The sequence below is a fragment of the Delphinapterus leucas genome, chromosome 3 (assembly GCF_059928025.1).
Source record: "Delphinapterus leucas isolate spDelLeu-1000000601 "Yukka" chromosome 3, BTC_Dleu_Yukka2, whole genome shotgun sequence".
Taxonomy (NCBI): Eukaryota; Metazoa; Chordata; class Mammalia; order Artiodactyla; family Monodontidae; genus Delphinapterus; species Delphinapterus leucas.
This window is the reverse complement of record NC_143131.1, coordinates 103,117,271-103,261,449: the sequence shown is the minus strand read 5'-3', so window position 1 is coordinate 103,261,449 and position 144,179 is coordinate 103,117,271. Positions and strand designations below refer to the sequence as shown.

General features: G+C 36.8%; 1 protein-coding gene and 1 non-coding gene across 5 annotated transcripts; both read left to right on the top strand.

The window, feature by feature from the left end:
- Positions 1–41,255: 41,255 nt before the first annotated feature.
- CEP120 (centrosomal protein 120) lies at positions 41,256–120,025 on the top strand. Of its 4 annotated transcripts, XM_022588678.2 has the most exons (21): positions 41,256–41,374; positions 41,624–41,701; positions 45,374–45,530; positions 47,426–47,540; positions 50,692–50,833; positions 60,758–60,906; positions 68,488–68,685; positions 70,363–70,590; positions 71,563–71,779; positions 73,232–73,409; positions 76,491–76,640; positions 77,416–77,598; positions 79,437–79,533; positions 79,638–79,775; positions 80,333–80,422; positions 84,309–84,401; positions 85,456–85,617; positions 89,109–89,231; positions 96,449–96,547; positions 114,201–114,346; positions 118,171–120,025. In XM_022588678.2, exons 2-21 carry the CDS (start codon positions 41,653–41,655, stop codon positions 118,403–118,405), a joined length of 2,949 nt encoding a protein of 982 aa, XP_022444386.2. In that variant the 5' UTR covers positions 41,256–41,374; positions 41,624–41,652; the 3' UTR covers positions 118,406–120,025. The 4 variants fall into 4 exon arrangements, with proteins under 4 accessions (XP_022444386.2, XP_022444390.1, XP_022444385.2 ...); XM_022588677.2 differs by lacking the exon at positions 41,256–41,374 and having other exon boundaries at positions 41,405–41,701; XM_022588682.2 differs by lacking the exons at positions 41,256–41,374; positions 89,109–89,231; positions 96,449–96,547; positions 114,201–114,346; positions 118,171–120,025 and adding an exon at positions 87,376–87,471 and having other exon boundaries at positions 41,403–41,701.
- A 12,473-nt stretch (positions 120,026–132,498) lies between these two features.
- LOC115803337 (U6 spliceosomal RNA) lies at positions 132,499–132,605 on the top strand. Its single transcript, XR_004024017.1, has one exon. It is a non-coding gene; the product is annotated as a U6 spliceosomal RNA (small nuclear RNA).
- The last annotated feature ends 11,574 nt before the right edge of the window (positions 132,606–144,179 follow it).

Genomic DNA, 144,179 nt, shown 5'->3' with positions numbered 1-144,179 from the left:
CCATTTTTCAAGGCTCAGTGTATATACCACATCCTCCCTAATCCCCTCACCCAATCTCTCTCACACTAAACTATATAACTTATTATATGTGCCATATTGTGAAGTGTTCTTCCCAGTATAAGGAGGGATCTTTTCAAGCGTGCATATATCTAATTATAGTATAAGCTCCCTGCAGAAGTCCAGTTTTTTAGGTTCCTCTGAATCTTTGCAAATGCAACACCTTCACTCTTGCCCTCTCTGTAATGTCTGTGCTCAAATGAAAGCAAACCCCCCTATGATTTCACATCCTCCTGAAGTAACCCCCTCTTCCTTTGTAACCAGATTAGAAAGATAAATGTGCTCTTGCTAATCCATTTCCTTGCTCTCACGCTCACTCCTCAGTACAATTCAATCTGGCTTCTGCTCTACCTACTTCAACTGCCCCCCACCCAATTTTGAACAATCTTTTTTCAATGTCAGATTTAGGATTGTTTTTAAAAAAACCCAGAACAAAGCAGAAACAAACCAATCATATTCCCCTGCTCAAGTGTCCCTCTGTTGTTAGAAAAATGCTGAAATCCTTAGCCTTCAATCTCATTGCATACTTGTTTCTCTGAGCTTCTGACTCATCAACCATTTCTCATTTCCTTGGACATAATGTGCTCTTAGCCATGTTCTTGGCTGAAACTCCTTCTATATATATACACCTTTGCCTGAACAACTCCTACTTGGCTTTAAGTCTTACTTTAAATATAGGTCAGGTCCCCTGTCCCATGATCTTGTAGCATCCTGTTTTCGTGATAGCGCTTATCACAAATATAATTAGTTTTTAGTATAGTTCTTTAATGGATCTCTTCTCCACCAAACTATGAGCTCCATGAGGTAAGAGACTGTATCTGTCATATGCTTCTTTGTATTCCTAGCACCCAGCACAGTGCCTGGCACACAGCAGATACTCAGTAAATATTTGTTAAGATGGAAGAAGGAAAGAGTAGATGAAGGTATAGGTAAGCTTGTAGGTCTTAACATGACAAATTGAGGAAATTCTCATTTGTGGTTATCCTCTTCTCAGTAAAGTAGGAGATGAGAAAATCTGGGCATGACTAAGATTTAGAAGGTAGAAGAGAGAGTATCAGAGTTTTGAGGATAATTAGAAATGTTTTGTAATAATTATGGTGAAGAACTGGAGACTTGGCTAAGTAACATAAATATATTTTTCAGCAGTGTGAGGATTAAGGTTAATAGTCATGAATATATGGCAATATTAACCTGCCTAGTGTAGAATTTTCTCCAGCAGAGTGTTGGAACCTGAGTGAACTTGGTGATGAGGTAGGATGGAAGGACAACTGGGCCAAGGAGTTTAGGATATTGGGAAGAAAATATTGAAGTCTTGGATTATAGTAGCTAAAGTGTGTGAGAAAGAAAGTTGAAGTGTTGATTGTCAGGAGAAAGATAAAGGGTCGAAGAACTGGAGATCCACCATGGCTTTTGAAAAACTGTAGTGAGAACATAGTTCAAGAAGAAACTGGAAAAAGAGAAGCTTTGTCAGAGCATAGAATACTTGAATTAATCATTCTGACAGTGAAATATTTTCAGTTGATTATAAGTTCCAAGGAGCGGCCATGGGGGTGTGTGGCCGAAGTGAGATGGCAGAGGTCTTGGAAGATGTGTGAGGCAGGTGTTGAACCACCAGGATATTGAATCACCCAGAATGAAAGCCTAGCTTGGGGTGGAGAGGATGAGTGAGCAAGGTGCCAAAAATTTCAGAGAATGGGAGGGGAAATAACCAGGATGTAGGAAATACGCTTCTGGAAGTTGCAGTAGTTGAAACTATGAAAGTATATAAGATTGTCCAAAGGAGAGCTCAGAGCACAAGAAAATGAAAGGTCACCAATATTTACAGAGCAAGGAAAGAACACCAGGTGCATTAAAAGGATGGGAAATCATGACCAGATAGGGAAGAGGAAAACCACTGTAAAGTATTGAAAATAAAGAAAGTGACAGCAATTGGAGTGTGCCTAGAACAGAGCCTTGCATATATTAAAACTGAAAAAAAAGGTCAGTGAATAAGAGGGTTTAAAAGAGATGATTATAATTGGGGATCAACACGTTCTTCCTGCTTATTGGTAGTTGTAGTGTAAATAAAAGGCATTAAGTCCAATATTTAAATTTTACCCTTCTTTCAGATCTTCTGAGAAATACTCAGTTATTAGGCACTGGAAGAGAGGCCTTTTTTTACACATAAAACACCTGTCATCCTTATTATTATGCACTGGTTTTAAAATTTCCTAGAAGACTCCATCTCCTCTGTATAGGCTACTGATTTGTTCTTTCCTAGTCACTGTCCCCCATTTTTTTAAAGGTTAGGTTATTCTTACGGGAGCATTGCAATTCATCTGCTTTCCCATTGAGAAATAGTCTCAAATTTAAAAGATAGGGTAGGGCTTCCCTGGTAGTGCAGTGGTTGAGAGTCCGCCTGCCGATGCAGGGGACATGGGTTCGTGCCCCGGTCCGGGAAGATCCCCCATGCCGCGGAGCGGCTGGGCCCGTGAGCCATGGCCGCTGAGCCTGCGCGTCCGGAGCCTGTGGTCCGCAACGGGAGAGGCCACAACAGTGAGAGGCCCGCGTGCCGCAAAAAAAAAAAAAAAAAAAAAGATAGGGTACTATAAATTTGGAAAATCCACTACAGCATTATCAATATTTAGATAGATGTCTTTTACTGGATATCTACACTTCACTCTATTTATTTTTTTTGCTGTGTGAGTGTGATCTGGCTTGGAGCATGTACTATGTTGTGAAATATTTACTCTAAGATTTATGAAGTACATGCATTTTTCAAACTAGAAGTGGAGCAAGGTGTCAATCATTTATCACCTGAGATAATATTTCAAATTGTGTGTAATAAGGATTTTTATTTGAAAACACATGCAATATGCACTGTATAGTACTATTTTTTGGAAACAAAAAATATATCTATAAAATGCATAGAAAACAGTTATCTTTCCATTGCCAATATTTGAGTGCCTGCTATGAGCCACATACTGCACTAGGATCTCTGGTTATGACATTGCCTAAGGAAGGCAGAGACAGTGCTGCTTCCAGAAGATTGCAGTCTTTAGGAAAAAGCAAACATTAAACTAATATTATAATTATGAGGACTAATATAAAGGGGGAAATACCTGGTGCTATGGGCATGTGTAATATGGGATTGGAAAGGCAGCCCAAAATGTTAGTAGATGTTATTTCTGAAAATCAAAAAGATTGCAAGTGATTTTATGTTTTTTCCCTTGTTCTTTTTTATTTTCCATACTTTCTGTTTAGAATAAAACATTTATTACTAGAAAAGACATAATGTTCATTGGGTGAAAAACGTCAAGCAAGGCAATTTTGGCTCTGCATCTTCTCTTGCAATTGTAATCAACAACTTCAGAAATGTAAAACTTATTTCAAAACACACTAAAATGTAAACTAAAACACATTACATATTCTTTTCCTGGATTAGTCAGCTAGAGTTGTTGACTTCTATCCAATCCTGGACATCCTAATAGCATTTGGATTAAAGAATAGATTTGTGGTAAATCTAGCAAAATAAGCACTAATTAAGAAACCCAAAGATTCAAGGCCAGGTTTCATGCTCTGCTTACATAGAATCATGAATACTTTGTGCCTCAGTTCCTCCAAAGGAAGAAAGCAGAGACTGAGACTGACCACCAGAGCGTGTTAAGTAGGTTGGGAATCTTATTTAAAGGCACTGCAATCTATGATCACATTTATTGTCATCAAACGACACAACTAAAAGGTAGTTAGTAGAAAATTCAGTATCAGATGGTCTCTGGTGATAATTGGAGAGAAATAACTTTCACAACTATGTACTATAGTGTTTTTATCTGGATTCCGAAATAACTTACTTAACCTTCTCAGACAAAAAAATAAAATTTAGATGAGAATAGGGCAAATACCTAGAGTGGATAATGACAACTTCGTGCATGCAGGGCAGGCACTCTAAGAAGAGACGAATGACAATTAACAGTTAAAAATACAGACTAGGTTAGAGCATCTATAAACACATGCATTACCTTTCGAAAGGGATTAGCAATTACATGCACTCAACATTAAAAATACACTGGCCATAATATAATATTCGGGATCGTGTAAGCTCTTTGAGTTCATCATTATAGACATAATTTACTGTAGATATTTGGAAGTGCCAGAGGATGGAATGCTGGGTAGACATGCTTTTGTGATACTTACACTATAAATGTATGGTACAAGCTATAAATCAGGGTGACTTCTCATTTTTCAAATAAGAGTAAATTACCACTTTAGCTTGGAAACTGTTGTATTATGTGAACTAGTTGGCTTTAAAAACTAAAAAGGGAATATTTAAAGGTACATGCATATATGATATTACATTTTGAGCTTCCTTTAAGCCGAACTTGAAACTTTAAATATGCTGAATTAAGGCACTACTATAAATAGAGCATAATAGAATTGTATTTATTTGATCTTTAGAAGGATATCAGTGATCAGTGAAGGCTGGACAAAACGGCAAGTGTTTAAGTGGAAAACAGTGTGACAGGGACTATGGCAGGGTGATGGCATTGGCAATTAGCTAATGTCAATGACACACTTAAGAAACATTGTGCAAGAAGGCTAATAAATCACAGCCAATCATCATTAATAATCCATGGCAGAAGGGAAAAGAGAAAGAAAGGAGGAGAGAAAGGTAGGAGAGAGGGCTCAGTAACAAGTAAAGCGTACTATCCTATAATTAGAATAATTTATATTGCCGCAGGACCCAGGAAAGTCTTTCTAGTAAATAGTTCAACAAATAATTAGGGGGGTTGATAACCATTTTGTCAGAATATGAGTTTTTCACTTATTTCATTTCATTTTAACTCTGTGTGTATGTGTGTGTGTGCCCTTTAAGGACACATGGCACTATACCAGGTAGGCGTAGTGGGATTGAGTTTCAACTTCCTATCTGTTCCAGAGGATATAATAATTCCACATGAAAAAAGAGCTAATATGTTGCTATCTAGTCTCTGCTGGAAACTCTTAGCTAGATAATTTCCCTATGGTGATGTGTGATAATAACCATGACTTTCAGTCACCTATATATGAAGAACTGAAAACTCTTCTAATACCCATTTGATGTTTCCAGTCAATGTTATTATCTTATCAGTGATGCCAGAGTTCATCGTGAAAAGTGGACCATCATAATCTTTAAGCACTGACTAGGCTATTAAACCGCAATTACAATATGGTGTGTTAAGTGGAATGATAGGGAAAGTAGACGGTGGTATTTTCAAGGTGGTGACTTTGGAAGACAAGGAAAGTTTCCTGAAGGAAGTGACCTATATTATGAGACCTAAAGAACACATAAGAGGTAGACAGGTAAAGATAGAGGAGGAGTGAGATGGAGAACGTGATTCAAACAGAGGGATTATCACGTGCAAATCTGAAAAGAGAGGGAGCACGGCAATCTGGAAAGCAGAAAGCAATTTCATCTATACTGAGTGTAGGTTTTGAGGGTTTTTTTTTTTTTTTTTTGCTGTACACGGGCCTCTCATCGCTGCGGCCTCTCCCGTTGAGGAGCACAGGCTCCGGACGCGCAGGCCCAGCGGCCATGGCCCACGGGCCCAGCCGCTCCGCGGCATGCGGGATCTTCCCGGACCGGGGCACGAACCCGCGTCCCCTGCATCGGCAGGCGGACCCCCAACAACTGCACCACCAGGGAAGCCCTTGAGGTGTTTTTGAGGTATGAAGTGGTGATAGGTAAGCCTGGAGAGATAAGCAGAGATCTAATTAATCATAGAGGTCTAAGGCCAACGGACAGGCAGGAGAGTTTAAGCAGGGGAATGGCATGATCAAGTCTGGAGCAATTGCAGTGATCCAGCACAGGATGACGACGAGCTTGAGAAGTAGCTGTAGTTGTATCAGATGATGGGTAAATGGAGTTGTTGAAGGGGATGGAAACTTGGTGGAGGCAGAATTGACAATATTTAGCGTTGATTTTTCTCAAATTACAAATTCCTAGAGGAATTTCTGATTATTGTTTGACCCCACATTAAGTAGCACAGAGTAAATACTCAATAAATATTTGCAGAATAAATGAATGAATGAAACAAATTCAACCAAATTTATTTTCCTTTTCAACCTAACTTGGGAGAGGAGTTTTCACCTCTGTTTATTATATCGAATTTTTTTCTCCCACATATTTGTCTCTGCTTATTACATTTTATTTGACTCCTACAGGTCTGGAAAACAGGCTTTTCCCACCATTTTTAACGTTGGTGCTCCCTGGAGTGTTTGTTTTCATCAAACTGTCCTAACTGTGAAAGATAAGTTATTTTCTCAAATTTTTATTATGACAATTTGCAAAAATATAGAAAAGTTGAAAGAATATTGCAATAAGTAACCAAATACCCACCACCTTGTTAATTATTTGCACTATTTCCCGTATTTATATATGTGTATATCATTTTAAAGTTATAGACATCACACCTCACCCTGAAATATTTCAGCTGCAACTTCTAAGAATAAGGATAGTTTCATGTAAAACTGTGATAGCATTATTGCCCCTGAGAAAATTAATATTAATTCCCTAATATAGTCATTTTCAAATTTCTCCAATTATCCCCAAATGTCTTTTATATATATTTTTCAAATCAGGATCCAATCAAGTTTCACAGATGTCATTGATTGTTAGGTCTCTGAAAATGAGAGCTTTTTCAGTGAAGAATAAAAGTGATAGAATTATTTAGCCTGGAACAAAAGTGCTGAGGATGACTTAATATTCAAAAGAAAGTACTAGGCAACCAGGTTTGTTTCCTAATTGGAAATGCTTTCTTTTTCTTTGGCCAGTGAGTTCAGTTGGCAGTGCATTGTATTTATGAGTCCTAGGTCAAGGTTTCACTCTCTATGTGGGTCTCCTCCCACTCTATGGGGAATAGTCTCTGTCCATGTGATCATACATTGTACTCCATGCTCCAGGTAATCACATGGTAAAAGATTGGACTTTTGTCACCAGCAGGAACTGAATGAGTGTATATAAATGGTTAGGTGAAATTCTATTATTCCTTTAGAGGGAAAAAAACCCTCAATAAATAATAAATTATTCATTTGGTGGGGCATCTTCATATACAAAATAGTCTGTTTGATTTAAGGTGATTACATCATAGCATGATTTGCACGGTGCTTCCAGTTTGTGTCTGGGGACGAATGATAAGCTGAGTTTGTGTCTGGAGACAAATGATAAGCTGAGAGAAATGCCAAACAAAGTTGGGCATTTGTCTCTTCCACTGCACCTGCCAAATCATCAAAGCATTGATAATATTAACAGCAAGTAAGTGAGCCTACTTTTAAGGGCTAAGTTTTTGTCCTCCTTTAATTTCCCTTTCCCTCCCCTCCCACTTCTCTCTCTTTAATGGAAATGCCAATAGGAATTTAACAGTGGTGGACAGCCTAGTGGCACCTTAACGAAGTTTGCAGGTCTGGTCCAGCATCTCTCTTCTAACTGCACAAGATTGAAAAATCATTATAATCTGTATCCTTTGCCTATATTCCGATGCAGTATGGTATTCTAGAGTGATGACTGTCTCTTCTAAAACTGTGAAACTTCCAGTTGTTTCTTAGCTCTGTCGTTCTGAAGAGGCTAAGCGAATGTTGGTTTATGTGCTCTAGTTTGTAGCAATAGAAAGGCTACTTGAATCTTTCAGTACTCCCTGTGAGCTGGATTAGAAAGGATAGATGACCAAAACAGGAACATTTGCATTCTCTGAATGACTGGGGTAGCTCCTTTATGAGCTTTATCCTTTCTTTTAAAATTTATAAATAATATATACTTTACTACATTATAAAATCTAGTTTTATGTTAAAACAAGCATCCTTATTTTTCTAGGCAGATTACTTTTTAAACATAAATGTTTGTAAGGTGATATTAGTGATAATGATGATAGCACAGTCATAGTGGTTTTGAAAAGTTTGTGCATGAACAATGGTCCTTTGCAGTTGTACATATCAATATTTCAGGCTTCCACTGCTACCTGTAGAGCCTGGTCTTCATGGTAAGCAGCTGTGTCTTACTCTTAATATCTTTCCTTAGCCTTTGCTTCATGGAAGCTGCCTAGTCTTCAATTGCTCCATAGCAGACTAATCCAACCTCTTGTCTTATAGTACAGTTGAATGGCACCAAAAGGCTGCTAGAATGCATATTTTAGACAATCTCTATGTAAGGCATTCTTTCAACATTCCAAGGTCACTAGAGTCAAATAAAACTGTACATTCTTGAAATGCACAGGTAAATAGGGTTCCAGAACCAAGTTATTAGAAATGCTTCAAGAAATTGGCATTTTTCTATTAAAGCTGATTCAGAGATAAAACTCACAAAACTGGAAACACCGCCAGATGGGAAATCACCTGGAGGTTAGATATACTTCAAGATACATTAGCAACTGCAATCACAGATTGTATGTCAGTATGTTCATAGTAGAAAGGATTAATGGTGGAACCAGGGATTCCTAATCACAAGTGTGTGGCAGATTAGTGGGAAATGAAGAGTGGGGCTTACAGGCAGCCTTTAGATTTTTGTGTACAACCTGTAGCCAACTGTACTTCTGCTAAGCTTATATAAACAGTGGGTATATATACTTGTGCATATAAACATTATCCATCAGGAAAACCCTGCAGAAAAATATAGATTGCCACTCTCCACTACCATGAAAAACTTCATATTTTCCCCAGAGCTTTATGCCTATTAATTTCCTTCTCTATCTGCCATCCTGAATCTCAAAGAAAATGCCTTGTAGGTAACATTAAATCAGTTGATTGCCTCAAATGATATAACATTGAGCTGAGAACATTGTTAACAGTTGGTATTATGGAGAAATTTAGTACTCCTGATGGAAAGTTGTTTAAGGAAGTAGACAGATGTGGCACTATCTTACCAGCAGCAAATAGTTCAGGCTTTTATGGTACTCACATAGTGGCATGCTGAAAATCGCAAAAGCATATGGAAAGCTTTACTTTGCTTAGAAAATATATTTACTGGAAATAGTACAGGAATGTACAATTGCCCAAAAGCGAGCACTGAAAGGAGTCTCTCTCCACTGGTTGCTCAAAGAAGGTGTCAGGATTTCACTAGCATCTTTGCATAACCAAGTATGCAGAATCAGAGTCCTGGATTGAAGCTGGGATAAGACTCGAGCCCACCCAAGCATGTCTGAGGAGCTGCTGGGCAGGACTTTCCTGAGCCAATTTTCAGGAGAATTACTCATGGAAGAGTAAAGAGGGAGTAGGAAGGACAAGGGGTTTTTGTCCTCAGATATCACTGTTCCCCAACCCAGGGCTTCAAGTGTGGAGCTTATGGGAAAATGGAAGGGACAAGGGCATGAGGGATAGAAGTCAATTTCCTGAGGCACACAAAGGGTAAAACCTGACATCAGGAGATAAGAGGAGATATATTCCTTTCCCTTACAGGTGGAACAGACTTTGGCTTTGGTGCAGTGGGAATCTGAAAGCATCTAGAGATGGCACATTTGGTATGGTGGGACATTAGCCTTGCTACAGGGCCAGAAGCAGGGGAGTCAAAAGATGCCCTTGGGTGGCTTAGGCCAAAGTTTTTTGTGGACTCACGAGAACCATAATTGGAAAATCCTAGAAGTCAATTGGTGAAACTTTAAATAGAGGCTGAATTCCTGCAATAATAGGCAGGGAATGAACCAGTGTTCTCCCATGAATATTAGCTCATGTGTAATAATGACCATAGATAGCATTTCTTTTCAGCAGCCTACATGTCCAAAATCATCAATCTATTATTACCCCCATTTTTTTAACATGAGAAAACTGAGGCACAAAGAAATTAAATAATTTGCCTAAGATCACACAGTGAATTAATGGTAGCGCCCCAAATCAGACCCACCTAGGCAGTCTGACTCCAGAACCCACTCTTTACCCCCATATTACACTGTCTTGTCATAGGTCATCCCACGGGTTTAATAACAATCAGCTTACATATGTGATGTTCTATTTTATTTTAGGAACATCATCTATCCCTTGTAAATCTAAGTAAAAATTAAAGGTTGCTTATATTACTATAAATGAGTTAATATTGAAAGATTTCTAAGTATAGTTTGATTTGAAAGATAAATGGCTCTTTAACTTAGGGGTGGCTAATCAGTATATAAAAACACTGGAATTGTTTATTTCTTAATTTGAGCCCTCTAGCTGAATACTCATGGATAACTATCAGATAAGTGAAGCAAAATTAAAAATATAAAGAGGTCAGTTGAGGTAACTTGATGTATGGAATGGACATGAAGGGAGAAAAAACAAGTTCCATGTTGATTCCTTTGGCCACACTTTTTACCTTAATCACTTAAATTTCCTATGTGAGAGGTTCTGGTAGATGACAAGAAAGGAAAGAACTTCAAAAACCTCCAGAAATGTCAATTTATAGCACAGGAACTCAGTACTCTGTAATGGCCTATATGAGAAAAGAATCTAAAAAAGAGTGGATATATGTATATGTATAACTGATTCACTTTGCTGTACGCCTGAAACTAACACAACATTGTAAATCAACTCTACTCCAATAAAAATTAAAAAAAAAATCAGAAACATGCAAACACTATTTCATAGTGGTAAGCTAGTTAAGGAATGATGGTGAGAAAGTAGAATAATACCAAACTCTGGGAAATAGGAAGGGCAGCCTCCCTCTCATTTAATTATTCTACCTTCGGAAAGTAGATGCGCTACAACTTGATGATGGTATCTGCATCTGATGAGAGAAATTTCTGCTTGATCATTAAAAGTGCTACAGATGTTTTTTGGATGTAGTATTTTATTTTCTTTAAGTTCTCATTTTGAGAATTTAGACTAGGGGTTGAGACTTTTTTTATTCAGTCTTATCTGGGCCATTTCTGTGTGTATGTGTGTGGTAAGAACACTTAACATGAGATCCATTCTCTTAACAAATTTTGAAGTGCACAATACCATATTGTTAACCGTAAGGACTATGTTGTACAGCCGATCTCTAGAATTTATTTATCTAGTATAAATGAAACTTTATACCCATTGAATAATGGCTCATTTCCCCAACCCTCCAGCCTCTAGCAACCACTATTATAGTTTCTGCTTCCATGAGTTCGACTGCTTTAGATAACTCATGTGTGTGGAATCAGGCAGTATTTGTCCTTCTGTGACTGCCTTATATTTCACTTAATTTCCTCCAGGTTCATCCACATTGTCACAAATGGCAGGATTCCCTCCTTTTTTCTAAAGGCCAAATCATATTCCATTGTACGTATAGATCACATTTTCTTTATCCATTTATCTGTCAAAAAAATGTATGCTATCGGCATAAATCAGACATATAGACCAACGGAACAGACAAGAGAGCCCAGAAATAAACCCACATATATATGGTCAACTGATCCTTGACAAGGGTGCCAAGAACACACAATGGGCTACATTCTGTTTAAATTTTATTCTAGGCTTAAGAAACAGATGCAAAAGTGAATTTACTTTTCTTTCTGGCTTCCCATGATAGACAAAAAGGAAGGGATTCAGGGCCCCAAAACATTGCCCAGGTCTAAAAGCTGACTTAAGCTTGAGCACCAGCTCACAGGACCTTAGACAAGGGCGGAGATCAGAAGGGGGATAAATCCCAATGACTCGAGTGTATTGATCGGTTACCATATGTGAGGTGTCAAACTTCTGAGTCTTGGTGTCTCACCTATAAAATGATAATAGCATTATATATTCTACTTACTATATTGTATTATTATTATATATTCTACTTACAGAGTTTTTTGATAATTAAATAAGATGATGTGTACATGAATTCTTAGAAAACTATGAAGATCTTGTTTTTAGTAAGCAGTTATTGAAATGTATGATTTTATATTTACTTGCTATCATTTTTCATTAATAGTCTTGATTATCTTAATATAATAGGGTTCTATATTAGTAGCAAAATCAGGGATTTTACAATGTATTTTAGAAAGTAAAGGTCTTACAGCACAACATTCTGCACTCTTATTCAAGCCAAATGACTTTTGCTTTATATATTTTTATTCTTTCCTATTCTTTTCTTTTCGTGACTTGAGTTCAGGGAGTATTGGATTTATCTTTATTCTGAAGTTCATGTCACTCAATAAAATATGTGATGCAGATGAATGAAGATGCAACCAATCAGTGATTCATTAATAGTCACCATGGTGAACATGTGAAGGAAATATGATAGAATTTTCATCAAGTGAAAAGTGTAGATTGTTAGATAACTTTTGAGAAGACGAAGTTTTGGATTATTTGTTAAATTATTAAATTAAATGTCCTCAACTCTGGCTTAATGTATTTAGGGATACAAAAATTCTTTCAGGCTACCAGGGTGCCTTTTAGTTAAACTAAAACTCTCATTTGCTAATGGTACCCTAATGACCTTTAAGCATTAATGAAAACTGCCTGATTTATGCCTGAGGCTAACTCACTCATCAAGTGAAGCCCTGCCCAGAGAACAGAGCATAAAGAGAAACAGGGTTAGGCGGCTGCAGGGGCAAATGGGCACCTGCCCAGTGCCCCAGGAGGCAGGATATTGAAAAACACGGCCGAGAGGGAAGAGATGTGGGCCCCAGTCCTGACTCTGCCACCAGCTGGCTGTGTGAGCTTGGCAGATCAAGGCCCGTTCCTTCATCTTGAAATGAGCAGTGGCTCTCAACTAAGAAAAGCATACAGGTAGCATAGATGGCACACCTGAATCTTCTGAACATATTCTAAGATGTTATCATAATGGTAGAAAGTACAAAACTTTTCAGAGAAAATTTTGTATTTTGGGCTTTGGTTTTTGCTTATGTTTTTCCTGTTATGATGGGACCCTAGAGCTTGTAGATTTATACCACATAGAGTGTTGAGAACCAATGGAACCAGATAATTTCAGATGCATCTTCCAAACCACACGTCTGTGATTCTAGTCAGTTGCTGGATGAGTGTGTGGAAGGAGACAAAGCTGGCCAAGAGCCAGAGTTGGTTCTGTTATCAAGCCAAAGCCTGCCCCTCCAAATAATGAACTTTTGAAGAGGCCAAAACTGGTTTTGTTCTTTCAGTGAGCAGCCTGCTTATAATAAAAGGAAAGCAGACTCCAAGTTAAGAGTGTTCCACTGCCTACAAATCTAATATCCACATCAAATGAATCTGCCATAGACAATTATCATTGCAAAATTAGAAATGATTGTCCCTTAGAGTTTAACCATTTATGACAGGGAACATCTTCAAGGTTACCCACTGTATTATAGAGACAACCACTCTCTTATTCTGTGTAAAATGCTAAATGCTTTTTTTAAAATTCAAACGAGATAAAATGATCATTTTCTACATCTCATTGAGAAAAAGAGAAAAAGACAGTATGTTCCAATTAGCATAAACAGACAATAGAGATTTTCTTTTCTACTGCAGTCTCAGATCTCTGATAGGAGACACTACGTCTGGCACAAATTATCAAGGAAGGATTAGAAGTATTTTGTAGCAATGACATAAACAAAAGCTCTGAAAGCAGAAGGGAGAAGAAAACTGTAACCACCATAGTAATAATGAAACAACATACCAGTTTAGTAACCTTTCAAAATACCCAAGATTCGGGAGTGACTCTAAACTAGTGAGTTGTTTTGCAGGATAAAATCAGAATCTGAACATTTCCTAACAATTCTAAAGGTGGAAAGAACAGAAACCGTATAATCGTTATGAAAACTTACAGTGATAGAAATAATTAGAAATATCAAGGGGGAAAAGAGTCAGTATTTGAAAGGACATGGCATTTTATGTATATATATATATATATATATATATATGCCATTTTTCATTCTTTATTATAACAAATTTGCCTTTATCTCAAAGTAGACTAGGCTGGCTAATAACTTTTATCTCTAATTTATATGAAGAGGATTATGGAAGGATAAGATTTCTAGAAGTAAACCATTAGCCTATTCGTTAATGTTTTCAGAACTGAGAAGTTTTGCAATATGTACTTGTTGGGAGACAATTCTTCGGAGTCTTTCATATTTCTGCACATATTGTAAGTGAGGCACCGATTGCTCTTTGTTCTGGACAATCTCAAGGATGTTTATAAAATGAACACACTTGCAAAATGGAGAAAGTGTTGCCCTTTGGAGCAAAGGGCAGGTTTACCTACAGCCTTGAAAGATAGGGACAGTATCAGCCTCCAGAGCAATGGACAGGCATGCTTAATATTTTGTATAGCAAAGATAACGTCACCCTCCAGAGCAAAGCACAGGCATAATCACTGCCCATTATAAAAGATTCTGGCTCTCTAGGCTCAGGGTTCCTTTACTTCACCACACCAACTGTGGGTTACTGCCGTCCCCTGGCCCTCTTCCTGTTGTCCTGTGGAGACAGGGGTAAGGGAACCAGCACAAAAATGCTGGCACTTTAGCTACTGCCACTGTACTTCATCTCTCATCTGGGGATCTTGTGTTTTCTGCCAGCATCCATGATACTGCTGGCAGGCTAACTTGTGAGCTAGCAGGTAGAGTAAAAAATCTCAGAACCTTCACAGTTCTTGACAATACTTATATTGGTAATTACTTTGGAAACATAGTGGTCTCTTCTCTGGAGTTTTGGTAAGTAGTGAAAAAACTTCATGTATTTCAAATTATTTTTCAGGATGTGTACTATAGACATATGGATGTGTGTATAGAATCTGACTGACCAATTCATAAGCCCTTAAGGGTACCAGTACTTGCTGAACCAGAAATTCTATATTGTCTGGGTCCTTAGAGTTGATACAACTCAGAGGACTAACAAAGCTTATATGAGACTGAGATATAGTCCATAGTGGTGATTTGTTTATTTATATTTAAAAAAAGAACATTTCAAAGCAGATCAGAAGTTTGCCAGAAAAGAAAGGTAAATGCATCTCTCTCCCATACGCAAGTCAGTTGTAATAATCTAAGGGTTAATTAAGTGTTCTCAATGGTTAGTGTCATCAAGTCTGATACATGCATGGCCACTTTAGGTTGTTGATTATTCATACCAGTTAGTCACATTGTTCTCTCTTCTGGATAGTACCAAATAACTACAAATTTTACCTTGAAGGATTTCCTTTTCCAGAGTCTATATAGACCACTCCTTCTCTGTGAATAGCTTTTTTCTTTCGACAGATTACAATTCAACCGATTACATTTCACCTCTGTGTCACAATCACTTTTCAGTAACTTAATCTCATTGAAGGTATGACCTTTGTACCTTGGCCAGACTTCATGGTTTCCACATCATCTCTGTCACACATTTACAGATAAAAAAAGGACTAGTTTTGTGAGTTGTATTTACATGGCAAAGATAAGATGTTCTGGTGGCACTTATATGAGGAAACAATGATGCTTACTAAGCAGCCTGTGTTATATTGAAATCTCTCTTACTTTTGTTCTTCATACCAGAGAGAGAGAGAGAGAAACACATGAGTTCCAAAGATACAATGTCTACTTGGGAACTACATGACAAACCATAAACAATTAAATTGATATTATTCAAAATTGAGAATGACATAGAATACGTGATTATATTAACAAAAAGAGTTTTGTGGCTATTAGAGTTTAATTCATAAAATAGATGTGTGAGCTTTATAGATTTTCATTGACATGATCATGCTTCTAAGGATAAAAATGACCATGCGTTAGGGATTGGTCTTTGTATTAGTTCAGGTCCTCTCAGAAGAAGATGCCACAGTAGAATTAGACATGCAAAAAATTTACACGGGAAATGCTTATGAAGGATAAAGGAGAGGGAGTAGGAGTAGGCGGGGAGAGCCATCAGACCACAGTGTAGGTCTAACACCTGTGAAAGGTGAGGGGAAAGCAAAGAGGTTTGGAAAGAAGTCTCAGACTGTAGGGACCTAAGCAAGCTTTGCATTCCAAAGGGAGTCCTTGAACAAAATTTGCCTTGTAAATGTGCCCTTCTGCTGGCAGCAGTAGGCCTGCACTAGCAAGTTCTCTGTGCTGAGTCACTGGCTGGGAGCAGCCCAGGGGAAGTGTGTCCTCAGCCCAAACCCTGAGGTGAATCCAGAGGGCTGGGCTGTCCATCAACTATGCACCCTGTAGCAGGAGATCTGAGTGGTGCATTTTCATAGCTATTGGGGTTTTCAAGTGATTTCAAAAACATAAAAGCATAATTATGAAAATACTATATACTCTGTTCAAACTACATAGCTATCAAGACATAGTGGTGTCATACTTCAGATCTTCCAAATCATCTTTCTCATACTTGGAAATTGTTGAAATGAATACAACAAATGGCAACTAAGATATTTTTAAAAGAATTTAGTACTAAGATTTTTGAAAATATGGTTTGAGACCAGAATGTTCTAATGTATCATGGGATGATTAATATAATAGCTTGTATGTATGCACCCAATGTAATTCTTTCATGACTGAAGAATTGAAGGACATCTGGTTGCTTCCAAGTTTTGGTGATTGTGAAAAAAGCTACTACAAATATTCATATGACAATTTTTAACTCATTTGGGCAAATACCATTCAGTTTAAGTTTTTAACTCATTTGGATAAATACCATGGAGTGTGGTTGCTGAGTCATACAGTAAGAGTATGTTTAGTTTTGTACGAAACTACCAAACTGTCTTTCAAAGTGGCTGTACCACATTAATGACTTTTTTTTATAAGAGAGATTATTGTGTGACCTCTTTAAAAAGCAAAATAATACCTTTGTGAAATCTTACCAACTTCCCTATTAGCGATGCAAATCTGATTTTCTCTTCAGGTAGTAGAAGGCAACGATAAAGCAGGGAGGACAGGTATGGGTGTTCTCTGCTCAAGACACCCCCAAACCTTTCTAGCACAAAACAAAGCTTTAATCATAAGTGGGAATTTCTGAAGGGAACTTAGTGTTTATGTCTGTTTTCATCTTAACCTCAGCTATTAACTAACATCCTACTGGCAAGTAAACTTTGAGACTCTGGCCTGAGGCAAATCTTGTATTTCCAAAACTTTGTGAACAGTATTATTGGTCGTTTCTAAATATATATTCACAGAAAATAACAGCAGAGTGCTGTTATTGTAGGAAGCTGCATTGTAGGAAAGGTATTAATTTTCTTCTCCTAGATTTTCAGTCAGTGAGGATGGATTTTAAATCCTTTTCCATCCTCTTAAAAAAAATCTCTACAAAGAGAAACAGATGGAGGCAGGGTCAAAATGGCGGTGTGTGAAGATGCAGAGTTAGCATCTCCCTGCAACTAGGGTGCCTGCTGGCCACTGGTGGGGGACTCTGACACCCAAGGAGATGGGAGGAACCCCAAAGTGAACTGGCAGCTTGCAGGATCTTGGTTCATGATCCTGGGGTCAGGCTGAAGCTCCTGTGGTGGGAGCTCTGAGTACAAACCACTGGACTAACAGAGAACCTCAGACCCCAGGGAATATCCATCAGAGTGAGGTCTCCCGGAGTTCCTCATCTCAGCACAAAGACCCAGCTCTACCAATAGCCTACAAACCCCAGTGTTGGAAGCCTCAGGCCAAACAACCAGTAAGACAGGAACACAATCCCACTCGTTAAAAAAAAAAAAAAAAAGAGACGGCAAAAAATATGTCACAGATGAAGGAACAAGGTAAAAACTTACAAGACCAAATAAATGAAGAGGAAGTAGGCAATCTACCTGAACAAGAATTCAGAGTAATAATAGTAAAGATGATCCAGAATCTCAGAAATAGAATGGAGGCACAGACTGGGAAAATACAAGAAATGTTTAACAAAGATCTAGAAGAACTAAAGAACAAACAAACAGAGATGAACAACACAATAACTGAAATGGAAAATACACTACAAGGAATCAATAACAGAATAACTGAGGCAGAAGAACGAATAAGTGAGCTAGAAGACAAGATGGTGGAAATAACTGCCGAGGAGCAGAATAAAGAAAAAAGAATGAAAAGAATTGAAGACAATCTCAGAGACCTCTGGGACAACATTAAACACACCAACATTCGAATCATAGGGGTCCCAGAAGAAGAAGAGAAAAAGAAAGGGTCTGAGAAAATATATGAAGAGATTATAGTTGAAAACATCCCTAACATGGGAAAGGAAATATTCACCCAAGTCCAGGAAGCACAGAGAGTCCCAAACAGGGTAAACCCTAGGAAAAACACACCAAGACACATATTAATCAAACTAACAAAAGTTAAATTTAAAGAAAAAGTATTAAAAGCAGCAAGGAAAAACAAAAAATAACATACAAAGGAATCCCCATGAGGTTATCAGCTGATTTTCAACAGAAACTCTGCAGGCCAGCAAGGAGTGGCAGGATATACTTAAAGTGATGAAAGAGAAAAACCTACAACCAAGATTACTCTACCCAGAAAGGACCTCATTCAGATTCAATGAAGTCAAAAGCTTTTCAGACAAGCAAAAGCTAACAGAATTCAGTGCCACCAAACCAGCTTTACAACAAATGCTAAAGAAACTTCTCTAAGTGGGAAACGCAAGAGAAGAAAAAGACCCACAAAAACAAACCCAAAACAATTAAGAAAATGGTAATCGGAACATATATATCGATAATAACCTTGAATGTAAATGGGTTAAATGCCCAAACCGAAAGACACAGACTGACTGAATGGATACAAAAACAAGACCCATATATATGCTGTCTACAAGAGACCCACTTCAGACCTAGGGACACATACAGACTGAAAGTGAAGGGATGGAAAAAGATATTCCATGCAAATGGAAATCAAAAGAAAGCTGGAGTAGCAATACTCATATCCGATAAAATACTTTAAAATAAAGACTGTTACAAGAGAAGGAGGGACAGTACATAATGATCAAAAGATCAATCCAAGAGGAAGATATAACAATTATAAATGTTTATGCATCCAGCATAGGAGCAACTCAATACATAAGGCAAATGCTAACAACTGTGAAAGGAGAAATTGACAGTAACACAATAAGAGTAGGGGACTTTGGCATCCCACTTACACCAATAGACAGATCATCCAAACAGAAAATAAATAAGGAAACACAAGCTTTAAATGACACCATAGACCAGATAGACCTAATTGATATTTATAGAACATTCCACCCAAAAGTGGCAGAATACACTTTCTTCTCAAGTGCACATGGAACATCCTCCAGGATAGATCACATCTTGGGTCACAAATCAAGCCTCAGAAAATTTAAGAAAATTGAAATTGTATCAAGCATCTTTTCCGACCACAACGCTATGAGACTGGAAATCAATTACAGGAAAAAAATGTAAAAAACACAAATACATGGAGGCTAAACAGTGTGCTACCAAATAACCAAGAGATCACTGATGAAATCAAAGAAGAAATCAAAAAATACATAGAAACAAATGACAATGAAAACATGACAACCCAAAACCTATGGGACGCAGCAAAAGCGGTTCTAAGAGTGAAGTTTATAGCAATACAATCCCACCTCAAGAAACAAGAAAAATCTCAAATAAACAATCTAACCCTATACTTAAAACAACTAGAGAAAGAAGAACAGGAAAACCCAAAGTCTGTAGAAGGAAAGAAATCATAAATAAATAAATGAGCAGAAATAAATGAAATAGAAACAAAGAAAACAATAGCAAAGATGAATAAAACTAAAACTGCTTCCTTGAGAAGATAAACAAAATGGATAAACCCTTAGCCAGACTCATTAAGAAAAAAAGGGAGAAAACTCAAATCTATAAAATTAGAAATGAAAAAGGGGAAATCACAACTGACACTGCAGAAATACAAAGGATTGTAAGAGACTACTACAAGCAACTATATGCCAATAAAATGGACAACCATAAATAAATGGACAAATTCTTGGAAAGGTACAATTTTCCAAGACTGAACCAGGAAGAATTAGAAAATATAAACAGACCTATCACAAGTAATGAAATTGAAACCATAATTAAAAGTGTTCCAACAAACAAAAGTCCAGGACCAGATGGCTTCACAGGTGAATTCTATCAAACATTTAGAGACGGGCTAACCCCAATTCTTGTCAAACTCTTCCAAAAAATTTCAGAGGGAGAAACACTCTCAAATTCATTCTATGAAGGCACCATCACCCTGATACAAAAACCAGAGAAAGATATCATAAAAAAAGAAAATTATAGACCAATATCACTGATGAACATAGATGCAAATATCCTCAACAAAATACTAGCAAACAGAATCCAACAGCACATGAAAAGGATCATACACCATGATCAAGTGGGATTTATCCCAGGGATGAAAGAATTCTTCAATATACGCAAATCAATCAATGTGATACACCACTTTAACAAATTAAGGAATAAAAACCATATGATCATCTCAATAGGTGCAGAAAACGTTTTTGACAAAATTCAACACCGATTTATGATAAAAACTCTCCAGAAAATGGGCATAGAGAGAACCTACCTCAACATAATAAAGGTCATATATGACAAACCCACAGCAAGCATCATACTCAATGGCGAAAAACTGAAAGCATATCTACTAAGATCAGGAACAAGACGAGGATGTCCACTCTCGCCACTCTTGTTCAACATAGTTTTGGAAGTCCTAGCCACAGCAATCAGAGAAGAAAAAGAAAGAAAAGGAATATGAATTGGAAAGGGAGAAGTAAAGCTGTCACTATTTGCTGATGACATGATACTATATGTAGAAAATCCTAAAGGTGCCACCAGAAAACTACTAGAACTAATCAGTGAATTTGTTAAGTTTGCAGGATACCAAATTAATGCACAGAAATCTCTGGCATTTCTATACACCACAATGAAAAATCAAAAAGACAAATTAAGGAAACACTCCCATTTACCATTGCAACAAAAAGAATAAAATACCTAGGAATAAACCTGCCTAAGGAGGCGAAAGACTCAGAAAACTATAAAACACTGATAAAAGAAATCGAAGATGACATAAACAGATGGAGAAATATACCATGTTCTTGGGTTGGAAGAATCAATATTGTGAAAATGACGATACTATCCAAAGCAATCTACAGATTCAGTGCAATCCCTATCAAACTACCATGGAGCTCAATATCAAAAAAACAAACAACCCAGTTAAAAAGTGGGCAGAAGACCTAAATAGACATATTTCACCAAGGAAGACATACAGTTGGCCAAAAGGCACATGAAAGGATGCTCCACATCACTAATTATTAGAGAAATAAAAATCGAAACTACAATGAGGTATCACCTCACGCTGGTCGGAATGGCCATTATCAAAAAATCTAGAAACAATAAATGCTGGAAAGGGTCTGGTGAAAAGGGAACCCTCCCACACTGTTGGTGGAAATGTAAATTGATACAGCCACTATGGAGAACAGTATGGAGGTTCCTTAAAAAACTAAAAATGGAACTACCATGTGACCCAGCAATCCCACTACTGGGCATATACCCTGAGAAAACCATAATTCAAAAAGAGACATGTACCACAATGTTCACTGCAGCACTATTTACAATAGCCAGGACATGGAAGCAACCTAAATGTCCATCGACAGATGAATGGATAAAGAAGATGTGGCACATATATACAATGGAATATTTCTTGGCCATAAAAAGAAATGAAATTGAGTTATTTGTAGTGAGATGGATGGATCTAGAGTCTGTCACACAGAGTGAAGGAAGTCAGAAAGAGAAAAACAAATACCGTATTCTAACACATATCTATGGAATCTAAAAAAAAAAAAGGTACTGATGAACCTAGTTGCAGAGCAGGAATAAAGATGTAGACATAGAGAACGGACTTGAGGACACGGGGTAGGAGGGGGAAGCTGGGGCGAAGTGAGAGTAGCATCGACATATATACACTACCGAACGTAAAATAGTTGACTGGTGGGAAGCGGCAGCATAGCACAGAGAGATGCTCGGTGCTTTGCGATGACCTAGAGTCGTGGGATATGAAGGCTGGGAGGGAGGCTCAAGAGGGAGGGGATATGGGGACATGTGTATGCATATGGCTGATTCTGTTTGATGTGCAACAGAAACTAACACAGTATTGTGAAGCAATTATGCTCCAATAAAGATCTATTGAAAAAAAAAAAAGAGAGAAACGGATGGTCTACCCCACCCAGCACATCTGTTTTACTGATTACTCTTAGACAAAGCTTCCAACACAAAAGACTCATGCCGATTTACTAAAAATACTGCATAATTATAATATGCATGTTCCTCTACAAAGTGTAAAGGAACTGAGGTGTCTTCTAGTTTTATTTTAAAATACCATTGTCATCAATAAAAGATTTTACTTCAAAACTGAGGAGAGATCAACTGCTTTTTCTTCCAACTATAAAAGTAAAGCATGTTCAGTGTAATAATTTTACGAATGTGGAAAAATATTAAGAATGTGATAAAAACCACCCCAGATTTCAACACCTAGAAATAATCAGTATTAATATTTTGGGTAACATACTTCCAGGTGTCTTTCAACATATAGGCTTATAAAGTAAGGATAATATTATATAAGTTGTTCAGTAATCTGTTTTTTAAAATCTGTGTTATGTTCTATACTTCTTTCCATGGTAAATACAGACGTAATTAATCATCATCATTTTTATGGTTGCATAGTATTCCATCGCATGTTTATATTATAATTTATTTTATAAATCTCTTATTGATTAACAGTTAGCTTATTCTAATTTCTTAGTTTTATATGCAAATGTTATATACCTATAAAATATTTTTTTAGGATTTATTTTATTATCTTCTTCAGATAAATTACTAGCAGTGTAATTATCAAGTTAAACTTATATAGTGTATTAAGGTTGCTATATTTTGCCAAACTGCCCTCCAAAAGATTTGTACCAGCCTAACTCTTACCAACATGAAAGAGTTGGCATTTTCTCAACAACTCACCAACCATGGGCATTTGATAGGTTAATAAAGTACTTATAGGTGAAAAATTATATTTCAGTGATATGCCTACTTACATTTATTTAAATTTGAAGTGAAGCATATTTTCATTTGCTGGTTGACCATTTGTTTTAATTTTGTCCTTTGCCCATATTTCTATTAGATAATGTTTTTCTAATTGAATGAAGATCTCACTCTATATTAAACTAAGCAAAATGAGTTTATTGAATTTTTAAAGGAGCTGCTTTTCTTACATTTCAGTTTGGAAGCCTCAAATTTTATATTTTATCTCTAACTGTACAGGCAAATTACTAAAATTCTGCTAAGAAAAAAAAAGTATATTGCTAGGACAAAATGATTCAAAAGGCTTTCTTTTCTACTCTCAACAGAGAGTTCAAATGACAGTTGTAAAAAAGTAATTTCTAATAGTCACTTTCTGACAAATTCAGTTATTCACTAGCAGTGAAAATCAAGGCAAACCAAAGAACACAAAACTAATTTATGTATGTATATACACCACTTTCAGTGTATGGTCCCTGTGAATTCTTTTTTGCACTCTAAAATGATAGCATGTAATGTCTACTCTCTGTATCACTTACAGAAAAGAGCTGGAACTCAAGAAGTAAATTAGCACCAGAGCATGCTCCCTTTGTGAAAATCACAGAGCCACCTGTGTCCCCAGTTATGCTTAATTAGTTAGTCCACGTCACCCCCGGGAGAGCAATCCACCCTAAATTAATGCTTCTACATTGTTTCCTGAGGAACATGGTAAATTCAGACATCTACTCAACTAAGTCTCCAGGTTCCACATTATTCCAGGGGCCCTAAAGAATGTAATGTACAGGCAGATGAAAGCTTTTCTTATTCTCTCTGAGCCTAGAAAATAAGTAGGTGCCATCCTCTGAGGTCTCTAGAGAAGAGTCAAAAAACAGAGAGCAGAAGCACATCATATGTGGGTTTGTTGCCACTGGATGGATTTTTTGGTTAGTTTTTCAACCTATCATGGATGTACTGCAATATATGCAGATTTCCTGTCTGTATAGAAGAATTGAGTAGAGATTTAGGCTTATATTCTGGGTTATCAAGAGACAGATCTACAACAAATTTTCTTAGCCTTTATAAACTGTAAAAGAACACACCTCATGGAGACAGGAAGCATCTTATTTAATCTGGCTCTGTTTTTCATCCCTTTCCAGTAGAAAACATGAGCTGTTTACTCAATGCATATGCATAGGATTATTCTGCTCTTGAAAAGCATAGGATCGTCCATCCTGGTCAAGCCACAAGTAATACAAAATTAAAAATGAAACTGTGAATTTCTTCTTTCTCTGATTGTCTTTTAGAGAAAGGATGTGTGGAGGAGGTGTCAAACGTTTGTATAAAATCAGAAAAAAGAAGTGATTTTTGTGTTTGTGTAAAAGCCTGTCTTATTCATATGTTCACTCTTGGTTTTATGAGAATATCTTATTTCCCAGTTAGATTGCAAACTCCTTTTGGGCAGCGACTTTATCTCATAATTTTCTTGTATTCTCTCACAGCATATACAATGAGTATTTGCTTATAGATTGCTTTACAAGGCTTTGGGAAAATGAGCTAAACATTTCTACAGTTATGTGACAGAAATTATTCATAATAAAATAGTATCTTGAAGAAGATATTATAAACTCTATTAAAGAATTCTGCAAGACAGGTTGTATCTCAAAATAATTTAAAAAGACACATTTAATAGTTTTTGTAGACTATAGTGAATCTCCACTGAAAATAGGCCATTATACATTCTTTGTGTATGTGTGTGTCTGCATGCATTCCCTACCATGGTGTAAAATCAATTTTAATCCCAGACGTGATAAATAATTAAGGATAGAAACACAGCATTTTATAAGTTTGATTCCTAGGTTAAAATACATGATTGAAAACCTTTATTTTTCCTGCAAAAATAGCAATCAAATCGAAAACTGACTATCAGCTATTTGTTCTTCTGTAAAAGGCTGCCATTAGATATATCTCTAAATCCAAACTGGAATTTCAAGTTTCCTTAGCCTCTGTCTTTAACTACAACCCTTTATATTCAGAGGACCCAAGAGCGTTTATGTTCCTGAAATACACACTCACACACCTGCACTCGCTTCTAGATAACAGGTGATTAAATGACATTTTACTGCATGTGTTTCTCAAACAGAAGTGTTTCATTTAGATGCTTATATAAATCAGTCATAATCTGAAGTTTTCATAATTATTTGCATTAATATCAGGATCCTATATGGACAATTAATAATGGATAAAGATGCGGAATGCTCTGTTAAATACATAATAATTTAAAAAATATTTTAATACATTTTTATGCTGTAATTATTTTCAAGAAATGTCTTCATTAGCCTACATAATAAATTATGAGTTAATTTTGCATAAAATATGTCGACTAGATTTGAACACCAACATTCTAAAATAAAAATAATAGACTATGATTCTTATAACTAGTACAGTATAAAATGAGCATTTCCAAACATAAGTTTTGGTGGTCAGGATTTTTTTTTTAATAGGAATCTACAAGGCACACAGAAAAAAAAAGAGGTAGTAATAATCAGTGATTTGTATGATCTGCTTTTGCCCAAACAGTCCATTCTCTGTCAATTAAACAAACAGATTCCATGTTTCTGTTATCTTAGAATAATTATAATATTAGTTTTTACTAGGCACTTATGTACCACGTGCTATGCTAGCTAATTGAATCCTTAAAATAACACTACAAAGTAGGTATTACTATAACTACCTTACAGGTGAAGAAACCGAGGTTTAGGAAGGTTAAATAACTTGGCCAAGGTCACAGAGCTGGTGAATGGGACACCTGAGATTCAAATCTAGTTGCTCTAGCTTCATAGCCTCTGCCCTTAGCTCTTATATATTACTTCATAAAATACTTCTTGGGCATATACTATGTGTCAGGCACTCTACCATATACTGAGGATAAAGTAGTCAACTAGAAAATTCCTGATCTCAATGGGGCTTAGCAGGAGAGACAAACAACAAAAAATTTTAAAGACAAATGACTAAAATAATTACATTTGTGTGAAGTGCTGTAGCACATGTATATATCTCCTGGGAATGAGGCATTGCTGAGTTAGATGGTTCTCCCTAACATAACTGGGACATCTAGTTTATGCAGTAGCAACTCTTTGATATTCTGCTGTCCTGCACTGTCTCCATTCTCAAGGAGGTTGAAGTAACAGAATACAGAAGAGTCTTTAATGTGTATTACTCACAAGTCTATCAGTGGCACTATCTCTTCAACCATAAGGGAAATTAGAGGAATATATGCCTGGATGGATGATCCACATTTTATATGGGGAGTTTGCTGCCAGCCTCAGGAGTCATGCCACCCCTCAAAGTGGCCAGAGTGGGTCTCAGATCCACCTGGTAGACTGGGTCAGTCTTTTTAAATTGTACACCAGGACAGATGGCTATCACTTGATGGAGACAACCCAATTACTATACCATTTATGGCTTATTTTATGATTTTATGGAGGCCTCATTTTGGAATAAGTCCCAGTTGCATCTTGTGACACTTCTGAGAACACTGTCAGACAGACTCATGTCTCTGTTTTTACCTGAGACTCTTTCCTCACTTGCAGTACACACCTCATGACATACCAATACACAGGATTGCTTTTAATCACTTGACTTGAACGGGTCCCTTATATATGTATTACTGGAAGTCTCCTTATACATAAGTTTCATTAGTAGCCTTAAAAATACCCATTACCACCCAAGGAAGCAGATCCAAATGGTTTCCACAGGAGCCCTAGACCTTAGTACCTTTGTGATATTTCAGGAAACAAGTCAAAGCAGTTGTACACAATTCATCTCTTGAATTTTGTACCACTAGGAAGGTGTATTAATTTGCTAGGGCAGTCCTAGCAAAGTAGCACTGTCTGGGTATGACAGAATTTTGTTTCCTTACAGTTCTGGTGGCTAGAAATCTGAGATCAAGGTGTCAGTACAGTTTGTTTCTTCTGAGGCCTCTTTCCTGGCTTGTTGCTGGCTGTCATGCCTCTGTGTCTTCACATGGTTTTCTGTGTGTGCGTGTGTATGTGTCCCAATTTTCTCTTCTTATAAAGACACCAGTTATGTTGGATTAGGGCCCACCCCTAATGACCTCATGTTAACTTAATTACCTCTTTAAAGGCCCTATCTCCAAATATAGTCACATTCTGAGGTACTGGGAGTTAGAACTTCAACATGTGAACCTGGAGGGGGAGGGGGGCACAATAGAGCCCATAACAGGAGAGTTTACAAGAAATGAGAGTGAACCCAGCCCAGTCTACCATTCACTTACAGAGTATAGGGGTCTATGGTAACTCCTCAACTCCTAATAGCTCCTAAGTATGGCCTAAGAGCAACACTGGGATCCTCTCCCTACCCCTTTACAGAGGGCAGCTTCCCCTAGCACAGCGCTTGCTAGAGAGGCGTGTACACTACTGGACAGGAAGCTAGGTGGTATAAATAACATTGAATCACTTTGTGAAAGTGATTTCATTCCCTTGCAGTTCTTCTGAAGGAGTCCATGGGCAGTCTGGGTTTGTTGGTCATGTTTTTAACACTTACTAATTCCTCCCTACCCACTCCCCACCTTCCTTTCCCTACACAAACAGAAATCAGGCCTCAGACTCAAGAGCCTTTGGCAAGCACCAGTATCTAGCCCTAACTAAATACTGTTTTTGTTGCGTATTTGTTTTCAGTGAATTCATGAGGTCACCCACCATTGCATTTGTGGCAAGTGATTCTGTTTTCCATTTAAAATCATGATATGTGTTTTATTTAACATAAAGTATTTAAGTTAAAAAAAAGTGAGTCAGTTCAAAGAAGAATATTAATGATAGCACAGGTGGTAGGCAGACATGAAAAAACCATGAAGGTGGTCTACAAGAAAACTAAAGTCTTAGAAATGTGACTCTAACATGTAAGATAAACAGAGATATTGGTCTTACTGACTCTTGAGTTGTTCACTAAGGGACATTCCTTAGAAAAATGGTACTTCCAACTCCACCCTGAGCCTCCACTGCCAGTCAACTCTTGCTGCCAGGGGCCTGGTCCACTTTCCAAAGTGACATGACTTCTCCACCAGAACCCAAGAGGAGACAGGGTGGGACAGAGCTACCTACCTCTTTTTGTCTCCTAGAAACTCCTCCATATCTAGCATCTAATCAGTCTCTACCCACAGGACTGAGGTTCACTCTCTGGATCCTTTCCCTTTAACTTTAGTTCCAAACTTGATGTAAAGCCCTCACCTCAATTAACGAGCAGCTAATAACAGAAGTTTAGTGCAGACACATGTAGACAAAGTATTTTTGACTTGGATCTGAAAACTTCCAGGAAATTCCAGTACATATCTGATTCATAATTCTTTCCCATGCTTGTTTCCTCTGTCACACTTTTGTTTTACAGTTTGGAGTTTCATTCCTAGCTTTCCATCTGGATTTCTGGTTTAATACTAACTTTAAGACTCAGGTAGTTCATATAGGAGGCTAGGCTTATGTTTGTGTTGGACATTCTAGCTTTGTAAACATTTGTAAAATGTTTTATTTGCAAGACTAAACTATCTGCCCACTAGAGACTGCTTAAATGATCTATCGTGTAATTATATGATGGTTTTAGAAGAATTATTAATACATGGGGGAAGTGTTCATGGTATAATAAACAAAGAAAGCAGGTTACAAAAACAGCATTTCTGGTAAAGTACTACTTTTTAAAAGTATTATATATACATATTACAATTTATTCATCTACAATTGGAAGACTATGCCGTAATGTTATCAATGGTTCTTTAGCTAGAGAGACTATGAGGATTTAAAATTTTGTTCTTTATATGTTTCTATATGTTCTTACTTTTTTTTTTGGACTATACTTTTTTTTTTTTTGCAATTTTTAAAATTGAGGCATAGTTGATGTACAATATTATGCAAGTTTTATGTGTATAACACAGTGATTCACAATTTTTAAAGGTTATACTCCATTTATAGTTATTATAAAATATCAGCTATGTTCCCCATGTTATACAATCTATTCCTGTAGCTTATTTATTTTGTACATAGTAGTTTTTACCTCTTAATACCCTACCCCCCTCTCCCCACTGGTAACCACTAGTTTGTTCTCTGAATCTGTGAGTCTGTTTCTTTTTTTTTTATACTCACTGGTTTTATTTTTTGTATTCCACATCTAAGTAACATCATACAGTATTTGCCTTTCTCTGTCTGACTTATTTCACTTAGCTTAATACCCTCCAAGTCCATCCTTGTTGTAGCAACTAGCAAAATTTCATTCTATTTTATGGCCGAGTAGTATTCCATAGTGTGTGTGTGTATATATCTATATCTATATCTATATTTATATAGAGATGTAGGTATATATCTCATATTCTTTATCCATTCATCTGTTGATGGACAGCTGGCAATTGTAAATAATGCTGCTATAAACACTGGGGTACAAGTATCTTTTCAAATTAGTGTTTTCATTTTTTTCAGATATATACCCAGGAGTGGGATTGCTGGGCATTATGGTAGTTCTATTTTTAGTTTTTTGAGAAACCTCCATAATGTTTTCCACAGTGGCTGCACCAATTTCCATCCCTACCAACAGTCTTTGAAGTTTATATGTTCTCAATTTTCTGCATTGAATTTTTTTTTTTTTTTTTTGCGGTACGCGGGCCTCTCACTGTTGTGGCCTTTCCCGTTGCGGAGCACAGGCTCCGGACACACAGGCTCAGCGGGCATGGCTCACGGGCCTACCCGCTCCACGGCATGTGGGATCTTTCCAGACCGGGGCATGAACCCATGTCCCCTGCATCGGCAGGCGGACTCTCAACCACTGCGCCACCAGGGAAGCCCTGCATTGAATTTTTATTTTGTTTAAAATTAGAAAAAGAAATCATTAAATTTTAAATTAGCTCACATAAAAAGAAATTCTCCTATTCAAATGTTTCCAAGATGAAGTCTATACAATGTAAAAAGGTGACCACTGCTGGTCAGGGATTTTTGAGAAATTATTTTTGCCTTTTTTTTTGAGAAAGGGATGGCAATGCTACAGTTACTCCTGAACCATCCTCTACCAAAGAGACACAGTCTTAGGTGGGATACAGGGTCAACAAAACAAAACAAGTTAGGCTGCTCTCCTTATCACTAGGTTAGGTGAAATCTGGTTTTTTGCCTTTTTTTCTTGAAGAGATATTTTAAAAATCCCAGTAATAGCCTTTATCACAGGATTTCTGCAACCAAAACAGCAAGTGAAAAGAGGCTGACATCAGGATGAAATATGAATAACCAGCTACATTATTTTATTCCTTTACAACCATTTATTTTGGCCCCTCACATTAAAAAGTTTTTTCTACAGCCATAGTTCTCAATAATTTTAAAGTCTTCATCCATCAGATCCAACAAGGCTCCCAACAGTAACTAATTTTCAGTGGGACAAGGAAGAGAGCCTCATACAGGTGCAAATCAGAATAGGGAGGGGAATTTAACTTCAATAAAAATGGTTTTAGATGCTTGTAATATCCCCCTACTTGGATGATTACTGCTTTATATTGTTTTGTTGCCTTTAACTGAATATTTAGTTCAACATCACAGGCAATTACCTATTAAAAAAAAAAGCTTTATTCTGCCAAACATTGTTAGTGCTCCTCCATTCTCCATTCTCCCTTCCTAACTGTATCCTATCTTGCTGTCCTGTCTCTGCAAACCATGTGCTTCAGCGAAAGGTGACTTCATCTCCAGCCTCCGGACTAGACCTGGCTGGTTTAAAGCTAATCTCAAACTCTTGCAACAATGTCTGGTTTAGGAATAGGGTATAGACAAGTCAACTGTGGCATTCCCCTGTCCATAGGATTGTTCAGAAATGAGCCCGAGGGACAGTGTGAGCCCATGAGATTCCAGCTGCTTAAAAAGGAATGTCCTTACTGTTAGGAGAAAGGCCCCCCAAAAAGATGCTGTTTCTCTGGAAATCATTCTGTGCTGTTACAGTCTCTCCCCAGTGAGGGATACTGACCTGAGGATGAAATAACTCAAAATGAAGAGCACAGGTGATGGACTTGTAGGGATTGCACGAACCCTGAAGCTCTCCCTACTTCTAAAGTACCAAGTACAAACATTTCCTTATGCTATAAACCAGTTGGGGGTCAAGTTTTCCACTTCTTGAAGCTAAAAGCATACTGATACTTATACAACATATGGAATATTGAAGAATTCCTCAACATATTGTTTTATAATTTTAGTGTGAACTGTTTCACGTCATAGGCTGGAATAATAGGGAAAGAGAAGCTGCTTGAATCTCTGTAATTATCGATTTAAGTTAATCACTTTAAATAGCATCTGAAATATTAATTCTAAAAGTTTCCATTAAATACAACGTAATAATATGGCTGGTTATAAGAGACGAGGGCTTTTAGCAATCACAAAATGCCAAAGATCTTAAAGCAAATCTCAGTAATAGGATTTGTGCTTAAACTATGTTTTACCTACAATGTCCTTGAGATCTAATCTTAAGCTATCAATGCTGATAAGAAGTGATTAAGATACATCTCTTCCTGAATAATTTATGTACCACATCATCAAGTTGAAGAATTACATTGAAGAGGGAGTTCAATAACTATTTATAGTATTACAAAAATAATCCTTATGTTTTTAAAAAGTGGTCCCTTTTCAGATAATTCATTCATTCCTTTAACTTTATTGAAATATTTAAAAATAACATCAAAAATACAAAAATAGAAGCAAGTGACCTTTAGAAATGAACTTAACTTTTTCCTTCTTTGGTGAAATTTCATGTTTTGTTCCATAGCTCGGATGTCTAGGAAATCAGTATCTTTAAGGGTATGAGGAGAGGGGGAGGTGATAAAAAACAGATGGAAGGTAATCCACATGATTGTTTTCTAGCAGAAATGTAACTGCATTGAAAATATATGCTTTTGAAGATGACTTAGGTGCCAAAATAATTGTGGAAAACTTGTGCTGTATTTTGATAGAAAATCTTCTGCCCTTCAAAGATGCTTATTTTGGGGTTTCTACGTTCTCTCCATTAAACTCAGCAGTATTTATTCGGCAGACTACAGATCCATAGGCTCTTTGGCATCCATCCTCCATTATTTACTTATACTTAATCTGTTGGATTCATAAGTCCTACATATTATAATAGCATGTGGCCACAGAGGAAATAAAATATTCAAGCTAGCTAAATACTGATCATCTAGATTTAAATTAATTTCTATTTTGCTGATATAAGAAAGTAGAAAAAAGATAGAGCTTCATCAAAAGAGAAAGTTCTCAAATTAAGGGAAATGTATTAAATTAACTCTCTTCTTCTTTTGTGTTCGGTGGTTCATATATGAGATTTTAGAATGGAAAGCAGTATCTGATAAGGTACAAACAACTAATATAAGCAGATTTGTTGGTTCTGTTTCCAAAAACCTGTAACATTTTAATCCAATGAGATTTTGTTTTGGGGGGAGGACTTGTAAACAAAATGTCCCAATGAGTGAAATTTTGACCAAAGTAAATAACGTATCTGGATGTTATTATCTTTGAATATAATCATGGTTGATTTGAGGGGAGGGAGAGAAAAAAAATGTATGGAAAAATTGCCTCATTACCAGGTATCAGATTAAATTGTTTGATTTAAATGGATGTGAAGGTAATGAATACAAGGAACTGCTATGAAGTTCCACCTTTTCTTATCAAAATGATAACATTAGGCACCCATACTCATGAGAACCAGGCTGGGTAGGGAGAAAGCTAATTGATCTAGGCAGAAACCCTTCAGGGGAAAGGACAAGAAGAAAAGAAACCTGGCCACCTGTGTAAGATGAGCACTCCCTAAGCTCTACTCTGAGAAGTGGTAAGTTAACCATTTGGATGGGCTGATAATTGGGTCCGTTGCAATGCATTTGTTATACCATTTAATACTTTTAAAATGGAAACAAATTCAAGCCCTGGAATCTCTGCTCCGTTTTCCTAAAACTTAGAAGCTTACTTTAATTAAAAAAAAAATCACCAGTGAGCTTGACTGAACATAGATATATGATAAATTTATTCAATTCCTCTGATTAAGTTCAGAGGTAAATTTTCCAAGACAGACGGCAATGTGAGTTTGGGTATTTGAAATTTGAAGAAACTCCTGGGAATCTTATGGTTCTATTTTGGTCAAGGTAAGAAATAAGAGAAAGTCCTTGAAAACTTCTGATTGCTACAATAAAAAAATTGAAGTATAAAAGTTTGACAAAAGTAAGCTACTAGCTAAATATAACAAAATAATATTATAGCATTTTATTTGGAAGAAATGAATATTCCAAGAAAATGTTTAACATTTTGATAAATTTACTTTATAATAGAGGATATTAGTCAAATAGGTCATGTCACGTTAGGTTTAGAGTCCATCTACTGGCTAAAATCCGTTGTAGTTTCATCCATTCATTCAACAAATATTTATTAAATGCCTACTGTGTGCCAAGCACTATTCTAGACCCTGGGGATAGAAAGTAGAACAAACAAGATCCTGTCTCATGGAACTTAATTAATAGGTTGTACTTCATTGGCATGTGTTCTACTAATATAATGACTTGTTAATTTAAACAAGGATTTGGGATGTTGTTAATTTAAACAAGGATTTGGGATGTGCTGTATCAAAACAGTGTTAACATTCCCGACAAGAAAATAATAGCAAGCAAGTAGTAAAATATCTTTTTAACTTCTCCCTGCTGAATAGACATCATTTTGGCATGTATATATTCCTTGATAGAGATGACAGAAGCCAGTTTGTTAATAAACACTGCAGGATGGTGGCCAAAACTATAATATTCCATATCTTGATACAATGCAAATGTTGTTTAAGAATTATTAGAACTGGTTGATAAACACATACTTTTAAAAATGTATTTCGAAAATACGTCTCGTTTTGTCTATAACAATTGGTTTAAATTCTGCAGAAGTCTAGATTTTAAAATAGTTCTTTTTTCTTATTTTAAGTATCCTTCTCACTCCCTAATGGAGTAATCCTCTTTCCTTATCAGGCTTCTTGAGAACACTAATGAAACATAGAATTTAATATTGTATCTTTTTTTCCTTTTCTTCAAATTTTCCTCTTTCTCCTCTTAACACGTGTAGAATAATCACTTTTTCAAGGGTAACTCACTCACTCTCATCCTTGACGTCCTTGCAAAATCATCTCTTTATTGTCATCTTAGCCTTTGAGCCTTTCCCAAAGCACCACTGTAGGTCTTTCTTCTCTCCTGTAGTCCAATAAATCATTTCTTTTCATATTGTTAAAAAGTTGCTGAAACTAAATGGATTACACAGTGTTTTTAATGTATCAGAGAATGGTTGGTACAATCTGATCAAGAAAATTTCACAGCTACACTTCTTGAGCTGCACTGAATTATGTATTCACCTCTGTCCTCTGCACATGTACGAATTACATCTCTATTACTCTCTATAACTGATGCAGATATAATTCTATGATTGTTGTAAATTTGGCTTGTTTACTCAATAAGAGTCTATTGAGCCTCTACTACACATTTACTCAGCACTCTTCCAGGCAATAACAATAGGACAATGAACAAAATAGACATGTTTTCTAACTTACTGGAATTTACATTTACTGATATTTGGAAGATGGTATATTTCTGGTTAACGTTAGGATAAGCCACTCAACGTTAATGTTGCAGTTTTTAGCTAAAATTTTTTTTTTAAATCACTGCTTTTTAGTCAGCTCTCATCTGGGACATTAATTACTTTTATGATAAAAACCAATTCACAATTGTGAAAATTAACAAAGTGCACTAATATTCCGTTATCACACTCAGCTATCCCAAGAGTACCTCTCAGCTGAAAATGTCCAACCATTTAAATCTGGCGTAACTAGAATATCAAAGTCAACCTTCCTAAGAACTTCATTCACTGCATTGAAATAACAACGATTTCAACGTATAATTAGATGACTTTAATCTTCTCTAACCCTACGGAGTGTCATGTAGAAGTAGGATATTACTTCCCCTTGGACATTGTATTTCCTCCTTTCACTATTGCAAAGAGCTTTAAAGATGAATCTAGCTCAAGAGTGTAAGTGAGGGGCTTTTCAAAGGGTCCACTAAATTACCCACTAACTGGAGAGGAGGGTTAACATGGACGGAGTCTGGGTTGGTCGAAGGCTGACCGTGTAGTCCAAAGCAAACTTCTTTGAAGTGCTATGTTCTATCTTTAAAAATCATGCAAAATGTTTATTGTATCCATATAGTTTCATGCTTGTTTTAATATAAAAAACATGTTTCCATTTCTCACCACTGATTAACATTGTTGCCCCACAACATGATATAGAAATTTCTACTCCAGAGTTCTGTCACAGTTCCATGTTCTCAGGTCATATGTGTACCCCAGTTTGAGAATCACTAGGGTACCTTAACAGAAGCACTCAGAGTACCTGACCTCTGATGGTTATCAAATTGTTCAAGTTATCCAACTTCAGATTTTCCTATCTGTTGAAAAGTGGTAAAAACCCTGCTTTATTCTCCATAATGTTGCTGGAAAGATCAGAAGAGTCAATAGAATATTATTATTATTATCATCATCACCATCATCAAATGACTAGTTTGTTCAACAATCAGAACTTAGGTCAGGGTACAAATATGAAATGGCTCCATTTTTCTCCCGTTACTGCTTTCAACTATGCAGCGTTGAGTTTCCTTCTCCCATCCCTTTATGACAGCTTAGTCAGACCCCACAGCTTTCTGATCGCTTTCAGCTATTAAAATATCAGTTCAGTCCAATTTATTTCCAGTTGAAAATTTTACCTCACATCTGTTTGAAATCTCATCTCCTCCCACCCTCCCTGTTTCAGTGAAGTTTCCGTTTAAGTAATTTAGATTGGGAAAGGAATGGGATCAACTGTTCTATTCCCTTTCCTCTCTTTCTTCCTCTCTTTTCTTTCTCCAAAGAATTGGGATCGAAGATGCAAGTATCCCTAACTCAGCAGATACAGGTGTAGTCCTCCCTTCTCTGTTGCTCTTTCTTGGTTCAAGATCCATCCATCCCTGATGCCCTTTGAGTGGCTCCCGGCTCAATGCTGAATTTCTCCTGGGACACGTGTGAGTTCTTGTTATGCTCACTAGAACCTGCTTGGAAAAGTACACATTAATGCAAATAAAAAGTATTACGTTGGCAGCAGGAACACATGCAAAAATTCGGGAAGTATAGTATTGTGGCTTATGCAAAATCGCATGGGATAACAGTTTTGTTGTACCACTCATGAAATGGTGAGACGCAGCTTGCTAGCTGCTGATTAGGGGAGCTGCTTGTGCTACGGCTTAGGGATGTGGGTGAGAAGTTAAGGGAGGCTTCTGTCTTCTCTGAATCTAGGCCATATGCTTAGAGCCTTTCTCTTAATTTAAGGGCGGGGGCTGTAATTATTTTTATGTAATTTGTTGTGGTTGGTTCAGCCTAACACAGTGAGGTAGGGAATAGCGTTATACGCTTCAGGTGTACTTGTAACATCAGCATTAAATAGAACTCTTGTGCCAGGGATATCTTTTAGCACAGAAGGCTCTGTTACCATTTAGTGGGGTCAGACTTCTATGGGCCCAACACTCACCCAGAAGCCTGGGGAATTTCTCCACCAGACAGCTGAGGAGGCTGGCACCAGCTCTTCCACCAATATTGGTTTCAGTTTTTCAAAAGGGAGCATTTTAGAGAAAAACAAACAAAAAAAACCACATCAGACATTACATAATAGGTGAAGCAAAGTCCCACAATGTCACATAATGTTTCTCAATGTCAATGTTACTGTGGCGGGTCTTTCATCCCAGCGTCTACCATCTGTTCTATCCTCTACCCCTAAAATGGACCCCTGAAAGTCTGCTGTCCCTAGTATGTGGGCACTCTACTGACGGCATAGTCTTTGTAAAGCAAAACTGAGCAGCATTTTCTATTGGCCTGCAGCCCTTTCCACAGTTCCAGGAGTGTCTCCAGCTCTTCTGTCTTGAGTAGGGTGCATTCTCCCACTCTCTACTCTACACCTTGCCTCAGAGAGAGCCACTGTGACAACATACCATGACAGGGTGGCTCAAAGCTCACCTCAGCCTAAAGTAACCCCATGAAGCTTACTCCACATAGGAGAGAGCGCCAGAAATGTTGCTTTTCTTTAGACTCTTAACTTCAATCCGAAGCTCCTTTCAACAGCAGAAATTCCATTTCAGTCATCATTGGAGCTCCCCTCATCCACGCACAAAATGTTGTGCAAAGGTGCTAAGGTTCTTACACCGAGTAAATATTGAGGAGGCCTTGAAAATTTTTGCCCTTGCTCGTCACTGCTCAGCTGTCTCTCATCCAAGCCCTTGAAGCCTAGTGAATTTGCTGATTCTATGTGAAATTAGGGGCATAAGAGCCTGTGCCAAGGATGATAAACTGGGGCCTAACTCCTCACTTCCCTCCCCATTTCCATCCCCTCCTGAGGGGTTTCCCAAGAAGTGGACTGTGGGTCCCCACCACGTTCCCCTTCACTCCTCTCCTTCCCAGCCGAAGGCAACCTCTTCTCCTTTCCTTACCACTCTCTCTCCGCAGCCGGTCAGGGACAGCTATTAAAACCACCTTCATGAATTTAGGTTGGGAGTGGGGGATGAGGTGTGGTGTTGGTAACTAACCTGTGGCTGGTAGAAGTTTTGGTTTGGCTCCTGCGGTGGGTTTTTGTTTTCTTTAAACTGAAATTAGTTACCAGCATTTAAAAATTGAATCGGTTCACGTAAATATCTATAATGCTAGCTTCTTATGGAAATTTGGAAAATCTGACTATTACTGCATGACAATACCCAGCTGGGGCAGAGAAGGGCTGTCCCTGCTTCTGCTCAGGCCAGGCCCAGCCCACTGCACTAGTTAACAGCACCTGCCTGTTGCTGTTACAGATACATGAGGAGTATCTGACTTTGGAAGGTTCTGCTGTGGTCTTTCACAAAAGGCAAGGAGAGGGGCTGTATGGGGGGATATTACCCCAGAACATAAATATAGGCCTAGGTGGGGGGGATATAGAGGATCTGGTTATTTCTGAAGAACCAGAAAAGGAACAAATCACAAAATAATAGCAGAACAAATTATCCCTCCACATTCACAATAAAAATAGCTACCATATTCAGAGATTTCATCACATCCTAGGCCCTTAAAAGAGGCAATGCCATTTAATCCTCACAAAAACCATGTGAGGTGAGGACTACTAACTCTGTTTTACTGATGGGAAAACTGAGGTTCCGAGCAAAGTAATTTTGGCTAAGCCACAAGGCTGATAGGTTGAGAAACTTGGAATGCAGTTATGTATGACTCTTTACTATGGGGCTCCATTGTCTCCACTACCATAAATATTAGTGGTCCTTCTTTAAGGGATTAAAGGCACAGAAATTAATGACCAAGTTTAATGAGATCAGACCCTAGATTGGAAGTCACCTTGACACTAAGTAAGTACTAGTTATTAAGTCTATTCCTGCTCCCTCTTCTAGAAGGAGGCTATTTTCTAAGCATGCTTGAAGGTCAGGGTGGCACCATGCTTTTACAAATAGCAGTTATTCAATAGATATGTTAGTTTTATTAGCCCTTGGAGCTTGCCTTAAATTTTACTAAGTGTGAACGTGTGAGTATGTGGGGAGGGGACAAAACGAGGCAAGGGGCTGAGGAAGGGGAACACAGCTCATGGTCCCTCCTGTGGTGGCCACAGAAGTGTTGATAAGAAATATAGAGACATACTACTAGGAAAGTGGTTTGCGGGAATGTAAAATAGCTACAGAAAAAGAAAGGCTTGAAATGAGTCAAAATGCTTTGTTTGGTTCTGGGAAATCCCTAGAAATAGAAAGCTACCTAATATGATAAGCTTTTAGGTTGACAAACATGATTTCAGAATCAAGGATTTAATCAAACTTGTTAGTTTGAATTTGCATGTTTACAGTGTAATGAATCTCACATTATGTAATAGACACAAATTTTATATCTTATTAGCACTTATGTATTTTGAAACAGTATTGATACTTTATAAACTTATAACAAAATTTTCTCTCATGAATTTAAACTAAAATACGATGATTTATGCAAGAACTGAAGTTATTACTGCTAAATATCACATATGAGAGGAAATTAGATTGTAGAATAACAGATAAGGAGGCTCTAGATGCTGATAGAATTATAATTCCATTTCTAGGTGGGATAAATGAGAAATTTCATGTCATTAGTTTTATAGTTGTAAAAACAAAAAAACCATGCCAACTAAGTTGATGACTTTTCATTAGCTGTGATGAGGTGATTTTAGAAGTAATAGTGTTGTTTTGGGGGGAAAATCCAGAGAAAGAGAGCCATGTGAAAATTTTACCATGTGAAAAAGTTTCTTAGTTTATGTCGACGATTTGTCAGATTTTTTTCTCACCTGAGATTATTCTCTGGCATTCAGCGATGGTTTACAATCCAGGTTTTCAGCCCTGGTGGATATCCTAAAGCAAAACAATGAGGTATATTGATGGCAGTTCCTAGTTCTTTTACAGCTACTATTTAAGGTCTGAGATTGTTCATATAAAAAGGTAACAATTAAATGGCATTTACTACATTTAAGTTCTGAACTAAGGCATCATCTATGCTACCACTGTATAGCTGAAACTGAGGCTAAAACAGATAAAGTGACTTGCTTAAGGTAACCCAGCATGTAAATTGGCAGAAGTAGGTCCTAAACTCTGATCTCTTTCCACGGGAGACCCTTAGTCTCATGCTTTGACCTCCCTTTTTCTAGAGTTTAAGGCTAAGTAGTGTTTTACACCACTGATAACGTTGTATTTTGCTTGTTGTTGTTTATCTGTTTGCTAATATTCTTTGAGTATTGTCAATGTGGACATATTTATTAGACTGCTCAACAGAGGATATGTTAAATAACAACATTGGTATTGCATCAACAAAATTTTGACAGTGGTAAACTCTATAAAATTACGCGGCCAGTTTCCTCGATGAAGAGTTTCAAGGAAAAAAAAAAAGTGGAGGCGAGTACCTACAGATTAAAAGTGGCAAGAGATAGATCAACCAAATACATTGTGTTTTGGAACTTGTCTGGGTCCTGATTTGAGCAAACCAACTGAAACAAATTATGAGACAATCAGGGAAATTTGAACAGTGTATATTTAATTGTATTAAGGAATTATTGTTAACTTTTAAGGTGTAATAATGCAATTGTGGCTAATTATCTAATATTTTAAGATATTTTAAAAAATCTTTATCTTTTAGAGGTACATATTGAAAGGGATGAATTGATATGACCTTAGGGATTTCCTTCAAATCCCTGCTCCTCTGCAACAGATGAAGATGATTGGTCTTTAGTTGACAATTTCTGAAGCTGCGTTCTGAGTACCTGCTGGTTCATTATATTATTCTACCTACTTTTGAGTCTGTTTGACATTTTCTGCAAGGGAACGTATTGTTCAATGATGAACCCAAAGTAGATCACTACTTTGATTTTATTTTGCATAATGCTTTATATCAGAGAGGGCTCTGAAGGGGCCTGAAAGGGTCTTAGAAGTAGTGTGGTCTCCACATCCTCCTTTTCTTTGGGGCACAAAGCGGAGGTTGGGGTTGAGGGGGGTGAAGGAGTGGAAATTGTTCTCTTCCTCCTCCCTCACACCTATCCCGCCCAAGATCGTTTCAAACTAGGTGCCCTCCGAAAGATTTCTAATGCTTCCTAAAATAAAGGCTGAAGTTTGTGGGGAAGAAGGGGTAGAAAGGGGAAAATGTCGGTTTACAGCTTTTAGATGCCTTCTTTATTCTGGTCTTGACTTTGCTCATTACTTTGTCGTCAGGGGGTAGAAGAACGTATACCTTTAATTCCCCGGCCCACGTGACAATGTTTTTGTTTTAGGGTAAATTTTACTGGACAGGAAATTCTCAGAGAGCTTACGTCACAGCCAACAGTTTACAGCAATTACCGTATTGACGCTACTCGTTTACAAAGCATGGAAACTTGAGCATCCGCGCGAGGACAGTTTTAGTTGATTTTAGAGTTCAGACTTAAAATCATTATTTTTATGTGACTTAACTCTTAAGCAGTGTTGACAATGAGGGCCTGAACAGAGCTAGTTTTTTTTTTTTTTTTTGGTAATCTCTATTGATATATTTCCCAGGCTGTGTCTAGCGCGTAAAGCACAGAACAAATCCACTTTCGTTTCTGGGGAACTTCCGGAAGCGTTTACTGCAGTAGTGCGCCTGCGCAGTTGGTCTCCACCAAATTGCCCGCTTTCCTTCGTCCGGCTAGCAGGGGGCGCTGTGAGGTAATGGCTAGTCTTCTCCTCAGGCCTCTGGAACTTTGCGTAAAACGGTAGGAGGCGAAGCGGGCTGAGGGGCGTTCTATCCTCGACTGCCCTGGTCTCTATGACCCTTTGTCCTCCAGCCTCGCCCGGGCTGTGGGCCTGCGGGCCTGGTTGCTAGGTGGAAGCGGGGCGCGGCGGCGGCCGCGGCGGCTACCCGGGCGTTTAAAAAGCTGCTACGCAGGCGGCAAAAGGTCCTCAGGCGGCGGACTCGCGTCTCCCTGGAAACAGGCCGGGCCGGGTGGCCGAGCGGCTTTTGAGTCGGGGCCGGGTTGCGGGTGGACTGGCGGCCCGGGGCCGGGGAGCCGGGTGCGCTGCAGGCGGACCGCAGAGCGGGGTCCGGGTGTCCCGGGCCGCAGGCGGGTGGCGGGAGCCTCGGCGGGAGTCCAGCCGGGGGTCGCGGGCTGCCAGCCACTCAGCAGGGCTCCTTTTCCTCGCAGCAGACCCCGCCTGCGGGCCGCCGACCGCGACCATGGTCTCCAAGTCCGACCAACTGCTCATCGTCGTGTCCATCCTAGAAGGTGAGTGGCCCGGGACTTGGCGTTTGCGACTGCTGCTTCCTGAATTTTAACAGAGTAGTATGGGACCGAGGCTTTATTAACCTGAAAAACCCTGTCATCTTTGCTTGTGCCGTCCCCAGAGACTTCTTCAAAGTTGTACACAGTGAGGTCTGTTGGCCAGTTGATTTAAAAATCCCCCAACGGAGTATGAGAGCTCTTAGGGGTAGGTGATTTTTAGCGTGACTAGCCGTAGACCCGGAGAATGTTGGAAAAACGATTTCCATCAGAGGCAGCACGTCGATGACGTATATTATGAGCCGAAAGTGTGCCTGGAAAGCACGTTCTGTTCAGCAATCTCCTGGTAGTACCATTGGTGAGAACTTTACTTTGACTCGAGTACACGTTTCCTGCATTTTCAGAAGTGTTGGCGGTGGCTGTTCCCTTTACAGCTCTTGACGGGGGACGTAGAGGACTACAGTTGTCGAGAGGGTCTATTACACATGCCTCGAAGTTTGGTTTGTTGAATGAGTGACATTTGTTTATTTGGAGACTCACTGAGTGTCAGGCACTGTGCTGGGAATGGAAGAGTAAAATAGTCCTGGTTCTAAAAGCTAAGGGAGTAGCATGGAGAACAATAAATAATTCAAATAATTCATCGTGATGTGGAAGAGAGAATGACCACCTCTCTGGGGAAAGGCTGGGAAAGGTTTCCCAGAGGAAGTGACATTTATTTGGGTCCTACAGAATGATTCGAAATTTGTCAGGCGAAAAAAAAGGAAGGAAGGGCATTCCAGGCAAAGGGAAGAGCCAGTGGCGTGTTTAAGGTATAGAAAAACAAGGCATGTTCTTTGATTGCTTGAATTCAGTGTGGTTGGAGAGCAGGTTGCAGGAAAGTGGAGGGTATAGGAGTTGATAGGTAAATTGAAGATAGGTTTTGAATAACATGACGCGAAGAGGTCATCTTGAGTGGTGAGAGGAATGGCTGGGGACCCCTGCCTTGCCGTGGGAGGTATCTTGTGGAGGCCTGGCACCATATGGGTGGTGAGAGGAAAGAAAACATTACAAACCCAAATTTTGAGTTTTGGAAGAGAAGACTGACCAGAAGCTTTAGTGTTGGGGCAGATTTAACTGTTAGGTTACTGCCTCTTTAAAGACATAGGACTGAAATCCCATTGTAATTTGGTGAACATAAGCTTTTGGACTTGGATTGAGGTAACAGAAATGTCAAGCGCTCTCTCCCTTCAAGGTTGTAGGGTTCTGTCTCCTTGGGGAGATCAAATTAATGTGGAGGACATATGTTGGGATGTAATATAAATAAAATAAAAATAAATGTTACGGGCTGTAAATGCAGGTTTTGGAGGTGGGAGAGGATGATGGCTGAAGTGCCTTGAGTGGTAGGTAAGCTTTAGATAAGCGAGGATAGAAGGAAGTCATTCCGGGAGATTGGACAACCCAGGCGACTGTGGGATTGAGCGTGGTGGGTGGAACAGTGAAGAGGTCAGCAAGGTGACCAGACCCAAGGAAGGTGAATATTCAGGAATATTATGGTAAGAAATAAGCTTGTACAGATAGAGTGAATAGGCCTTGGAGGATCTTGAAAGCCAAGGAATTTAGGTTTAATGTTCTAAAAAATAGGGAGCCAGTGTATATTCCTAAGTAGGAAAGAGGTTTTTTTGCAAATGTACTTGAGTAGCAGCATGCAGGGAAGAGAACCTGGAGTCAGGAAGGTCAGTTAGGGGTTGCTACAAACATATCTAAAACTGGCCCATGGTCCTCCGAACTGTTCCTCCTCTTGTGTTTGTATTTTCATTCATTGTAACCATGCTGTTGCATCAAGCCAAGACCCTGGGAGTCATCATCTTCCTGCATTCCCTCTCCATACCCAACTGATAAATGGTCACTGAGTGTTGATTTTATTTTTAAAATAATAGTACGTGCTTCATATAAACTTTTAAATGAATGAGTTTCCATTCTGGGTGTCTTGCTTTGGGGCCGTCATTATCCACCTAATCTACTGTAGTATTCGTCTCAGTAGTCTGTTTCGTGAATGTTTTCTTTTCAGAAAACACTTAGTGCCCACCTTACTGTCTGGGGATAACCTTTCTGAAGTGCCAATCTAATTTTCTTAAAATCCTTCGGTGTGCTGAGGGGTAAGGTCTGTACTTAAGAGTGGCATACATGGTCCTTTATGACAGACCTGTTGCCTATCTTTTCAGCCTCATCTCCCCTCCTGCCATATGTTCATGTGTTCCCAGTCCTTCAACTATATTGAGCTGCTCGCAGTTTCTTGACCACATTTCTAGAAATGCCCTTTATTCAAAATAAAATGATTGGGTTTCTACTATGAGCAAACTTCGGGCTATTTACTGGATTCCAAGGACGAAAATGACAGCGTTTCTGTTCTCAAGGTATTCATTGTCTTTGGGACGAGGCAGGGACCTGTTTGTTCTATTGCTTATCCTCTATTTTCAAGCTTATTGGAGGTTGTAGTTAGGATAGTCTGAAAATACAGGGTTTTTTGACATATATGAAATTCATTTGGGAAACTTAGTGATCTTTCAGAGCAGCTGAAAATGAGGTCCAGCGAGAGGCCTCCAATTAGTGCTAATTGGGAGAGCCATGACATGTGTGGTAAGACTCTTAATAGGGAGTTTCAAATGAGAACATCAGGTTGAAACTCACAGGTTTGCAATCTAGCTCTTTCTGGCCAGCTTAATTCCTTACTAAGTGGCTTGTAGCAGGGTGAGTAGCAGCAGGGATGTATTTACTTAACAGTGGTTAAAACTCCCCTAACTGAAATCCCGCTCACCGAAATCCCCCTCACCAGACCTGGAAACATGTTGGCTGTAAGATTCTTAGTGCTTCTTTCTTAGTTTTTTAGCTTTCTGTTTTCAGTGTTTTAAGTTTGTCTCTTTCCACTAGACCCTCAATTCCTCAAGAACAAGTACTCTGTTTTACTCTTTGCATCCCATTTTCTGGCGTATACCCGACTTTGAATATGCTTTCAACAAACAGTAAAGGAATGAGGTCAGGCAGTACAAATGGACAGTAATGTGTAGATAGAATATTTTAATATTTCTTGATAATATACAACATTGTCCTTGAAAATAACATGAATGAATAAATGTGTTTATTTTCCTTTGGCTAATTGTAAGGTATTCTTAACTGTGTTAGCAGGAAAATTAAGATGCAGGTAAATTTGTTTTTGCTAATTTATTTCTCAACTCTCCAGATGATTTAACTGTTCTGTATTAAGTACTGGTATCGTAATATCTAAAATTGGTGTAATCACATTTTTAACTCTTTAATTCAAATGTTATTAAGATCATTGCTGCTCACAGTGTGAACCAAGGACAACACCATGGACATCTCCTGGGATCTTGTTAGAAATACAGACTCTCTGGCCCACCCCAGACCTACTGAACCAGAATCTACATTTTAACAGGGTTCCTGGGTAATTCATTGCACATTAGTGTTAGAGAAGCACTAATTTATTAATTATAGCTTTCAATTTGATAAATGCTTTTTATGGGTCATGAATTTGAGTGTATCTGTGAGTATGTGCTAGTGAGGTAGTTTATGGACTATACAAGTCAACCACTGTTAACATATGTCAGTTTTTAAAACACATGCTAAATGATCATATTTGATTTTTGTACACTTGTGGTTAACCTGTACAGTCTTTTTTTCTAGGTCGCCATTTCCCCAAACGTCCAAAACATATGCTTGTAGTAGAAGCAAAGTTTGATGGAGAACAGTTGGCTACTGATCCTGTGGACCATACTGACCAGCCAGAATTTGCTACTGAGTTAGCCTGGGAAATTGACAGGAAAGCACTTCATCAGCACAGGTGACTGTTATTTTCAACTTGTTTGGCTCTTTTTCAGTCTGTTATAAATAAATACATATATATCTCTAAGTAGATAATAGTAATATTTGTTGAGTGGTTTTTTAATGTGTCAGGAAATTTGTAAGTACTTTGCAACAGTAATTCATTTAAACATCAGACTAACCCTATGAAATAGGTATTATTTCCTCCATATTACAGATGAGAAAACTGAGGCCTAAGAGGTTAAGTAACTTGCCTTAAGTCAGTCAGCTGGACAGTGGTAGAGCCCAGCAGCCAGTTCAACTCCAGAGCTAAGCTTTTTAACCACTACACTTAGCTTAGCTTGCTTTTTTTCTTTCTTTTTTTGCTAATGTCTGAGAGAATAAATATTCTAGAAGTGCCATCATGATGCCTACCCACTATTAAATGTGGGTTGGAATTCACTGTAATTTTTTTTTTTTTTTTTTTGCGGTATGCGGGCCTCTCACTGTTGGGGCCTCTCCCGTTGCGGAGCACAGGCTCCGGACGCGCAGGCTCAGCGGCCATGGCTCACGGGCCCAGCCGCTCCGCGGCATGTGGGATCCTCCCGGACTGGGACACGAACCCGTGTCCCCTGCATCGGCAGGCGGACTCTCAACCACTGCGCCACCAGGGAAGCCCCACTGTAATTTTTATTAATAAATTTATTGTATATTTTACCTGGCTTGCCAAGGATATATATATATATATATATATATATATATATATATATGTAGTAATTATATAAGGTATTCTTTCTAATTTTACACTTGATTTTAGACCTTTAAATACTTTATTGGTATATAAAACATATTTAAAGTTATAGCTTCTTAATATTTCACGAACTATTACGACCAGAGCAGGCAAGAACACTAATACTTTTATTTTAAAAAGAATTGAAAATATGTTTCCTCTGGGGAACATAGAATCTCTTTAATATTTGTTCTTTCTTAGTACTAAATGAAATAAAAGTACCAAGTTTAAAAAATGAAAACAAGGAGAAATTTAATTTCTTCTGTTGTTAGATTAGTCCATGGATTTATTTGAAAGGGTATCAAATTCCTAGAGGATATTAGAATTTTGTATATCATCTCAGTGACTTCTGGAATATCTGCTCAGACAGAGACTTGATATATTAGTGCCTTCCTTGGTGGTTGTGTATCTAATTGTGTTAGTGCAGAGTGGTACCACTCTGTATTTTGTAGACTGAGAAAATAACACAGATAAATTAAATATAGAGATGATGATCTTGTGCCAAGTGCAGGTTTCATAGTCATTCCATTAGATGACAGTGATGGCAAAATCCAATCAGCTTACTATATGAATGAGCCAGTGTAGGGGTTCCAGACTCAAAAGAAGCCATGTTATGCCAGTGAAGGTCATGCTTATATGACCTTATCATGTAGTACATTGAATTGTTGTTAACTTAATTTTAATAATTTGTGATGTTATGACATTTGATTCTTAAGTTTGTTTCATTTTTTTAGCAACAAAAAGAGCTATAAGCATATACGCGTGTGTATTTGAAGCTTTATGTGCGTGTGACAGTCTAAGAAAGACAATTTAAAATCAATCTTGAAAATTCATGGTAATTTTTGACTTTAAAAGAGTTTTGTATGTTACAGAAGCTTGAGAAACATTGATCTAGATGTTAGCTTCTTCGATGAGAGAGACTAAAATTTTTGACATGTTTTGTATATTACTTTAGTTGGTGTATAGATAAGTAGACATAATAGTTATGCCAGTTGAAGAGTTTTTCAGAAAGTATAGAATAGATATAGGTTATCCAACAAAATTATAATTGTCTTGATAGTAGTAGGCTGCTTTTTCAAAGCTAATAGAAAGTTCAGTATTAAGCAAAAGCGATTTTATTTATCACATAAATTGTTATGTTGCAGGCTACAGCGTACTCCTATCAAACTCCATTGTTTTGCCTTGGATCCTTTATCTTCAGCCAGGGAAACTATAGGTTACATTGTTCTAGACCTAAGAACTGCTCAAGAAACAAAGCAGGTACTGGCCTTTTGATGTTTTGTTACTGATTATGTAAACAGTTGGTTATATTCAATAGATAACAGATTGATGGAAAGGACATGGAATATTGGACCTAATAAATAATGGGCTTGAGCCAATATGGCAGTTCTTAGTTCTTATGATGAATTTGATTTAGAAAATCCTGACCTTTTGGTTATTCTTTTGGCCTAGAACCATCTCTCTCAAAGAAACTTCTCTCTGAGTTCAAATCTGTGTTCAAGTTGCTATTAACCTTTAACACGTTCAGCTCCTGCACTTCACCTTCAAAGGTGTGTCTCTTTTAGAGTTCCTTGCTTCAGTGGATGGTCACCACCCTCCTACCAGTTAGGCGGGCTAGAAATATAGAAGTCTTCCTTGACACGTCCCTTTCCTGGCCTCCTTGGCCACCCTTTGCAGTTGGTTTTCCTTCCTGATCCATCTGCTATTCTGCATTTTCACGCTGCCGTCTCAACTTAAGCCACTATCTGTGCTTCTTACCTTGGCTGTCTTAATAGTAGCCTTCTAACTGGTTTCCCTGCTTCCCGCTCCTTGCATTCCTTATGTAGTGGTTAGAGGAAGGGAATTTCTTGAAACACACTTGTTATGTAAATAGTACTCCCACCACAGGAAGGAAGAACAACTCAGGGTCTTGATTCCTGTGCTTTTTGTTATTGAAAATGCTTCTTATGTCTTTGGAAATATCTTAGAACCTTCTTTGTGTGTTATTGACTTTAGAAATTCTCACTTTCAGTTTTTCCTAATGACTTTTTTTTGGTCCAACTTTCTTAAGAAAATAAAGTAAAAAAAAATTCTTTTAAAGTCCTCAGTTGATTTGAATCTTAAATTAGGATTCTGTGAAGAAAAATTTACCTGTTACTAACATTTTTGGTACTGATAGCAATGATAGAGGCATACCTTGTTTTATTGCAGTTCACTTTATTGTGCTTCACAGATACTTTTTTTTTTTTTTTTTAAACCAAGTGAAGGTTTGTGGCAACCCTATGTCAAGCAAATCTGTTGGGGCTGTTTTCCAGCAGCATTTGCTCACATTTTGGTAATTCTTGTAATGTTTCAAACATTTTCATTATTATATTTGTTACAGTGATCTGTGATCAGTGATCTCTGATGTTACTATTGTAAAAAGATTATGACTCACTGAAGGCTCAGATGATGGTTAGCATTTCTAGCGATAAAGTACTTTTTAAATAAGGTATGTACATTGTTTTTTTAGGCATAATGCTACTCTGCACACTTAATAGACTACAGGATAGTGTGAACATAACTTCTGTATGCACCAGGAAACCAAAAAATTTGTGTGACTCACTTTATTGCAATAGTCACTTTATTGTGGTGGTCTGGAACTGAACTTACAATATCTCCAAGGGGGTGTGTGTATTTGCAAATGAGCCAGTCAACCTGGCCCAAATTTGGAATTATTCAAAAGAAACTGAACTGCTTTAAAAGAGGACTTGTTCCTCCTCCATCCTTAGGTACTCATCACCTCTCTGCCCCCAAGTCCTGAAAAAGGTTTTCCTTCTTTAAGCTTAGACCCTGAATACTTCTGCAGTTGCTTTGGTTAAAGAGAAGGTAAATCCTTTCAGGAGGAGGATATCTGAGCTGAGATCATGCCTCTAAATGCTTTTGGTGTTCCTTTTCCCCTTGTCTAGTCCTTTAGGGCAGTCTGTCATCGTATTGGTGAAGAAAGTTAAGGAGAAATTTTTTTTTTTTTTTTTTTTTTTTGCGGTACGCGGGCCTCTCACTGTTGTGGCCTCTCCCGTTGCGGATCACAGCTCCGGACGCGCAGGCTCAGCGGCCATGGCTCACGGGCCCAGCCACTCCGCGGCATGTGGGATCTTCCCGGACCGGGGCATGAACCCATGTCCCCTGCATCGGCAGGCGGACTCTCAACCACTGCGCCACCAGGGAAGCCCCCGAGAAATTTTTTTAAATTATGTTAGTTTTGGGGAAACCAAATATTGTCTTGTTTAATGTCTTCTGTTTGCCAGCAGAAGAAATATTTGAAGTTGGATAGTAGAATATTTGAATTTCAAGATAAATTGATTCTCTATAAATAAACACAAACAGAAGAGCCTAGATTTATTTTTCTGAGTTAATAAGAGAAATATAAATCCTGTGAACAGCTAAAAATATTTTTTTCCAGGCTTATACTTAAAATTAGAAAATATCTGTCATAAGAAATACAGCAACAAACTGAGTTTTTGCCTTTAAAAAAGTTGGTTGTGGATTTTTTTTAAATACCTGTGGGCTAGTTCACTCTGTTTTACTTACAAACATAATTTGAATATAAAGCTGCAGTTTTTGGTTTTGATCACTATAAGCACCAGTTCCTATGCCTCTATATTACAGTGGTCAGAGTAAGAATGCTGTTTACACGTATTGAAATGGTGCCCCTTCACTAATGATACACGTGGTCTTGGGCCATGAGATTTTGATTTTGGTATTAGAATTCTTGAGGTTACCTTGCGGTTTGGGGGAGGAGGTGGCTATTCAGGTAATTTAGGATACCTCATTCTGTGAGAAACCCTTTCTATTTCAGTTTCAGTCAAATACATGGTTCATAACCCAGAACTCTACCATTAGACCTTACTTAAGTATTTTGTTAGTATTTTTATTAACACTAAGCTTTTCATTTTCTGATTTGATATAAACAGAACAAAGCAGAAATGTGGCAGGCAGAAAACGTATAACAGAAAAAGTGAAAAATTAGGGGTTAGGAAATGGAAAATTGGATAGTCTTTGTTGTTGTTATAAGGGATGAAGTGAGATTAAGGATATGAGTGAAGATAGAAAGAAATACACATACTGGGTTTCCTCCTCTTTAATATATTATTACCTGTTGAAGCATAGGAGTAGAAACAAGGAAGGCAATCTAAACTTATACTTAATTTTTTCATGAGGAAATTCAGTTAGTATACTTAATTTTTTCATGAGGAAATTCAGTTAGTTTCCTAAGCAGGATTAATTTCTTTTGAGGAAAATGTGGGGAAAGAAAATGCTTTAAAGGAGGAGAAAGTACTGAGAAACTACAGGAAGTATATTTAGAAGCTTATAAAACATTTCCCACTACTGTATATTTCCTATTAACTATTAAGGAGTTTTGCTTTTGTTTTGTTTTGTTGTTACTCTCTAGGCACCAAAATGGTACCAGTTGCTGAGTAATAAATACACCAAGTTCAAGTCTGAGATACAGATAAGCATTGCTTTGGAAACAGATACAAAGGCACCAGTGGATAGTTTTAAAGCAAAGGGAGCCCCTTCTCGAGATGGAAGAGGTTTGTACATCATCTCTAAGGTTATTCTCTGAGAAGTTATATCTGTGCACTAGAACTTGAGGAAGGGAGGGGAGGAGGTATTATAGGAAGATAAATGCAGGAGTGTAAACTGATCTTACTCTAGAGCAGCAGACAAACGTTGGGACATTGTTACACATGAATGCTTGTTGCTCTTATCTCTTGTTTACAAAAATTAGAAATAGGAAAGATTGTCTTTTCTTTATTTGATATGTATAACAGAACAAAGCAGAATTTTATATTGTTTATAAAAATTGCTATTTAGGAAAATTTTCTTCCTAGGATGAGTGCAGGATAGCCAAAAATGCTTATGCTGGTCTCTGTTAACTCAGCTTTAGTTTAAGAAAACCTTCATTTTTTTTCCCCCTTTATTTTTTAATTAATAAACCTTTTTTTTAGAGCATTTTTAGGTTCACAGCAAAATTGAGTGGGAAGTACTCAGTGTTCCCAGATACCCACATACACACACAGTCCTCCCCACCACTATCAGCATCTCCCACCAGAGCGGTACACTTGTTGAAATCGATGAACCCACATTGACACATAATTATCACCCAGTATCCATAATTAATATTAGGGTTTGTCCTTGGTATTGTACACTGTATAGGTTTTGACAAATGTGTAAGGACACATATCCATGATTGGAGTATCCTACAGAATAGTTTCACTGCCCTGAAGATCCTCTATGTTCTGCTTGTTCATCCCTCCCGCCCCTCTAACCCTTGGCAACTACTGATCTTACTATCTCCGTAGTTTTGCTTTGTTCAGAATGTTGTATTGTTGGAATCATGTAGCATGGAGCCTTTTCAGATTGGATTTTTTCACTTAGTAATATGCATTTAAGTTTCTTTGTCTTTTTGTGGCATGATAGGTCATTTCTTTTTAGAGCTGAATAATATTCCATTGTTTGGATGTACCACTGTTTATTTAAACACTCAGCTACTGAAGGATATCTTGGTTGCTTCCAAGTTGGGGCAGTTAGGAATAAAGCTGTTACAGACATCTCTGCAGGCTTTTGAGCAGACCTAAGTTTTCAGTTCATTTGGGTAAATACCAAGGAGCATGATTACTGGATCCTATGGCAAAAGCATGCCTAGTTTTATAAGAAGCTGCCAAACTGTAAGAGTATATGGTAAGAATATATTTAATTTTGTAAAAAACCAACAAACTGTCTTCCAAAGTGACTACCATTTTGCATTCCCACCAGCAGTGAATAAGAGTTCTTGTTCCTCCATGTCCTTGTCAGCATTTGGTGTTGTCACTGTTTTTGATTTTGTTCATTCTGATAGATGTGTAGTGGTGTCTCATTGTTTTAATTTGCGATTCTCTAGTAATAAATGATGTTAATATCTTTTCATGTGCTTACTTGCCATCAGTATATCTTCTTAAGTGAGGTGTCTGTTCAGGTCTTTTGCCCATTTTTTAATTGGTTGTGTGTTTTGTTTTGTTGCATTTTAAGAGTTCTTTTTATATTTTGGATAACAGTCCTTTATCAAATGTCTCTTTTGCAAATACTTTTTCCAGTCTGTGACTTGTCTTCTCATTCTTTTGACATTGTTTTTAGTAGAGCAGAAGTTTCTAAATTTTAATGAAATCCACCTCATCAGTTCTTTCATGCATTGTACCTACAGTGTTACATCTAAAAGGTCATTATCATACCCAAGGTCGTCCAGGTTTTTCCTGTATTGTCTTTTTAGGATTTAATAAAGTTTTGTGCTTTACACTTTGGTCTATGATCCGTTTTTTTTGTTTTGTTTTGTTTTGTTTTGTTTTTTGCGGTACGTGGGCCTCTCACTGTTGTGGCCTCTCCCGTTGCGGAGCACGGGCTCCGGACGCTCAGGCTCAGCGGCCGTGGCTCACGGGCCCAGCCGCTCCGCGGCATGTGGGATCTTCCCAGACCGGGGCACGAACCCGTGTCCCCTGCATCGGCAGGCAGACTCTCAACCACTGCGCCACCAGGGAAGCCCTATGATCCATTTTGAGTTCATTTTTGTGAAGGTTTTAAGGTCTGTGTCTGTATTCATTTTTTTTTTACATGTAGATGTCCAGTTGTTCCAGCACCACTTTTTGAAAGAGTATCTTTGCTCCATTGTATTTCCTTTGCTACTTTGTCAAAGATCAGTTGACTGTATTTATGTTGGTCTATTTCTAGTCTTTCTATTCTATTTCACTGATCTTTGTGTCTGTTTCACCAGTACCACACTGTCTTGATTATTGTAGCTTTATATTAAGTCTTGAGGTTGAGTATTCCAACTCTGTTGTTCTTCAGTGTTGAGTTGCCTGTTCTGGGTCTTTTGCTTCTCCATGTAAACTTTGGAAGCGTTTTGTCTATGTCCACGAAATAATTTTCTGGGATTTTGATTGGGATTGCGTTGATTGTGTAGATCAAGTTGGGAAGGACTGACATCCTGACAGTATTGAATTGTCCTATTAGCATAGAATATCTTTCCTTATTTAGTTCTTCTTTGACTTTATTTATCGCAGTTTTATAGTTCACCTCATATAGATCTTCTGCATGCTTTGTTAGATTTATTCCTAAGTATTTAATAGTTTTGGGTGCTAATATAAATGGTATTTTATTTTATTTTTTGATGGTACATTTTAAAGAAATTTTTATTTTATATTGGAGTATATTTCATTTACAATGTTGTGTTACTTTCAGGTGTAGAGCAAAGTGATTCAGTTATACATATACGTATATCTGTTCTTTTTCGAATTCTTTTCCCATTTAGGTTATTACAGAATATTGAGTAGAGTTCCCTGTGCTATACAGTAGGTCCTTATTGGTTATCTATTTTAAATATAGTAGTGTGTATATGTCAGTCCCAAACTCCCAATTTATCCCTCCTCCCCACCTTTCCCCTTTGGTAACCATGAGTCTCTTCTCTAAGTTTGTAAGTCTCTGTTCTGTAAATAAATTTATTTGTATCATATTTTTAAAATTTCTACATATAAGTGGTATCATATTAGTCTTTCTCTGTCTGACTTCACTTAGTATGATAATCTCCATCCATATTGCTGCAAGTGGCATTATTTCATTCTTTTTAATGAGTAATATTCCATTGTATACATGTACCACATCTTTTTTATCCATTCATCTGTGGATGGACATTTAGGTTGCTTCCATGTCCTGGCTATTGTAAATAGTGCTGCAGTGAACATTGGGGTACATGTGTCTTTTCAAGTTATGGTTTTCTCCAGATATATGCCCAGGAGTGGGATTGCTGGATCATATGGTTGCTCTATTTTTACTCCATTGGTTTATTTTTGTTTTTATTTCCATTACTCTAGGAGATGGATTGAAAAAGATATTCCTGCAATTTATGTCAAAGAGTGTTTTTCCTATGATTTCCTCTAACAGATTTATAGTATCTGGTCTTACATTTAGGTCTTTACTCCATTTTGAGTTTATTTTTGTGTATGGTGTTAGAGAATGTTCTAATTTCATTCTTTTACATGTAGCTGTCCAGTTTTCCCAGCACCACTTATTGAAGAGGCTGTCTTTTCTCCATTATATATTCTTGCCTCTTTTGTCGAAGATTAATTGACCATAGGTGCGTGGGTTTATTTCTGGGCTTTCTATCCTGTTCCATTGATCTATCTTTCTGTTTTTGCACCAGTACCATACTGTTTTGATTACTGTAGCTTTGTAGTATAGTCTGAATTTGGGGAGCCTGATTCCTCCAGCTCTGTTTTTCTTTCTTAGGATTGCTTTGGCTATGCGGGGTCTTTTGTGTCTCCATACACATTGTAAAAATTTTTTGTTCTAGTTCTATGAAAAATGCCATTGGTAATTTGATAGGGATTGCACTGAATCTGTAGATTGCCTTGGGTTGTATAGTTATTTTAACAATAGTGATTCTTCCAATCCAAGAACATGGTATACCTCTCCATCTGTTTGTGTCATCTTCGATTTCTTTCATCAGCATCTTATACTTTTTGGAGTACAGGTCTTTTGTCTCCTTAGGTTTATTCCTAGGTATTTTATTCTTTTTGATGTGATGGTAAATGGGATTGTTTCTTTCATTTCTCTTTATCAATCATCTTTTGTTGTTAGTGTACAGAAATGCAACAGATTTCTGTGTATTAATTTTGTATCCTACAACTTTACCAAATTGAGCTCTACTAGTTTTCTGGTAGCATCTTTAGGATGTTTTATGTATAGTGTCATGTCATCTGCAAACAGTGACAGTTTTACTTCTTCTCTTCCAATTTGGATTCCTTTTATTTCTTTTTCTTCTCTGATTGCCATGGCTAAGACTTCCAAAACTATGTTCAATAAAAGTGGTGAGACGGAATGCTTTCAGCTGTTCCTGATTGCGAATGGTTAGCTGTGGGTTTGTCATATGTGGCCCTTATTATGTTGAGGTAAGTTCCTTCTGTGCCCACTTTCTGGAGAGTTTTTAATCATAAATGGGTATTGAATTTTGTGAACAGCTTTTTCTGCATCTCTTGAGATGATCACATGGTTTTTATTCTTCAGTTTGTTAATGTGGTGCATCACACTGATTGATTTGCAGATATTGAAGAATCCTTGCATCCCTGGGGTAAATCCCACTTGATCGTGGTGTATGATCCTTTTAATATATTGCTGGATTTGGTTTGCCAGTTTTTTGTTGAGAATTTTTGCATCTATGTTCATCAGTGATATTGGCCTTTGTTCCTCCATGGGTTTATCTTGCCTGGGACTCTCTGCGCTTCGTGGATTTGAGTGTTTCCTTTCCCATGTTAGGGAAGTTTTCACCTATGATCTCTTCAGATGTTTTCTTGGACCGTTTCTCTCTCTCTTCTCCTTCTGAGACCCCATGTAATGAGAATGTTGTTGCCTTTAATGTTGTTCCATGGGTCTCTTAGAACATCCTCATATCTTTCCTTTTTTTTCCTTTATTCTGTTCCGCAGCAATATATCCACCATCTGTCTTCCAACTCACTTATCCATCCTTCTGCCTCGTTTAGTTTGCTATTGATTCCTTCTAGTGGATTTTTTGTTTCAGTTCTTGTATCGTTCATCTCTGTTTGCTTGTTCTTTAGATCTTCTAGCTCTTTATTAAACATTTCTTATATCTTTTCAGTCTCTGCCTTCATTCTTTTTTGAGATCTTGGATCATCTTTACTATCATTACTCTGAATTCTTCTTCATGTAGATTGCATATCTCCACTTCACTTAGTAGTTCTTCTGGGGTTTTATCTTGTTCCTTCGTCTGGGACATACTCCTCTGTCATCTCATTTTGTCTAACTTTCTGTGATTGAGGTTTCTGTTCCACAGACTGCAGGGTTGTAGTTCTTGCTTCTGCTTTCTGCCCACTGGTGGATGAGGCCCAACTAAGAGGCTTGTGCAGGCTTCCTGGTGGGAGTTTCCTGCCCATTTGTGGGTGGCCTGGGTCTTGACCCTCTGGTGGGTAGGGCTGTGTCAAGGGATTTGTTTAGCGGGAAGCTGTGGGCTCAGAAAGACTCAGCCTGTCTCCTGATGAGTGGGGCTGTGTTCCTGCCCTGTTGGTTGTTTGGCCTCAGGTGTCCCAGCACTGGAGCCTACAGGCTGTTGGGTGGGGCCAGATCTTGGGGAGAAAATTGCAGTCTCCAGGACAGCTCACGCCAATGAGTACTCCCCAGAAGTACTGCCACCAATGTCTCTGTCCCTGCAGTGAGCCACAGCTGCCCCCCGCCTTTCCCGGAGACCCTCCAGTACCAGCAGGTAGGTCTGGCCCAGGCTCCTATGAGATCACTGCTTTTTCACCTGGGTCCTGGTGTGCATGAGACCTTGTGTGCACCCTCCAAGAGTGGAGTTTCTGTTTCCTCCGGTCCTGTGGATTTCCTGCGATCAAACCCCACAGGCCTTCAAAGCCAGTTTGCTCTGGGGGCTCCTCCTTCCCGTGCCAGACCTCCAGGCCAGGGAGCCTGACATGGGGCTCAGAACTTTCACTCCTGTGGGGGAACCTCTGTGATATAATTATTTTCCAGTTCGTGGGTCGCCCACCCAGTGGGAATGGGATTTGATTTTACTGAGTTTGTGCCCCTCCTACCCTGTCTTTGTGGCTTCTCTGTCTTTGGATGTAGGATATCTTTTTTGGTAGGTTCCAGCATTTTTTTTGTTGATGGTTGTTCATCAGTTAGCTGTGATTTTGGTGTTTTTGGGGGAAGAGGTGAGCTTACATCCCCTACTCTGCCATCTTGTCTCCGTGGTAGTTAATTTTTTGTAAATGGTATTTTAAATTTCAAATGCCACTTGTTTATTATTGGTCTGTAGTGAAGCAGTTGGCTTTTGCATATTAACCTTGTCTCCTGCAGCCTTGTTATAATTGCTTATTATTAGTTCCAGTAGTAGGTTTTTTTTGTTTTGTTTTTGTTTTTGGTCTTTCCATAGATGGTCATTCTACAGTTACTTGCAAACAAAGACAGTTTTGTGTCTTTCTTCCCAATCTGCATGACTTTGTTTCTTTTCTTGTGTTCCTGCATTAGCTAGGACTTACAGTGTGCTATTGAAAAGCAGTAGTGAAAGGGGACATCCTTGCCGTACTCCTGTTCTTAGTGGGAAAGCTTCTCACCATTAAGTATGATGTTAGCTGTAGATTTTTTGTAGATGTTCTTTATCAGGTGAGGAGGTTACTCTCTATTTCTAGTTTGCAGAGTGTTTTATCATGAATGAGTGTTGGATTTTGTCAAATGCTTTTTCTGCATGTATTAATACAATCATGTGGTTTTTCTTCTTTAGCCTGTTGACATGATGGATTACATTAATGGCTTTTTGAATGTTGAACCAGTCTTGTGTACCTTGAATAAATCCATTTGGTTGTGGTGTATAGTTCTTTTTACACATTGTGTTGATTTTATTGGCTAATACTTTGTTGAGGATTTTTACATCTATGTTTATGAGATATTGGTCTGTTGTTTTCTTCTCTTGTAAAGTCTTTGCTTGGATTTCATATTAGGATAATGCTAGTCTCATATAATGAGTTAGGAAGTATTCCCTCTGCTTCTGTCTTGTGGAAAAAAAAAAATTGTAGAGCATTGGTATAATTTCTTCCTTGAATGTTAGGTAGAATTCACCAGTGAATCCTTCTGGATCTGGTGTTTTCTGTTCTCTAAAGTTATTGATTCAATTTCATTAAGTGATATAGGCCTATTCTGATTGTTTCTTCTTGTGTGTGTTTTAGCAGATTGTGTTTTTGAAAGGAATTGTCCATTTCATCTAGGTTATCAAACTTGTGGGCATAGAGTTGTTCATAGCATTCCTTTATTAAACTTTTAATGTCCATGGGAATCTGTAGTGATGTCCCTTTTTTCATTTCTGTTAATAGTAATTTGTGTCTTCTTTATTTTCTTAGGCTGGCTAGATGCTTATTGATTTTATTGATCTTTTCAAAGAACCAGATTTTGATTTTGTTAAATTTTTTCTCCATTGATTTCCTGTTTTCAATTTCATTGATTTTTGCTCTAGTTTTTATTGTTTCTCTTCTTCTGCTTACTTTGGATTTAATTTGCTCCTCTTTTTCTGTTTTCCTAAGATTGAAGTGTAGATTATGGATTTTTTTTTTTTTTTTTGCCTTTTAGTGTGCCTTGTAATTTTTTATTGAAAGATGGACATGATATACTGGGTAAAGGAAAATAGACTTTTAGTAATATAGCGATAAGGGGGAGGGGAAGCATTTTATAGTCTTGTGATTAGGTTTCAGTCTTGGTGAGGCTGTGTCCCCTGTACTGTTTGGGCTTGTCTGGTACTAGATTTTGGTTATGCATCTTTGGCAGGCCTATTAAGATGCTCTGTTCTCATTGCATCTTATCAGGTGGCGCACTATTTTGATTTAGTCTCACTACTGATTATGATCACTTGATTACTTGATTATGGTGGTGTGTGTCTGTTCTCAACTATAAATTTTTGTTTTCTTTTGTACTTAATAAATATTTTGTGGGGAGGATTTAGAAAATAAGAAAAATATTTATTCTTCATTATACCTTCAATTTATTCACTTATTTGTATTGCCTAAGTATGGACTTGACAGTTTTCTCTTTATTTAGCGGGTTATAATCTTTAACCATCATTATTTGTCCCAGATTTGGGCATTGAGAACCCCTTCAAGCTTCTTCTGTTTCCTTTTTATGATCTCAATAATCCTTTGAGCTTTTTTAAAAAAAAAAGTTTATTTATTTATTTATTTATTTGGCTGTGTTGTGTCTTAGTTGCAGCACATGGGATCTTCGTTGTGGCATGCAGGATTTTTTGTTGTGGCTCGCGGGCTTCTCTCCAGTCATGGTGTGGGCTCTAGAGTGCGCAGGCTCAGTAGTTGCAGCACATGGGCTCTCTAGTTGTGGTGCACGAGCTCTAGAGTGCGCGGACTCAGTAGCTGTGGTGTGCAGGTTTAGTTGCCCCGCAGCATGTGGTATCTTAGTTCCCTGATCAGAGATCCAACCCGCATCCCCTGCATCGGAAGGCGGATTCTTTACCACTGGACCACCAGGGAAGTCTCTTTGAGCTTTTGTTTCTTTTTCCTGATACAAGAAGATGGTCCAGGTTCATCAAATAATTTTCCTATCTCAGCCCTGGATTCAGCCATTACTTTAAGGAGCCCTGCTTCTTTTTAGAAAAGAATGATGTTTACAAGTCAAGATCCAGCTGCTACGTGTGCTCTTGGGGTGTTGTTCCCATGTATGTATACATACACACGCAGACACATGGATACATATACACAGACACATGTATATATACATATATACTTTATATATCGATTTGCCTATATATATACTGAACAACATATATTCACATTGACACATTCAATCCTTTTAATCCTACACCACAAGATTTATCCTAGTGTTCTCCCTTTCTGATAATGCGAGACCTGTCATAGTTAGTATTTTGACCTCTTAAGCTCTGCTGACCTTACTATTTAATGGCTACCTTTATTAAAGTACTTAATTGTCAGGTACTGTGCTAAGTGCTTTTGTTATCTAATTTGGTCTTCTCAACAACACTGTAAAAGCTTTGCGGAAGGAAAAATGGAGACTAAAGGAGATCATATAATTTTCCCATACAACTACTGAATGACAGAACTAGGGTTGGAACTTTGGTCTATGTGAATGTAGTGTCTATACTCTTAACCATTAAACTATTTTTAGCTAGTGCTACTGTAAGCACATTTCTTTTGGCTTAACTCCTGAAGGAGTCGAGGATTGCTGGTTTACAGGGTATGCAGATATAAAATTTTGATAAGCCCTGATATATTACCCTCCAAAAGGTTGTACTAGTCTGGACCTACCAATGTGGAGAGTGCCAACCTGCTGGCAATCTCCCTGACACTGAATATTGTCTATTATTTTAGTTTTGTGTAGTTTTGTTTTTTTCCTTAATCAGTTTTGAAAAATCCTTGTCCCTCTCCAGTCTCTTCATAACGAAGCCTATTTGATTATATCTCTTCTCTCCTCAAAATTGTTTTATTGTTTTCTCTTATTCTTAGAAAACTATCCAAATGTTTCAGCATGGCATTCAGGGAAGCTCTTTATGATATGGCCTCTCCCCACTTTCTGTACCTGAGTCCTCACTCTATGATCCAGCATGCCATATCTATTTCAGTTCTCTAACCACATGCTTTCTCTTGCTTCAGTGTCTTTGTATATGTTGTTTCTTCTGCCTAGAACACTGTTTTCCACTCCCTCATTCTCTGTCTAGTCACCTTGCTCTTTTTAGCCAAGTTTTACTTATTTTTCAGTTCGCAGTTTAGATTCACTTCCTTGGGGCAACCTGTGATACCTTTTCTACATGGTTTATTAAATTGAAATCAAAGGAAACCTTACTGAGATATTAACTGTATCTGTGAAAACTGCCAAGTAAATTAAAAAGTATAACCAGCTTTCAAAATCTTATAATGGTTTATGGCAAACTACAATGTAGTTTAATTGTGTTTTTTTCCATAAAGTACCTGCCAGCCTGTCTGGACTTGACGCAAAGGACATTGTGGCGGTGCTGAATGAGGAGGGAGGCTATCATCAGATTGGACCAGCAGAGAACTGTACTGAATTCTTCATGATGTCCGTGACCATAGCATTCGCCACCCAGTTGGAGCAGGTGAGATGAGTGATTCATGAAGAACTTGAAAACATTTTATTTTTAAAATCTGTCTTTTAGGTATTAAAAAGACTTGCAAGTAGACTTACAAAAATAATTTAGAAAAATGTTTTCTTTCATATCAGAAAGCATTTTTGTTTTAGGAAAAGAATAAATTGGGATGATCTTGGTAGTAAGAGAATAAATTAAATCTCTTAGAATTTAAAAGAAAGACCATAAATAAGCATTGTTTCACATTGTAAAGACTGTTATGAAATGATTTTTTTCTAAGTGTTAAATACTTTACTTTTTGGAGAAATATACAATGTTGGGAACATTGTCTCAGTCAGACCTTAATAGCTGTCAGGTCTGGGATTAGATTTTACGTTATTTACACACTAACAAATTAGCCTAAATGCTGCCAGAAGACAGAAGATTCTTGGGTCAGAGAGAAAGGAGTATACTACTCTTAGCACAGCAAGCAAGATGAATATCAGCATATTTCTTTCAGTTCCCCCTATCCCAAGTCCCATGGAGGTGACGTAGAGGGGCTCAGGTGGTTGCTCCACACTCATTGGGAGTGTGTCACAGCTGAGGAACACAGAACTTAGGGAATGTACGACTTTTACTGTAAGTAGTCTAGGTCTTTGTCTGGGAAGACACGTTACTTTATGAAAGTTATGATCTGCATAAACAACGCTGGGAGATGGCCTGGGTAAGAGTGGTCAGGGCCTTGCATTCTTGTTACACTCAGCAAGAATGTGCAGGGATGCTCAGGGCCTGTTGCCGATTGCTTCCTCCCAGCAATGGTTCAACACAAAAGTAGCTGTTATTTCATTGTCCTTTTCAGGATCGAGTCCAGATTTTTTGACATTATGTTGATCTATAGCACCTGAAATAAATTAATACTTTAAAAAATAGAGAATATGGCTTATGACTTTAAAATTTTTATCAGACTATTCACTTTCCCAGATAATCCGCATTCATAAGTGAAATATGAGTTAGTGACGACACGAAATCTTAATAAGATCTATCAGGTACAGATTTTTCTCAGGAAATGTGTTTAGCTCTGTCACACTGAATTCATGCCCACTACAAAAAGTACTTTTTATATATACGTATTCTTTGAGCTTTTTCTTTCCCAATTTGGTACTGTCATTTTCTCATTGACACTATATATATGTGATTTTGTCTCTCTCCATCAATTTCCTTTTTTTCCTCTCTTCAGAAAGCTCTGCTTGTGGATTGCCCCGGCTTAATATGCCACCCTGGTTGGGGGGGAAGCTAGATGTCCACTGTTCGTTCATTAACCACATCAGAACACACATTAGATAGTGAGTCTACTGTGTTTTTACTGTGTTATTATTAAATACCTGCAAAGTATTTTAAATTGCTACTTTATTTTTAAAAATATTTTTTCAACTCCCTAGGAAGGCATAATTTTACTTGTGTTATGTTTTGTGAAATAGGTATGTGTTCACTACTTTGCTAATGTTGTATTTAATCCTAGCACAACTTTAGGGGATTATTATTTGCATTTTTGGGATGAGGAAACCAAGTTTTGAGAAAGTTTTTTAGCTAGTAAATATCCTAGGAATTTCTGGCCATATGGTCACTCTCCACATTCTCTTGTTCCCATATTTTGCTCTCTTGTCTCTGAAGGGGTTTTGGAGTAAGATCAATTTGAGTTGGAATCTAATTCTCACTACTTACTGGCTTCTTTAACTTAGGCAACTTACTTAACCTTTCTCAGACTTGAATTTTCTCAGTTGTATGGTGGCAGTAGTACCAGCCTTGTGGGTGTGCATGAGGAATGAGATAAAACTAATGTGCTTAACCTGTAGTTTGTATGTGTGAACCTATATTTATATAGTGAAAGCTTGTGGGTAATTGACCTACTGAATCCACGACTAAAACTAATACAGTTCTTGGTAATACAAAGTAACTTTTTAGGACAAGTCACTCAGTTTAGTTAAAAATAAAAAAACAGATTGATGTCTGGCAAGCTATTTGCTATCTCTGATAAAAATTAAGCCAAGTAGGTTCCTCAAAAGATTAAACAGAATTACCATAGAACCCAGCAATTTCACTACTGGGTATATATCAAAAGAATTGAAAACAAGGTATTCAGATAAAAACTTGTACATAAATGTTCATAGCAGCACTATTTACAGTATCCCAGAATATCACAGAAATAACCCAGATGTCCATTTATGGATGAATAGATTAACAAAATAAATAAATACACACACACACACGCACACACACACTCTGGAGTATTATTTAACTATAAAAGAAATGAAGTACTGATACATGCTACAACAAAGATGAATGTTGTAAACATGTTGAGTGAAATAAGCCAGACACAAAAGGTCACATACTGTATGAGTCCATTTATATAAAATATCCAGATGGGCAGACCAATAAAGACAAAACGCAGATTTGTGGTCACCAGGGGAGGGAGAAGTTAGGGGGGAGTGGAATAGGGGTGGCTGCTCAGTGGTTCTGGTGTTTCTGTTTGGGGTGATGGAAGAGTTCTGGAACTAGGTAGCGGTGATGGTTGCACAACATTGTGAATGTACTTAATGTTCCTGAACTGCACAGTTTTTAATGGTTAAAATGATAAATTTTCTGTTATGTGTATTTTACAATAATTTTTTAAAACACAAAAAATTAAGCCCAATAATTTATTCATCCCTTGATACTGCTTAGTATTACTTGTTTGCTTTTTTCACTCTTTATGGACAAGCCAAGGATTTTAAAAAATAGTTTAGTTTTTTTCTTCTCAAGCTAGTCAAAGGTAGTGTGAGAAAGCATCTAGCGATAAACAAACATACCTTTCAGATGCAAACAAGTGTCTTAGAACATTGATACTGTAAAGTAGTAGAATGCAGGAATGAAATTAGAGTAAGAATACTGGATTGTGATAATCTTGCTTCCTTTTTAAATATTGAAATTAGGGCAAAAAACCTGTTTCTAAATCCAAGGATGATGAAGGATTTTTAAAAGCATCTCTTCTCTTAGTGGAAATTACTTAGAATTAAATGTGCTATGAAATATAAAACGGCTATCTTTATTTCTTAAAATTTTTATTGCTTTCTGACTATGGAAGAAAGTAAAAGAAAATGAAAGTCTCTTTTAATTAAACTCCTCAGAAATAATCACCCATAAGAGCAGTATATTCTTTTCCTCAGATATTTTCCCGTTCACATAATAGCTGACTATGTGCTAGGCCGACTTGTAGAAGTGAACATGTATTATCTCTTTTAATCCTTCCAAGAACCCTAAGAGAAATGGAGGTACAGAGTGATTAAGTACTTGTCTGAAGTCTCATAGGAAGCCATTGGTGGAACCAAAGTTGAGGGTCGGGGCTTACTCCAGAATTTGTGCTCTCAACAACTAAAAGTGTATAGGTGCTGGCTCTCAATAAATATAAATCTACATGATTAAAATCCACATGATTAAAATCTAATCAAACAAATACATTTTAAAGTATAGGATTAAAGTAATAACTTGCTTTGTATATAAAATATATTTAATATAAAATAAATAACTTTATTGACTATTTACTGTGTGCTCAGTACTGGGTTATTTTAATCTTTTACTTTTATTTTCACAAACTTACAGACTTACAAACTGTCCTGTAAGTTTTTTTGACCTAAAAATATTTTAGGTAACTTTCATGTCACTATATCATTATTTAGGAGCCATATTGTTTGATAACTATAATATTTTTAAGCCATCTCCTGTTGCAGAACATGTCAGTTACTTATGGTTTGTTACTTTTAACAATGTGCTAGCAAACATTAAAGGTCTGTTAGAAGGTATTTTGCATTTTATGCGACAAGCATCCCATGTCTTTATGTCACATAGCCAGGAAACTACCAGCTTTGAGAAGTAACACTCCTAGTATGGAAGACATCCTTTTTTTTTTTTTTTTTAATTTTATATTATACTGTAGTTGCTTTACAATGTTGTGTTAGTATCAGGTGTACAGCAAAATGATTTAGTTATACATACATACATATATATATATTCTACTTAAGTTACTACAGAATACTGAGCAGAGTTCCCTGTGCTATACAGCAGGTCCTTGTTGGTTATCTGTTTTAAATATAGTGCTGCATATATGTCAATCCCAAACTCCCAATTTATCCCTCCCCCCCACCTTTCCCCTTTGCTAACCATAAGTTTATTTTCCATGTCTGCAGATCTGTTTCTGTTTTGTAAATAAGTTCATTTGTATCATTTTTTTCCCGCATATAAGTGATATCATATGATATTTGTATTTCTCTGTCTGACTTCACTTAGTACGATAATCTCTAGGTCCATCCATGTTGCTGCAAATGGCATTATTTCATTTTTTTTTAATGGCTGAGTAATATTCCATTGTATATGTGTACCACATCTTCTTTATCCATTCATCTGTCGATGGACATTTAGGTTGTTTCCATGCCTTGGCTATTGTAAACAGCACTGCAGTGAACGTTGGGGTGCATGTATCCTTTCAAACCATGGTTTTCTCTGGATATATGTCCAGGAGTGGGATTGCTGGATCGTATGGTTGCTCTATTTTTAGTTTTTTAAGGAAACTCCCTGCTGTTCCCCTCTGAGCATATTTGTGTGTGGATGATTTACTACCTTTACATTATGTTTGCCTTTACTGGTGAGCCTTCCCATTTGTAATTTTCTTGTTTCTAGTTGTGTCCTTTTCTTTTCTACCTAGAGAAGTTCCTTTAGGATTTGTTGTAAAGCTGGTTTGGTGGTGCTGAATTCTCTTAGCTTTTGCATGTCTGTAAAGCTTTTGATTTCTGTATCAAATCTGAACAAGAGCCTTGCTGGGTAGAGTATTATTGGTTGTAGGTTTTGCCCTTTCATCACTTGAAATATATTGTGCCACTCCCTTCTGGCCTGCAGAGTTTCTGCTGAAAAATCAGCTGATAACCTTATAGGGATTCCCTTGTATGTTATTTGTTGCATTTCCCTTGTTGCTTTTAATATTATCTCTTTGTCTTTAATTATTGTCAGTTTGATAAACGTGTTCTCTGCATGTTCCTCCTTGGGTTTGTCTTGCCTGGGAGTCTCTGCACATCCTGGACTTGGGTGACTATTTCTTTTCCCATTTTAGGGAAGTTTTCAGTTATTATCTCTTCAAATATTTTCTCAGGTCCTTTCTCTCCTTTTCTGGGACCCCTATACAGTGAGTCCCCTACATACGAATGAGTTCTGTTCTGAGAGTGTGTTTGTAAGTCCTATTTGTTCGAAAGTCCAATGAAGTTAGCCTGGGTACCCAACTAACACAATCAGCTGTATAGTAATGTACTGTAATAGGTTTATAATACTTTTTACACAAATAATACATAAAAAACACAAAAAATGAAGAAAACATTTCTAATCTTACAGTATAGTACCTTGAAATGTATGGTAGTACAGTACAACAGCTGGCATACAGGGGCTGGCATCAAGTAAACAGGCAAGAAGAGTTACTGACTGGAGGAGGGAGAGGAGGTGGGAGATGGTAAATCTGAAGGATTATCAGCAATAGATGGAGGGTAAGCTGCAGTTTCACTCATGCCTGACATTGATGGCACAGGTTCTGGTTCCTTGCTGGAACCAGATGCATGTTCGCAACTTGAAAGTTCGTATTTAAGGGACTTACTGCATTGCAAATGTTGGTGCTCTTAATGTTGTCCCAGAGGCCTCTGAGAGTATCCTCACTTCTTTTCATTCTTTTTTCTTTATTCTGCTCTGTAGTTGTGATTTTCACCATTTTTTCTTCCAGATCACTTATCTGTTCTTCTTCCTTGTTTATTCTGCTATTGATTTCTACTAGTGTATTTTTCTTTTCAGTTATTTTATTGTTCATCTCTTAGTTCTTCAGATCTTCTAGCTCTTTGTTAAACATTTTTTGTATCTTCTCAATCTGTGGCTCTATTCTTTTTCCAAGACCTTGGATCATCTTTCCTATCGTTACTCTGCATTCTTTTTCGTGTAGATTGCCTATCTCCACTTCACTTACTTGTTCTTTTGGGGTTTTATCTTGTTCCTTTGTCTGGGACATATTCCTCTGTCATATCATTTTGTCTGTCTTTCTGTGATTGCGGTTTCCATTCTGCAGACTGCAGGGTTGTAATTCTTATGGCTTCTGCTCTCTGCCCCGTGGTGGATGAGGCTGGTCTTAGTGGCTTGTGCAGGCTTCCTGGTGGGAAGGACTTGTTCCTACCCACTGGTGGGTGGACTTGGGTCTTGTCCCTCTGGTGGGCAGGGCCATGTCAAGGGGTGTGTTTATCAGGAAGTTGTGGGCTCAGGAAGGCTTTAAGCAGCCTGTCTGCTGATGAGTGGGGCTGTGTTGGTTGTTTGGCCTGAAGCATCCCAGTACTGGAGCCTAGAGGCTGTTGGATGGGGCCAGGTCTTGGTGAGAAAATGGTGGCTTCTAGGAGGGCTCATGCCAATGGGTACTCTCCAGAAGTACAACCACCAGTGTCTTTATCTCAGTAGTGAGCTACAGCCAACCCCTGCCTCTACAGGAGACCCCCCAATACCAGCAATTAGGTCTGGCCCAGGTTCTTATGAGGTCACTGCTCTTTCCCCTGGTTCCTGGTGCACACAAGACCTTGCGTGCACTCTCCAAGAGAGGAGTTTCTGTTTCCCCTGGTCCTGTGGATTTCCTGCAATCAAAGCCCTCTGGCCTTCAATGCCAGATGCCTTGCAGGCTCTGCCTCCTGATTCCAGACCCCCAGGCTGGGGATTGTGATATGGGGCTCAAAACTTTCATTCCAGTGGGAGAACCTCTGAGATATAATTATTGTGCAGTTTGTGGGTTGCCCACCCAGCAGGTATGGGATTTGATTTTATCGTGATTGTGCCCCTCCTACCATCTCCTTGTGGCTTCTTGTTTGTCTTTGGATGTAGGATATCTTTTTTGGTAGGTTCCATCTTTTTTTTTTTTTGTCGATGGTTGTTCAGCAGTTAGTTGTGATTTGGGGTGTTTTCTTGAGAAGAGGTGAGCTCATGTCCTCCTCCGCCATCTTGTTCCACCCCCAGTAAACATTTCATTTGTGAAGGGCTCCATTTTCCCCCTGCAGCAGCTCCTCACAGTGGGCGGAAGACAGCCTTTTGTAACTTAATTTATAGGTCTCCAAGTTTTGTAAGAGTAGCTACAAAGCTTTTTTTTTTTTCCCATCAAAGAAGTTATAGTAAATAGCTTGGATTAAGATTTTTTAAAAAACCTTCTCTCATTTACAGAGAGGATGGTGGAGTAAGGATATGAGGAAATAAGGAAAGCTCAGTGTAAAATATTTGACCACTTTCTTCTAAAAGAACTTTTATGGAGTTTTCATCGACTAGTTGAATGAAACATAAGCTTTAAAACAACATTAATGTATAAAAATATTTTAGTCTCTGTGCTTGTGTAAGATAAACCTTTAAAAATTAAACTAGTGATTTGGTAGTAATTTGGCAGAGATTTAGAAATTTTGAGTTATTAATTTAAGGCTTGAAATAAAAAATCATTTTAGTAAATATTTCTGGAGGTTGTCAGACATCTTTAAGGATGTTTAGTGGTTTATAATATAATAATCCTTTTTTTTCTTAAATATTTAGTTAATTCCATGTACCATGAAACTTCCAGAAAGACGGCCTGAGTTTTTCTTTTACTATTCTTTACTGGGGAATGATGTTACAAATGAACCCTTCAATGATTTGATCAACCCAGACTTTGAGCCAGAGAGAGCATCTGTTCGAATACGTAGCAGTATAGAAATTCTTCGTGTTTACCTGGCTCTTCAGTCTAAACTACAGGTAGGTATGGCAGAGAATTGTTTCCTATGAGATGATTTTTTAAGCATTAAAGAGGTACCCAAACTCTGTCTTATTTCTGAAGTGGATATCATCTTTCTGCCACATCTTTTAATTTTTAAGGAATTATCCTGACTTGTACAGTCACAGCATGACAGTTATTTCAGAATTTTAGGAGATATACCGCCTTACTTTGTTACTGTGGAAAGCGGTAGATCAGTTATCGGTCATTTATAATAAAAAGTTGTACCTGGAGCTTAAAGCTGCGGGCACCAGGCAGGTTTTATTATTGTTAGTGGAGATTAGCTGCCACTACACAGATCACACTCTAGATTTCAGAATTTATACACCTTATTGCTATTAAAATCAAAGAGATAAAACAACTTTCTAAAACCTGTTCTTGAACTTGGTAGTTTTGTAAACCAGTTTTAAATTGGACTTTATTTAAAAGTGAACCTTATCTAGTCCAAAATTACTTTTCTGTTTGTTATGATTAATTTTAATCAGACTGAAATGGGTGGTGAAGTAGGGTGGGGTAGTCATTTTTTTATATAGTAAAGTGATCATTCATTAGACTTTGCGTTTTGAGTGGATAGTGAAAAGAGGCATTAAGAAATTTTAGTGGAACTAAATTTTAGAGGTGGTGCTGCTAAATCCAAGGTATTTATTTAGAAAGTTGAAGATTATATAAAATGAAATGCAGGAAAAAAGCACTTTGAATTTTATCTTATAAAATTCCTTACCAAAACTATTTATTAGTTTGATTCTCATGGACATTTAAGTCATAAAAATCCTTTCTCTCCAGCCCATTAAAAATATCACGCCTAATAACATTAGGACTGTTATAGGTCATTGCTGATAGTAGAATTAAAAGTTTTGTTTTGTTTTGTGGTAAGCGGGCCTCAATGAATACCTAGTATTCATTGTTCATATGAATACTAGGTTTGCTGTGGCTTCAATGTAGTAAGGGAAAAGAATAGTTATGTGACACATATCTGGAGCAGCCTTTCTTTTTTTTTTTTTGGTCGTTGCAAAAGGTGGTAATGTTTAAGTTTTGATTAGCTAGCAGTGATTAACGGTACATTCCACCACCCCAGAGGTATTCTCTTTTACCTTTCACTGTTAAGCACTCTGTTTTATATATAAAGTTTGAAAAGCAAAAAAAGAGAGAAAGAAACATTCATGGTGTTTTATGGGTGAATAAAACAGAATTATTTGAGGTTCTTTAATTTCCAAATAGGGCTGGACCCACTCACTTATTTTTTAAGAACTGTGTTTAATGTTATAATGGAAATAGAAAAGATGCTTGATGTATTTGTTTTCCGTTTAAATTCATATATTCATGATATAATTTGCATATGTAAGATAGCATAGTAAAATATTAAAGTAACCATAGCTCACCAAAGAGACAGAAAAGAGAATGTGATAACATAGGAGGGTACAGTACTGAAAGGAAAAATGAAAAGAATTAATAACTTTATTATTGAGTTCTGGGTAAATTTTGTGCTTTAGCAACAGTTTTAACAATCATGTGTGAGTACCTTAGTCACTGCAGGTCAATAAGATAATCTGCATTCTGTTTTCCTTCTATGGATCATTTTATAACTTTTTGTTAAGTTTGTGTGTTTAGAATAAAGGAGAAAATATAAAGCCTGATTTTGATTTTCCCTGTCATATTAGATCCACCTCTGCTGTGGAGACCAGTCACTGGGAAGTACAGAAATACCCTTAACTGGACTACTGAAAAAGGGTAGTACAGAGATCAACCATCGCCCAGTCACAGTTGAAGGTGCTTTTATTCTGGACCCTCCAAACCGAGCCAAACAAAAGCTTGCACCTGTTCCTGTGGATCTAGCCCCCACTGTGGGAGTGTCTGTGGCTCTGCAGAGAGAAGGCTTAGATGCCCAGGCAAGTAGTGACCCTCCTTCCCCTCCTCCAGCTTCTTCGATGTAGTTCATGATTAGTCACAAAAGTTGACCTTCAGAAGCATTACCCCGCATAAGAAAGTATTTATTATTCTTAGGTAGTGGCCTTCATTATATGATAACCTCCTCTCCAAAGAGACCCTTCTGAAAAGTGCTGTGGCTTCCGCCGCATTTCATAGGTGACACTGTCCAGAGCCCTTCAGTCCAATCTTTTCATGTAGTGAAAACCATTCCCCACACCCCCAGCTCGTAGTCAGTGACTGTGGCAGAAGAGGGACTACGGTAGAAGAGAATATTTTTAGACCCAGTTTCTGGTAACCTGCGTTAATGGATCCTTTTTGGTTGACTCAGCCTTAGCTAAGATAAGGTTTTTGGCTCAGTATTTTATAGTCCTCATACTGTCTCTAGGCAATAGAGACATTCATTTGAACATATATGTTTTTTGATTATATATAGCCCCAGAATCAACTTTAGTGTCATGTTTCTTTTAAAGAACTGATTTTTATGTAGGCTGTGAACTGAAGTGAGAGTTTAAAAAGACATATATGCGTGTATTTTTAGAGGATAGTGGAGCAAAGGAAGAAAATCATACTAGACTTCTGGGTTTTTGGTTTTTTGTTTGTTTTTTAGTAATATAGACCTCCTTTGTATTGCTTTGGTAGGAATAACCATTCCCAAGGACACCTATGCCTGACTTCTTTTATTGAATATCCCTTCTTATGCATTAGGATGCATTTTGATACGGAGCTCTGGATATCATATTTCCTTCCTGTTCATCTTCCTTTTTATGGTCCTAGATGCTATAAGAAAATTTGCAAATTATGAAGAGAAATAGACTAGGAATGTCTAAACTGGGAAAGGAAGCTAATATTTTTTAAAAACAACATCACGATTTTTGCTTAATTATGAAGGAGAGTTCTTTGCAAATTATACTTTATTTAAAAATTGTTTTTAGTCTTTAATTGAATTAAAGACCCAGAATGAACATGAGCCACACCATTCAAAGAAGACAGTTTTCACCCCCACAAAGGAGAAGACACACACTGGGGCCAAGTCTCCACGCGTGTCCCCTGTTCCACCTCACAGTCAGTCACCTCCAACAAGAGACGACGCAACAGAAAGTGAAGTGGAAAGCTTACAGTATGATAAGGACACAAAACCCAATCCAAAGGGTAAGGTATTCTTTTCACAGATCTATCTTTTAGGTATAGATTTTTCAGCCATCTAATAAATGACTGTGCGAGTTTTCATGGGTGCTAAGTAAAAATTGAGTTTTTTAAAAAGCCAATGTAAAAAAAAGAATCAGATTAAAGTAATTGCAATTTACTTAACTTCATAGTAGAATTTGCTAAAAGGTAAGAGAATTTTTCATTTATTTTCATACTAGAAATAGTAGCTTATTCAAAAGAAATTAAAGAATATAGTTCTTTCTAATAGATTGTTAGCAAACTCTTCAGTATCTCAATTTCACTGGAATTTTAGAGAAAAGAGATACTAACTGCCTCTTATAGTAAACTTAAAATAATCATTTTTGATCCTAAAGTTGAGACAGTCTGAGAATGCATATTTATCTGGTCTTATAAAATTTTCCATCTGTTACGTAAGAATCTACAGTTAAATTTAGTAGTATAAATTGTAAGAGCAGTGGTAGATTAGGAGTTAGAAGTTTGGGTGCAAGTTATAGGTCTGTCACTGAGTAGCTATAGGACTTGGGCCATTCATTAAACATCTCTGGTGTATAATAGGATTGGACTAGATACCTCTGTCTTTTCAAGTTTTTGTGTTTTTGTTTGTTTTTAATTTTTGTTGGAGTATAGTTGATTTACAAAGGTGTGTTAGTTTCAGGTGTACAGCAAAGTGAATCAGTTATTCATATACATATATCCACTCTTTTTTAGATTCTTTTCCCATACAGGCCATTACAGAGTACTGAGTAGAGTTCCCTGTGCTATACAGTAGGTCCTTATTAGTTATCTATTTTATATATAGTAGTGTGTCTATGTCAATCCCAATCTCCCAGTTTATCCCTTCCCCTCCCCTTTCCCCCTTGGTGACCATAAGTTTGTTTTCTACATCTGTGACTCTGTTTCTGTTTTGTAAATAAGTTCATTTGTACCATTTTTTTAGATTCCACATACAAGCAATATCATATGATATTTGCCTCTCTGTCAAGTTTTAGTTTTTTGTTAGACATAGTCTAACAAACTACTTTTTAAACCCTAACCAAACTACTTTTTAAAAAGTGATGTAATGATATCTGCAATAAGTCTCAAATACAACCCTTCAGATACTAAGCTATATTCACCTGTCTCTTAGAAATATTAGTGCCTGCCAGGCTGCTATCATACATTACCGCATTGGTACTGTATGCTTTTATGTTTTGCAATATATGTTGAGAGTGAGAGTAAGCTCTTTTCTTTACACAGTTCTATAATGGGAATTAAAGCCTACATAATATTGGATAAGTCACTTTAAGAAGTTTATGCCTCAATTCATATGTTTATAAAATCAGACAGCCAAGTCTTTGCTTGAAGGTAAATGAGATGATATCTTTAAATTATCTGAATAACTTAAGAGAAATTGTCAGCAAACAATTTTTTTTTTAATTTTTATGTTCATTTTAGCTGTCAGTTCTTCTGAACCTGCTTTACTGGCCCAGCCAGTGACTACATCCATTGCTTCAGGAACAGCTTCAGGACAGAAAATTGCTGTTCCTGCAACATCACATCATTTTTGCTTTTCAATAGACTTAAGGAGTATCCGTGATTTGGAAGTTGGTTTTCCAGTCAACTGTATATTAAGGTATGATTTGATTTTGTTTCAGAATATTTTCTGAGGAGAAATGCCTTTCCTCTGTTTGGGGTTTGCAGAGGAGAAATGTCACCAAAGAAGTTATGACATTTGTTAAATCAGTGGACTAAAAGGGTGTAAGGCTATTATGTCCTAATGACTTTGAACTTAATCAAAGGTGGCATTGGTAGTATGAGAGGTAACAGTCTTGCTAATAATTGTAGGTATTGATAATAATTTGTTAATGTTCCTTTTTAAAATATAGTGACTCTTGAACTTAAAATGTATTGTTTCCAGAAAAGGTGCCATAGGTCAAAATAATGGGAGTATAGTATCTGATTTTTCTATAAAACTGTGTTATAATGGGAGGTTATAGTCTTAATATCTACCTTTTATACCTATGAATCTAAAAACCATACCTAATGAACTGGAAGTGTCCACACTGTTCAGTTTAGAGAATTGAAACATATATATTTCAGTCAGTTAAATGGCTTTTACATAATGGCTTGTTTTTTTTAATTTATTTATTTTGGGCTGCGTTGGGTCTTCGTTGCTGAGCTTGGGCTTTGTCTAGTTGTGGTGAGCAGGGGCTACTCTGCGGTGCATGGGCTTCTCATTGTGGTGGCTTCTCTTGTTGTGGAGCACAGGCTGTAGGTGTGCGGGCTTCAGTAGTTGTGGCATGTGGGGTCCAGTAGTTGTGGCTCGTGGGCTCTAGCACAGGCTCAGTAGTTGTGGCACACGGGCTTAGTTGCTCCGCGGCATGTGGCATCTTCCCGGACCATGGATCAAACCCATGTCCCATGCATTGGCAGGCGGGAAGTCCTAGGACCAGGGAAGTCCCCATAATGGCTTGTTTTTAATAATATTACATTTCCATAGACTTTGTGGCTAATATATATATTAAATGTAATATAATTATGTGTTTTAGCTTGGAGTCTTTAGGTCCTCATAAATTACTTTGGAATAAGCATTAGCATTTTTAATAAAATTTTTGGTCTTTATGTGACTAAAATGAGAAAATCAGAAAATCTTTCCATCATCTTGGATTGCCATTCCCAGGAATGTCAGCAACTTCTCATTGCTTCCTGCTGTTATTTGAGGCATGTCTGCCTTTCAGATGCATAAATCAACTCCTACTTGTATCTAATTTTTCAGTTGTTTGATTCCTTATCAAGTTGTTTCCAAAGTCCTGTGAGCTTTGGTGTGAATAATGGACAGAATCAAAGGGACCCAGCACTGAGTTCACACGATGAAGTCATAGAATGGAAGTCTGTCCTCACAGCCTAAGTTCTGCATTTTACCTCATGTTAGAGGCTGAGAATCATGACTAAAATATTGTTTTTTTAAAAATTGAAAGCCAGGAAAAAGTTTTCTGCCATAGACATAGCTTTTCTCACAGGCTTTGTATAACATAGAACTGTTCCTTTTTCTCTCCTGCTACTACTGGAGAAACTGATCTTAGGACACTTAGAGATGATGTTGGCCAGAAGCACAGGGATGATCTGAGATTGGATGCTGTGAGGGAGGAGCCTTGGACAAGCCCAGTTAGAAAGCACATATTAGTTTTTGTGTTTCCTGCTTGCCATAGGGCCATTTGTTTAATCATTAAGTGCCTACATTATGCCAACAGTTTGTCCGGTATTAGGGCATGGGGCATATAAACAAAGAGCTCAATCTAGTGAAGAAGACAGAGTCAGAAATATGTCAGTACGTGAGGGAGGCTACTAGTTCACTTGACAAAGAAAAGGGAAAGAATATACTACCCCGAGGAAATAGGTATGATCCACTTAATACTCTATAGAAATCACTTGAGGACTACTGCTTCTGTCTTTGATTCATTTTAAGGCTTTTTTTTTTAAATGTTGGGCATTTTATGTCTGATAGATTTTATGTTATCATGCTCTGTGTTGATATGAAATTGTAGTGTACAATTGTCTAATGAAATTTGTGAAATAACTGATATTAGAAAAAGTTTAATGTGTTTGCTTTTTTTTTTTTCCTTTTAAATCACTACATCTGTAGTAGGGGGTTAAATTTCTAGGGGATGAGCTCTTTGAGATGACCTAAATTCAATTTATGTAATTGTGTAGGAATTGAGTTTATGAGCAGGATTCTTCTTGTAGGAAAAGCAATTTCTACTAGTAGAGTTAAAGTCTAGTTTTATTAATGAATAACAAATTATAAAATGAAATTTAAGTGAGCATTACAATATCTCTATTTGGCTTTACGTACAAAATAAGTTCAGCAGTAGTCAGACATTCTTCTGTTTAATCTGGTGTGACTTTTATGATGAAAGAAAGAAATAGTGTTATGCCACTCTTTGATTCATCTGTAGTATATTTGAGTTGCTTTCATGCTTGATTCTCAGTTCAGAGACAAAATACTATGAATGCATCCTTTTGGAGTTGACTAAGGGTTTTTTTAGCTCATACAAAATCAGGACATTATTATATAAAGAAAAATCGGTTTAGAAATTAAATTTAGCAAGCATTTCTTGACAGTTTACTATATGACAGAAACTGTTCTGGGAGCGCAAAGATGAAAAAGGTAAGACCCATGCCCTCAGGAACTCTTTCCCCCCCCCCCACATTTTAGTATTTATTTTTTTATAAAAATATTTTTGACATATTACATTGTATGAATGTAATGTGTACAATATGTTAATTTGCTACATTTATATACCTCAGGGAGCTCTTAACAGATGGCAGCTCTGTCTTTGTTTAGTGGAGTCATTTTCACTTCTGAATCTTTGTCTTATTTGAAGTGTAATCAAAGTGACTGTCTCTTTCTTATTTGGTGTATTGCCTTCAAAATACCAGTGTATACTCCTCCTTCCCCAGAGGATCTTGTAAAGGAACTTTGGAAACCAGTGCTGTGCAAATAATGCATTTTCTCTATAATTCTCTATAATTTCTGTGATTTTTATATCAACACTGAAAATATTTGTATAATTTTAAAGTTGGTGATAGGAGTAAAACCATAATGCATTTGTACCATTTATCTATGAAAAAATTTTTATTTAATATTCATATTACACTTTTTAACAGACTATAAATTTGTAAACTATAGGATTTTGTTTTTCTTAAATTCTAGGTACTCATATCCTTTCTTCGGAAGTGCAGCTCCTATTATGACTAATCCTCCTATAGAAGTTCGGAAAAACATGGAAGTTTTTCTTCCCCAATCTTACTGTGCATTTGATTTTGCAACTATGCCTCATCAGCTGCAGGATACCTTCCTAAGGTAATGTATACATGGCGTGTATGATATTATATTAGGATATGATTTTCTCAGATCAACTCTTGAAAATTTGTATCAGATTAACAAGAGGAATTCCTATATTTTTACATCCATAGCTGCTTATGCATTTGCGAATCTAGAAACAAATTTAAAATCTGTGACACTTGTGGTTCCACTATAAAGTTTTATGTGGTTACGAGGGCTCGTTTTAGATTTTCATATCTTGTTTGCCTGAGTTGGGATATTAGAACTTTCTTAAAACAATACATGAATAATGAAGGAACCTTGAAAAGTAATCTTGCTTTTTCCTAATATAATATGTGATGATAAATAAACTGTTTAGTTTTTATTATTGATTTACTTAATGACTGTAATGCATTATTTGCTTTTTCTGTTTTTTCATCTGTATAAAATGGAAATGTCGATCCAGCCATCTGAAATGGATTTGTGACGAAAAATGAGATCTGTGAAGTGTCTTTTTACTTTCTCAGAGTATCACAATTTGAAAAGAATTTTAAAAGAAAGAATGAAGAGTAACTAAACGTTATGTAACCATTTGTGGGAATAGTAGTGTTCGGAAGGGTTTTTCTTTATTGCACAGGAAGAGGTGTAAAAAAATCTAATAGTATTTTCTGTTTGTTACCTGTGGAATTGAGCCTTTACATTCCAGATAGCAAAAACATCTTTGGCTACATTAAAGGAATTCAAAAATTTTAGTCCAGAAAAGCCTTAGTTCAGAGTTGATAGGTATGAACATATGTTTCTCTTTTCCTTTTAGGATTCCATTGCTGGTTGAATTATGGCACAAGGATAAAATGAGTAAAGATTTACTTCTGGGAATTGCCAGAATCCAACTTTCTAACATCTTGTCTTCAGAAAAAACTCGCTTTTTAGGTTCTAATGGTGAACAGTGTTGGCGACAAACTTTCAGTGAAAGCGTGCCTGTTATAGCAGCACAAGGGTAATGCATTTCCTAGAGCTGGTCTTAGCTTCGCTTTTTATTCCGTTTAGCCAGCTACAACCTTATCCTTTCATGTCATTTTTTTTTTTTTCTGATCTTTTTTCTTTGACCTATGGGGGTTATATCCCAGTTTGCTCTTTAGCTTTCTGATACCTACTATATCCTCACAGAGTGAATCTGTGCTACCATAATACTGTTATACTTAGAGTGTTGAGTAAGTATTTCTCTCTCCTCTCTTTAGACTGATAATTTTAAGTTCAGGATCAGTTTGTTTTTTGTGTTGTTTTTTTTTTTTTTTTTAGCTTAGTAACTCAGGGTCAAATTTATAATGTATTTTTACATTATTTTGAATTTTTCTACTTGAAAAATATTTAAACTTTTGCCTCAAATATACTTGGAGAACGTTGCAAACGTTCGACACTTTAAAAAAATATATATATATTCATTTTTTTGCCCTGAAATTCACTGCCACCGTGAGAAACTTGAGTTCACATATTTTACACAAAATCATTCAACAAATATGTTATCTTTTTATATTTAACAATAGAAATTTAAATTGACTTTAACCTTACATATCACATGCCTGTATTTTTAAAGCATAGTAAGACTGTAGAAGAAAATCAGGCCCAGTAAAAAGCTGAGATGTAGAAGTATTATTGGAATTTCTTCCCTTACTTTTCCTCATCCATGCCACTTCCAGAGAGTGAAGGGTTTAGTAAACTTTTATTCACTTGGAGATCTGGGAACAGGTTTTTAGAGAATCGGTTATTCTGGTTAACTGAAAATTCTTTTAAAAATCAGCATTCTTTTCTCTTATTGTAAGTAGAATATAATGAAAATAATCATTACTTGTTGGAAGTTATTTTAATGCTGATTGCTTTGAATAACTTTTATCGCCCTGCTCTGTAGACAGACGTTTTAAGAGATTTACCTAAGTGAAAACTTCAGAGATGATAGCGCTTCATTTTATTTTATTCATTTCTTCTGAAATCTGACATTAGAAGAAGAAAATGTAAAAGTTATTAGGAGTTCTAATCATGTGGGATCCATTCATTAAAGTTTTGTTTGATTTAAACAAAGCCACATTTTTTTGTTGCTAGAATTTTATTTTCCTCTAACATTGTCCTTTTATTTAATGGTAAATGCTGCATTCAGGTTCTGTGATACAGAAAGGTATTCGTTATAATAAAAGTAACATAATTATCCCACTTCTAGGATTTAATCCTGAAGCAGTGCTCATATCCAGTAAAAGATTTATGAACAAGGCTGTTCATTCCAGACAAAGTAGAAAAAGAGTCTAGAATAATCTATATATAATTGAGTAGGGGAATTGTTAAGTTTTTAAAATTTTACTACATAAATTCATTAGTGTGTTTTACAGGCGTTAAAAATTATATTTTTTAATTAATGTTTGTCATTACACAGGAGGAAAATGCAGGAGGATAAATGGGGAAAAAAGGACAAAACTGTATGATTTTATGTGCATGGGTACATGTGTATCTACATATCTAAAAAAGAGGAAGGAAATGAAATTTTAGCAGTGATTATCTGTGGGCAGTGAGATTTAAAATTTCTCTTTTATACTGTTCAGTTTTTTCAAATCTGTAACTGTTGTAGGTCATTTTGTAGTGAATGTAAGTATGTACTTCATACTGTGTTTGTGATCATATAATATCACATATATAGAAGGTCTTGAAGTCTGCAGAAGCTGTTGCACTTTGAGCAGCAAGTGTCAGGGGCAAGACATGCTGTCTACTCGGTGCTCTAGCATTGGGGAAGTAAAAGGAAATATAAAAGTGTTTCCATGAGTTTTAAAATATTTCTGATTTCATTTGTAGGTCAAATAACAGGATAGTAGATCTTTCTTACACAGTGACTTTAGAAGATTATGGACTAGTGAAAATGCGTGAGATTTTTGTGTCTGATTCATCTCAGGTATATGTCATTGAATCTTATGAAATTATTCTTTAAAACAGACGTAACGGGTATATATGCGTGAGTGTGTTTGTTTTAGTATGCTTCTTTCATTCATATCTTAGGGTGTATCTGCTGTACAACAAAAGCCATCTTCTGTTCCTCCAGAAATCCAGACAGAGCCTCGTGAAACCTTAGAGTACAAAGCAGCACTTGAGCTAGAAATGTGGAAGGAGATGCAGGAAGACATTTTTGAAAATCAGGTTACTTTTTTAAAATGTTACTTAAAAGATTTTTTGTCTATTTAGTATATTTTCCCTTCTCCATAGTAGGCTTCTCTCTCTTTTCCATGGGTACTCTGTCTAGTCCCTTTGAATTCAAGAATGCCTTACTCTTTAAAAAAAATGAAGAATTAAAAATTACTCAAAATGTGACAGCTTCACAGAAGCCACTCAGTAAAGGATTCTCCTAAACTTTCTCCATGATTTGTGGGCAAAATTAGCACTGAAGGTTAGAATTCAGAGGTTAAGGACTTGAAGGTTTCTTTTAATTTCAAGATCTCATTTAGCGTACCCTCCTGGAAGCTGGAATCATTAGTTGTTAAACAAGAGAGGTAGAAAACAGCTATTAACTTTATACTGTCCTGAATTATACTCATATGGGTATTACTCACCGCAGGCATCCTCTGTTTTAAATAAAATGGAATGTCTGAAAGAAATATATCATGATCAATATTAATTACTTAACTGAAAACAGCTGGTTTATTTATTTGAAATATTTAGAGTTTCTCTTTTTTACTTTATTTTTCTTCCTTTGACAGCTAAAGCAGAAAGAACTGGCTCATATGCAAGCTCTTGCAGAGGAATGGAAGAAAAGGGACCGAGAGAGGGAATCACTAGTAAAGAAAAAGGTAATGACTTTTATAAAAATTGAAGGAGGAAAGAAAGAATATTAATGATAGTATCTTCTATATACATTAAAGGAAATCTCTGGAAGGAATAACTAATTATAGTGGTTATATATTGGCTTGGATAAAGTGAATGAATGGGTCAGGGATAGGAAGAAGGGTTTTCGCTGTAAGTTGTCTTGTACTCCTTAGATTTTGAACCCTGCAAATGTGTTACCTGTTCAAAAAGTGAATAAATATAGAAAGTGAATACTTTAGAGAAGAAGCCTATCTCTGTATTTAAAAAGAAAATAGAACATTTAAGTATATATAAATATTACATTATAATCTATTCGTTAATAAAAAGGACCAAAAACTCTTAAGCTGTTTTAAAAGATTGAATCATGAAATGTTATAAATCACATCTTTTAGAATGATAACGTGACACCATCTGATCTTATTCCAGAAAGCCAAAATTTAATATTTATCTATTTATACTCAAGGTATTGAGTAAAACAACCCTGAAAATTAGACTTGTCTAAAATATTCCAAATTCAAGTCTGTAAAAATACTCTCATATTAGTGGTTAATGAACTGTCTATAAATGGGAGAAGACCGTGGCAGGGTAGTTTGCTACACTAGATCAAGAGACAGGACAGGGTATGGACTAGAAAATTCTTTAAAGTTTTTTCAGGTCTCTGACTTTTGGCCATTTATATTTATTGACGTGCTTGGGTTTAAATCTACTATCTTGCTCTTGGTTTTCAATTTGTCCCATACATTCTTTGTTTTCTCTCTTTTCCTGCTTTCTTTTGCATTCATTGAATTTTTCTTTTTTTTTATGATTCCATTTTATTTCTACAGTTGCCTTATTAGCAATATCTATTTCTTTTTTTAGTGATTGCTGTAGGGCTTACGGTATGCATCTTATCACAGTAAGCCTTCAGATGATACAGCACATTTAGCTTTTAAGACAAGTTAGTCTTTGAGCCATTTTTTAATGTGTCTGATGTGTTTTTCAGTGTTGATGCTTATATGTAAAAGCAAAATATATGATGAAAATAACACAAAGTATGGAAGTGAGGAAATGGACAAACGCTGTTGTAACGTTCTCATACTATTTTACTAGTTTAAGCAATCAATCTCTTTCCTAGATAACTACGTTTACTTCTTTATTTTTATTTTTATTATTATTTTGGATCTTCCCCGCTAGGGATCAAACCTGTGCCCCCTGCATTGGCACTGCGGAGTCTCTGCATTTACTTCTTAACTTGGTATCCTGTCCTCCATTACTGACCCCTGTAGCTTGAGATATCAGCCAAGAGTAGAGGAGGTCAGATTATGTACTCCTCCTCCTTGAAACACATCATACTCCTCATCACATTTAGAATAGAACTCAAAGTTCTTACCAGGACCTACAAGGCCTTTTGTAATCTGTCCCCTCGCTTTCTCTGTGACCTCATCTTCTGTCAGCCTTCTGTTCACACAGTCTATTCTGACCATCTTGGCCTCTGTGTATTTCCTCAAACATGCTAAGCCACCTCTCTCCTCAGGATCTGTAGACTGCTTTTCTTTCAGAGATACTTTCTGGTTTCTGCTCAGAGTAATGTGAGCGAGGCCTTCTTTGACCACTGTATCCAAAATACTGCTCTCTTCCCCTGCCCCCAGGCACTAACTGTCCCCTCATTCTGCTTTATTTTCCTCGTAGCATTTACCTACTATTACATTAAATATCCACTTCTTTGTTTATAGTTTGTCTTCTCTCAGAGTACAGATTCCACATGACTTTGTTTTGCCCAGCATCTGCTACGTATACAATAAATATTTGTTTAAATTAAAAAGATGGGGCTTCCCTGGTGGCGCAGTGGGTGAGAGTTCGCCTGCCGATGCAGGGGACACGGGTTCGTGCCCCGGTCCGGGAAGATCCCACATGCCGCGGAGCGGCTGGGCCCGTGAGCCATGGCCGCTGAGCCTGTGAGTCCGGAGCCTGTGCTCCGCAACGGGAGAGGCCACAACAGTGAGAGGCCCGTGTACGGCAAAAAAAAAAAAAAAAAAAAAAAATTAAAAGGATAATGAATGATTTCAGGTTTTATAGTTTTGAGTTTGAGATTTATGGGGACTCTTGGCATGTTCAGCAGGTATTTGGATTTACAGGTCTGCAACTCTGGAGGGGGGGTTGACTTTGCAATATAAATTTGGGAGTTCTTCGTATCTGTGATGGTACATAGATAAGATGTTTGGGTTGCCAGAGGACGAACATATGGTTTGAATACTTCCTCCCCATCCTGTTTACCTGTCTTTCTATAAGGCTTTTTTACATGTGGCACTCAGAATTTGACACACTTATATTAGTGATTTGGTTAAGAATTTAAAGATGAACCAAAAATCAGTGGTAGAGTTAACAGAATTAATAAATAAATGATCTTGCTTGGTTGGTATGTTGAGCTAAATCAATCATCAAAATAAAGTTTAATAAAAAAAAATGTCATTCTGTAGTCAGAGTAAAACATTCACTTGGACAATGGGTATAGTTATTCCAAGTTTAAAAACACAGACCTTGGGGATTTTCTTTGACATAACGAACAGTGTGACTAGGATCCTCAGATAGCAAATGCAATTTTAGATGGAGTTAAAATTAGGAGACATTTGTTGACCTGTCTTTAGCCGTGCACATTCTTTAGTCTCTGAACTAGTGAGATCACATCTGGGTACGATATTTTTTTTTTTGCGGTACACAGGCCTCTCACTGTTGTGGCCTCTCCCGTTGCGGAGCACAGGCTCCGGACGCGCAGGCTCAGCGGCCATGGCTCACGGGCCCAGCTGCTCCGCGGCATGTGGGATCTTCCCGGACCGGGACACGAACCCGTGTCCCCTGCATCGGCAGGCGGACTCTCAACCACTACGCCACCAGGGAAGCCCCCTGGGTACCATATTTTTGAAAGGACTTAGTTTAGAATGTAGACTCCAGATTAAATCCAAGTATTAGAGGATGTGGAAACAATAACATGTGAATAATAGTTGACGCTTGTGCTTATCTTGGAGAAAAAAAGACTAGGAGGATGTATGATGGCTATCACTGGAGTCAAATATGTGAAGATACTTTTTTTCTTCCCAAGGGATAGAAACAGGATTAAAGGCTTAAAAAAAACAGGGCTTCTAACGAGCATCAAACCCAGGCTTGTAAAGAGAAAATCAGGTTGGGGCCTGGGACCTGGAGACTTGTTGGTGAGGAGCACAGAAAATTTGGTTCAGAAAGTCCTAGTAAATATGATCAGTCTGAACTAAAAGACAGAAAACCATGAGAGAGGATCCTATACAGGCCAAGCAGGTAGACCTCTATCCTTAATGGGACTCACATCCTTAAAGACAGAGCAGAGCAGGACTTTAGGCTTGTACAGATTGGGGTACTAGGCTAAGGTCCCAAGCAGGAACTGTAGCTTCAGAAGCAATTAAGAACTCAGTTGTTTAAACTGTAATAAAGGACTAGATCTCAATAATGGGAGGACTGACGTGAAATTGATTGGCGATAGCTGGCCTATCACCAGTCTTAGTTCCAGAGAAAGAGCATAAGTGACTAAGAGGGCTTCAGAAAAATACTGGAATATTGAGCAAGGCAGATTTTTAAGGAGCTAGGTTTTTACTAAAACACAAGGTTTTACTGGCAGTCTAACTTACCACCCAGTGGGAGAAGGGCTTCCTCAGGAGACTGAGTATTACTAGAGATACCCAAGCAGAAGCTAGATTGGCTTCCTTCCTTAGAGTATAGTGGAAAGAATTTCTGCTTTGAATTGGTATATGTAATTCATGATTTTCCTAGTCCCAGATCCTCTGTTTCAGTAAAATCATAATATATGCATTTTTGAATTTGTGTTTTGAATTTGGGGAAAAGGTAACTTTTATTATATTTTAGGTTGCTGAATATACTATTCTCGAAGGAAAACTTCAAAAAACCCTAGTTGACTTGGAGAAGCGAGAGCAGCAGCTGGCCCTTGCAGAATCAGAGGTACTCTATTCATCTATCATGTCTTTATTTCACAGAATCCATATATTAAATTCATACCATTCATTTGTTTTTCCTTTGTACTGTATAAAGTATATTTCACGGAAATAGTCTTTCAGACATTATGGAGAAAACTGCTATTCAACTAGGTGAAGCATGTTTTATATGTTAGAAGGTGAGGAATTAGGTAGAAAACTGTTTGTTATTTGAAATTCTTAACTATTACTCAGTCAGCTTCGGCTGGCTTTTGCAATAGTGGAGAGTTTTGGTTACCTGTGCAACTATGTGGAAGGAATGGATAGTTGCACTACCTAGAGAAAAGAGAAAATGTAGTGTAGGCTCAGGGACCTAGAATCATGATTTTGTATTTCACTAAGAAGGGAATATACCTCCTTCTTGCCCATTGAAGATTAGATCCCAAGAAAGGATAAACTTACGTTAGTACCATGCCTAGTTAGCATTTTTGTTAGGTCTTATTAAATCGTACCCTAACTACTTCTTTAAATTACTATAAAGTTCACCTCAAATTATTAGAATTTCTTCCTTGTGAAATTTATATGCCCCTTCCTTACCCAAATGTTTCTTAAAATTTTCTCAGCATATCACCCTAGCCTTACTTCTACACATTTTCGGCAATTTCTAAATTGATTTAGATTGTTAAACCTAAACATAATGTGTATTTGTTCCTAATACTAAGGCTTTGTTACCTTCTATGTGATTAGGTAAAAAATAAGAAGTTTCTAAAGACGTAAAGAAACTTGGGCATATTTGCTTACATAATAAAATGGGTTTATTCAAATAGGGGTTTTAAGCATTTAGGGCCTTTTGAAGTGAATTTATGCATCATTTTGGGATATACTTTGTATTTTAGGAGTAAATGATCGAAAATTTATAATTTCAATACACTTAAACATTAACTCTCTAATACCTGAAAATGATATAAAAATCACTTCATAAAATATTCTGAACATTTGACCATATGTAAGGATAATAGAATATTGACTAGTATAATGCAGGTAGGAATAGGTCAGCCTCTTAAAGATGTACCTGTTTTAAGCTTCAGAGAGAAAGGAGGGAACTGAAATCAGAACGTGAACGGAACCTGCAAGAACTCCAGGACTCTATCCGTAGGGCCAAAGAAGATTGTGTTCACCAAGTAGAACTAGAAAGGTTGAAGATGAAGCAACTAGAAGAGGATAAACACCGACTTCAGCAACAGGTTGGATGAAAATACCTGTCATCTCTTTAAACTTAGAGTTTATTTGCATTCTAGAAATAATAGAAATCATTCACTAAGGAGTTATAAAAATTCCCAGTAATTTGGATTATTAATCACATTTACTACACTGAGAGTCAAATGTAAGTTGGATCTCCTTTTCCTGAAAGCTGAGGACTATATTGGAGTAATCTTACTTCCCTTATAATTATTTGTATGAGATTGTGCTATATTTTAGTTAACTCTCATCTTAAAATTTTTTGCTCCTTTGAGCAAATGTAGATATTCTTCATATATCACTTGGACCAAGTTCAGTTAAGAACCAAATTTCATGAGAGGATTGTCTGTGCTCCTTTCCATTTTCTCACCTCTCAACCCATCCACCTCAGCTTTCCATCCTCATTGTCCCAGCCAGCCAGTTGTCAGAGAAGCCACCAGTGGCTCAGTCACTAAATTCAGTGGGTGTTTTTCATTTCTCATCTTACTCAAACTTATTGACAACATCAACACTATTCTTGTTTTTATATATTCTCTTCTCTCAACTTCTATAACACCACTCTTCTTGTTTTTCTCTACTTTTCCGGCCATGCCTCAGGTCCGTTGCAGGTTTATTTTCCTTTATCTAGCCATTAAATGTTGGACTTCCTCCAAGCTCCAGACTTACACTGTGCTAAACAATCTTATTCGTGCCTGTGGTTTCAGAGACAATCTGTATCTCTGAGACTTGTGCATTTATATCCCAAACCTTTCCTTTGCACTCTCAACCCAGTTATCTCATTGCCTTTTAGACATCTCTACTTGGGTGTCTTAAAGGCATTTAAAACCCACCATGATCCTCCTATCCATACTTGACCTTGCTGTAAGTATTCTTTATGTCAGTAATGGACCCCGTAACCTGTTCTTCCTGTCGCAGCCTGAGTGATATTTTTGAAATTTGGAATCATGACACCCTCCTCTAAATTCAGGGTTGTCTTAACGCTCATAAAGATCAGAATTACTACCTTGCCCTACCAGTCTTTGCATAGTTTGGACCCAGCCTACCTCTCTCACCTCATCTCCCACTCTTTCACCTTTTCTGTGTGCTCTCCAGCCACACTCGTCCTCTTCAGGTCCTCAGGCATACCATGCATGCTTCACCCTTAGGATCTTTGTGTGTGCTGCTTTTTCTTGGCCTAGTGAACTGTACTAATCCCTCCGTTTCCAGCTGAGGCATCACTTTCCCAGAGAAATCTTCCCTGACCCCTGCTGTCCAAGTCTAGGTCAAGTTTTTGTTGTATGTTTTCTTGGGGTATTATTCTCTTATTCTATTTCTTTATGATATGTTGTTATAGCAGTTTGTTTTTATTTTCATTAGTGTGATAATTTGATCAGTGTCAGATTATTAGTTCCATAAAACTGTGTCGGTTTCTGTCTGTATGGCTGGAGCCCAGCCAGTCTTCAGCACATAATAGGGGCTTAATAAATATCTGCTGGAAAAAGGAAGGCTCAGGCTTTTAAAAATGAAGCTTATCCGTCTTGAAACATGTCAGTGTAGATTAGATATGTATGATGAATGCCTCTGAAGTCTTTAGTAAATCCTGGCATGAAGAATAGTTTCCATAGCAGTTCAGGGTCAGTTAAGATCATATTATTTAGGTGGTTATAAATATAAATTTGATTGTTATTGTGGTGGTCGCATGTAAATTTATGAAAGATAAAGTTGTAAAAGTGGGCAATTGTGATGGGATTCGCCAGTAATGCTTCTCTTCTACCACTTATCAGGGAGATTCAGCCATCTAGAACAAAGGCTTCTAACATGTATTAGAATCACCGGGGGAGCTCATGAAAAAATCCACGTGTCCACCCTGTCCCAGACTGGTATAATTAGCTTACAGCGTTGTGGGAAGAACCTTGGCGGGAAGAACTGGTATTTTGGAAAAATTCCCCGGGGCACTTCTAAAACATAAGCTAAGACCTGGGGAAAAAACTGTGGTGGGCAGCAGAAGTTTCTGGGATGCCCAAATTGCAAAGTCCATGACTGTAAACGTTTCCCCTTTTATATATAAGAAAACTTTTTAGGCCCTTGCTCTGAACCAGGTTACATGTACTATACACACAATTCTAACTGGACAGGTAGAAGGGACAGATAGATACACTGTCAGTGCAAGGTGATGAAGATAAAGTATATATATTCAAATATGTAAAGGCAGTTATCAGAACTGAAAAAAATCAATGTAGTTTATAGGCCACTTAGCAAAGGAAAAAGAACCCAGTATGCCTAGTAGCTTGATTAGTAATTCTTAATAGTAGATTGATAATGTCCTGAATGGTCAAAAAAATGCCAAATATTAAGTTTATTAGTTTTTGTTTAAAACAAAAATGTGACAGATTCTTTAGAGAGGTTTCTATTCAACTTTAAACAAAATTTACATGTTCAAAGAGGTAAACTTCAGTTATATGGAAAATTTCCATGTGTGGGATATTCATTACCTAAAGATGCTAGATAAATCCTAATTAGAATTATTGATAATTATTAGCATAAAACAAGAATTTATTATTGGTAATTTAAGTTCCATTTTTGCCACCAGTTTTCTCAGTATTTCGCATTTAGTTAAGTCAGTCTTAAAGAGATAATTGGGTTATCTAAAGATGGCTAGTCATATTGGTGTATGTTTTCAGAAAGCATCTTTAAACAGTGCTTCTTTGCATTTGGTTAGAAAAATCCCACATTTAAAAAAAATACCTTTATATCTTTTTTTCTTTTTCTTGGTAGTTTTGAAACTGTTCTAAGGGAAATTACAGTGTTTAGTCAAGGCAGTCTCTCTTTTTTTTTTTTTTAAATTTAAGGAACTATTCATTAGAGCATCGTTCAAGGGGATGAAAAGATCTGAATTCTCTTCATGCGTCTCCTAGTGACTAGCTCTTTGGCACTGCCTCAGTACTTTAGCTCTTTGATCCTCAATTTTCCTACCTGTAAATATGAAGGGACTGGGCCAAATAATCTGTAAGTTGTAATAGCATTGGAATTATGAAATTCATACAGTATCAAATTATAGGAACAATAAATACTGCATTAAAATTACTTTCATCGATAATCAGGTATATCTATAATGCTCAATCTTACATGTTGCATTTTTAAAAATTATTTTCAGTATTTTTATAAACCGACTTTTCCATTTGCCATCCAAAGTTTAACAAAAATGTTCTCAGGATACTGGTTTTATAAGAAATTTCATACTCCTAAAAAGTTTTCGTATATTGTTAATCAATTGTATTGTTAATCAATACAATTGTACAATTGTATTGTTAATCAATTGTATTGTATATAGTTGAGTTACTGAATTTTTAAGATTACTGGAGATCTTAATTTTCTTCATTATACTTTATGTATTTTCTAAATTTTCTAATATAAACATGCCTTAAAGTAAGAAAAAATGACACTATTGAATTGAATTCTGTAATACTAAACTTTGCGTACTGCTGTTTTAAAGTGGCTATAATTTTTTTTAATACAGCTCAATGATGCTGAAAATAAGTATAAGATTTTGGAAAAAGAGTTCCATCAGTTCAAGGATCAGCAAAGCAGCAAACCAGAAATTCGGCTACAGTCTGAAATAAATCTTCTCACTTTGGAAAAGGTACCCATGTCAAGTTATGGCAATTTAACTAGCCTTACTGGTAAATTTATAAAATAAAAAATGATACTTGCATATACAATGTAATAACATTTAACTGTAGTATTCTGATATCAAATAACATATCAGAGAATTTGAGGCACATGACATTGTCAACACTTGAATTTCATAGCTTTTATCAGTTTATAGCCTATACTACAGTCCTTGGTTACAGACAACAGACAACTCTTGGACTAGAGGAATTCACAAACCTGTCAAGAAAGCTAAAAAACCTGGGGGAAGCAAGTCATGGGCCCATCCTGTCATAAAACAGTCTACTCAGGATGCTACTGTTGGTGCCATGACTGCCATGTCCCTGGATTCTGTCTCCCCTGATTCTAGTGTTAGGCTGTTGAACTCTCAGTTTTGCAGTAGCCATTGTGAATACCCTCTCTCCATATTAGTGCCCTTTAGATTCACTGTCTCAGGTAGGAGCATGCATTTAAATCACAGGTCTGTACTCTACTCTTAGTTTGGAAGAAGCGATAGCCATCCTATTTTGCTTTCTGCGGTTGGAAGCCAGGTCCTGACTCTCATTTGTATTGGGATTCCCCACAGACAGAATGTTCAAGTTCTAGGCATTAAAAAATGTGTACTATCCAACAGACAATCTAAGTCTGACAATATGAGCTCTTGCATTTTAGAGTTTGATAAATTTTAGGCATTATTAAAAAGATACAGCAGACTTAAGAAAATAAGAGTTAATAATAAACAGGAAAATAAGCTTTAGAAGCTTAAGGATTTAATTGTCGTGGCAGCCATTGCCTGTCTGTTCCCACTCAGCATTGTAGTGAAGGCTTCCTTGCCCTTTCTCTTCTGTAGATTCAGCCACTAGGGGACACTAACAGAAGATTGGTAGATAGGAGTTGGGAAGATGCCAGAGTAGTTCTTTCTTCTCTCTCTTTCTGCCTCTCTACCTCCCTTATTTTCTCTGGCAGTAGTTACATCTTTTTATGGTTCCATCTCCCACCAGGCATCCCTTCTCCAGCTTCCTTTAGTCAGTCTCCACTGTGGTTCTAGCCCACTGGACATCCCCAGTTTGTGGGTTGCTTGTATTAAGAACTACTATTTCCTGGTACCTTTTTGTAGTCCCTCCTACCTAGGAGAGGTGGGGGCTTCTTGCTGCTGCTGATTACTGGGTTGCCTCACCATATCCTCTTTGGCCTTTCTGCTCTTCCTTTATCTGTTGAACCGGTTTCCTGTATTAAATTGCTTCTGATTTCTAGATTCCTGGAAGGATGCTGATTGATAGGGTTGGTTTTTCATTATCCAGCAAAGTTGTATGCTATTTATGATACCATGCTAAATGCCATTATGAATGATTCAGAAATGTTCAGGATACCGTCAAGTAAATAACAAGTTACAGAAGGAGACGAGGAACATACCCAAATAATTATAGCAAAAGGCAAACGAGCAGATATCGTCTAACTTTCTCTTGCTAAATGCCATGAGTCCAAAGGGAAAAAAAACAAAGTCAACTTCTGAAATCAACACACTAAGTATAAAGCAGGAATGACATTGTATATGGAGCCTAAGAATAGGTGAAACTTGAAATAGGTAAATATGTGGGTGAGGTTATTCCAAAAAGAAGTACTGAACAAAAGCATAAAAAAGATTAAAATATCTGTTGCATATTTGGATAGTTGCTTGACTAGAACCTGGAGTCTAGTCATTATAGTAGTATGGTTTACCCTTGAACAACATGAGTTTGAACTGTGAGGGTCCACTTATACACAGATTTTTTTCAGAAAATACATTCTGCAGTACCACATGACCCGTGGTTGGTCGATTCCTCAGATGCAGTACCACATATTCAGAGGGCCAACTGTAAAGTTATAGGCATTTTTTTGACAGCATGGAGGATTAGCATGTGGTACCCCTGCATTGTGCAGATGTCAGCTGTAATTTTAAAATAAATATAGGCCTGATAAGAGAATGCTGGAAATAAAGGTAATTTTCAGCCATATGAGGGAAGAGCTTAGATGTTTGCTTAAAGAATCCATATTTCATCTGGTAAGAAAAGTCAAAGATTACTCTCAAATTTATAAGATTGGCTTAATGGATGTTAATATTAATAGAAATGAAGATTTTCGATGAACTTCTTTGGAGGGATGGAAGTTGTAGGGAATTCAGATTTTAGACATACTACATTTGAGATGCTAATGCAGTAATCTAAGTGAAGGAGTTTAACTAAATGGTTAAAAAATGAGAAAATACAGTAGGGAGAGAATAGGGCTAGACAAACAGATTTGAGAATCATTTGAATAAAGTAACAGCTTACAGGTATATGCAATTGCTTAAGGAGTGTTTAGGAAGGCTAATTGATGATAAAACTTAGGGGGACGTTCAGCTTTGAGAACAATCAAGAGTTGAGGAAGGAGGCTAATGAGATTTAGAGAAGTAATAAAAACAGTCTAGTGCTGTGCCCAAAAGGAAAGGGGGAGTTTAAAGAATGAGGAAGTGAAAGTAATCTTTCATGATGGGCAAGTCAAGAGTGGTTGAGGCAAGACCCCCATGTGTTTGGCAGTTAAGAGGTCACTGATTTTTAAGAAGCCAAATTGCAGAAGGTTATAGAAAGTTTGGCTTTGAAAAGAAAACAAGAAAAGGGCTTCCCTGGTGGTGCAGTGGTTAAGAATCCACCTGCCAATGCAGGGGACATGGGTTCGAGCCCTGGTCCGGGAAGATCCCACATGCCGAGGAGCAGCTAAGCCCGTGAGCCACAACTACTGAGCCTGTGTGCTGCAACTACTGAAGCCTGCACACCTAGAGCCCGTGCTCCACAACAAGAGAAGCCACCGCAGTGAGAAGACCACGCACCGCAACGAAGAGTAGCCCCCGCTCACCACAGCTAGAGAAAGCCCACGCACAGCAACGATGACCCAACGCAGCCAAAAATTTAAAATATAATAAAAAAATAAATTTCAAAAAAGCTCAGAAGACAAGAAAAAATGTAGCCCAAGGGCCTAAAGCTCTTGAGAAAAGCTTATTTAGAGGTAGGAAAAATCAGAGAATATTTTTAGATTAAGGACAAGAAATTAACAGCAAGGAGAAATTGAAGCTTTAAGAGAGGAGGGGATGGTTGGAGCATAGATATAAAATTTAGCCCTTGGTATGACTATTCAAGAGGCAGAAGGGTGCATATAGAAAATTTGGAGACAAGAATAAGAGTGGTTAAAAAAAATTGAGTTGAAAAGGGTATTAACTGCTTTCCTCTAGCATTTCTGAATTCATTAAATGTTTCTGCAGCTTGTCAAATGCCATGCTAGTTTTGGTTCCTCTTCTTACCCCGATATCTATTTAATTGCAAAGTCTTGTTGATTCTGCTTCGTACATATCTGGACAATCTCTTCATTCTCCATTTTTGGCCTTCTCATTTCTCTACCGGTAACCTTGAATTTGAATCAAACTGGACATTTCCCACCCCTTTTGATTAAACCAAATATTAAAGTATTTCTGTTTATATATTATGAATTATGTGGCCTGCCAGAGATATTTGAAGCATTCAGACAATATCTCATCAATTCTCACAAGTTCTCCTAAGTAGGTGTCAAGAGTATTTCCATTTTATCTTGGGGAAATTCAGGGCCAAATATCTCAAAATTGGAACAGAGGGCTTATGATATTCATCTTTTCTGAATATATACTAGATATCACCATAGAAATAATTGTAAATGATTTGTAAAAATTTCTTCTTCCAATTACACTTCTACCAAAAGGATAAAAATCACCAAACATATTACAAATATAAACAGCACCATGAACTTGTTGAGGAAAAAAAAAAGTGTAATGGAAGCGCCTTTATATCAGACCTAATGAATTCATCCACTGTTTTTAAATGCCTAGCAAAACAAGGCTTCTCAGCTCTTTTGAACATTCTTTGTAAGTTTTTTTGGAGCCAGAAGAGGGCAGAATCTTATTTCTTAAGTAACAAAGAGATAAAAGCATGAAAAGGAAGACTTAAGTGAAAAGGTACCTGATTTAGTCTGCAACTTCTGGTTATGTCTGATTGAGAGCTTTTTTTCTTTTCTGTTTACTCATCTCTTCAGTATAACACAGATAGTTCCATTTTCACTGAAATAGTCTAAAAATAAGTTAACATTAAGATACAGTTTTACCAAATGCAATTCTTGATTCCCTTAAGAAGTGAATAATAGTTTGATGTGCTTTTAGCTAGGAAATGACTTTTAGATGGCTTAAAAACAATTGGAACTTTTAAAAAATAAAATACGGAAAGCATTATAATTTAGTAATGCATACAGAAGATTAAGACAGAAACTAAATTTGTGTATTTAAGAACATTTGGTGAGTATCCACTGTGTTTTAGGACAAAGGGAAAAATGAGAGAAAAGAAAAGAGTAAAAGTATGTTATCCTTTTGGGACCTCACTTTTTTTTTTTTGATGTGGACCATTTTTAAAGTCTTTATTGAATTTGTTACAATATTGCTTTTGTTTTATGTTTTGGTTTTTGGGCTGCGAGGCATGTGGGATCTTAGCTCCCCGACCAGGGATCGAACCCACACCCCCTGCATTGGAAGGCAAAGTCTTAACCACTAGACCACCAGGGAAGTCCCTGGGACCTCACTTCTAGAAGAGTTTGTAATATAATTGGGGAGATGACTCAGAGAACCTTAAATGACCATATATAATCGAATACCAGGGAATGTGCTAGGAACTCTTTGCAATTCAGAAGTCATTTGGTGTTCAGAATATAGTAGTTTTAAGACAGCTCCATGGAGAGGTAGAATTTGAGCTGAATCTGAAGTTTTAAATAAGCGATGAAGAAAAAGAATCGACAGGCTCAGGAAGTAACTTGGACAAGGTGAATGTAGGGGAGACAAACCCGGTGGTTGGAGTAGAGGGTTTCCTGTTGAGGAGTACCAAGAAAGTAGTAGAACAAGTAGGATGGAAATTCTATCTCGGAGTGCTTTAACACCTAGGCAGAGTTGTTTAGGCTCAGTCCTGTAGGCAAGTAGTAGCTGTTGTAGATTTTTTAGTAGAGAGTAAATTGATGTAATAGTGATTTCCAGGATTTGTAGATGGAATACGTTTGAGGCTGAGCAGACAAGAGATGAGATAAGCCTGAGCTTAGGAAATGGTAGAAAGAACATAGAAGAATAAAACTGGAAAATATTTCAAGGGAGAAATCTATAGTTTTTTGTGACACATTGGAACTGGGGAATAGGAAATTAGAGGCAAAGACAATGCCATGCCTCCAGTAGAGAATTAGAGTTGTGGGTATATCAAGGATAGAAACAGGGACATTGAGAATCAGTGAAAGTCTGTGCTTGGTCTTCACTAGCCTCTGAATTGACTCTAGGTCCTGAGCCAAGTTTTAATTTGAGTCTATAACTTGGCTTATGATTTAAGTCAAAAAAGCCTTCCCGAAGTCTCATGTCTACCCACAAAAAGGGCTCTTAACTCGAGGTCTTTGAATGCCCTGAAATTGTGTCAAAATTTTGGTTGTGTACCTTTTTTTGGGAGTTGGGTCCATATATTTCTTTAGAATCACAGAGGCATCTGTATCCTTAAAAAAAGTTAGGCATCACTGATTTGGTAGTTTGGGGTAAATTAGAAAAATGATGTGTAACGTCTCAGATTTGTTAGCTACAGGTTTTTTTGGTTTGTTAAGAATAAAGACATTATATGTTTTGATTATATATGCATTTTAAATTAGTGTGAACTACTGTGTGAATATCAATGCAAATGTGAGTTATTTTGATAATCATGGCAAAACTGATAAAACCTCCCCAGCTTTTTCTGATGGAGTCAGTTCAGTGGGTATAAGTGATCTCTCTAGGTTGTCCTAACCCTCATTCTGAGGCTCGTCCAGGATACTGTACCTTCTCCAAGACCCAGGGACATGGTCACTTTTATAACTGAATCCTATTCTTTTATCACACAGTCATAAAACAGATTTTTGCTTTTCCTCTGACATATGTCCTCTTGTTAAAATTACCAACTAATAAGTATAAGTCTTTAGGGCATAAGTGGAAGAGATCATCTTTGATAATCTCAGAGTATTATTCAACTTAAGATGTATGAGTATAGTTGTGAAATGTCAACACATTTAAATCCAAGCACTAGGGATTTGTAAAGCAGAAAAGACCTTGACTCCATGAAGTCATATATTACTGCAGAGAACATTCTGGTCTTTTGTGAAGGGATTTTGGCAATCTGCTTTTCCTTTCATTTTATTTTCCTTCTGAGCTTTCTGAAGCTTGAATTTTTGGATAGTGTCTTCGGTTTTATTTTTCTGCAAAACATTAGGAGTTGTGTGTATGGGAAAAACTAGACTTGATATAAAAAAATTAGACCAGTTTAGATTAACAGTATTTTACTGTAATTCATCCATATAATTACCTTATCACTTAAATAGTAAAACTGTCTGTTGGCTACATGAATTTGTTTGGTACTTGGTTTGAAACTTTGAGAGAGTACATTCCAAAACCTAGCCAAGTTGGCTTCAGTTCATACACAACAGATTGCCTGCTGCAAGTATAAATAACCGTATTTTAAAAATCAAATCTATTTCGTGTTTTTCTTTATATATTTGAGGAAAAATAGAAAATAAAAGTTAGATGAGTGTTTTTAGGAGCATTATTTTTCTTACTCTTGGGTTTAACATTCTTAAAATATTTTTGACTTTGTACTCTCAGTAAACTGCCTTCTGATAAAACAGTTCACTGTTCTCAGCATTCTATGATTTTTGCCAAAACAGAGTTATAAAAGTATCCCTACAAGCTCTCTTCAGTGTAAGACAAAATTCCACATAATGGTAGGTCTCCAACAGGAATAATTTGGTTTCAAGGTTGAGAGTGTCAGTGAAATGGAATGCTAACAACTGCTTTTTGTTATATTAAAAAAAAAATGTATTATTCACTCTGTGATCTTTATGTAATATATATGTTTTAAATACATTTATAGCAACTGCCTGGAGGTTAAGACTGATTCAGTTCCTTTTAGTATAGGCTGTTAGGCAGTAAAAATACAACTATATTTTAAACAAGAAAATGTTCATGTGCCATAATATTTACAGTAAATTATATAACAGTTTTAGATGATGTCGTATGTCACACTATATAAACTCTTTTCTTAAGCCAGAGTCTTTGTATATATTATCTTTCAGTGATTGTACACAGTGGTATAGTGTTTCACTTGATATGATTTTAATCACTGTTAGGTTGAACTTGAAAGAAAGTTGGAATCCACAACTAAGTCTAAGCTGCATTATAAGCAGCAGTGGGGACGAGCTTTGAAAGAACTTGCCAGACTTAAACAGGTATGTAGTTTATAGCTAATGATGGATTATTCTTTTTATGTCTTTCTCCCTTGATATTTTTTTTTTTTTACAAGTTTGCACATTTGGCAATATCTGTTAGGTTCATATGTCTGTATTTAAATGTCCAGTTCTGTATTTGAGATTAGGCCCCACCCCCCTTTTTTTAATGTGTTACATATAAGATCCTCCTTTATAAAAACTAAAACTTCTTTTTCTTTTCCTTTCTTTTTTTTTTTTTTTTAAAGCCAACTATCCTCTTCCCCACAGCAAGTTGGGAATAATTTCTACTTTCACTTTAAAAACAATCATTCTTTTTCTCCTTTTACTTTCACTTATAAAACTACCATCCTTTTTTCCTTAGTATTTCCTTCTATTGGGAGTGCCTTTGGGGGGGAGAATTTTAAGAACATATTTTAAAAGTCATTCCTAGGAAGACACAGTAATTTATTCATTAAAAAAAAGGGATCACGGGATTTTTGCATAATTTTACAAGGATTTAAAAGTGAGAGTAGTTTCCTAAATTCTTTACATTACTTTTTTTTTTCCTTCCTGGTACCTGGTAACAAATGCCATTAGCTTCCTGAGGAATTAACCTTAATTTTGGCTATAATTTCTTCAAATTATTAAGATCAAATAAAATATGAGCAAGATTTTTATTTTGAATCTCACCTATTTGACCTAACCTTTTAAGGATCATTAGTGGTTAGTTTATTGTAAGTTTTGCTTTTCTGAAATGTGTCCGTTATATGCCGAATGCAATTTTGGTACGTAGGGTCTCTCAGATTTGTATTTTTTTTTAATGTGTCTCCCAAACCATCAAATGTCGTTAAACATCTTTGTGGTATTGTACTAAATGCTTACCACCTTCATAGAAGAGTATGTACTAGACTGCCTGAGAATAAATAGTGCAGTTTGCCTTAACATAGCTTTTAGATGAATTGAGATTGTAAGCATAAGTATAAAATAATATTACACACACTGAATATGTTTTATAGATGCTCACAAGACTAAGGATAGATGAATGAGTGGAATAATCATATATAGTACTGAGGGCCTCCTGTGTTCAAGGCACTGTCCTAGATTTATAGTTATAAGTAAAACATAGGTCTTTGCCTCAGGGAGCTTGCAGTTTAGTAATAGGGAAGAAAACTGTAAATATAACATTTACTGCCAAATAGTAAGAGCCCTGAAAAGACCTGTACAGAGTACTCAGGAGGGGAAGTACATCTATTTAATAGAACTTAGGAAAGGTGTCATAGAAGACGAGATATTTGAGATGGATCTCTGGAGAACTGGTTGTGATTTAGGAAAGCTGTGGCGAAAATGTTGTATATACAATGAATAGAATGATTATAGCAAGGAGGCACAAAGTCAGAAAGCATAGACTCTCCATGGAGAACAGAGGAGGTCCCATTTTAGAGGTCATTTCAGGAAATAAGGACTAGGTAGCAGTGGGAACATGACAAGGAGATTATTTTAAAAGACATGGTTTTGGTAGATTCTATACAGTACACTATACCTAATCAGAATGCAGAGTGGAAAGTCAAAGATGATGTCAAGGGTTCAAGCCTTCGTGTCTGGAAAGAGAGTTTTCCAGGATTGTAATGATGGTTATTAAGACAAGAAGCTGATTGAGGCATGGGGAGGAGATAGGACTTGCAGATTTGAACATTTTAATTTTTACAGAAAGAAATTCAGCAAGCATTTAGAAATATGGACTGATGTTGGGAGGATGACTGAGCTTAATAACGTGAAGGAATCCTTTTGCAGAGGTGATAATTGAAGATGTGGCAGATAGAACTTAGAATTCTCATGTTTAAGGAGGAAGGAAAGCTGATAAGTGCTTGGTATTATGCTAAGCCCTTCATACGTTTTCATTTGATCCTAACCAAGATCCCTATATAGCAGGTAATATTTCCATTTTATAGATGAAAGAAACAGACTTAGAGACATTAAGTAAGTTGTGCACGATCACACAGGTACTAAGTGATAGAGCAAGGATTAGACTCATTTGACTAGAGTGCAGTCTCAGGCTCTTCCTGCTTTATAATGTTATGGTTTAATTCCATAGAAGCCACATAATGAAAGAATTTCAAATAGAACAAAGTGAGCTGTGGAAGACATTAGGGATTTCTGACAGAGTGAGTATTGAAGCAGAAGAAGTCATGATTTGGCCTATCATAAGCAAGGAAAATGACATCACTGACAGATAGACTAGCTCAGGTAATGAGAATTAAAGTGACTTTGAAAGAGAATAAGCTAATATAAAGTCATGATGGCAAGATATTTAAGTTACATTTAGCACCACAGGGAGGAGTCCCTGTGGAATTGGGAGCAAGGAAATAATGTGGTGAGAGTGGCCATTAAAAACAACAGGATACAAATTCTACCACAGGCAGCATACATAGCAGTTTAGAACATGGCCTTGGAGTCAAGAGAGCTGTATTGAATCTTGGCTGTACTTCTTAACTACCTCTGGGACTTGGGGAATATAATTTCTCTGATTAGTCTCCTCATTTGGAAAATGAAAAATCTTTCCTCACAGGTTGTTCTGAGAATTAAATGAGTGGTCTGTAAAGCATTTAACACAGTGTTTCGTACATAGTGTATGCTCAATAAATGGTAACTGTTGTTAAAAGGATATGAGCCATAAAGCTATTGTGTAGTATTCTTGGTTTCAGTCATTGGGGACCTAATCAGATGGTAGCTTTGGAATACTGATGAATAGAACAAATATTAGAAGGATTTACGACTGAGTAGCTGAAAAATGACAGACACCAACCAAAAATAGAAAATTTTTAAGTCTACAAGATAGGAGACTGTTGTTATATAATAGTAGCAGTGGGGAAGTGAGGTTCAGTGTAGTTTGACTAGTAACAGTACTTTGTATATGGATGGTAGATTGAATATAGATGTTCTGTAGAAACTGACAAAAGGGGGAAAACCTATGTTAGGGCTAATTGTGCAGATATGCAATACTGTCAGTCAGTAGGTGAACTTCCTAAAGTTAGGTGTAAAGAGATGAGAGTGCATTGAGTCTGAAGAAACATCTATCGTTGTTATTTGTTTATTTTTCATTCATCAAGTACTTGCACCTTGCACACTGGTAGATGCTCTAGATACAGCAATTCTCTCCCCACAGTAAACTTAAAGTTCAGCTGGGAGGGCTGATATTTAACAAGAACATGGCAGAGTAGTAAGAAATGCAAGTGAAGTTAGCATAAATAATAGAAAATAAGTATTAGAAAAACACGAGGACAGTGGGTTATCATTGTATTTTGTCATTCAAAGCTGAGGGAGAAATGGTTCAAAAACGGTGTTTCAAATATCAGTATTAGAAAAAGGAATCCAAACTGGAAAAGAAGTAAAACTGTCACTGTTTGCAGATGACATGATACTATACATAGAAAATCCTACATATGCTACCAGAAAACTGCTAGGGCTCATCAATGAATTCGGTAACACTGCAGGATACAAAATTAGTGCACAGAAATCTCTTGCATTTCTATACACCAACACCAAAAGATCAGAAAGAGAAATTAAGGAAACAATCCCGTTTACCATCACATTAAATAACTAGGAATAAACCTACCTAAAGACCTGTACCCTGAAAAGTATAAGACGTTGATGAAAGAAATTGAAGATGACACAAACAGTTGGAAAGATATACCATGTTCTTGAATTGAAAGAATCAATATTGTGAAAATGACTTTACTTCCCGAGGCAATCTACGGATTCAGTGCAATCCCTATCAAATTAGTAATGGCATTTTTCACAGAACTAGAACAAAACTTCAAAATTTCTGTGGAAACACAGAAGACCCCAAATAGCCAAAGCAATCTTGAGGGAAAAAAAACGGAGCTGGAGAAATCATGCTCCCTGACTTCAGACTATATTACAAAGTTACAATCATCAAAACAGTATGGTATGGGCTTCCCTGGTGGCACAGTGGTTAAGAGTCCGCCTGCCAATGCAGGGGACACAGGTTTGAGCCCTGGTCCGGGAAGATCCCACATGCCATGGAGCAACTGAGCCCGTGCACCAGAACTACTGAGCCTGCGCTCTAGAGCCCGTGAGCCTAGAGCCCATGCTCTACAACACGAGGAGCCACTGCAATAAAAAGCCCACACACTGAAACGAAGACCCAGTGCAGCCAAAAATAAATTAATTAAAAACAAAACATAGTATGGTATTGGCACAAAGACAGAAATATAGATCAAAGGAATAGGACAGAAAGCCCGGAGATAAACCCACGCACCCATGGTCACCTAATCTATGACAAAGGAGGCAAGAATATACAGTGGAGAAAAGACAGTCTCTTCAATAAGTGGTGCTGGGAAAACTGGACCAGCTACATGGAAAAGAATGAAATTAGAACACTCCCTAACACCATACACAAAAATAAATTCAAAATGGATTAGAGACCTAAATGTAAGATCGGACACTATAAGACTCTTAGAGGAAAACATAGGCAGAACACTCTTTGACATAAATCACATCACTATCTTTTTGGATCCACCTCCTAGAGTAATAAAAATGAAAACAAAAATAAACAAATGGGACCTACTCAAACTTAAAAGCTTTTGCACAGCAAAGGAAGCCATAAACAAAATGAAAAGACAACCCACAGAATGAGAGAAAATATTTGCAAACAAAGCAACCGACAAGGGATTAATCTCCAGAATTTACAAACAGCTCATCAGCTCTATATGAAAAAAACAAACAACCCAATCAAAAAATGGGCAGAAGATCTAAATAGTTCTCCAGTGAAGACATACAGATAGCCAAAAAGTACATGAAAAGAGGCTCAGCATCACTAGTTATTAGACACATGCAAATCAAATCTACAGTGAGATATCACCTCATACCGGTCAGAATGGCCATCATCAAAAAGTCTACAAACAGTAAATGCTGGAGAGGGTGTGGAGGAAAGGGAACCCTACACTGTTGGTGGGAACGTAAATTGGCACAGCCATTATGGAAAACAGTATGGAGATTCCTTAAAAAATTAAAAATGGAGCTACCATATGATCCAGCAATCCCACTCCTGGGCATATATCTGGAGAAAACCATAATTCGAAAAGATACATGCACCGAGTGTTCATTGCAGCACTATTTACAATAGCCAGGACATGGAAGGCAACCTAAATGTCCATTGACAGAGGAAAGGATAAAGAAGATGTGGTACGTATGTACAATGGAATATTACTCAGCCATAAAAAAGAATGAAATAATGCCATTTGCAGCAACATGGATGGACCTAAAGATTATCATACTGTGTGAAGTAAGTCAGAGAAAGACAAATACCATGATATCACTTATATGTGGAATCTTAAAAAAAAAAAAAAAAGATACAACTGAACTTATTTACAAAACAGAAACAGATGCACAGACATAGAAAACAAACTTATGATTACCAAAAGGGAAATGTTGGAGGGAGGGATAAATTAGGAGTTTGTGATTGACTTATACACACTACTATATATAGAATAGATGATCAACAAGAATATAAGCACAGGATTGTATAGCACAGGGAACTCTACTGAATATTATGTAACAACCTAAATGGGAAAAGAATTTGAAAAAGAATGGACATATGTATATGTATAACTGAATCACTCAGTTGTACACCTGAAACTAACACAACATTGTAAATCAACTATACTCCAATATAAAATAAACATTAAAAAAAAAAATAAATATCAGTATTAGATATGAAATCATTTCAAGTTTTTTTTTTTTTTTTTGTGGTATGCGGGCCTCTCACTGTTGTGGCCTCTCCCGTTGCGGAGCACAGGCTCCGGACATGCAGGCTCAGCGGCAGTGGCTCACGGGCCCAGCCGCTCCATGGCATGTGGGATCTTCCCAGACCGGGGCACGAACCCGTGTCCCTTGCATCGGCAGGTGGACTCTCAACCACTGCGCCACCAGGGAAGCCCCTCATCTCAAGTTTTAAAATGGAGAGTAGATTGGGAGGAAGTGGCAGACAGTGCCTACCACTGAAGAAATTTATGCAACTTATGAAGGATAAGAGCTAATGCAATGGTAATTAATTACAAGGCATTACCAAAGTTAGTAATGAAAAGATGGAAGCCTGTGAGCTGTTGATAGGGCATTTCTTCTGGAGAAATGAGTGATTAATTATCAGAGCGTAATTTCATTATAATTGTTATGTTTCTTAAGAAATATCCATGCAAAAATTTATTACTTTGAGTAAATTGCTTTTTTTTTTAAGTAAATTGATTTTTAAGTTATGTTCATATGTGTGTGTTGACAGACGACATCGTTTTCACTGTTTGAGGTGGTTTTTCAAATGTAAGAAAATAATCTGAACAAAAACCCCCCAGTTCATGGACTGAGACTCTTAAAAAAACGTTCAGTTTAAAAGGCTCCCACCCAAGCACCCCTCCTTCCTAACATATGCATTCTCATACACTTTTGCTATCTTCTGGATTTTTCCTTTAATTCATTGTTTTCTGTTTACCCTTTTTTCCTAAGTGTTTTCTACCTTCTTGCCTAAAAAGCATTGGCAAAGTAATTTTAACTATTTGTGCCTAATAACAGAGGATATCGCAAAAGTTCAGATGCCTCTTTTCTCTTAAGTTACTGTAAGTGAATTAAGAAGAAAAGAAAACATGGTGTTAAATTCCTGGTTCAACTCCAGACTTCTACTTCATGAAAGAAAATAGTCTCATTCTTTCAGTACAGTAACCCTCATTGCAGACCACTTCTATTCCTTATCCCACAGACTTTCTGCTTTAGAAACAACACTGTAAACATATTTCAAGGTCACTAGGAATCACTGATGTTCTACAGACCACATTTGAGATGCAACACTTTAAGAAGAAATTTAATAGACCTTGCGATTACCGTAGTGAATTGTGTTCTGCCACTGTTTTTGGAAGATTAAAATTAATACCTTCATCAAATAGGCACAATTTATATGTGTGAAAGTTACTTCAATTTTTTTTCTAAAGCTTTTTATTCAAAACACATTGTATTTGAATATAAAATTGGAATCCTCTATCTGCTTTTGTTCAGAGGATTGTTTGTGCAACTTCTTGTTTAAATTGGATTAGTACCATGTTAATTTTACATTGCCTCTGGTGAATAGCCACGGGGCTATAATCTCTGCCAGTAATTTGTCACAGCAAAATCCTCTGGAGGGCCATACAAAACATTTGTGTAGTACGGATTAGACGGCGAAAGCCATATCTTAGATTGTTAATAAATGTTAATGACAAAACCCAGCTGGTAAAGCTTGGAAATAAGACCTAATGCTCCGTGCCTGTTGCCAAAAGAATGTTTAAACAGAGATTTCCATTACTCAAAGGTGACCCAGTATAGTCAATTTGTGAATTTAAAAAAATCATAATCTTCCAATTATTTGGAAAAAAACCTTTTCTTCTGATTCAAAAGCATAAAACCCTGTTTCCATGTTGTAAACTTTTTTGTTCTTGGGTAACTGGGTAGGCGACAGCTGTAAAATATAAATAAGTGTAACGTAAAATGGGTCCTAACTTAGAAGACAAGGAAACGATATCCATACAGTCTGGATTTGCTATCTTTGGTATGATGTATAACACTGACTTTAAAGAGCTCTGGTTGTTAGACATTTAAGGGGTAATTTAGTTTCTTTTTTTCCCATCTCCAAGTTAAGATTGTTACTTTACTGTGTTCTAAGTAGCATATTTATTTTAAAACATTTCTTGACACATTAGAATATAGTTATGGAGGAAGAATAACAGCCACTACTTTTTAGAAATAAATGAATCATTGTTAAAAGGTATGAATTTGTTGTTCTGGGAAATTTAAATTTCCCAGAAATTTATCATGTCTGAAACATTAAAACTAGGTATGTTTGTTCACAGGACAGGAAACAGAACTAAGATTTTGGGTAGGATGTGAGTCCCTTACCATATTTGTGCACAGTAGATCTGTTTAAAACTAAGCTGATATATTTAGTTAAAACAACACAGACTTCATTGGCTGACATCAGCACTATCTTGTCCAGCCTCCTGCTTATCCACTCAGAGTAATTAATTTGATTAATTTACAAGTAATTTAGCCAAGGATGGGATGTAAATCTTTGTTTAAGAAAACAGTTGGAGGTCCAAGTCTTGGTTAAAAACTGTGTCTTGAAACCATCCAGGCCCTCCTACTGACTTGTCAGCTCTGGGTTATTTTCAGAAAACTTGACTTGAGCTCCTTAGTTTAGCTGTAAGTTTTTTCCCACAGACTTACATGGTATGTGTGAGTGGGAGAGTAAGTAGTGGCCACGTTTTAGCCGCTGTTTAGTCTAGTGTATGCATGTTTACATCTCCTCTCTGGATTTATAGGCAGCCAAGGCAAAATAAAGATTATACTCACTTGATTGAGGAGCCTTTAACCCAGAGCACCTGGCAGCAGAGAGGATTTCTTCCTCTAACCTCTAATTTTTGTGTGTGCGTGTGTGATTATTATTAATGATATATACTTGATTAAAAATTCAGGGCATTTAAAGGCTTTTCTTATGTTTAAGGATTAAAATGTTTCAAGTTTTATAAAGTTACAGTTTTACAAAATAACCTAAAATTAAATAATTGACCATTTTTTTCCTGTTTGCAATTATATTTGCTTAGTGTAAAAGAAATCCAAATTTTGCAGCATCATGACATAGAAAAATAATAGTCACTGGTAACCTTATCACCTCCTCAGCCAGAGATAACAACTTGGTGTATCCTTGTCTGGATTTTTTTTCCTTTCTTTATTTTTTAATAACTACTCTTTAAATGAAATATATCATACATTCCAAAGAGGGGGAAAAAAGAAGATTCTTCTGCACTTCAACCCCCACCTTCTAGTGTAAGAAACAGCATTATCAGTGCTCCTTGTGCCTTTTCTAACCTGCATCCTCTCCGCAGGTAACTACTTAGCTGAATTTGGTATTTATTATTCCTTTGCTTTTCTTTATAAGCTTATAAGGTATTAAAAATATTGGTAAACAACAGTTTACTTTTGTATGTTTTTAAACTTTATATACATGGAAATATTCTGTTTGAATCATTCTTCTGTGACTACCTTGTGTGATTCAAAATTTAGCTATTTTGATGCAGTAGCTAAAGTTTATTTTATTGCTTTATAAAACTTAAACATATGAATATTCTAAGTTTTCTGAAAATAAGACAACAGTGAAATATTTTATACATTAAAATTTTTCTCTAGTGTTTAAATCTAAAAGTAGAACTTCTGGTCATAGGGTCCACTCATTTCTTCTGCTTCACTAAATGTTGTGAAATTACTTTCCAAAGTGGTTGTACAAATCTGCAGTTCCCAAGAATGGTGTATAATTGTTATTCTTCACACCATGTCTAACACTTGGCTGTTATCAGATGTATTAATTTTTTCCAGTTTGGTGGGTCTGAGACCATATCATTCTGTGGCTTAAATTTTCATTTCCCTGATTATTGACTTTGAGCATCTTTTCATTTGTTTATTAGACTTGCATGTGGAATGTCTTATTGTCTTTTGCTCAACAGAAATAAATCAACAGATTTTGGAATCACCAGACACAAAGTTAGAGATAACTACTAGGAAATAGGTGATATGATGGAGAGATGTATTAGAGAAGTAGAACCTTTTCAATCATATAGACATTCTGGAACTGAAAAGTATCACAAATGAATTGTAAGATTCAATAGATGAATTAACAGCAGAACCAAGGATATGTGAACTGAAGATAAACCAATAAAAAGTGTCCAAACTGGAACAGAAGAAAGGATGGAAAATACAACAAAGAACATAAGTGACATACAGGATAGGGTATATGAGACTGACTACTTTTTGTGTAGCCACAGACCCCTGTGTTAGTCTGTTTGGGCTGCTGTAACCAAATAGCGCAGACTAGATGGCTTATAAACAACAGAAATTTGTTTCTCACATTTCTGAAGGCTGGAAGTCTGAGATCAAAGTGTACACATGGTCAAGTCCTGTGTCGAGAGGGTCCACTTCCCCGTTCATAAATGGCCATCTTTCCACTGTCTTCACATAATAGAAGAGCTAGAGAACTCTGCTGGGTCTCTTTTGTAAATAATTTAAAATAGTCAAACTACTAGAGCTCGTTAAAGAATTTGGTAAAGTTGCAGGATACAAAATTAATACACAGAAATCTCTTGCATTCCTATATGCTAACAATGAAAGATCAGAAGGGAAATTAAGGAAACAATTCCATTTACCATCACATCAAAAAGAATAAAATAGCCAGGAATAAACCTATCTAAGGAGGCAAAAGACCTGTAGTCAGAAAACTATAAGATACGGATGAAAGAAATCAAAGATGACACAAAGAGATGGAAAGATATACCACGTTCTTGGATTGGAAGGATCAGTATTGTCTAAATGACTACCCAAGGCAATCTACAGATTCAGTGCAACCCCTATCAAATTACCAATAGCATTTTTCACCGAATTAGAACAAAAAAATTTACAGTTTCTGTGGAAACACAAAAGACCCCAAATAGCCAAAGCAATCTTGAGAAAGAAAAACGGAGCTGGGGGAATCAGATTCCCTGACTTCAGGCTATACTACAAAGCTACAGTCATCAAAACGGTATGGTACTGGCACAAAGACAGAAATATAGATCAATGGAACAGGATAGAAAGTCCAGAGATAAACCCATGCACCCATGGTCACCTAATCTATGACAAAGGAGGCAAGAATATGCAGTGGAGAAAAGACAGCCACTTCAATAAGTGGTGCTGGGAAAACTGGGCAGCTGCATGTGAAAGAATGAAATTAGAACATTCTCTAACACCATACACAAAAATAAACTCAAAATGGATTAAACACCTAAATGTAAGACCAGACACTATAAAACTCTTAGAGGAAAACATAGGCAGAAACTCACTGACATAACTCGCAGCAATATCTTTTCAGATCCACCACCTAGAGTAATGAAAATGAAAACAAAAATAAACAAATGGACCTAATCAAGCTTAAAAGCTTTTGCACAGCAAAGGAAACCATAAAGGAAAAGACAACCCACAGAATGGGAGAAAATATTTGCAAACGAAGCTACTGACAAGGGATTAATCTCCAAGATATACAGACAGCTCATGCAGCTCAATATGAAAAAAACAACCCAATCAAAAAATGGGCAGAAGATCTGAATAGACAGTTCTCCAAGGAAGACATACACATGGCCAAAAAGTACATGAAAAGAGGCCCAACATCACTAGTTATTAGAGAAATGCAAGTCAAAACTACAATGAGGTATCACCTCACGCCGGTCAGAATGGCCATCATCAAAAAATCTACAAACAGTAAATGCTGGAGAGGGTGTAGAGAAAAGGGAACCCTCCTACACTGTTGGTTGCAATGTAAATTGGTACAACCACTATGGAAAACAGTATGGAGGTTACTTAAAAAACAGCTACCATGTGATCCAGCAATCCCACTCTTGGGCACATATCTGGAGAAAACCATAATTCGAAAAGATACATGCACCGAGTGTTCATTGCAGCACTATTTACAACAGCCAAGGCATGGAAGCAACCTAAATGTCCATTGACAGAGGAAAGGATAAAGAAGATGTGGTACGTATGTACAATGGAGTATTACTCAGCCATAAAAAAAGAATGAAATAATGCCATTTGCAGCAACATGAATGGACCTAGAGATTGTCATACTGAGTGAAGAGAAAGAAAAAGATCGTATGATACCACTTATATGTGGAATCTAAAAAAAATGGTACAAATGAACTTATTTACAAAGCAGAAATAGAGTCACAGTTATAGAAAACATATGGCTACCAGGGGGGAAGGGGGAAGGAGGGGTAAGTTAGAAGTTTGGGATTGACATATACACACTACCATATATAAAATAGTTAACAAATAAGAACCTACTGTATAGAACAGGGAAGTCTACTCAATACTCTGTAATGACCTATATGGAAAAAGAATCTAAAAAAGAGTGGATATATTTATATGTATAACTGATTCACTTTGCTGTAGAGCAGAAACTAACACAACATTGTAAATCAACTGTAGTCCAATAAAAATTAATTTAAAAAAAATAGCCCCAAAGCAAAGAAAATATTTAAAGCCATGGATGAAGAGGGAAACGTTTCCTTCACAGGAGCAACAATGAGATTGACAGATGAACTTTCAACAGTAGTAAAGGAATTCATAGTGGAATAACATCCTTAAAGTACTGAAAAGAAGTAATGGCCCACCTAAATTGAGTAGCCAGTGAAAATGTACTTCATTATTGAAAGCGACGTAAGACTTTCAGACTAACAAAAATTGGGAGAAAACAATCACAGTATTTGTTGGGTTTAAAATATAGAGAATTAAAATTCATGGCAAATAACAGTACAAAAGATATGAAGGGATAGTTAAAATTTTTAAAGTATGTTGCATTGTCTGTGAAGTTGTAAAGGTCCTAATTTCCATGTAAAAGAAGAGTAAAAATAAGCTGATAGAAGGGAAAAATAGAATGACATAAAATATTAGATAAATCTAAAAAAAGACAAAAGGAGAGAAGCAGAACATAAAATAGATGGAAAAAGTAGAAAATAGTAATATGTAAAGATTTAAACCCATATATATCACCCATTTCTTTAAATATAAATGGACTGAATACCATTATTAAAGACATATTCAACTAAAACCTGAATTAAAAAAGCAACAGTATGTGACTTAAATATAAGGACGCTTTAACTATAAGTACACAATGGTTGAATTTAAAAAGAGGGGAAATTGTATGTTACATTAATATTAACCCACAGAGCTTAGACTCTAGGGCAAGAGGCATTACTGTAGTTTAAGAGAGTTTTCATAATCATAAAAGGGTCAGTCACCTAGAAGCTGACAACAGTTCTACATTGAGTGTTCCTGGTAACAGCCACAAATTTATATAAAGCAAAAATTAATAGAACTAAAAGGAGAAATGGACAAGCGCATAATAATGGTAGATTTTACCGTAACTCTCCTGGGAACTGATAGAGCAAACCAACAATGGATAATAAGATTTAGATGACCTAACCATTGTTATATGTAGAATACTTCATCAAAAAAGTCCCAGGGGGTTTCCCTGGTGGTGCATTGGTTGAGAATCTGCCTGCTAATGCAGGGGACACGGGTTCGAGCCCTGGTCTGGGAGGATCCCACATGCTGCAGAGCAACTAGGCCCGTGAGCCACAACTACTGAGCCTGCGCTCTGCAACAAGGGAGGCCGCGATAGTGAGAGGCCCGTGCACTGCGATGAAGAGTGGCCCCCACTTGCCACAACTAGAGAAAGCCCTCACACAGAAATGAAGACCCAACACAGCCATAAATAAATAGATAGCCAAGCATTTGAAGCCCTCTAAAAAATAAATAAATAAACAAGTCCCAGGATACACATCATTTTCTAGTGCACTGGAACATTTAGCTAAATTGCTCATATGCTGAATCGAACAGCAATTCTAAACAAATTTCAGAGGATTGTAATTCAGAATATGTTCTCTGAGCACAGTGAGATTAAGCTAGAAATTAGTAATAAAAAGATAATAAGTATCCCCCATGATTGAAATAGTACACTTCTTATAACCCATGGCTAAATTGGAGACCACAAATGAAATTAGAAAATGTCTTGAACTAAATAATTAAAACATGTAAAGACATGAGCTTTAATGACAATTGTGCTTAAGGAGATTTATAGCCTCAGGTTCACTTGAAAAATATCAATAAGAAAAGCATGAAATCTACTCTCTAAATATCCCTTTCAAACAGTAAGCAAATAGGAAATTAGGAGGAAGGAAATAATCAAAATGAGTAAAAATTGATGAAATATGGGGAAAATGTACAGCAAAATCAACAAAGTTGGCAAAGAGTGTTCAAGGACCAAAACAATAGGCAGTAACTCCCAATATCAACGTTTAAAAAAATGGGACAGGGCTACAGATCCACAGACATTTAAGGACATAAGAGAATGGTATGAAACTTTTATGTGAATATGAGACACAGAACTCACAAAACCAATACAAAAAGAAACATAATAGAAGTAGTCATATAGCTATTAGAGAAATTTAATATGTAATGAAAAACCTTTACCAAAAGAAGGCTCCAGACCTAAATGGCTTCACGTTTCAATTTTAGTAAACATTTTAGAAAGAACTAACACTAATCTTACACAAACTGTTTCAGAAACTATGAAGAGAGAATACTTCTCACTTTTTAAAAAAACGAGACCAGCATTATCTTGATCCTAAAATCTGACAAGGACATTATAAGAAAATTAATTGGCCAATCTCATGAACATAGATATAAAACTTGTAAGCATCACAACTAAGTTTATTTATGAAACAAAGGGGAAGTTGACTATTCACCCCTTTAAAAAATAAAAGAGGACTTCCCTGGTGGCGCAGTGGTTAAGAATCCGCCTGCCAATGCAGGGAACACGGGTTCGAGCCCTGGTCCGGGAAGATCCCACATGCCACAGAGCAACTAAGCCCGTGTGCCACAACTACTGAGCCTGCACTCTAGAGCCCGTGAGCCACAACTACTGAGCCCACGTGCCGCAACTACCGAAGCCCGTGCGCCTAGAGCCCAAGCTACGAAACTCGGAGAAGCTACTGCAATGAGAAGCCCACTCACCACAACTAGAGGAAGCCCGCACGCAGCAACGAAGACCCAACAACAAAGACCCAATGCAGCCAAAAATAAATAAATTTATAAAAGAAAAAAAAAATAAAGGAGAAGAAATCAAATGCTCCTATCAAAAATGCAGAAAAAGTCAGTACCCATTCATAGTAACAATTCTTAGCAAACTAAGAATGTAGGGGAAATTTCTTAATCTAATAAAACCTACCAAAAAATATTTCTTAAAGGTTTTCCTCTGAGATCAGGAATGAGAGAAAAATGCCCTCTATTATCATTTCTTAATATTGTACTAGAGGTTCTATCCAGTGTAACAGGCGGAAAGGGTCTATCATCTGGAAAGGAAAAAGTAAAACTGTTGTCATTTGCAGATGACAGTTGTTATGTACATAGAAAACCAGAAAGTATCTACAGATGACCTATTAGAATTAATAAGTGAGTTTAGCAAGCTTGCTGGTAACAAAACGAGTATGTAAATATCAATTTTAATTCTCTATACCAGAGGCAGAGAACAGAAATTTTTAAACTCTGCCATTTGCAGTAGCATTTAAAAACTTGAAACTCCTAGGCGCACATTCCAAGAAAGATGCTACTCAGTATATAGAGAAGTATAAAATATTGTTAGACAAAATTAAAGAAGACCTGAATAATTGGAGAGGTAAACTATGTTCACTGTTTGAAGAATTAATATTGTAAAGATAATGGTTTTGGCCAAATTTGATTTGTAGATTCAGCATAATCATAAGCAGTTCCAGCAGGCCTTTTTTTTCAACCCTAGAAATTGATATTTATATGAAAACACACAAGTCAAGAATAAGAATTTTGAAGACAGAAGACATACTATCAAATATCCAGAGTTATTGTTACAAAAGTTACAGTAATTAAGACAGTGAAGTTTAATGGAAGGGTAGAGAGTCCAGAAACAACTCATATATAAAAGGACAGAGGTGATGTATAACAGGTGACACTGCCAAGCAGTGGGGGAAAAAGTTGTTTTCCAGTAAATGTTGCTAAGTCAATTGGAGCTCTATATGCGGAGAAGAAGAAACTTGATCTCACCATACACAAAACCAATTGCATATGAGTTTTTGATAAATGAAGCTTCAAGAGGGTAATGTAAAGTAGTGTCTTCGAAACAGGCACATAGGGACTTCCCTGGTGGCACAGTGGATAAGACCCCACACTACCAATGCAGGGGGTCTGGGTTCGATCCCTGGTCAGGGAACTAGATCCCACATGCATGCCGCAACTAAGACCCCATATAACCAAATAAATAAATAAAAATTAAAAACAAAAAACTGAGGCAGACAAAAAGACAGATAAATTTGGACCATATTAGAATTAAATAAACAACACCATTAAAGTAAAAGGCAAGACAAAGACTAGTGGAAAATATTTACAATTTAAATAATTGACAAAGGATTTATCCAGTATATGTAAAGAACCACACACATATCAATAAGGAAGGATGGACTGCCAAGTAGAACAAAAGGCCAAATGGTTGAACAGGAATTTTACAGAATAAGAATGCCATTAAAAATATTAAAACACGTTCAACCTCATTAGTATTTGAAAAAATGCAAAATAAAATCATGAGATACCACTGCATAAGTTATCAGAATGGTTTAAATGAAAAAAAAAAAAAAACAACTGACATTACCCAGTTTTGGCAAGAGTATAGAGCACTGGAATGCTTACATGGGAGTGTAAATTAGTAGTACTACTTTAAAAACAGACCATATTTACTAATATTGAAATTCTTAAACCCAATGACCCAGCACTTTGAATCGCACGTATATACGCAGTAGAAATGCATACAAAAGTCCATGAATGTATGATAATGTTCACATCAGCTTTAAAATACAAAACTGGAAACTTAACGCAAATGTCCCTCGGCAGTGGAATGAAAAGACTGTATATTCATCCAATAGAATGCTAAGTAGTACTGTGAATCATCAACTACACATAATACGGACGGATCTGAAAAAATATTTAGCGAAAGAAGCCAGACATAAACTTACATTGTACAGTTCCACATACAGAAAGTTCAAAGCAGTGAAAACTTATTCATGGTGTTAGAAATTAGTCCTATCTTTGGTGAAGGATGAGTGGTCAGTGACTTGGGCGGGAGCACAGAGGGGCTTCTGGGGTTATGATAATCTCCTGTTTCTTATTCTGGATGGTGGTTATGTGAGTAGTTCACTTTGTAAAATTTGACCAAAGTGCACGTTTATGATTTGGTAGTTTTGTTATTCAGTAAATGCTTCTTTTTTAAAAAAGATGATATTACCTATTGATCTAAGCTTTCCCATTTAGGGGTTCTGTCCTAAAGAAAGAAAAGCACTCCTGGTCCCTAAGGAAATATATAGAAAGATTCATGAGCTAACTGTGTTAGATCACAGGATGTCTTACTGCAGCATTCCAAAATCTCTGTTATTGAGAGAGTGGTTGACTAAATCATGGAATATCCATTGTGTGGAATGTCACACATTTATATAAAAGAAATTTTATCATGTGCATAGATTTCTATGTAAGCCTTGAAAAAAGAGTGGAAAGGCATATTATCTCTTGAGGTAGGAGTGGAGTTACTAGTACAGGGACAGTTATTGAATCTTAGTACCTCTTTGTATAATTTGTATTTTGTATAATTAATTTGTATAATTTACCATTCCTTTATCTAATTGTAATTTCTTAGATAATTTTGTATAATTAACCATTTCTTAAATACTACTCTTACCATTGGTCCTGTGGCAACTCATTGTGTTGATAGCAGACTCTTTCTTGCCTCTAACTACTATTAGATCTTACGATATTTAGCTAACCTCAATCACTGATTGGGCCATGAGTGGTTATGGCTTATAACAAGAAGGGAAATCACAGAAAAGTTTGTAAAGAGAACCTGGGCTTTCTAGATAATAGAATCTGCAGTGTGTGGCTCTATCATGGGTGCTGTCACGGAGGATTATAATCATAAGTCAAAGTCATATAAATATATTTATTCCTAACATTAGAGATCTGGCTTGTTTCTTTCAAGCGGGAGCAAGAAAGTCAAATGGCTCGTCTTAAAAAACAGCAAGAAGAGTTGGAACAGATGAGACTACGTTACTTGGCTGCTGAGGAAAAAGATACAGTAAACACTGAGAGACAAGAATTGTTGGATATAAGAAATGAACTGAACAGGTATAATAACTAAGAAATTACTTTTTTTTCCATACAAAAACTAAAGTTCAAATAGGACAACTTTTTATTTAGTCATTGGTCTAGGGAAAGTACAACATCAGGTCTTTCAGGAATAAGGTACATCATATATAAAATGTAGCTGAGTTATACAATAGAAAATCTTTGCCAAAGACCATTACTCTTAACGTTTTTTTGCCATGAACGTAGCCGTATTTAGCTTTTTTGTTTCCACTCATAGCATTAGTACTTTAAATTTTATTCCTGTGTGACTATTTTAGGATTATTGCTACTATTTCAAGGTAATTGATTATACTGAATTTTTAATTACATATAAAGTAAAAAAAATTTCAAATATTGTTAAATTCTTAATGTAAGTAATACAGAATATAGCTCTTAATTATCGCCCTGTGTGTCAGCAGCTATTTTAAATGCCTTATATGCCTATCTCCACTTTTTTTAATCCTCGAAGCAACTTTTTGAGGAAGATATTATCCCCATTTCGAGATGAAGAAACCAAGGATTAAAGAGATTTATGTACCCTTTCCAAGGTCACACAGCTAGTAAATCGGGGAGCCAGAGTTCATATCTGATTCCAGAGGTTGTATTTTTAACTACTCTGCAACAGTGGGCTTCTCTATAGTGTCATGTTCATCTTAGTTACAATTTCAAGTATTTGATGTTAGAAAAGTATCATTAGGAAGCAGTATTAGAACAAATTACTGTCTCTTTAAGGGGAGTGTACAGGAAGACTTTCTAACTTAGTTTAGCAAGAGACTAGTATTTTTGTTGCAGCGAAGCATACTGTCTTAGCTCAGGCTGGCAGAACAAAATACCATAGATTGGGTGACTTAAACAACAGAAATTTATTTTCTCACAGTTCTGGAGGCTAAAAGTTCAAGATCAAAGTGCCAGCATGGTTAGTTTCTGGTGAGGACTCTCTTCCTGACTTGTTAGACAGCTGCCTTACCTCTGTGTCCTCACAAGCTCTACTGTGTCTCTTCTAATAAGTGCATAAATCTCATCATGACACCCCTGCTCATGCTCATCTAAACCTAATCATCTCCCAAAGGTTCCATCTCCAAATACCATCACATTTTGGGCTGGGGCTTTAAACATATGAATTTTGGGAGGACACAATGTGTACATAGGACATACATTTGACAGAATATCCCATGATATATCCCTATATAAATGGGGAAAATTCAGTCACTATATTAGGTGGGTTTGGAGCTGAATTACACCACTGCATTTAGAATATTAATGTATAAATATCAGTTGGAAAAGGTCAAGGTCTATAATGCATGCTGCAGGGCTCAATTCACACTATTATTCTCTTTTTGTTCAGCAAATATTTATTTGGTATCTACTATGTCATAGGTTTGGAAGATGTTACAAATTAATTTTAACATGTCCTTTGCCTTGCAAAATTTTGCTATTATATATAGCAATGTGTTTTAGTTTAGCAAATACATATTAAGCACCTACTGTTTGCTGAGCACTGTTTTGGTGGTTTAAACAAAGATAGCTATTTGCCGATAAGTCATATAAAATTAAAACTTATTATTAATGTCTTAATTAAGATTTAGGGAGAACTGAAACCAACAAGATTAAATACATTAGAAACAAAAGCAGAGTTCTCTGTATAAATTATAAGAAAAATCTCTCAAGTGATGGGCAAGACATAATAAAACAGTTGATGTGAGGAAGCCTAGGAGGGTTTAAGTGACTACTACTAACAATGTGACTTGGCTGCCAAAGAGCCAGTGCAGTTAGGGACATTCATAGGAGGAGTGTTCAATACACACTGTGGTAAAACCACCTCTGGGTTGTTCTTACCGGTGTGCAACAGACTTTAAGGGAAATCAGCTACCTAGAGAGCTGCCAAAGGAATGTGACCAAAAAGTGGTTAGGAGAGTGAGGGATATTAATTTGTAGAGAAGTCTTGGGCAAAGTATTAGAAAGTTCTCTTCAGATATCTGGAGGGCTACCATGTTAAAAATAATTCAGTAGGATTTCCTCTTGAACAGAATCATAGCCAGTTATTGGAGAGTATAAAGGCACATACTGAGTTCAATATAAGAAGGAACTTTCTAACAGCAATTCTAAAAGCAGTAGGTTCCTAGTGACACGAAGCTGGGTGAGTGGAGTCCATACATAGTGTTTGTCAGGAAAGTAAAGTTTCCTTTGATAACTTTATGGACTTCTTCAGCCACAGGGTTCTAAAATCCTGTTGTGATCATGAATGTTGATTGCATTTTAGTAAAGAATTGATAGGGATAATCTCTCAGTTGTGTAAAAATTTCATTTGTCCTTCATGCATAAACAGATGAACAGGGAAATGGTTGAACTTCCTGGTACATAGTCTGGCACTGTGTGTCATTAATCTCCCAAGAGGACCTATTCCTCCAAGAGAGCTGTTGTAAGAGTTAGAGTAGGGGAAACAGCTATTCAGAAGTCTTCTCTTACTCATCCCCATGTGTTGCTCAGTTTTACTAGTGTCCCATTAATCACTTGATTTCCACCCCAGTCTCAAAGCACAGGGCCCTCACTATTTAGGGTTTTTTTCTTAGAACAGAGAGAGGTATTTGGTGTCCTTTTTGGACTGTATACCTCAGTTTCTTGTTCTTTTGTGAGGGATCTTAGGAGTCAGTTCAGGTTTCAGAGGTATATGAACAAACAAGACTGTACACTCCCAGTGCTCCTTGTCTGTCGGGGCAGGACACTGTCCTCCCAGGCTCTTCCTCCCTCTCCCCCCAAACGCCATGTGTAATTTGAGAAGTGGATTTGGTTTCCATTGGCTTACTTACCATGAAGACCATCTAGAAGCAGGGGCTTAGACTCAATTGCTTTTTTATCTTATTTATAAAGACAAAGGTTAGGAGTAGTTGCAAATTAAATATTTTCGTAGCCTGTTACGTAGAGTATAAAGTTATGTCTTAGTTGTAGATTCCAAATTAAATTAAAACCTACTCTGTGTCCAAACTTAGTATACTTACTAAGTGATAGTAATGCTAAGTATACTTCCCATTTTCAAGGTAAAGTGATTGATGATACTCCATTGTAAAGACCCAAATCCCAGGCTGGCACCTGCTCCCCTTTCTTCATCTCTTAGATAAGATCATCATGCATATAACTTGAAGCTATCCATACAGTCTCTTAAAATGTACATGCCCTTTGAACCAGGCATTCACATCTATAGAATATCACTTTCTATGAATACTTAGTAATATAAGCTCCATAATAATGGGAACTTTTCTTCTTGATTCAACTGCAGTATCCCCCAAACCTAGCACTGTTTAGTAAGAGTAAATATTTGTGGGATGAATTTAGAAGAAAATTTTATGTTCAAAAAACATAACAAAAGTTTAATAACAACCTAAAGATCAATAATAATGATATAGGAAGATATTCATTATAGTAATAAGTGATACATATAATGTACAGAATTGCCTATATAGTTTTCTAAAAAGTTAGCAATACTGTGTTTAAAATACATGCATTTTTAAATTGAGAATACAGAAACTTATTACTCAGATTGGTTATCTCTGGTTAATAAGACTGTGATGATTTTCTTTTCTACACATTCCCCAAATTTCTACAGTTTTCATGTATTTTATAATTAGAAAAACAAGTATTGTTTTTAAAACTGTCTTTTATAAGTGCCCTAACTCTGCCCAACCAAGTGGTTTTTGTTTTCTTCCTGAAAATATTACTAAAAAATGTATTTTACCACTAAATCATTTTGTTTTTAAGTGGTGTTGTTAACCGAAAACCAAAAGAGTGTTTGTTGCTTGCTAGAGTGGCTTGCGTTCTTGACTTCTCAGGTTAAGGCAACAAGAACAAAAACAGTACCAGGATTCCAGAGAGATTGCGAGTGGAAAAATGGATGACCCACATGGCAGTGCATTGGAAGAAGGTTTGGATGATTATTTGACTCGCCTCATAGAAGAAAGGGATACTTTGATGAGGACGGGTGTGTATAATCATGAGGATCGAATAATAAGTGAACTTGACCGACAGATCGGAGAGATTTTGGCAAAAAACAATGCCAGTAATTAATAACATTTGGAAAATCTTTACAGAGACTCCAGGTCTGAATTTTAATTTAATAGTAAAGCCCTCAAAAAAAGGGAAAATGGATGTTTTACAATGCAGTTTTCAGTTTTTTATAAGCAAAATTTTGTATGTTATTGTATAGTATTTATTCGATTTTATTTACTTTATGCTACCTCTCCCACTCTGGTTTATTTGTAATTGCGTTTTATATTCTCATTTTTAATGACTTTTCAGTGTTTCTCATAATTTATAATTTCATGGCTAACTTTCAGAACAGCTTTTCACTAAATTTGTTCTCAGAGAAATGACTGTAGTAATTTCCAGTTACATAATTTTTTATGTTGAGCCAAAAGAGTACATGTTGCACTTTAAAAATGCTGTCCTGTTCATTTGAATAGAGGTATCTTAAAAGTTGAGACCACTTGTAAATGCAACTGGTTTTATTTAATTCATTTTAGATGAGCTGTCTGTTTTAACTTGTAACATTTGCAGGTGACAAGTTCGAAAACAGAAAGGATCAGTGCAGAGAAGCCATTTGCGATCTATTGAGTGACAAATTAGTCATTTATTTAAATAAAGCTAATACAGATTAAACTTGTTTCAACAGCTATTGAATTTTCAATTTTTTAGTATACTCTTAACTTTTAAGAATATGAAGTAATAGCTTAGTAAGTTTTCTCTGTCAGTCTCCTGCTCAAGATTGCATTGTTTTCTTTTGTTAAAAATAGAGATTTCATTTTCCAGTAATAGTAATACTAGTTGTTAATGTAAACCCTCTGTAATAAAACATGGAAACAGATGCATAAACGCTTTAGCTAAGAAAGTAGAGTGAAAACCTATTTTTGACTCCCCCTGAATTTAATCAGTCTTTTACAAAAGAACATGAGATTAAGCCATTGGATTTATGTAGTGCCATGTCAGTATAAATTTTTAAGAATTCCTTTACATCGTATTCTTCAGAGCCAACATTTGCCCTCAAAGCAACACTTTCCACTTCCTTTTACAGGGTACTAAAAAGGTTTGATTAGCAAATTCACAGATTAGGTGAGCTTTGAAATATATGTAGTTTAAAATTTCTTACTTCCAAATATAATAAATTTTAAGTATATACTTTAAGAAATATATACTATTTACTGATAACTTCCACAAAAACAGAATAGGCTATTTGGTGACACTAAATTTTCTGTTGTTTTCAAGGTGGTATATTTCTTGTTTGGGAAATTAAAGTCCCTACATGCTTTATATGTTTCTTTCCTCCCCCCCTTGTTAACAAGTATTAATCTGAAAACAACCCAAGAGTAAATAGAGAAATTACTGAGAGAATAATGAATATGTGAATTATAGCAAGAATGTGAAGTATTAATTATGGCTATATATTTTCTCTCATTGATTTTTGTGCCACATGAATGGAACAGAAGTATTCTTTTTATTTGGGAAGGTCTTGGGGAAATATTGTGACTGTGCCTTCAATTGCACTGTGTGCTGCATGTGACTGTTTTCAGACACTAGAGGGGGCCTTAGATTTAAAGAAACAAAAAGGACGTTTCTAAAATGGATGTGCGGTTTGCCTTCTCTAATCTTTTGGCTATGTATTTCATCAAATAAAAATGACACTTGTATGCATCTTTGAGTTTCTGAGCAGTCTGTTACTTTTTTGTTAAACGGATTGGGCAAGTGCTTGGCACTTGCTGTATCAAGTTACTTTGTATTTTGGGTTTTTAAGTGCTTACATTGCAGATAGATACTTTTATATGTTCTAAAACTGATTGGGAGACTCTGAAATTTTAACACCTTTTTATGGTCCTGTAGCAACAGACATTTCATTTGTAAGTGGCATTTACCGTATTTATACTGATTGCTCTTACTAAATTATCATCGGTGCCTGGGAGTTGAGTTATGACCATAGTGGAGAGATGAGTGAATGACCAAGTGAGTAGGTGAGTGAATAAGAAGTTTCCTCAGTACTATATGTAACAGCAGACCTTTCATCAGGTATTTTCATGTGAAACAAAGTTTACCTTTAAAATGTTTGTGATTCCTTTTCACGGAGAAAGCCTAGTTCCATGTGTAAGGCTAGCACATACTGCGTGGAAGGTGTATTACTACGTCTTCCCGGTATGTGTGGTGCCATGTCTGTATAAATTGGAAGAGTTCCTTTACAGGTATATCCCAGTGATTTCTATATAGACTTGGGATCCTGTTGCTTCCAGCAGGTGTGGAAGTTTTGAGTATGATTTAAGGACGTATTAAGGCACTGCATGAACAATTTTAAGATTACAACAGGCAAGTCTGATCAGATGACTTTCTCATCCACTTACTGCTCTGTCCAGATACGTCCCAGCCCGAATCTGAGTCCTCAGATTGCCCCAGTACATTTTGCTTGTCCTCAGCCACCTCCGAATGGACTGACTGACCTGGTTCTTACAGTCTATAAAAAGGGTCCCCTGGTAGCTATGGATGGACTTTGAAAATTTGGCCTCTCACTACCATTGTGTCTGGCTTGACTGAATACCTGACTTGACATTTTTATTGATATAATTCATATACCATAGGATTCACCATTTTAAAGTATGCACTTCCGTGATTTTTAGTATATTCACACGGTTGTGCAGCCATCATTGCTATCTAATACTGAAACGTTTTCACCATCCCCTAAAGAAGCACCACACTCATTAGCAATCATTCCCCCTTTACCCCTCTCCCCAGCCCTTGACAGCCACTTAGCTACTTTCTGTCTCTGTGGATTTGTCTATTCTGGACATTTCATATAAATGAAATTCCAAATTTGATCCTAAAATTGGAAACCTTAAGTATTTTTGTGTGCCCAGCTTCTATGGTATATAGCATTTTATCAGATGTTAAATTAAATGAAACAGATGCAGAAGGCCCAAATAAGGGTATAACATTTATCAATCAGTTAGTATAGCTCAGCTGTTCTATTATCCATTACCTAGTAAAGCAGTGACCTAAAATAGAGAACGGTAGATAATGTTCTGCCGTAGCACCTCTGAGCAGTCCTCTTATGCTGGAAATGGATTATTGATACAGGGCATGTGTCGTGCCACTGGTATCCTATCAAAATTGCACACTTTCCCGCGTGATTTCTAGAGTGGGGATAAGGAGAAGCATGTTTAACTAGAATAGAAGGTCCGTGAGGACAGAGGTTAGGTCTGTCTTACTTTCTGCCATTTGCCAGGACTAAAATAGTGGCTTCCCCAGGTAGGTACTCAATAGTTGCTGCATTCATGAAGAAAAAATAGTGTATATGGCCTGCCAGTCAAAACAGACATAAAAATTAACGACTGAGGTACTGGGAGAATGCGCTTTCCTGGCCTCACTGACCCGGCTCTGTTGAAACTGAGGGATTCGTTTGTTGGATTGTTTGGCTTTTATTTATTTATTTTTGTCTTTTGCGGTACGCGGGCCTCTCACTCTTGCGGCCTCTCCCGTTGCGGAGCACAGGCTCCGGACACGCAGGCCCAGCGGCCATGGCTCACGGGCCCAGCCGCTCCGCGGCATGTGGGATCTTCCCGGACCGGGGCACGAACCCGTGTCCCCTGCATCAGCAGGCAGACTCTCAACCACTGCGCCACCAGGGAAGCCCTGTTTGGCTTTTTAAAAGTATGCTTCAATTGCATTGAGACAGAAGGTACAATAGAGGTTACCTGGGAGAGGGGGTGCAGGAACTGGGGAGTCACTGCTGAATAGGTACAGAGTTTCTGTTGAGGATGATGACAGTGGAAATGGTTGCATTGTGAATATATGTAACGCCACTGAATTGTACGCTTAAAATTGTTAAAGTTTTGTGTCATATAAAATGTATATAATTAAAAAAAAACAATTTATACAATTTTAAAAAAAAGTTTGCTTCAGATCTGCCTACCCAGTGTTTAAACACTAAAAGGGTTTTTGCACATGAGCCTCCTGGCAAGCCATTTTTAAAGATACTATCTTTTCATTCCTTGATTGTAGGAGTGGATCAGATACTTCATTGTACGTTTGTAGTGCCTTTGTTGACAAATTCTGAAATTAGTGAAAATTAATGGCTACTTTTTTCATCCCAACCTCTAAAGGTAAAATTGGAGCATCCTTGAAACTTGGAATTGTAATGCCTTCATGTATTATAAAATTAAGGTCTTATTATCCTTTTAAAAAAGAATAATGACAAAATCAACACAAAACAGTACTGGTTATTTAATTTAGCAGGTAGTCCAGAACATGGACATAAATTTGAGTGAGAATTTTTCACAGTGGATTACTAGTTCCCTAAATTAGGCTTAATATCTTTTCGATTGAGATAGTCTGTTAGTTTGGTAGTCTGGTAGTTTGTTGCTACTATGAGGTAGTCTTATTGTTGGTTGGTGGTCTTATTAATTGACGAAATGGTTTGTGTGGGAGTGCTGAATAAAGTCTGGGTGGATAATTTCTAACATGGTATGACTTGAAAATTCAAATCCGTCTTTGATATTTGTGTTTTGGCAACTGGGACAAAGGCCTCAGAACACAGACTTCCCAGCATGCACTTCTTCTGCCACCTGCCTTAGAACACAATCTATGTATCTTCCTATCCGATGGGCCCTCGGCTTCTGTGACTTGGCAGACAAAGACATAACTCCTCCATCTTGGTGTAAATGTGGAAGTACAGACGGAAATGTTTAAGCACCTGAATTTTTCACTGAAACCAAAAGCACTAGAGTGCTCACTGATTTTGTTATATAACCTCTATTTGGCATCAAATTAGAACCCACTGTTGTTAGGAATGTAACAGTAGAAGGGCTGCTATATACTTAAATCTCATTTTATTTGCTTCTCTGGGGGTTGTCTTCATGTTTTCATTAGAAATGTTTTTACAGATGTAGGCTCTTCAGATATAAAGTTGCTGAAATACAGACTCAGAAGTTTAGCTTTCAAATTGAAGGGGGGTGGAAATCTGTTTAGAAAGACTAATTTATAGATAAATAATTTACTGACTCTGATACATTAATGTACAATAATCCCTAGAGGCTTTTAAAGATGTAGTCGTTATATTCTTAGGATTTCTAAGAATGTTAAACCTGTCATTCATAACAGGAGAGAACTAAAATAGGGTCCATTTATAATTTCTTCTTGGAAACATTTCATCCACAAATTCACAGACAAATATTTTTTCTTTTCCAAATAGCTTATCTAATAGTTGGACAGCACAACCCTTTTCTTGATTAACATGTTAACTAGTCAAAAGCATGCAGATTCATTGGATGAGTGCTGAATTTTCCTCAATATTTTAGATTAAAACTTGGCCAGGGCAAATGAAATATTATTGCAAAATCCTACTTTGACATTATTGTAAATTTTAGTGAATGCTAACCCAATAGTGAGAGAGCCTATGCCTAGTAGATTTGCTCATTTTTTAAGCAAATTCTCATATTAATGAATAGATGGAGCAAGATGAAAAGCATTAAAGAACTCATTTCATTTCTATGACTTCTTACTGTAATCTGAAAAATTGAGAAAGATTTGGTTACTAAAATTTCCATCTGTTTTCTTGAGAGAAATTCTGAATTTCAAGCAAGGCTATTATTGCATTACTTGAATTCAGTTCAGATTGTGTGCAAAGATGCCCTGAAAATGGGATGTCAAATCAAGAACTTGAGATATTAATATTCAGCACATATCTTGAGTCATCCTGTTTAGATTGGATGAAATAGCATAGTAGACTGGTGTAGTGCCCGGTTGTTGCCTCAAGGAAGGAACTTTCAATTCCTGATTTAGCTTCACTGTTGGCAGGTGAGATTAATGGTATTCTCTTGAAGGTTTCTGGCAGAAGTTTATTTAGGGAACCAACTGAAATTTGTAAAATTTGCAGGAAGAGAATAAAGGTACCAAATAGGAAAGTTTTATAAATAGTCTTCAGAAGTGATTTAGCCCACAGACTTTTTTTCACCAATAAAAACTGTAATAGCCAGCCCACATTTGGCCTACCACCTCTCTCCCTGTTATCAATCCACACTTCTTTCTCTCTTATCTCCCTATGAATGTGTAAGTGTTTACTGGGAACAAATGACACCCAAAATTTGTCTGTAAAAGATTCTTTATAAACCCCCCAAAAAAGAAAAGGAAGAAAGAAAGAAGGAGAAAGAAAAACGAGGGAAAGAAAGAGTGGAAAGAAGAGCTCACACCTCAATTTTGCTGTGGTATACCTTTTCTTTTTCTTCCTAAGGTCTATAAAATTGTCAGGTGGGTTCACTGGTTCGATTACTCTTTACCCCTTATATTATCACTTGAACCTCAGTGTCACTGTCCAGATCTATCTGAATATGTCTATGAATCTAGCAGTATACGTACACATGAGAAGTAATTGTCAATCTAGTATATTCTGGCATGAATCTAAGCTTAAAATTTGGAGCACATGTGCAGTATTCATTTCAATGCTTCCTTCAGTGTGTGTACATGTTTAGCAATTGCTAGTGGCATGCTGTTCTACCAAATGAAAGAGAATAATCTGCCTGTTCCACAGAGATCAAATTATAGATTTATATACATTTATTATATATAATATATATATACACATACACACTACATGTAAGTGCTTTATGTAGTATACAGTTCTACATACAGTTGATTATTGAACAATGCGTGTGTTAGCAGTGCCAACCCTGGCAGTCAAAAATCCACCTGTAACTTTAGGACGACCCTCCTACCTGCGGTTCTGCATCTGAAGACTCAACCACAGATCACAAAGTTCTATAGTATATATTTGTATAAGTGGACCCATACAGTTCAAACCCATGTTGTTCAAGGGTCAACTGTAGTTATATATAAAGTATTACTATTGTTCTTCCTAGTATGTTATCTTGGAAAGAGATTATACGCTTCATGGTTATCAGGAAAAATTACAGGTGACAGTGCACCTCCAATCCCTTCGTGTAATCAACAGCAAAGAATGACCAAAATAGCATTTCTGCATTTTCCTTCTCCTCGTCCTTTATCTACACTCACTGTTCTGTTTCTGATAGATTCTGTTACTATAAAGTAGAGTAAGCAACGAAGTTTCCAATCACAGCTTTATTAGTAGAAGCTTTGCTCATGCATGTTATTTTATATCAAGACTTTTTCTCAGATTTTGTAAGAGTATTTGGATACTAAATTTGATATTAAAAGTAGCATCAAACTTGTTTGAACCAGAGGAACAATTTATGTCATAAGCTACATCAGAGTAGTTGCTAGTCACACTAAAACTTCAGAGGTAGGTATAGGGGGAGAATGAGAAAAACAAAAACAACAACAAACCAGTATGTTTATAAGCCTGTGCTCCCAAAGCTTAGCTAGCAAAGGGGGGTGTGTATGTAGGCAAACTCAGCTGGAATCTAAGATGGCCTTAAAATCCATAGCGTCCAAAGCATTTCCATAGAATGTGTCAATAGCCAATTCTGGGTACGAGTGACAATAGCAGTCAAGTGAGAAAAAGCATTTGTCAAAATCCAACATCCATTCCTGATAAACACTCCCAGCAAACTAAGAATATAAGGGAACTTCTTCAACCTGATAAAGGACATCTACAGGACCCTATAGCTAACATACTTAATAGTAAAAGAGTGAGTGCTTTCCCAAAAGATCAAGAACAAAACAGTATCTCCTCTCATTATCTCTGTTCAAGACTGTATGAAAGGTTCATAGCCAGTGAAATAAGGCAGAAAAGAACCAGATAATGGAGTAGGAGATACCAGCCTTCATTCCTCAATAAAATATAACAAGTATGCAGCTATTCATGAATGAAAACAGCCCTGGGAGGACTCAAGAGTCCAATTAAGAGCCTATAGCAACACAGTGGAACCAAACGAGAATAACTGCACGACAAAGATCTCCGAGGAAATCAGCGTAGCTGAGGTGTCCAGAGACAGCTAGGAACCAAAAAATAAAAAAGGTGAAGGCTATCGGTGTCAGCCACATGGCAAAGGCCACCACATTCCCCATGGCGTGCTCTGTGGAGAATCCCAACAGACTTTGCCACTGAGGAGCTCAACAGCCCCCGTGACAGTATGGACTACTCCCCATTGTGTTTGTGCATATGAATCCCAATGGCCTGCTCCACAGAGAATACAAGCAGATTTCACTACTGAGGTAAGCAACAACCATTGCCATAATGGACCCCTCAGAGAGGAGATACTACAACCCCCTAAGAAAGAGTCTGGTGTCCTGGGACCAAGGATGCCACCCCTCCCACCAAGCCCCATACTTACCCCAGACCCCAGAGCCACAGCTGTTCTGCATGTCCCAAAACTTCAGACCCTGACGGTGCATGTGCTCTTTGTGTGCCTGTTCTGTGTGTACCCACATCTTGGGCACTGGAGTCAACACCACTGAAGGCTAGGCAGTGCCCCAGATTCTGGAGTTACTGTCTCTACAAATGCACCCACTCTCCAGCTCCCAGCTCCTTGGCTGCTCAGCTTGCACCAACATCTCAGATACCAGAGCAACCACCACTGTGGGCAGCCAGTGCCCCAATCCCTGGAGCCGCTGTTGCTCTGTGGACATCCACTCCAGAGCCCAACTTCATAGCTGTTCCATGGTGCCTATGCATCCGACACCAATGCCAACTCTACCACGACGGCTCTCATGAGCTGGACATGGATCCAAAAGGGATACCCTTTGCCATGACAACCCCAGCAGAAGAAAGATCAGGAGTTCCCTAGAAGACTTTACCACCAAAGACCCCATCAGACCCCACCACTGCTTCAGACAGTCACGGCCCTGGCCAATGAAGACCCCAGCAATCTTTGTGAACAGTGACCTCAGCTGATGGAGCTGCAGGGAGCAGCAGCACCAGGACTTACCGGGAGCCAGAACTACCACACCCCACTCAGCCACTGCCCTTGTACCACATGCTGATGATCTTTTCCCACCAAAACCTGTCCATAAATTCTGGAAGAGGTTACTGTTCCATCAAATGCAGAGACATCAACACAAGCCTACAATAAAGGTGAAAAATCAAGGAAGCATGACACAACCAAAGAAACACAATAATTTTCCAGTAATCAACTCCAAAGAAATACAAACTATGAATTGACAGAGAATTCAAGATAATTGGTTTAAGGAAGACTAGTGAGCTATAAGAGAATACAAATAGACAAATTAGGAAAACAATACATAAACCAAATGAGAAGCTCAACAGAGAGAGAGAGAGAGAAATCATAAAAGCAAAACAACAAAATCCAAAAAAAAAAAACATTCTGGAGCTGAAGATTATAATGGAATGAACAAAAATGCAAGAAGAACATCAACAGCAGGCTTTAATGATACAGAAGAAAGAATCTGTGAACTTGAGAACAGGTCATTTGTTATTATCCAGTCAGAGGAGAATAAAGAAAAAAGAATGAAAAACAGTGAAGAAATCCTATGTGAATTATGGGATACCATTAAGTGAAACAATATATGTACTATGAGAGTACCAAAAGAGAGAAAGGGGGCAGAAAGCTTATGTAAAGAAATAATGACTAGAGAGATCAAGATGGTGGAGTAGGAGGATGCTAAGCTTGTCTCCCCTCCATGAACACATCAAAAAAAAATATATATATATACATGTGGAGCAATTCTCACTGAAAACAAACTGTAGACTGGCAGAAAGACTATAAAGGCGATAAAGAAACCAAGGCTATAAAGAAAGAGCCACACAAAGTCAGGTAGGAAGGAAAGAGAAGTGATCATGTCAGGACCTGCACCCCTGGGAGGGGACACAGAAGGGGGGTATTACACAGGCCTGGAGATACTTCCTGGGAAGTGAGTGGTTCAAACCACATATGGGATGTGCCAGACCTTGAGTCCAATACCAGGAAGATAAGTCCCCTTGGCTTGTTTGAGGACCAGTAAGACTGGTAGGGGGGCTGTGAGAAACTTGGACTGCACTTGTGAAGTGCAAGCACATGCTTCTTTGTTCCCCAAACAAGGCTGAGTAAGCAGTTTGAGACTGCCTGGGACTCTGGCCAGTTTCCCATGACACCCCACCATGCACCCTGGCCCACACTGAGTGCCCACTCTGGCCCCTCTTGCTCTGTGGGGCAGCATCCCACTAGGATGAAGGTTGCTGCTGCCAGGGGGAATGTGCAGTTGTGGAGGATGGAGCTGGCTTATACCTGGCACTACATCTGAATGGGTTTGGAGTGGCCCTTCCTGGCACTCTTGGAGGCAGATCAGGAGTGGTCTGGAACTCTGAATGGTATATGGGACCACTCCAGTACAGGCCCTGGCCTGCACTGGGTGCCTGATCTGGCCCCTCTTGCTCCAACTCTGCTTCCATCTGGAGCTAAGGTATCAATGCTGGGTGGAGTGAGGAGCACACACTTAGAACAGAACCAGCTTGGATCCAAACCTCAGGGCCTCTTCTTTAGCACCTTGAGACCTGAAGCCACCCTCAATAGGGTGGTGTCAGGCACTGAACATAGGAGAAGCCCCAGCTCACACCTGGCTCTGGCTCTAGCTCTGCCATCTCTGTGGCCCACCTCAGTGATAGCTGTCAGCATACCCTGGGGGAAGACATGACTCGTGTTCTCTCATCAAAAGCCACTAGACACACACAGACTGTAGATGGACACACCCACATAAGGACACCCCTTCAAGACCAGGATGGGTAACTCTTACATCTAATTTCATAGAAATAGAGAAACTTATCGAAAATGAAAAGACAGGAATTTGTTTCAAATGCAAGAATAAGAAAAAACCTCTGCACACATCCTGAGCTGACATGTCAGTGCATCCATTTCTCACCAGGATCTCTACCTGAATCACCAGGTAAAAGGCCTCTGCCCACAACACATTATAAACAAGTGAAACTAGACAGAGCACAAAGGAAAACAAAAGCTTTGTAGGGTCTGAGGACAAGAAGGCAGAGTAGAAGGACCTGAGCTCACCTGCTCTCATGAAAACACCCAAATCACAACTAACTGCTGCACAACCATCAATAAAAGAGACTCGAACCTACTGAAAATGATATTCTACTTCCAAAGACAAAGAAGAAGCAGCAACAAGATGGGGGCAGACACCAGAAGCAGCAGCAACTAAATTCCTGCAGCCTGTGGGACTACAAACACATAAAGTTAGACGAAATGAATGGCAGAGGAATATGTTCCAGATGAAGGAACAAGATAAAACCCCAGAAGAACAAGTGAAACAGAGATAGGCCATCTACCTAAAAAAATAATTCAGAGAAATGATAGTAAAGATGATCCAAGATCTCAGAAAAAGAATGGAGGCACAGACCAAGAAGACATAAGAAATGCTTAACAAAGAGCTAGATGATATAAAAAACAGAGTTGAACAATACAATAACTGAAATGAAAAATGCACCAGAAGGAATCAATAGGAAAATAAATGAGGCAGAAGAACAGATAAGTGAGCTGGAAGAAAGAATTGTGGAAAGCATTACCGTGGAACAGAATAAAGAAAAAAGAATGAAAAGAAATTAGGACACTTTAAGAGACATCTGGGACAACATCAAATTCACCAACATTCACATTATGGGGCTCCCAGAAGGCGAAGAGGGAGAGAAAAGGCCTGAGAAAATACGTGAAGAGATAATAGCTGAAAACTTCCCTAACATCGGAAAGGAAACAGTCACCCAAGTTCAGGAAGCACAGAGAGTCCCAGGCAGGATAAACCCAAGGAGGAACACACTGAGGAACATATTAATCAAATTGACAAAAATTAAAGACAAAGAGACAATATTAAAGCAACAAGGGAAAAGCAACAAACAACATACAAGGAAATTCCCATATCAACTGATTTCTCAGCAGAAACTCTGTGGGTCGGAAAGGAGTGGCATGATATATTTCAAGTGATAAAAGGGAAAAGCCTACAACCAAGAATACTCTACCCAGCAAGGCTCTCATTCAGATTTGACAAAGAAATCAAAAGCTTTACAGACAAGCAAAAGCTAAAAGAATTCAGCACCACTAGACCAGCTTTGTAACAAATGCTAAAGGAACTTCTCTAGAAGGAAAGGAAAGGTCACAACTAGAAACAAGAAAATTACAAATGGGAAGGCTCACCAGTAAAGGCAAACATAAATGTAGTAGATCATCCACACACAAATATGATATCAAAACCACCAATTGTGAGAAGAGGAGAGTACAAATGTAGGATATTGGATGTGCATTTGAAATTAAGAGACCAGCAACTTAAAACAGTTGTGTATATATATAGACTGCTACATCAGAAACTCATGGTAACCACAAACCAAAAGTCTACAATAGATGTACACACAAAAAAGAAAATGCAATACAAACACAACACTAAAGATAGTCATCAAATCACAATAGAACAAAAGAGGAAGGGAAGAAAAAAGACCCACGAAAACAAGTCCAAAACAATGAATAAAATGGCAATAAGAACATACATATCAATAATTACCTGAAATGTAAACAGATTAAACCAAAACATAGACTGGCTGAATGCATACAAAAACAACACCCATATATGTGCTGTCTAAAAGAGACACACTTCAGATCTAGGGACACATACAGAATGAAAGTGAGGGGATGGAAAAAGGTATTTCATGCAAATGAAAATCAAAAGAAAGCTGGAGTAGCAATACTGATATCAGACAAAATAGACCTTAAAAAAAAAGACTGTTACAAGAGACAAAGAAGGACACCACATAATGATCAAACAATTCATCCAAGAAGAAGATATAGCAATTGTAAATATATATGCACCCAACATAGGAGTACCTCAATATATAAGGCAAATGCCAACAGCCATAAAAGGAGAAATTGACAGTAACACAATAATAGTGAGGGGCTTTAATACCCCATTTACATCAAGGGACAGATCATCCAGACAGAAAATCAATAAGGAAACACAGGCCTTAAATGACACATTAGATCAGATGGACTTAATTGATATTTATAGAGCATTCCATCCAAAAGCAGCACAATACACCTTCTCAAGTGCACATAGAACATTCTCCAGGATAGAGCACATGCTGGGCCACAAAGCAAGTCTCAGTAAATTTAAGAAAATTGAAATCATATCTAGCACCTTGCCTGACCACAACACTATGAGATTAGAAATCAACTACAAGAAAACAATTGTAAACACAAACATGTGGAGGCTAAACAATATATTACTAAACAACCACTGGATCACTGAAGAAATCAAACAGGAAATAAAAAATACCTAGAGACAAATGAAAACGAAAACAGGATGATCCAAAACATATGAAATGTGGCAAAAGCAGTTCTAAGAGGGAACTTTATAGCAATACAATCTTACCTCAGGAAATAAGAAAAATCAAAAATAAGCAACCCAACCTTATACCTAAGCAACTAGAGAAAGAACAAATAAAACCTAGAGTTAGCTGAAAGAAAGAAATCATAAAAATCAGAGCGGAAATAAAAGAAATAGAGATGAAGAAAACAATAGAAAACATCAATGAAACTAAAGGCTGGTTCTTTGAAAAAATAAGCAAAATTGATAAACCTTGAGCCAGACTCATCAAGATAAAAAGGGAGAGGGCTCAAATCAATAAAGTTAGAAATGAAAAAGGAGAAGTTACAACTAACACCACAGAATTACAAAGGATTATAAGACACCACTACAAGAAACTATATGCCAATAAAATGGACAATCTAGAAGAAATGGAAAAATTTCTAGAAAGGTACAATATCCCAAATCTGAACCAGGAAGAAATAGAAAGTATAAACAGACCAATCACAAGTACTGAAATTGAAACTCCCAATGAACAAAAGTACAGGACCAGATGGCTTCACAGGCGAATTCTATCAAACATTTAGAGAAGAGTTAACACTGATCCTTCTGAAACTATTTCAAAAAACTGCAGAGGAAGAAACACTCCTTAACTCATTCTATGAGGCCATCATTCTGATACCAGTACCAGACAAAGATACTGAAAAAAAAAAAAAAGAGAATAAAGACCAATATCACTGATGAACATAGACGTAAAAGTCCTCAACAAAATACTTGCAAACCGAATCCAACAGTGCATTAAAAGGATTATGCACCATGTAAAGGGGAATTTATCGAAGGGATGCAAGGATTTTTCAGTAACTGCAAATCAGTGTGATACTCCATGTTTACAAACTGAAAAATAAAACCATATGTTCATGCTCACTTTGGCAGCACATATGCTAAAATTAGAATGATACAGAGAACATTAGCATGGCCCCTGTGCAAGGATGAAATGGAAATTCATAAAGCATTTCATATTTTTAACAGACATAAAGGGAGAAATTGATAGGAATACAATAATACTAGGAGAATTTAACACCCTACTGACATCAATAGACAGATCTTCCAGACAGAGAATCCATAAGGCAACAGAGATACTAAATGATACACTAGAACAGTTAGATTTGAGATTTTTAGGAAATTACATCCAAAAAAACCAGAATACACATTCTTTTTGGTACACGTGGAACATTCTCTAGGATTGAACACATACTAGGGCACAAAACAATGCTCAGCAAATTTAAGAGTATAGAAATTATCTCAAGCATCTTTTCCAACCACAACAGCATGAAACTAGAAATTAATGACAGAAAAAGAAATGAGGAAAAACAATTACACAGAGACTAAAAAACATGCTACTAAAAAACCAATGGGTCAATGATGAAATCAAAGAGGAAATTAAAAAATACTCAGAGACAAATGACAATGAACACACAAAATCTGTGGGATACAGAAAAGCAGTTCTTAGAGGGAAGTTCATAATAATACAGGCCGTCCTCAAAAAAATAAGAAAAATCTCAAATAAACAACCTAACCTACCACTTAAAAGAATTAGAAAAAGAAGAAGAAACAAAACGTAAAGTCAGCAGAAGGAAGGAAATAATAAAGATCAGAGAGGAAATAAATAAAGTAGAAATTTAAAAAAATAGAAAAATTCAATAAAACCAAGATCTGGCTCTTTGAAAGGATAAGCAAGATTGACAAATCTCTGGCTTGGCTCCCCAAGAAGAAAAAAGCGAGAGAACCCAAATAAACAAAATGAGAAATGGAAAAGGAGACATAACAACAGATACTGCAGAAATATAAAAAACCTTAAGGGAATACTATGAACAATTATATTAAAACAAATTCAACAATCTATAAAAAACGGACAAGTTTCTAGAAACATACAGTGCACCAAAATTGAATGACAAAGGAATTAGATAATTTGAACAGACTGATCACTAGAAGTGAAATAGAATCTGTAATTTAAAAAATCCCTACAAACAAAAGTCCAGGACCAGATGGCTTCACAGGCAAATGCTGCCAAACATACAAGGAAGAAGGCATACCAATCCTTCTCAAACTCGTCCAAAAAACTGAAGAGAAGGGAACACTCCCAAAGACATTCTATGAAGCCACCATCTCCCTGATACGAAAACCAGACAAAGACACCACCAAAAAAGAAAATTGCAGGCCAATATCTTTGATGAACATAGATGCAAAAGTTCTCAACAAAATATTAGCAAACTGTATCCAACAACCCATAAAAAAGATCATACACCACAATCAAGTGGAATTCTTTCTAAGTTCACAAGGATGGTTCAACATACACAAATCAATCAACATGATACACCACATCAAAAAAAAAAAGAAAAGACAAAAAACACATGATCATCTGAATAGATGCAGAAAAAGCATTTGACTAAATTCAACATCCAATCATCATAAAAACTCTTATCAAAGTCAGTATAGAGGGAACATATCTCAAAATAGTAAAAGCTATTTATGACAAACCCACAGCCAATATAATACTCAATGGTGAAACATTGAAAGCCTTCCTGCTAAAATCTGGAACAAGACAAGAATGCTCACTCTCATCTCTTCTATTCAACATAGTATTGGAAGTCCTGGCCACAGCAATGACACAAGAAAAAGAAATAAAACATATCCAAATTGGAAGGAAAGAGGTAAAACTGTTATTATATGCAGATGATATGATTCTATGTATAGAAAACCCTAAAGACTTCACACAAAAAGTACTAGAACTGATAAACGAATTCAGCAAGGTAGCAGGATACAATATTAACATACAGAAATTAGTTACATTTCTTTACACCAACAATGAAATATCAGAAAGGGAATGCTAAAAAAATAATAACTTTTAAAATCACAACCCCAAAAATAAAATAAATAGGAATAAACCTCACCAAGGAGGTGAAAGACATATGTTGAGAACTATAAAATATTAATAAAGAAAATTGAAGATGATTCAAAGAAATGGAAAGACATCCCATGCTCTTGGATTGGAAGAATTAATATTGTTAAAACAGCCATACTACCCAAAGCAATCTACAGTTTAACGTGATCCCTGTCAAATTACCCATGACATTTTTCATAGAACTAGACCAAATTATCGTATAATTCATATGGAACCATAAAGGACCCAGAATTACCAAATCAATCCAGAAGAAAAAGAACAAACCAGGAGCATAACCATCCCAAACTTCAGACAATACTACAAAGCTACAGTAATCAAAGCAGCATGGTACTGACACAAAAACAGACATATGGAGCAACAGAACAGAATAGAGAGCCCAGAAATAAACCCACACATCCACAGTAAATTAATCTTTGGCAAAAGAGGCAAGAATATACAATGGGAAAAAGACAGTATTTTCAGCAGGTGGCGCTGGGAAAGTTGGACAGCCACATGTAACTCAATGAAGTTAGAACACACCTTCTTACCATACACAGAAATAAACTCAAAATGGCTTAAAAACTTAAATATAAGACCTAACACCATAAAAATCCTAGAAGAGAACATGGGCAAAACATTCTCTGACATAAATCGTACCAATGTTTTCTTAGGTCAGTCTCCCAAGGCAAAAGAAATAAAAACAAAAATAAACAAATGGGATATAATCAGACTTACAAGCTTTTGTGCAGGAAACCATAAACAAAATGAAAAGACAACCCACAGAATAAAAGAAATTATTTTTAAATGATGTGACTGACAAAGGATTAATCTCCAAAATATACAAACAGCTCATGCAGCTCTATATAAAAAAAAACAACCCAATCAAAAAAGAGGCAGATCTAAATAGACATTTCTCCAAAGAAAACACACAGATGGCCAAGAAGCACATAAAAAGATGCTTAACATAGCTAATTATTAGAGAAATGCAAATCAGAACTACAATGAGGTATCATCTCACACTAGTCAGATGGCCATCATTAAAACCTCTACAAACAATAAATTCTGGAGAGGGTATGGAGAAAAGGGAACCCTCCTACACTGTTGGTGGGAATGTAAATTGGTGCAGCCACTATGGAAAACAGTATGAAGTTTCCTCAGAAAACTAAAAATAGAGCTGTCATATGATCCAGCAATCCCACTCCTAGGCATATATCTGGAGAAAACCACACTTTGAAAAGATACATGCACCCCTATGTTCACAAAAGCACTATTCATAATAGCCAAGACATGGAAACAACCTAAATGTCCATCGACAGATGAATGGATAAGAAGATGTGGTACATATATACAATAGAATATTACTCAGCCATCAAAAACAATGAAATAATGCCATTTGCAGCAACATGGATGAACCTAGAGATTATCATATTATGTAAAGTAAGTCAGAAAGAGAAAGACAAGTACCATATGATATCAATTATATGTGGAATCTAAAATACGACCAAAATGAACGTATCTGTTAAACAGAAACAGAATGACAGACTAAGAGAATGGACTGGTGGTTGCCAAGGGGGAGGAGAGTGGGATAAGGATGGATTGGGATTTGGGGATTAGCAGATGCAAACTGGCATATTTAGAATGGATAAAAAACAAGGTCCCACTGTCTCACAGAGGGAATTATATCCAATCTCCTGTGGTAAACTATAATGGAAAAGAATATGAAAAAGAATGTGTGTGTGTGTATATATATATATATATATATATATATATATATATATATATATACATATAAAATGAAGTCACTTTGCTGTACAGCAGAAATTAACACAACATTGTAAATCAACTACACTTCAATTAAACAAAAAGAAAGAAACCCCATATTATCATCTCAATAGATGCAGAGAAAGCTTTTGACAAAATTCAACATCCATTTATGATAAAAACTCTCCAGAAAGTGCATTGAGGGAACATACCTCAACATGATAAAGGCAATATATGATAAACCCAGAGCTAACATCATACTCAATGGTGAAAAGCTGAAAGCATCTCCTCTAAGATCAGGAACAAGATAAGTATGTCCATTCTCACCACTTTTATTCAACATAGTTCTGGAAGTCCTAGCCATAGCAATCCAAGAAGAAAAAGAAATAAAACAAGTCAAAATTGGAAAAGAAGTAAAACTGTCACTGTTTGCAGATGACATGATACTATACATAGAAAATCCTAAAGATGCTACCAGAAAACTACTAGAGCTCATTAATGAATTTGGTAAAGTTGCAGGATATAAAATTAATACACAGAAATCTGTTGCATTTCTATACACTAACAATGAAACATCAGAAAGAGAAATTCAAGAAACAACCCCATTTACTATCACATCAAAAAGAATAAAATACCTACCTAAGGAGGCAAAAGACCTGTACTCTGAAAACTGTAAGATGCTGATGAAAGAAATCAAAGATGACACAAACAGATGGAAAGATATACCATATTCTTGGAATGCAAGAATCAATATTGTCAAAATGACTGTACCACCCAAGGCAATCTACAGATTAAATGCAATCCCTATCAAATTACCAATGGCAATTATTTTTTTTGCAGATCTAGAACAAAAATCTTAAAATTTGTATGGAAACACAAAAGACCCCGAATAGCCAAAACAATCTTTAGTAAGAAAAATGGAACTGAAGGAATCAGGCTCCCTCACTTCAGAGTATACTACAAAGCTACAGTAAGCAAAACAGTATGATATTGGCACAAAGACAGACTTATAGATCAGTGGAAAAGGATAGAAAGCCCAGAAATAAACCCACACACCTATGCTCAATTAATCTATAGCAAAAGAGGCAAGAATATACAATGGAGAAAAGACAGTCTCTTCAGTAAGTGGTGCTGGGAAAACTGGACAGCTACATGTAAAAGAATGAAACTACAATATTCTCTAATACCATACACAAAAATAAACTCAAAAAGGATTAAAGACCTAAATGTAAGACCACATACTGTAAAACTCTTAGAGGAAAACACAGGCAGAACACTCTTTGACATAAATCGCAGCAATATCTTTTTGGATCCACCTCCTAGAGTAATGAAAATAAAACCAAAAATAAACAAATGGGACCTAACTAAACTTAAAAGGTTTTGTACAGCAAAAGAAACCATAAATAAAACAAAAAGAAACCAAAACAAAACAAAAAACCCACAGAATGAGAGAAAATATTTGTAAATGATGTGACCGACAAATGATGTGACAAGGGATTAATCTCTGAAATATACAAACAGTTCATGCAGCTCTATATGAAAAAAAAACCCAATCAAAAAAGGGGCAGAAGATATAAATAGACATTTCTCCAAAGAAAACACACAGATGGTCAAGAAGCACATGAAAAGATGCTTAACATAGCTATTAGAGAAATGCAAATCAGAACTACACTGAGGTATGACCGCACACTGGTCAGAATGGACAGCATCAAAACGTCTACAAACAATAAATTCTGGAGAGGGTATGAAGAAAAGGGAACCCTCCTACACTGTTGGTGGGAATGTAAATTGGTGCAGCCACTAGAGAGAACAGTATGGAGATTCCTTAAAAAAATAAAAATAGAGCTACCATATGATCCAGCAATCCCACTCCTGAGCATATATCCAGAGAAAACCATACTTCGAAAACATACATGCACCCTAATGTTTATTGCAGCACTATTTACAACAGCCAAGACATGGAATCAACCTAAATGTCCATCGACAGAGGAATGGATAAAGAAGATGTGGTACATATATACAATAGAATATTACTCAGCCATAGAAAAGAATGAAATAATGCTATTTGCAACAACATGGATGAACCTAGAGGTTATCATCCTAAGTAAAGTAAGTCAGAAAGACAAATACTGTATGATATCACTTATATGTGGAATCTAAAAAAATGATACAAATGAAGTTATTTACAAAAGATCAACAGACTCACACACTTCAAAAACAAACTTATTATTGCCAAAGCAGAAATGTGGGGCAGGGGTATAAATTAGGAGTTTTGGATTAACATATACATACTACTATATTGAAGAGGAGAGAACACTCTCAAACTCATTCTATGAGGCCACCATTACCCTGATACCAAACCCAGACAAAGATGCAACCAAAAAAACAAAATTACAGGCCAATATATGATAAATAGATGCAGAAGTCCTCAGCAGAATATTAGCAAACTGAATTCAACAATATATAAAAAGTGTCATACACCATGATCAAATGAGATTTATTCCAGGGATGCAAAGATGGTTCAATATCCACAAATCAATCAAGATGGTACACCACATTAACAAAAGAAGGATAAAAACCACATGGTCATCTCAATAGATGCAGAAAAATCATTTGACAAAATTCAACATCATTCACAATGAAAACTCTCTCATCAGATCAGGAATATGATAGGCCACTTATAACAAAACCACAGCTAACATCATACTCAATGGTGAAAGTCTGAAAGCTTTTCCTCCAATATAAGGAACAAGACAAGGATGCCTACTCTCACTATTCATATTTAGCATAGCATTGGAAGTCCTAGGCACAACAATCATACAAGAAACAGAAAATGCATCCAAATTGGAAGAGAAAAATTTTAACTGTCACTATTTGCTGATGACATGATACTATATAGAGAAAACCCGATAGTATCTTTCTGAAAACTATTAGAATTCAGTAACTAATAAATGAATTCAGTAAAGTTTTAGGATACAAGATGAATATACAGAAATCTGTTGCTTTTCTATACACTAATAATGAACTATCAGAAACAGAATGTTAAAAAAAAATCCCACTTAAAATCCCATCAAGAATCAAATACTTAGGAATAAACGTAACCAAGGAGGTGAAAGAGCTATACTCTGAAATGTATAAAACAATGATGAAGGAAATTGAACATGATACAAAGAAATGAAAATATAAACTGTGTTCATGAATTGGCAGATATACTATTGTTAAAATGGTAATACTACCCAAAGCAATTTACAGGTTTAATGAAATCCCTATCAAAATACCCATGACATTTTCCTCAGAGCTAGAACAGATAATCCTAAAATTTACATGGAACCACAGAAAACCCTGAATTGCCAAAGCAATCTTGAGGGGGGGAAAAAACAACAAAAAAACCAAAGTTGGATGTATCATGCTCCCTGACTTCAGACTATGCTACAAAGCTACAGTCATCAAAACAGTATGGTACTAGACTTCCCTGGTGGTGCAGTGGTTAAGAAGCCACCTGCCAATGCAGGGAACACGGGTTTGAGCCCTGGTCCAGGAGGATCCCACATGCTGCAGAGCAACTAAGCCCATGCACCACAACTACTGAGCCTCTGCTCTAGAGCCTGTGAGCCACAACTACTGAAGCCCATGCTCCACAACAAGAGAAGCCACTGCAATGAAAAGCCTGTTCATCACAACAAAGAGTAGCCCCTGCTCGCTGCAGCTAGAGAAAGCCCACTCTCAGCAATGAAGACCCAATGCAGCCAAAAATAAATAAATAGATAAATAAATTTATAAAACAAGCAAACAGTATGGTACTGCCACAAAAAGAGACATATAGATCAATGAAACAGAACAGAGAGTCCAGAAATAAACCCACATTTATATGGTCAATTAATCTATGACAAAGGAGGCAAGAATATACATTCTCTTCCATGAATGATGCTGGGGAAACTGGATAGCTATATGTAAAAGAATGAAATTAGAATATTTTTTACACCATATGCAAAAATAAACCCCAAATGAATTAATGACCTAAATGTGAGACCTGAAACCATAAAACTCCTAAAAGAGAGCATAGGCAAAACACTCTGACATAAATTGTAGCAATATTTTTTTAAATCTGAGTCATAAGGGAAAGGAAACAAAAGCAAAAATAAGGGGATCTAATTAAATTTAAAAGCTTTTGCACAGCAAAGGAAACCATCAATAAAACAAAAAGACAATCTATAGCCTGGGAGAAAATATTCGCAAATGATGCAACTGACAAGGGGTTAATATCCAAAATATTAAAGCTTGTCATAAATGGCCTTTATTAGGTTGAGATATAAATTTACACTGAAATACCAAGGACCGAGAATAGCCAAAGGAACTTACCAAAATGAAAAACAAATTTGGACAATGAACACTACCCAATTTCAAGTTTTATAAAGATATAGTAATAAAGACCACATATATACACAGAACTGATTTTTTACCAAAATGCAAAGTCAATTCAGTGAAGAAAGAATTGTCTTTGACAAATTGTCCTGGAACATTTGGTTGTCCTTAAGTAAAAAACCTGAACTTCTTTTCATACTTCACACCATATACAAAAGTTAACTCAAAATATTTCATAAAACTATAAGACTTTTGGCAGGAAACCTTGTAGTTTGGGGTTAGAAAAAAATGCCCTACATGTAATACCAAAAGCACAATCCATAAAGGAATAAATTGATAAATAGAACTTCATCCAAATTAAAAACTCACGCTTCAAAGACACTGATCAGAAAATGAATAAACAAGCTACAACTAGGGAGGAAAGAATCTGCAAATCACATATCTGATACAGGACTTGTATTCAGAATACATAAACAGCTCTTGCAAGAAAATAATAAGAAAACAAACCACTCAAATTTTAGGAAGGTAAAGCTTTGAACAAATGCCTCACTAAAGAAAGATATATGAATATCCAATAAGTACATGAAAAAATATTCAACATCAATAGTCATTAAAAAATGCAAATTAAATCCACAATATTACTATACAACAATTAGAATGGCTAAAATTAAATACACTAAACAGACTAAATACATTAAATAGTCCATTCTTTTCCTAGGTGTTTACCAAAATAAATAAATAAATAAATAAAAATAAAGCATATGTCCATACAAAGACTTGTAAATAACTGTTCATAGAAGCTTTATTTGTAGCCACATTGGAAACAGTCCAAATGTTCATCAGTATGAGAATGGATAAATTATGGCATATCCATACAATGGAATATTAGTCCCCAATAAAAAGGAATGAGTTATTGATGCAACAAGGATAAATCTCAAAATAATTTCAAAGAGTGTATTCGTAGGCTGAATAAAGTCCAACTAAAAGAGAGCATTTAATGAACGATTATACTTATAGAGATTTCTTAAAAGCTAAAATTAATGCATAATAACCAAAAGCACATCAACATTTCATTTGTATTAGGGTGTGAAGTAAGGAAAGGAACAGTGTGGAGGAATTATAAAATGATACAAGGAAGCTTCTAGGGGTGATGGATATGTTCATTATCTTGACTTAGGTGGTGATTTCACAGGTTTATACATATTTCAAAACTTTTTGAATTGTATACTTTGAATATTTGCTATTTACTTTATGTCACTAATGCCTTAATAAAGGCATTCTTGGTTGTTTTTCAATTGTATTCAGTTTTTAATATACTATTTACTATATTGATAATGCATCTGTTTCCCATATTAGGTTATAGACAGTTGACCTTGAATAACATGGATTAGAACTGTGCAGATCCACTTATATGTGGGTTTTTTTCAATAAATACTTACTACAGTACTACACAATGAACAGCTGGTTGATTCCATAGATGCAAAATATCAGATACAGAGTGCCAACTGTAAAGTTCAATTCTGAGGAAGGTCAGTGCCTCTAATTCCTGCATGTTCAAGGATCAACTGTACATTTCCATGTAAGTGGATTTTCCAGATAACGGAGGCTTAGCATTTACTGCATTGAAAATTGCTTATTCTAACCATTTTAAAGATAAATATTTAATGTGTCAAAGTCATCTTTGCTTTTTGAAACAGAGAATACAGAAACCAAGTAATCTTTATGTCACAGACTAACATTATGACAGCTGCAGCAGAGGTGGAAAAGTACTCTATTTGAAGTTACTTGATATTATGTACAGGTTTATATTTGCTGCCCTTAACAAGGAATTTCAGATGATTTACAAAATTAAATTTAATTCAAAAGGAAATAACAAATAATTGAAGAATCAGTATGAGAGAAAAACATAGACTGGCAAATACTAATGTCAGAGAAAATATTAGTGATATCATCATACTTAAGTCTATTTCTCTAAGTGACAGAAAATCCAGCTTGAAATTGTCTGGGCACTAAAGAGGATATAATTGCCAAAAAAATACAGCAGTAATGAAATGGGAATGGCCTTGAGATTAACATCATTAGGATTCTGAGTGTTGTTATCTTTGCTTCTCTGTACTTAAAGGCTCCTTCCTTCACTACATTAAGGGGCGAAAAAAAGGTTGTAGAAGACCTTCAATATTATTAATTAGATAGATATAATTTTTATATATGCATTTTGTACCCAGAAAACCGTATATAAACCTTTACAAGTTCACATGAAATATGCAAAAATTGAGTATGTTAGGCCATAGAATATTTTATGACCTAAAAATGTAGAAAGCACAGTCTTGATAAAACTAAAAATTAAACCCAGCAATCCCACTACTGGGCATATACCCAGAGAAAACCATAATTCAAAAAGACAAATGCACCCCAATGTTCATTGCATCTATTTACAATAGCCAGGTCATGGAAGCAACCTAAATGCCCATCGACAGACAAATGGATACAGAAGATGTAGTACATATATACAATGGAATATTACTCAGCCATAAAAAGGAATGAAACTGGGTCATTTGTAGAGATGTGGATGGACCTAGAGACTGTCATACAGAGTGAAGTAAGGCAGAAGGAGAAAAATATCATATATTCACGCATATATATGGAATCTAGAAAAATGGTACAGATGAACGGGTTTGTAAGGCAGAAATAGAGACACAGACATAGAGAACAAATGTATGGACACCAAGGGGGGAAGTGGGGGAGGGATGAATTGGGACATTGGGATTAACAATATATACACTAATAGGTATAAAATAGATAACTAATGAGAACCTGCTGTATAGCACAGGGAACTCTACTTCACTTCGCTGTTTGTTAGAAACTAACACAATATTGTAAAACAACTATACCCCAGTTAAAGAGAAAAAACTAAAAATTAATACGAAAACTAGATTATAAAGAGGCTCTTCTACTTAAAAATTACTTAAACACTCTCTTTACACTTGCATCAAAGAGAAAAATACAAATCAATACAAATTACAAGACCTCTAGAATATAAAATTGATGAAAAGTACACTTATTAAAATTAATGTTATAGTGACACAAGCAAGATGGTGGACCAGGAAGCTCCAGGCCCTCATTCCCCCATGGAAACATCAAGCAAACAACGGACTGACTAGAATAATTTTGGTGAGCTCTAGAAATCGAAGTTATGCAGCCACCAAGTGAATAACAATTTTAAAAAGTCACACACAAAATCACACAAAATGATAGGAAATTTTGTGGCATATTTTGCTCACATTTACCCCTCCCCATCCCTGATGTGGAATAGTGCAGAGTAAGGCAGTCAGGAGAAAGTTGCCAAATACCTGGTCCTCTCCTCAGGACGGAAGGGAAAGAGTAGAAGTTGCTTGCAACATTTTGGCTTATCTGAAAAACCCTGAGGGACTAGTTTCTGTTTCTCCTGACTTGAATCTCAGACAGGAACAGTGGCATAATTTTGATTATCAGGTTGGAGGCTGCTGAGAGCAGTGGCAGGCAAAATGACACATA

Excerpts from the sequence above, each read along its gene's own strand:
- CEP120 (XM_022588678.2), top strand. The coding sequence starts at position 41,653 with ATGGTCTCCAAGTCCGACCAACTGCTCATCGTCGTGTCCATCCTAGAA. Across the intron at positions 73,410-76,490 it reads CCAGTCAACTGTATATTAAG|GTACTCATATCCTTTCTTCG; the intron begins GTATGATTTGAT and ends CTTAAATTCTAG. Across the intron at positions 84,402-85,455 it reads TGGCCCTTGCAGAATCAGAG|CTTCAGAGAGAAAGGAGGGA; the intron begins GTACTCTATTCA and ends ACCTGTTTTAAG.